Source organism: Vigna radiata, chromosome 7 (assembly GCF_000741045.1).
Source record: "Vigna radiata var. radiata cultivar VC1973A chromosome 7, Vradiata_ver6, whole genome shotgun sequence".
NCBI classification, from domain to species: Eukaryota; Viridiplantae; Streptophyta; class Magnoliopsida; order Fabales; family Fabaceae; genus Vigna; species Vigna radiata.
The window spans coordinates 48,873,558-48,976,979 of record NC_028357.1 but is presented as its reverse complement, the minus strand read 5'-3'; the positions used below and the strand labels follow the sequence as shown (position 1 = coordinate 48,976,979).

The 103,422-nt window shown below is 30.8% G+C and overlaps 14 protein-coding genes across 16 annotated transcripts; 7 read left to right on the top strand and 7 right to left on the bottom strand.

Moving 5' to 3' along the window:
- Positions 1–5,315: 5,315 nt before the first annotated feature.
- Positions 5,316–6,808, top strand: LOC106767468 (CASP-like protein 1E2). The gene is made up of 2 exons (XM_014652374.2): positions 5,316–5,545; positions 6,358–6,808. The coding sequence occupies exons 1-2, from the start codon at positions 5,355–5,357 to the stop codon at positions 6,707–6,709; spliced, it is 543 nt and encodes a 180-aa protein (XP_014507860.1). The 5' UTR covers positions 5,316–5,354; the 3' UTR covers positions 6,710–6,808.
- Positions 6,809–6,923: 115 nt separating this feature from the next.
- LOC111242084 (basic helix-loop-helix protein A-like) lies at positions 6,924–8,779 on the top strand. Its single transcript, XM_022784062.1, has 2 exons — positions 6,924–7,883; positions 8,042–8,779. Exons 1-2 carry the CDS (start codon positions 7,626–7,628, stop codon positions 8,423–8,425), a joined length of 642 nt encoding a protein of 213 aa, XP_022639783.1. The 5' UTR covers positions 6,924–7,625; the 3' UTR covers positions 8,426–8,779.
- Positions 8,780–10,593: 1,814 nt separating this feature from the next.
- Positions 10,594–14,899, bottom strand: LOC106766901. The gene is made up of 11 exons (XM_014651686.2): positions 14,641–14,899; positions 14,456–14,563; positions 14,224–14,378; positions 14,036–14,129; positions 13,869–13,939; positions 13,680–13,786; positions 13,015–13,136; positions 11,857–11,945; positions 11,626–11,685; positions 11,137–11,241; positions 10,594–11,042 (listed from the first exon to the last, which is right to left on the bottom strand). Exons 1-11 carry the CDS (start codon positions 14,714–14,716, stop codon positions 10,923–10,925), a joined length of 1,107 nt encoding a protein of 368 aa, XP_014507172.1. The 5' UTR covers positions 14,717–14,899; the 3' UTR covers positions 10,594–10,922.
- A 2,318-nt stretch (positions 14,900–17,217) lies between these two features.
- On the bottom strand, positions 17,218–21,387 carry LOC106768177 (E3 ubiquitin-protein ligase MIEL1). 2 transcript variants are annotated; one of them, XM_014653168.2, is made up of 13 exons: positions 21,095–21,387; positions 20,486–20,550; positions 20,294–20,381; positions 20,141–20,197; positions 19,988–20,020; positions 19,765–19,842; positions 19,564–19,607; positions 19,432–19,472; positions 18,772–18,854; positions 18,555–18,646; positions 18,392–18,461; positions 18,205–18,246; positions 17,705–17,830 (listed from the first exon to the last, which is right to left on the bottom strand). In XM_014653168.2, exons 2-13 carry the CDS (start codon positions 20,533–20,535, stop codon positions 17,705–17,707), a joined length of 804 nt encoding a protein of 267 aa, XP_014508654.1. In that variant the 5' UTR covers positions 20,536–20,550; positions 21,095–21,387. The 2 variants fall into 2 exon arrangements, with proteins under 2 accessions (XP_014508653.1, XP_014508654.1); XM_014653167.2 differs by lacking the exon at positions 21,095–21,387 and having other exon boundaries at positions 17,218–17,830; positions 20,486–21,088.
- A 1,198-nt stretch (positions 21,388–22,585) lies between these two features.
- On the top strand, positions 22,586–23,926 carry LOC106768178 (RNA polymerase II degradation factor 1). Its single transcript, XM_014653169.2, has 3 exons — positions 22,586–23,264; positions 23,391–23,585; positions 23,660–23,926. The coding sequence occupies exons 1-2, from the start codon at positions 22,643–22,645 to the stop codon at positions 23,465–23,467; spliced, it is 699 nt and encodes a 232-aa protein (XP_014508655.2). The 5' UTR covers positions 22,586–22,642; the 3' UTR covers positions 23,468–23,585; positions 23,660–23,926.
- A 1,378-nt stretch (positions 23,927–25,304) lies between these two features.
- Positions 25,305–34,201, top strand: LOC106768176 (ISWI chromatin-remodeling complex ATPase CHR17). Its single transcript, XM_014653165.2, has 25 exons — positions 25,305–25,626; positions 25,901–26,029; positions 26,146–26,249; positions 26,476–26,579; positions 27,094–27,191; positions 27,316–27,495; positions 27,588–27,809; positions 29,071–29,205; positions 29,289–29,571; positions 29,670–29,743; positions 29,852–30,072; positions 30,170–30,257; positions 30,701–30,794; positions 30,876–31,064; positions 31,431–31,462; positions 31,578–31,654; positions 31,744–31,833; positions 31,918–31,987; positions 32,080–32,134; positions 32,481–32,539; positions 32,633–32,798; positions 33,059–33,237; positions 33,348–33,566; positions 33,651–33,746; positions 33,826–34,201. The coding sequence occupies exons 1-25, from the start codon at positions 25,432–25,434 to the stop codon at positions 33,841–33,843; spliced, it is 3,177 nt and encodes a 1,058-aa protein (XP_014508651.1). The 5' UTR covers positions 25,305–25,431; the 3' UTR covers positions 33,844–34,201.
- A 917-nt stretch (positions 34,202–35,118) lies between these two features.
- LOC106766544 (serine/threonine-protein kinase PBL27) lies at positions 35,119–37,248 on the bottom strand. The gene is made up of 5 exons (XM_014651265.2): positions 37,053–37,248; positions 36,419–36,579; positions 36,140–36,329; positions 35,726–36,063; positions 35,119–35,645 (listed from the first exon to the last, which is right to left on the bottom strand). The coding sequence occupies exons 1-5, from the start codon at positions 37,129–37,131 to the stop codon at positions 35,289–35,291; spliced, it is 1,125 nt and encodes a 374-aa protein (XP_014506751.2). The 5' UTR covers positions 37,132–37,248; the 3' UTR covers positions 35,119–35,288.
- A 4,328-nt stretch (positions 37,249–41,576) lies between these two features.
- LOC106767686 (monothiol glutaredoxin-S10) lies at positions 41,577–42,271 on the bottom strand. Its single transcript, XM_014652626.2, has one exon. The coding sequence runs from the start codon at positions 42,089–42,091 to the stop codon at positions 41,783–41,785; it is 309 nt and encodes a 102-aa protein (XP_014508112.1). The 5' UTR covers positions 42,092–42,271; the 3' UTR covers positions 41,577–41,782.
- Positions 42,272–50,497: 8,226 nt separating this feature from the next.
- LOC106767354 (monothiol glutaredoxin-S2) lies at positions 50,498–51,387 on the top strand. The gene has a single exon (XM_014652227.2). It carries the CDS (start codon positions 50,556–50,558, stop codon positions 51,051–51,053), a length of 498 nt encoding a protein of 165 aa, XP_014507713.2. The 5' UTR covers positions 50,498–50,555; the 3' UTR covers positions 51,054–51,387.
- A 5,187-nt stretch (positions 51,388–56,574) lies between these two features.
- Positions 56,575–63,560, bottom strand: LOC106769510 (acyl-CoA-binding domain-containing protein 4). The gene is made up of 16 exons (XM_014655152.2): positions 63,103–63,560; positions 62,919–62,997; positions 62,626–62,769; positions 62,238–62,315; positions 62,033–62,137; positions 61,384–61,450; positions 61,234–61,295; positions 60,692–60,831; positions 60,442–60,568; positions 60,220–60,334; positions 59,559–59,647; positions 59,022–59,105; positions 58,601–58,942; positions 57,373–57,885; positions 57,226–57,285; positions 56,575–57,084 (listed from the first exon to the last, which is right to left on the bottom strand). The coding sequence occupies exons 1-16, from the start codon at positions 63,138–63,140 to the stop codon at positions 56,998–57,000; spliced, it is 2,130 nt and encodes a 709-aa protein (XP_014510638.1). The 5' UTR covers positions 63,141–63,560; the 3' UTR covers positions 56,575–56,997.
- Positions 63,561–65,161: 1,601 nt separating this feature from the next.
- On the top strand, positions 65,162–69,637 carry LOC106767649 (pentatricopeptide repeat-containing protein At4g22760). 2 transcript variants are annotated; one of them, XM_022784061.1, is made up of 3 exons: positions 65,162–67,195; positions 68,116–68,177; positions 69,019–69,637. In XM_022784061.1, exon 1 carries the CDS (start codon positions 65,227–65,229, stop codon positions 66,964–66,966), a length of 1,740 nt encoding a protein of 579 aa, XP_022639782.1. In that variant the 5' UTR covers positions 65,162–65,226; the 3' UTR covers positions 66,967–67,195; positions 68,116–68,177; positions 69,019–69,637. The 2 variants fall into 2 exon arrangements, with proteins under 2 accessions (XP_022639782.1, XP_014508066.1); XM_014652580.2 differs by lacking the exon at positions 68,116–68,177.
- A 653-nt stretch (positions 69,638–70,290) lies between these two features.
- On the bottom strand, positions 70,291–76,425 carry LOC106769389 (probable serine/threonine-protein phosphatase 2A regulatory subunit B'' subunit TON2). The gene is made up of 12 exons (XM_014654995.2): positions 76,092–76,425; positions 75,857–75,948; positions 75,318–75,380; positions 75,123–75,221; positions 74,596–74,754; positions 74,339–74,410; positions 73,737–73,869; positions 72,402–72,466; positions 72,117–72,192; positions 71,759–71,860; positions 71,266–71,458; positions 70,291–70,818 (listed from the first exon to the last, which is right to left on the bottom strand). The coding sequence occupies exons 1-12, from the start codon at positions 76,228–76,230 to the stop codon at positions 70,581–70,583; spliced, it is 1,431 nt and encodes a 476-aa protein (XP_014510481.1). The 5' UTR covers positions 76,231–76,425; the 3' UTR covers positions 70,291–70,580.
- Positions 76,426–84,078: 7,653 nt separating this feature from the next.
- Positions 84,079–85,747, top strand: LOC106767998 (ethylene-responsive transcription factor ERF086). Its single transcript, XM_014652963.2, has one exon. The coding sequence runs from the start codon at positions 84,365–84,367 to the stop codon at positions 85,385–85,387; it is 1,023 nt and encodes a 340-aa protein (XP_014508449.1). The 5' UTR covers positions 84,079–84,364; the 3' UTR covers positions 85,388–85,747.
- Positions 85,748–91,018: 5,271 nt separating this feature from the next.
- On the bottom strand, positions 91,019–95,852 carry LOC106769184 (zinc finger CCCH domain-containing protein 34). The gene is made up of 7 exons (XM_014654692.2): positions 95,539–95,852; positions 95,282–95,424; positions 94,965–95,030; positions 94,595–94,714; positions 94,163–94,477; positions 93,772–94,092; positions 91,019–92,058 (listed from the first exon to the last, which is right to left on the bottom strand). The coding sequence occupies exons 1-7, from the start codon at positions 95,624–95,626 to the stop codon at positions 91,660–91,662; spliced, it is 1,452 nt and encodes a 483-aa protein (XP_014510178.1). The 5' UTR covers positions 95,627–95,852; the 3' UTR covers positions 91,019–91,659.
- Between the last annotated feature and the right edge of the window lie 7,570 nt (positions 95,853–103,422).

Sequence of the window (103,422 nt, the reverse complement as noted above, 5' to 3'; positions counted from 1 at the left end):
GGTTTCATAAATAAAATAATATATTAAAAAAATAAAATTAGGTAGGTGGGTTGGTGGGCCAACCCGGCTCACCACGGGTTCAACCCGCATGAGCCGGGTCTAAATGAGCAGGGTTGAAATCTGACCCGCATATAAGTGGGTTGTATTTTTCAAACCCAACCCGGCCCGAACCCGTGACGGACCGGATTGGCTCGCGGGTTGTGATCCATTTTGACGGCTCTACCTATTTTTTTCCTGAAATAATTTTCATATTTCAATTAGTAATTTTTGTTTTCATAAAGTTAATGATGTCATGATTACGTGAACTATTTAAATCAACATTATATCATAATATAACAAATTAAAATATAAAAAGTCATAACCTAGCAATAACAAAAAAAAAGTAATTGTATGAATTAGAAATAAAAATACTATATTTATGAGAACTAAATATAAAAAATTTAAAGCACTAAAAATAAAATATATAATATTTAGAAAGACAAATTTAAGCATCACAATAAAATTAAATGACAATTAACTTGAAAAATAGAGAAAGATAATTAATATTATAATGATTTATAAAATAACAAATCATATTATGAAAATGGATAATATGATAATTTAATTTAAAAAGTTGCATCCTATTTTGAGACTTTTTTTTTTTTTCAAATTAATTAGGATTGTTATTAGACAATTTAAAGGTAATTATAATAATTTCCAGTTTTTAATCTAATTTTAAAACTAATTTGTAAGATAAAGTTTATGTCCACTCAGTATACTATATCAATTGATTTATTTATAGTCAATTTAAGATTTCTAATACACTCTCTTAAGTCGAAATATACGTAACTTAAGGAGACTATACAACAATGATGGTTCAATAACAAGTAACACGATAAATGTAACAAACAATAAATCTTGTTAAAATAGACAAACTCATAAATCTGATATCATATTAAATATAAATTTTATTTTTAACTCAATCTCGTAAAATTAGTTTAAAAGTGATATTCACGACAACTTTATATCATCAACTTTATAAAATAAGAAATCATTTTATGTGAGATCTCCAACAAACAATCAACTCAATTCATTTTTTCTTTCTTTTACTTAAAAATCCTTGTATGAATCTTAATCTTTAATATATCCTTAAATTATTGTCATTAGTCTCAAGTTTTTAAAATATTTATAGTAATATGTCATTGTCAATTAAGCTCTATAAAACATTTAATTGTGTCTTCAAAATATAAAGGAAAAAAACAGGAGCATTAATCAATATAAAATTGTAGTTAAAAATAAATAAAACTTGTTGACAAAGAAACTTTTGTTTCATGTGAAAATGTTAATATCATAAATGAACACAAAGGTAGTATGAAGAAAAGGTCTACGAATACGACGTTATGGCTTTCCATAAAACAAGAAAACCAAAGGCACATGTGAGAGAGATAAATCATATACAGCATTTAAATGAAGGGGTGTTGACAAGTATATATGTCTCAAAACATAGGTAAGATTATGATTTTTGTTATTATTTTTTTACTAAATTATACAAACCTTAATTTAAATTTGAATTTTCAAAGATTAAAAGAATCATCAAATTCTTAAGTTTATCAACCATTCATTATTATTTCTTATGTTTCACATGTCTAAGTTTAGTTTGTTTATTAAAATAAATTTGAATGAATTTAAAAAAAAAAATCAATTGTTTGGATTAAATCATTTCTTGAGTTCATTAATATTTATTATCACAAATAGTGTGTTTGTGAAAAAAAAAACACTTGTTTAGTTTTTTTTTTTTTGGCAAGTTCCTACTTGTTCCTTTGCTATAATTTACTATTAAAACAAATTTGTTGAGAGATATTTATTTAGATTTTTATATTTTTTTTATGAATTTGTGAGATATTAAAAGCGAGAATTTGCAAAATAAATACTTTTTTCCATTTCAATTTAAGAAATAAATAATTTTTTTTCTCTCTCTTCATGTATCTGAACAAATTTACAATTTTTGGAAAAATGTAATATTTGATTTTGGTTTAGTGTAATCAATTACCCATAATATGACTTAATAAAACATATCATAAACAACACACAACAGTCAACACAAGATTTCTAACTATACGGTTTCATTTTGAAAATTTTGAACCCTTTCACGAGAAGTATTATGTAGTCATTAGATATGGTTAGCTGGTTGTTATGTGGTTGGTGATATAATAACTTATCTCTATAAATATAAGTTTAGTTCTCGAGTGAAAATGATGTAGTTTTCAAGTTCCTCTTGAAGTTTCCATAGTGTTCAGTGCATTGGAGGAGAAGCTATGATTTTATTGGTGGAGAAATTCTTGTTGAGCATTGCTTCAGGTGAGTTGTCATGCTTCATTGGTCATCGTGATGTTATTCTTGTTCGTTCTATATAAGGTTTAAACATGAGGCTGGAGATGAAGACGAAACAATCGTTACAGAGGAAACCAATCCCCCATTACCAAAGCTTCTTAGGTTGATGCATGACCACTGTGAATGAAGTTAAAGAAGCACGATGAACGAGGTTGAAGAAGTCACAATAAGTTTAAACATGAAGACATTACAAATGAAGAAAACGGACGAATAGGAGGAGTAATCAATTACACTTAGATTGAAATCGATTTCAAGGTTCACCGTAATCAATTCCAAGCATCACCTTAACCAATTCACTTAGTCATACTCTTCACGTAATCGAGTTCAATTGACTTAAATTCAATTTTATTTTATTTTTTAATTAATTTTTTTACTCATAAGTTTTTTTATCAATAAATATCATTTTTATATTACTTTTACCACTAAGGAGATGTTAATGATCTTCAATTTCTATCAATTAAAACATTTTATTATCTATCATATCGATTAAATTTTACATAAACTTTTACAAATTTTATTCAATAATTCATTTTCAATTGCTACAAATCCCTTAATGAAATAATACACACAATTTACTCTTAAATTCCTTTGAATTCATTCTATAAAATAAATAACCTTTTAAGTGGTGTGACATATTACACATAACATATGTGTAACTTTAAATTTTTAAAATTAATGAAAAATCCAACTAAAATTATTTTGAACGAAAATTAAGTATAGATTAAGATAGAATTAAATATATATAAAAAAATTGCATGTCTTAATTTTCTTCTTGATTATCTTATTATTTTTATTTAATAATATAAATATTATTTAAATGTTGTTTTTTAATTCAAAGAAAAGTCAAATTTGAAATACATGTATATTAATTATCTTCTCTTAATATGATACAACTACTACCTATCTGTACATCTGTATCCACATATCGGTTTTTATATATATATATATATATATATATATATATATATATATATATATATATATATATTATAATTCATTGTTCTTAATATTTTATAATTATGTAACATATATTTTTTGTAACTTCTATTTAAGATGTGTTAATATATTATTAAACAATACGGATAGAAAATCTTATATAATCGTTATTTTTTGTTTTATTGCAGCTTTGAGAACATTTATTGGTCGGTATTGGTAGAAAATATTTTAATTAATGTTGAATGAATGTAAATGTTTCATTGGATTATCTAAACATGATTTTAATTATTGAAATAACTATTTTTTTCATAATAACATATCTTATTGATTGATTGAACTTGAAAACAGCGTCACGGAATTTAGGTGGAACCAACTCATTGAAGTGAACATGTGATACATTATATAGGGACCCTACGATGAGTGAAATTAAGAATATAATATTGTAAGAAAAATAGTTTAAATTTATAAATTAATATCCCTCTAAATACTAACTTATATCATAATTTTAAAAGTTTATACAAAAAAACTTTATATATAAGATTTATAAATCAAAATAAAATAAATATATATTAGCATGGTAGGTTGTAGTTGGGAAGTTTGTAAAAACTTGGGTAGCTAGTCGACAACAAAGTTCTATACTTTCTTTTCTTCTTAAATGCTTTTCTTCATTAGGTCAAAATCTTCTCTTCTTCCGGTTCAAATATAACTATCCAAATTTTAATACAAATTAAAGACATAGCCTATAACTTATTTATTTACTGTATTATATGCACTTCATCAATTTTATTATAAAAAAAGTGTCATCGTTATAAGTAATACACAGTAATCAATATTCATTAAGTATAATTAAATATCGAATAATTAACACGGTATAATCACTGCGTCACTTGTATGAATTGGAAAGTTGTATATTAAATAAAAACTAGAATCCTCAAAATGGATTAGAATCCACCAGTATGAATTGGAAAGTTGTATATTAAATAAAAACTAGAATCTTCAAAATGGATTAGAATCCACCAGTCAACCCGGTTCACCACAGATTCGGATTGAGTTGGGTTTGAAAAATTGAATTTTTTTATGCTAGTCAGATTTTAACCCGGCTCATTTAAACCCGGCTCATGCAGGTTGAACCTGTGGTGGGTCGGGTTGGCCCGCCAATCCACCTACCTAATTTTATTTTTTTAATTTATTATTTTATTTATGAAACTCTAAAAAATAAAATACTCTATTCACTAACTGTGTTTACAAAAAAGTAAACTCTGTTCTCATTTACGGTGTTGTCACTCTCACTTCTTTACTGAAATTCTTCAAGGAGCAGGTTTTTTTGTGTTTGTTTTTGGATGACATTTGGATTATATTTTACTTTTTATTATTATTTTGAATTGTCTTCAGTTTAAAATCATTTTTTGGAGTGAAATTTGTTTAAATTTGAATATAGAAAGTTTGTAATTTTTTTTATTTAAAAAAAAACTCTAATTAAATGGACTACTAAGACAACTCATTTATCCACCAACCCATTGTGGATCGAGCCAGGTTCAGATTTTTCTTTTCTGACTCACTAATAAATGAGCTGGGTTGGGTTAGTTCACTAAGTGACTAACCCATGGGTTCTAATAAAAATCATTGTAACTTTCTACTAATTTTAATTATCAAAATTAATGAGCTTAACATATCCAAACTGAAAATAAAATATAGGAAAATGATATTTTAACACCATTTTTTTATACCACCATTTTAATACTGTACACATGTCAAAATGTGATTGGACAATTTCAAATTAAAAAAAAAACTTTGAACTTTTTCTTCCAAATATACCTGAAATCGACAACTATAAGTTTCATTTTCCACACTATTGCTTAGAGTTTATTCGCTTTGAAAATTAAACTGTCCATTTGAGTCAGGTAGCAGTAATCACATCAGCATTTAATGGTGCTCTCTGAAATCAGAGAAATTAATAATATTTTGTGTTGTTGTTAGGAATTAGGAGATGGAGGTGCTTATAAGAGAAGCACTTATGTTATGGTGTAGAAGGTGCAGAGAGGAAAGAAATGGGAAAAGCAGTTACTCTGAGTGCTTCTGATTTGCTTATGAGGCTTTTGGCCTTCATTCTCACTCTTGCTGCTGCCATAGTTATTGCAACAGATAAACAGACTAAGCTTGTTCCCATTCAGATCTCAGATTCTTTACCACCTCTACATGTTCCTCTTACTGCTAAATGGGATCAGATGTCTGCTGTTCTGTAAGCTCTCTCTATCATTTCATGCATGCTCAGAATCTATCACTTTCTATCACTGTTATTACCATATAATCAATCACTTGTATATATATATATATATGTGTGTGTGTGTTTAATTTTGAACTTCTTTATTTTACAGTTGAAATATAGCTACAGTTTTGTATTCCTTACTGCCATTAGCAGTATGGTAGCTTCATATGTTATGCTTTTAAGCACAGGAACAAATGAAACATTGGTAAAGTAAAAATTTATGTTCATGAACGTCTTCTTAATAAATAAAATAATCTCTGTAAAGTTTAATAGAGTCTATTAATAAATAGTTATTATACTTTTAAAAGTTTTGCCTATATTATTGCTTTGATTTAATGTATGATATACTTGACAGGTTTCCCATCTGTCATCTTAATGCTGCTATTAATGGTTGCAGTTGTAGTACTAAGATGGCCGATATCATTGACTTTGTTTTTGACCTTTAGTATCAGATCCAAGTTAGTATTGTTATATTTTGAAAAATAAATCATAGTGGGGCTACTTTTTTTTTAATAACCACCGCTTCTAGGTGAAATTAGCATTCTTTTAAATTAACTAAACCAAATATGAAAAAAAGCACCATTATGCATAAAATAATTACAAGTATGCTTTCCAATATTTATATGTATATCAGCATATTTTTAAATAATACAAGTAAAATTTATCTCTAAAAATAGAATTATTTATTGCTTTTTTATATTTATATATTAAAAAGTGTAAAACTTTGGTGTTTAACATGTGAGTCTATGTGATTTTCAAACATATTGATTTACAACATGTCCTAGGTATTTTCTGGTGACCAATGCAATAGCATGCACGTATGGAGCTTTGTCTCTAGTTGTTGCCGTAGTGAACAGAGGTAAAAGTAAAGGCTTGTGGACAGTGATGATTGTTCTAGACGCATTGGTGGTGGCTCTGCTATTTTCCGGCAATGGTGCCGCGGCGGCGGTGGGTGTCCTTGGCTACAAAGGAAACTCTCATGTGAATTGGAAAAAAGTGTGCAATGTGTTTGATAAATTCTGTGGTCAAATGGCTGTTTCAATCGGTGTGTCGTTGATTGGATCGTTGGCATTTCTCTTGCTTGTGATTATTCCTGTGGTGAGACTTCATCGAAGAACTTGGTCAATTAACAATTAAACCAAGTCTTATTTATTTATCCTAGTTAATGTTTATCATAACATATTAAGTTATTATTGTAATATGTGTTTGAATAATAATAATAATAATAATTCCTGAGTCCTTGGTCTATTATGTACAAGACACTAGTTTATCGAACAAATGTTTCAATTGCTGCAAATTCATTGCTTTAATTACTGTTCTAGCTTTTAATACAACTTATTTCTCTGAATTAAGACACAAAGAAAACAGTAATCTTATGTATCATCTGATACAACACTACACTGTCACTTTTTAAGGATTGAAATTCATTATTTGAAGAAGGCCACTCCAAAACAAACATCTCTTTTCACTTTTATTGTTCATGATTTTGTGGGGTCCAACCTCTGCACACCAATAAGTCTGTTATTTGCTGCTTTTTCCCACTCATACGGTTACTCTGCATGATCATGATACAGAACATGCCCGCGGGAATCTAATCAATTACCACTACCTATTTTTCTTCCAAATGTTACCAAATACACACGTTCTAACACTTTTACAATCATAGGATGCCACCATCAATCCCCTTTCCTCAATTCACCAAAATTCCTTCTAGAGTGCCCATAGATAAAGACAATAAACAATATAATAGAAATTAGATAAGGGTGAAAATACACAAAATCGTAGTGCATATATTATATATATATCTTTCAAGATGAAGCCTTTTCTTTTTCTGCAAGCAGGTACGTAATAGCAGATCGATTCAAATCAAACCAATAATTAATCTTAACCACCCCAACTTTTTCTTTTTCTAAATTTCACTCGTGGAATACAATACAATACAAAACAATACAGCACAGAACAAAACTGCTTGGTATATAAACACCAGAGGAATGAGTGAGCGAGAAGAGAGATAATTAAATAAAGTATAGCAAGTATATTATTATTGAACAAGATGCAAGGTCACACTACGAAAAAGGAAACTGATACTCACTCTACCATGCCACCATTCTCTCAAATCCCACCTTCTTCTTCTTCTTTTCTTCACCCTTCAACCATTGCCGAAGCAACTGCTAACATCACCAGCAGAAAGCGTGTTAAGAGAACGAGTCACTCCAATTGTGGGAGCGTTAACATGGAACGTGAAAGAAGGTCCAAGATGACTCAAATGTTCACTCAGCTTCAAACCTCTGTCCCTGGTCTCTTACCTCAGGTTCATCAATCATCATCCAACATTCCATGTCTTGTCAATTTCATGGTTTTTGGGGGTTTTGGTAAAATGGGTTTTCTACATTATGTGTGCACATTTGGTATTTTTGATGTACGTGAGTTTTGTGAATGACCCTTTTCTTTGTTATGCGGGAATCATAGGCTACAAGAGAAGTGATAATAAACGAGACAATTGGGTACATAAAGGAGCTTGAGAAGAAGAAGCAGAGATTGGAGGAGTTGAAGAAGTTGAAGGAGACCATGAAAGGAGTGGAAGGATCCACCGTTGAATGTGGTAACAATAATAGAAATTGTTCACTTGTGGTTACTGTTTCTGCTAATGTTGCATTCTTTGGTATTCAATGGGTGCCTCGACCAGGTTTGGTGACACAAATTTTGAAGGTGTTTTGCAATCACCAAGCAGAGATTTTGGCTGCAAATGTGACTGTTAATAATGGGAAATTGATATTGGCAATCACAGCTTTGGTGCAAAACAATGGAAACTGTGTGGTTGAAAAGATTAAAAGAGAAATTATGGGTTTGTAGGATCAAAACAATTGCGTTAGATCACATGGTGTTTGATTTTGGTACCATGTCACAGATGAACATCACCAGCAAAAACACAATTACTATGGTGTTTGATTTTTTTTTTTTCTTATTCTTGGTGAAGAAATTGGAGAACAATTTAAGTTACTTTTGGCCTAAGAAGGAAGGCATAAGGGTGTTTAGATAAAGAAGAAAAGTGATTCATTGTCTCAGAGCATGTGATGGACACACAGACATATAATATGTTTTGCTTTGTGTTATATTTCTTCCTTCTAAGGTGGAGCATTAGAAATTTGTAGCAGAAAATGAAGCACTTGTGGAAGATTTTGTTTTGGGAAGTGAAACAGAAGCATGATTCAATACTATGGCTAGTTTTGCTATTTCAGGACAACTAGTAGGTTTTATGAGGTTTTTACATCGAAATGACAATTGCTGTTAAATAAATCCATTTTGAAAAGTTAAAATATGAATATTTTGGTATTATTTGAAAATATATTTTTTATAAAAGTCACTTTATTTGAGTAAAAAATTAAATTGTTTTTTTTAATAATGTTTAAATATATACAGATATTTACAATGCTTATTTATTAAAAGCTACAAACTAATTTTGTTTATTTTTTATTTATAATATTCTTTTAAAGCTTATTGGAGTAGTTCTTTGACACATGTGGACACAAAAAAAATATTTACAACAGATTTTAAACAAATATTAATGTGTCATATGGATTATTATGTTTTTCTGAAGTATTAACAATTTTTTACATAAACCATATTCTCTGCAATTAGCCAGATTTTTTAAGAGGTTATACACATAAAAAAAACTAAGTGAAGAAGGATAGGTTTATACTTTTTAAAAAGTCCAATAAATCTGACAGTAATATAATAACACTATACTTATGAATTAATAATGATGATGAGTTTTTGTGCCTAGTTTTTCTGTATGTTTATCTTCATTAACTAAATTTCTTGTTTTCATGACATAGAAAAAAATTTCTAATTGTAATGAAAGGTTAAAAATATTTGTTATAGTAAATGTGGTTTCACTCGTTATACACGTATATATTAATTAATGGAATTATAAAATTTGATTCAGTGATAAAAATTAAGGGAATCAGATAAGTTGTGAATTCAACTTTTTTTTTATTAACATTTAAAGATATAAGATTGACTGAAAAATTATATAAAAAAGTAAAAATAATTGTAGATTTAATTCTCCTATTAAAAAAATAAAATATAGGAGAACTAATTAATAGTGAAATTAGTTTGTTAACTGTTATTTCGCTTTTTTATATACACGTCTTTTTACCTCTTATTCTTTGTATATCTCTTTTTTATATTTATTAACCAACCTTTAGGTAGTTTTTGTGTGTATATATTTCATAGTGTTTTATTTCTTATATTTCAGTAATTACTTTTTATTGTAATAATAGCTATATTACTTTTTTATTATATTCATTATTCTTTATTATTATAAATAATAAGTGTAAATATACAGGTGTTCCTACGTTATAATAAAAAATAACGATTTCTTTTTTTGTTTTAAAAGTGTTGTACCCATTAATCCAACAATAAAATAAAGTGAAATGAAATACAAACTGAATAGACATGTACAATTTTACGTTCTTATTTAATCATACAATATTATTAAAATGATATATTCCATCTAAGCATTTTCTTTGTAATTTATAAGAAAATGAATATATTAGTTCATTACTATTTATTTTCTTGTTTGTTGTTTAATAAAATTTCTAGTATCTGTATTTTCTAACCATTGAATCTGGCTTATGTTACAATCATGATTTAAGAAAAGTAGTTAAAAATTCGATAGGCCTAAAAGTAAAATCATGTAAAAAGTCAAATTAGAAAAGGGATAAAAAGGCTAAATAATAATAATAATAATAATAATAATAATAATAATAATAATAATAATAATCCAACATAATAAACAATAACAAAAAGTTTATTGTGGAAAGCAATAACTTAGAACAATAGGAAAAAAATCGATTAAATACAAAAAAATTAAAAGAGAATTTTATTATCATCGTTGTTAATATTAAGAGTATAACGAAAATAGCAGAGTTTTACATATTTAGATAAAACAATTTATAACAATATTTATATCATATAAAATCCACATAAATTCAACCACTAAAATAATCCATAAAAAGTGGGACAATTTTAAATAAAAAATAAATATGTAGAGTCTAAAAATATGAATTAAATATGACTAGATTTCATTGTCTTCTGATATCCAAATTTCGGTTATCAGACACTAACAAAATCCCACTAATATGCTACCAAAAACTCAAGTACTCGGAGACGTAAAATAAGAAATGGTAACAATGGAAGGAAAGTAATAATTTTAATTTAGTAATCAACATTTGCTATGATTGCAGACGCCTTATCTATATCCTGGGCTAGGAAGCATCCTCGGAAGGAGATACTCCACAAATAAGCACATTCTGAAGTACAATGTCATCAAATTCTGAATTAAATGCTATTGTGGAATACCTTCCTTCCTGTCTAGGTCTTCCAAACTTACATTTGCCTTAACACCCATGCTCAGCAACTCACTAACCATGATAAGGATATCAGACTTCAAAGAGGCTGCAATTGCCTGTCAGAAAAGCCAACAAGAGCATAAAACAAATGTAAGAATAATAGCACCACAAATGAACCAAAATGTCAACAATAGTGTTTTGCTATAATACCTTTCTGTCCTCATCTTTTTGGTGCTTAATAACTTCTAAAGGCCACTCAGATACAAGCCTCTGAAGTTCATTCTTGATGCCTGACTTTCCTTTATCGGACAAGGTCTAGCAATAGTTGAGTCAAAAGAAGAACGAGTTATTATAATGCAGAACAAAGCAAAGACAAATATGAACGTCCACTCAGCATGCCAACAATCATTATAATCAATACACCCGTCATCAAAATAAACACAAGGTGAACTGTGAAGGATTAACATCATAAAAAGTAATCTAATGCCTCACATCCAGGTCATACCGACTCAATTCAATCATGAATTTAATCGTCAACAATATTGAAGTATTATGTCACAAAAATCAAGCAACAAAAAACATTTAACGAAGATATAGTTTCTTCACTGCCATGTTATTGGAACTAATTTGATTCCGAAGTTCCTTTCTGAAAAGCTATAATTTTAGCAACAATTTATGTTAATATCATAGAGTCCATACCTGATTTAGAACTTGAATGACAGCAACTGCATCATTGGGTTTACGTTCCAACAGAAGACCCTGTAGAAGTATAAATAAACAGACTTACACTGATAAATAAAAAATATGCAAAAAATATAAAATAGCCTCTGTGCAATATGGTATGCTTTTGCAGAACACAATAAACTCAGTAACTGCAATACAATCAAAATTAATTGTCAAATAAGACAATAGTGTAGATAGATTTGCTACCTTGGCACAAGAAAACCCAGTCGCCAAAGTGTGCTGCTTCATTGTTTCAGATCTCAACTTTTCTATTGTCCACAATGAGTTGGTGTCCCCTTCAATGTAAATGAAATAAATAAATGACTGAATTGGTACGGGAAGAATGATTTTAGAAAGCTAAATATATATTGAAATATCATAATACTACTTTACGTACTTGAAGAGGTCATTAATACAAATGAACCTAGGAGTTTTGAAAAAGATATAGACACAGTCGAGACAATATAATTTTCCCTTAGCATAATTTTATTTTGGACTATTTTTCCTTTGCATGATTGCTAAATCGGTGAAGATGATATTCTATTTGGACCATTCTAAAAGTCTTAGTGTCTCCAAAAAGACCAAAGCATATAAACACAATCAGTTGATTATAACGCTCAAAGCTCAAATATAGAAGAGTTTATCAAGTGGACCAAATCTAATATAGATATTCTATATGTTGCTTATACATTGGTCTGATTATATTGGTTCTGTAAACAATCAAAATAACAGACAGCATCATTATACTGAAATAGTACCTTGGTTATTACTAAACAATCTACCATATTTACATATCTCTAAAACTAACTTTCAACAACAGAAGACAAATACTATTAGACCAAAATGCAAGCTATCAAATAAATAAAGTGGAAAAATTAAAATCATTTGTCTAAAAGCATGGTGTATCCCAGGCCCATTAAACAAATCACCTGCCCTCTATTCCACCAAATAAAAGCAAATAAACCAGTTTTTATTTTCTAATACCACAATCCCACTTTGCCCCCTGTGCTAACCAGAGGGCGCATATGTGCAAGACCAGTTCAAGTGCAACAACCTCACGTAAATAAAAATTGCCAATGGTAGACCCAGCTTGTAACATTAACTTTCTCAGTTGATGAAATTACATTCGCAACCTAGTCTATGTAGTCTATCTTTCGGGCTTCTTTCCAATTTTTTGGGACTAAGAAAAAACAGTTTTGCCACCGTAAGAGAATATGAAAGCTAAGAAACTAGCCAATTTATAAATCTCCATAAATTTGTATATTTGTTAACAGATGTTGAATACAGAAATCCACATTGACAAACTGCTATTGAATAAAGCTAACAAAAGTCTGAAAAAAAAAAGAAAATTCAAAATATTCATACCTCTTTTGGCAGCAAAATCCATCCATGTCTCAAATGAGGTTTGTCTTAGTTTTACACCAGCCTTGACAAACCTCTGTGCATACTTACTAATCAACACCCAGTCATTTGTATTGTAACAAATGCTGCAAATGATCAACCCAGGTAACAGGTTAGAGGCATATGTGCAAGAGAATGAAAGCATCATAACAAGAGGGCTTAACTCAAATGAGGGCAATACAAGTTTTTTTAGTTTTATGATTTAATCTCATATCAAAATACTAAAGACAACGTTTATCGTTGTGAAAAGAGGCTATGTTCTCCCTTCTTGTCCTAAATTGCGTCACTTTTGGCTTCAAAGAAAAGTTTGGGGTACCAAATACTAGTTATATATAATGCACCCTCCATTTGTTTTCTTAGAAATTTATACAAAACAACTCTATTTTCAGACTTGTCGTCTCTCACATAAACAGGGATAAGTTAACTTCATAAAACCAATATACTGGTTTGCCGGACTAACAACAGGATTGGATTTGAAAGAAGTATGTCAGCAACTAAGAGAATAATTATATTTATACTAAATGTCTAGTTACTGGTTTTCGAGGTAAAATCGAAATCCAAATTTAAAAGACTTCTCTACACCACAAAAACGAAAGTGAGATTTTTTTTTTTTAAGAATTTCAATATACCTGAAAACTATATCTGCTGTCCCTGGTTGCAATGGTAAATTGTTCTTCTTCAGAAGTTTCATTACTTCCACCAACAGTTTAGTATCATTGTGGTCCTTGGCATACAGCTAAAGAAAATTGAAACTAACTTACAAACTGCAAACCGGAAACATGATCGGATAATTTCGAACAGTAATATGCCAACAATACCAGTAAAGAGTGAGCAGATGAAATATGCGGGGTCAATCCATACACATTATGCTTCCACAGAGTCTTCTTTCCTGTACACGAATTTTAGCCGCGTTGCCTCAATATCATATCTTCAAAGTTCCATAAACGAAAAAACACAAGTTGAGGCACCAGTAAATTCGACATACCAAAATCAAGAGCTCCTGCATGAACACACGCCTTGGTAACTTCACGACAGAGATTGCAATTAAAGTTGTCATGAATTCGAAGATTCGACAACCTCTGTTTACAAATTAGATTAAGAATAATCACCATAAATAACAATTATAGCAATAATAATAACTTGCGACAGAAAAGAAAATGAACAGAAGCTCACAAATATGCGGAGGTTCTGCAGAATGTCGAACAGAAGCCTAATATCGTGCTGGTGTTTGCAATTTGCAATCATTGACCACAACCAAGCATTTGGAGGCATTGATCGTTTAACTTTTACAGAGTCAAGCATTTTATCGTATAATTCCTTCACATCCCCTACATTCAGAATTCAATAATGTAAACAATACATCAGAAAAAGAAATCTGAAGAGAGCAGCTAAACGAAGGAAGAACCTGAGGGAGCTCCTTCAACAGTATCCACTCCTGAAGAGAAAAATTCCTTTGACAAGAACCGGTTTCTCGGATCAGTTGTCACTCGCCGGTAATCGTGTTGCGCGAGTCCTGTCTAATTCAACAACTATGTATCATTAAATCGTTCGATTCAAACACGGATTTGAAGAAACATTTCCGTTAATGACCTGAGAAAGGAGAGAGCGCGGTGGAGTTCGAAAGGAAGAACCGAGAGACTCGGCGAGCGTTGGAGATGACTTGCATAGTTCAACGTGAAACAACTGAGTCACAACCTAGTTGCCGGTTCCGGGTGGCGAACTCAGTAGGTTTAGGGAGGAAGATGCTGCAACGATCTATGGGGGTTCAGGGTTTACGAGACAAGGAGCGAGACCGCTTTGGTGGAACGGCCTACACCTTTGTTAACATGGACTCGCAGATAATTACAAGTTCCTTTCATTTTTTTTCCTTATGCCATTCATCATCCTATTTTTTCGAAAATCTCTATATTTTTTTTATTGGTTAATTAGGTCACTGTTATTAATATATTAACAATGTTAGATATGTCTATCTGTTGGTAATTTTTTAAATACTTTTTTCAAATGATTTGTTAAATTATTGTCCGATAAATTTATTTATTTTTATTTATTATTTTAATTCCATTTAATATTTTTAAATTTAATAATTTCTTCCTTTTTTAAATCGAAATTAAACTCATAATAATATTTATATTAAATATTTTTAAAATATTAAATTTATTTAAATTCTTATTTTACATTAAACTTTATTAACATATTATTTTTAAATTTTAAATACATTTATTTCAAATAGTTATAAAATTGTTTTAAAATTTTATATTTAAGTTTATAAAGTTGTTACTTTTAAACAAACTTTAACATTTATATAGAAATTATTAATATATAATGTTATACAAATATTTTATATACAATTATTTAAAATAAAATTCAAACAAAAAAATAATATTAAAGTTTATTGTAATTAAATATCAATACAAATACATTTAAAATCTTAAAACAAATTTTAAATAAAATTTAATACAAAATATAAATTTAAATAGATTTAATTTTTTTAAAAAATATTTCAAAAAATATTAATTTTAATAAAAATATAAGTATAAAAGTGAATATTATTTCAATTAAAAAAATTGTTGAAAATTAAAATTAAATTGAATCAAATATCACAAGATGAAATTGAGATTTAAATAAAGAGAGACCTAAAAATAAAATTAAAAATTAAAAAAACTATAACTAATACGAGATATATATTTAATTTTGTTAATATAAAGAAATAATCTAATTACTATATATTTTAAAAAATATAAATCAATTAAAATATTAAAATTTAATTGAGATTTTCAAACAATTACACAAATCAATTAAATATTTTGATTTTATTTCTTTTAACCCGCTTGCTTCTCGTCCAAAAGTAAATAAAATAAAACTTATTTCTTCCTTCTACTCTCAACTTCTTTTTGAGCCGAGACACTATAAACAATTATAATAAATGAGTATTATTTTTTATTATTTTTTTTACACATTGTTTATCTTTTGTATTTTTTTATTATTATTTGCTCTAAGAGGAACTACATGTAATGAATAGTTGATAAGGCACTATATTATGCATGGTAAGTGTTTCGGTTGTGCTGTCATCCAACTTCCTCTACACAGTTTCGCTTAAGCGTTTGGTCCGGTTGTGCTGTCGTCCAACTTTTTCCTACACAATTTCTCCTGAGCGTCCAGTTGTAGTCTCCGTCTCCACTTGATGGCATACTTCCGGTCGGGTACCTGTTAATGAGACTCTAATATTCAAATTAGTAATTGGTCAAGAGGTAAAAATAGAAAAATAAAGTAAATACTATGAGTAAATGTGCATTGAATGTAACTAACTACCTTTCTCCTTTAATCTCTATTTATAATTTTTGTCATAGGCTTATGATTAGGGAAATCTTAATCACGGCTCAATTGTTGGCCCAACATCTCTAATCCCATTTTACCTTGATTAAACCTTAGTGTTTTTCTTCCTAACCTGTTGGTCTGCGACAAATCCCTGATCTTACCTGTTATTTGTTTATTGGACCGACCGCACATGATGGCCATCTGAGCCCTACGGTAGGGTAAGTATTATGCATGATAACTATTGAAAAATAGAAGAATGTATTTATGATCGTGTAGAATAATACCATTCTGATACAAAAGCTCAATCTGTATTCAATTTTCTTCACCATATTATGCATGGTATGTACTCAAGCATCATGAATTGTTGTCATACGATATTGGTGTACTAAACGCTCCAAAAGTAAGCGTTTTTGCAAAATATTATTTTCTCAGTTTCAATTGTATTGTTTAGAGAAACAAGTTGTTAATAAAACAATCTAATTACTTAAGAAATCACCTAAAATTTAGTACATTTTAGTTTTTTTTAAACGATCTCTTATTGTAAATTTTGAAAATTGCTTTATTTATTCTTTTCCTTTGAGCTTCACTCACCAAAACTAATTTCGATAACAATCGATGATATCAATCGATCACTAAAATTATCTAACTTTTCGACGTGTTTCTAACACTCTTGACGTGATAATTCTAAATGAAAATATAAAATCAAATAAACCAATCGAATCTTAATAAAGAAAAATGGGATCAAAATTGATTTAAAAACAATCCAACTAAACTTTGAATGTTAAACACAACGGTTTCTTCTATGAAATTGATGTACGAATTAGCAAGAATAAAAAGTCAGAGGAATGCATCTGAAAAAAAATAGTAATACCATTCCACAATGTAGAAATGAGACGAAGTCAACCGCAAAAAGACGACTATTTCTGCTTTTACGAAATCATGGCTGGGAATAGAGTAATCAAAACTAACAATCACTGTCTGCCAATCTGCGAGACAGACCTAAAATGATCAAATAGCATCAACCAAATTATAAAAAAGCACTGTGGCAGACAATGCAATAAATCATTAAGTATCAATACATCATCACTACTATTACCTGCAATTTAGAGGGAGAAAAAGGTTTCCCCCCTATTACAGTATAGCATGAAGATATTTATATCTGTCCAAAAACCAGGAGACAACCAATACCCCTCCACATGTTAGAGGTCGAAAAATAACCTGAAGAAACTATCCATTGTTGATGCTGAATTTAATCCAATAATCCTCTGTAATAAACCAATGTGCTAACTTTAATTTTTTTTCCCCCTCGTACTGTTCAAGTTGAATCACAAGAATCCGATCATTGAGGAAGAACTGGAGGCGCAATTGAGCGAGTATTATATGAATTGCAATGACCGCATTTATGGCCAAGAATGTGGAAGTTAACTTCTGTTGTGTCATTGCAGTCGTTACATAGTATCCAGACCTGCAGGGGTATACACGTATAATTAGCCTTTTGGAAGGTAGATGCTTAGTTATATCGAGATATACACGAATAATTGATTTGCATGAGGATTTTGTGTTATCATTTCAAGACATGACATAATTACATGTTAAAATGCCATATATCACGAATATCATACGGGTAAGTTTTCTCATAAACATCAAGTTCATCTTTTTTTTTCTATAGTTTTGCTTAGAGATTTCGCTCCACAGGCATAAAGGACAAAAATGCACACCAAAAGCACCCTCATGGCCAATCAGTGCATTAAGGGAAAGATTAAATCAAGTAGGTTACTCAAAGCTGAAGATAGAAATAGGTAATTATTATTAGAAGCAACTCAGACTATGAAACCTTACCTTCCGGTATCGATAATCTTCAGGCATGATAGATGCTTCAATCTAATATCACATGAGGATAAAAACATCAGAAAGACATCTTAAGTGAACGGACGCATAATAATTTTCTTGACTAGACAAGCGCACGATGTAAAATCTATAAATCATTTAAAGAGAAACATCCATGTGGTGTGATTTAAGCAGCTACCTCTTCATCAATTCTCCTCCACGTCCTGGACATGTCCACCACCGACTTGGAGCATATGGGACAGCAATACCTAAGCCATGTATAAAAAGTAAGTTGCTTGTTAAGCATATGTCATGCTCATAGACTAAAGAATTTTTCAAAGACTTAAGGATAAGGCACTCACCTATCACGATTTACCATCTCGTGGTAACATTCTTGGTGCATTGTGTGACCACATTTCATAACAACCGTGTCTTTCAATGAATCAAATAGGTACTACACAAAAATAATAAAGTCCCATCATTAACAAAGTGATCTAAGGTTTACAATGGCAAAAATGAAATCCTCTGTTTGGCAGATACACCAAATCCAGGTAAAAAGGAGGGAAATAAAGCAAGCACCTCATAACAAATGGGGCAGTGATGCCTCATTGAGTTCTCCACACATAAATGATTATCACGCAAACCAATTGAATAACAAGACCCTGTAGAGCATAGTTCATTACTACAGAAGTCCTTACACAAAAAAAAAGAACATTGAGCAATGTATTTCCTTTAGCTAACAAAAGAAGAAGAAAAGAATAATTCCATTCAATAACTAATGTGACATGTTATAGGATCAGCTGCGAAATTCATACATATAGAATAATCAACCGTTGAAGAATGTAGGACAAGAGGGCGCTCTGTTCAAACTCTACTCTAGTATGAACCAACAAGATGTAAGAACAATCACACCATCACCAAAACAAAATTTAGTTAGAACGTTTAAAACTGACTAATCACACTTTTAAAATTATATATATATATATATATATATATATATATATATATATATATATATATATATACACACATACATACATACTAATTAAAATTACTTGAATGAGTTAAATCTGATCCAGCATCATCAACTTATATAATACATAAAACGGTGACAGGCTCAAAAATGAATTGAGATTGGTACTAATATATCCATTTTAAAAATCACCAAACTCGGGTGGGGGATGAATGCAAAAGTAAAGTAAATAAGGTACAAAGGCAGACTTGGTGACAAATGCATACCGCACTTCTTGCAGTGGAAAAAATTTTCCCGACCACCAACCCTGTTTCAAATTTCCACTACTTAGTATAAGGCACAATTTAGGAAAACTTAATTGTGAATATGACATGACAGAAGGATATACTCAAACACACCTGCAGATCCCGCAATCATCACAATGAAACTGCTGTTTCTCTGTCTGCAAATGCAAATTGATTAAACACTTGTTATCATCATCAGAATCCAAAATCCAGGACCGTACAGCAAGATCAGTCCAGAGTAGAAGTACATCAATCACATTCAAAAATTAAAATACAATCCAATACTGCCATTTATTAAGTTCGGCAAAGCATTACATCATCATCGAAGAATTTACATATGTTGCAGAAATATTCTCCCATTTTGACCCCACAGTTAGTGCAAACTTGAGCAACCTTCAGAAGAAAAAGAAGAGGTTAAAAAAGTCTGAAAAGGGGGTAAATAAAGTCAGAAGCTTATCACAACCACCCTTCTGCCAAAAAAAAATCGAGAAAAATAAGCAATTAAAGTTTTAAACCGAAATTTGATTTAAATACATACGGATTGCTCAGTGTCACAAACTGAACAAACAACCTGAAACAGCAACAAAAAGGTGTAAAAAGCGCATTAGTTTCATTATCCCGTATTCATCCCTCAGAAATAAAGAAAACAAATAGAAAACACAGCGCAAAATGAAATGCAGTATCATCGTACTTGTTTAACATCTTGGCGAACGAGTTCGTGGCGATCAAATGAATTCTTCGACAAACTCTGATTGGAAAAAAAGAAGAAGGCAAAACCCAGTTTATATAAGAGCATAAAGGAAAAACCTTTGAGCAAAAGTAGAAGAAAACGAAGGCGAAATACCGCTTCCTCGTTGTGACAGTGACGGCATGAATGGATCTCGTTGCAGCAGGGGGCACGAATCCTGCATCTTCTCCTGTAATGCTTGCACCTATTATCACCACGGTTGAAACAAAAAAAAGTTATGAATATGTTACAAATATGGAAAATAGAAGAGAATCAATAGGCAATAGGAATAGCAGGAAAAAAAAATACCCGTATTCCATCTTCCCAAAATCAAGACGTTCGTTGACAGAACCTTCCATGAGTTGGTGTTTCCTCTGCGCGAGACAGAGAAAGGGGAGATGAGAGTTTCTTGATTGGGAACTTATGAGATTATGCCGTGCCGTGATTCCCAAAAGTGAAAGGGTTAAAAATGGAGCAGTCTCTTTCACAAACACGACCCCTTTTTCATTTTTTAAATGCAATATAATAATATGAAACAAATGTTTTCTCTGCTTCGGTTTTGAGCAGTAATAGATTGTGGCCACCTGGGATGAAATAGAGGGAGAGGGCAGACAATAAGGGGGGCTTCAACAGGAGAGGATTCCAGAAAACCAACCCAATCGTCACTGATTCTAGGGTTTAGATTTACTCTTTCCTAATCAAAGATCAAGGTATTTTTTCTTATTCCCTATTTGCCCTCTGGCCCTCATTCTCGTTTCTCACCACAATCAACACGTGACGTGCTAGGGTTAATCATGTTCTTCGTGTCATCGCGTCCAGCATTCCCAGCCAACTCCAAAATTTCATTAGAATTAGAATGAATTAAATTGATTTCAACTACGAATGGTTGTTTATTTGGTTGTTCGATTTTGAAAATACCTAGGCGGTGAGGTACATGCGAGTGTCTGTCCCCAAACGGCGACGAGTATTTCCTATTTCTTTAAATTGCAACGGGGAATTGAAGGCCAGCGGTGGTTTCCGTTTATGATGATCTTTTTCTGATTCCGGTAGTGGCTTGTGGTGGTTACAGCGGGGGCATCACCGTGTTGTGGTAGTTACAGATCTGGTGGGGCTGTCTTAGGCAGCGACGCTGTCGACATGGCGGCGATAATAAACGGGGATGAAGGAGAGAGAATAAACGGGGACAAATTCGGAAAGATAAAAGAGAAACAAATCTCGACCGTCTATTTAAGAATCTACATATTAAACGGTAAAAACCTTTTCTTGCGACTAATCTAACTATAACTTCAACAAAAAATTTACTCGCACTTTACAACTAACTTTAATAATATAATAGAATATATTTAGATTTTAAGTTAGAAAGTAAAACTAAATATAATTAAAATATTATTATTTAGGGTGTGAAGTGTATGTTTTTATTTGATGGGTGTTAATGTGATACACCCAACTTTTAATGCATAGTATTCCCACTTGTGAGTTTCGAGGGCAAGTCTAAATCATTGAAATTCACATTCAAAGTATAGGTTATTATTTCCTCACTTTTTTTCAGTGCATAATGTTTTCTATAATTCATTATTTCTTTTTATTTGTTAATAGAATTCAAAATTATCACTTATTCTTTTAAATAATTTATACATTTTTATTATTTATCTTTTAAATAATAAATACATTATTAGAGGTCATGACCCTTTCATTTCATTCATGAACTTTTTGAGTAAATTTTCTATAAATTATACTTTTTCATTAAACAATCAAATCAAAGTCCAAAAAAAAATTAAAGTAAAAAATAAAAATTTGATGCAATAATAATAAATTCAAAAAATAGTTGTTTTCCACTTTGCTGTGTTGGCAAAAAGTTCATGAGAGAAAAAGAACAAGAAAAAAAATTATAGTTGTTAAATCAATTAATTGATATAACGTGATTGTTGATGATAACAATATGTATTGTTTTGGTAAGATTTTTATATAAGCATAAGATGTTTTTTTTTTCTCAAATACATATGTTTCATCAAATTTTTATAGTAAGTCTTTCGTTTATATGTTAGGTATAGGATGTTATCTTAAAAAATATACAAATGTCAAACATATACATATAAAGAAAAATTGTTAGGAAATTCTGATTTTTTCTTTATGAATGAAAATATGCATACCTGAGATGAATATGTAATTGGACCTAAATAAATATTTTAATAAAACTTAAGAAATAATTAGTAGTGCTTATCAAATATTGAAATCCATGCATGCATCCATTGAGGGGAGTGGAATGGAAGCAAGAAACAAAGAACATTGGAAATGTTGTAGGGTTGCATGTTCCCTAGTGATTATCATTATATTAATTATTAAAAGCATCAATGGCATTGGTCCAAAACAATTGTCATTCTCAGCTTTCTTCGATGATAACAACTAAAGTTGTCTATAGATGACAGCGAGAAAAACGTTTTATCTCCCATTTACATCTATTCATCCATGCAGGCCATTGCTCCACCGCTAAACCATAACCAACACAAACACCATCTCCTTATAATAATCACTCTCAACACAGATTCATCTTCACATCAATCTTCTCTATTTTCCTCTCTTTTTACTTGTCCTTTTTTTCCACAACCAATTAATCACAAAAAAAAAAAGAAAATGGGTTGTGGAAAATCTAAACTCAATGTTGTTGCCACCACCTCCCTCCTCAGCAAGAAATCTAGCCTTAATACCAAGGAAACCGATGTCAAATCAGTGGACAAAAACAACGATGTTAAAGTCGAAAATGTAAATTTGGAAGCTGAAGAGAAAAACAAGGAAAATGTCGAAGATAAGGATGTTGGTGAGTCCAACAAAGATTCTGCAATAGCAGAGGTGCAAGAAGATAAGGCATTGGAGAAGAGCCATGAAGCTGAAGAGAATAAGGCACAGGAAACTTTCATTGCCGAAGAACCAAAAGAGTCTGTGAAGGAGGAGGAAGAACACCAAGTCAAGGATGTTGCTGTGGCCGTTGCTGTTGCAGAAGTGGAACAACAACCAGAGGAACAACAACCAGAGGAGCAACAGCCAGAGGAACAACAGCCAAAAGAACAAAAGGGAGATGAAAATGAGAAAGGTTAGAGAATGCATCTCACACATCATGTTATTGTAATAAAATATAATTTTATAATTTATCTTTCTTCTGTTTATTCGTAAGTTTTTTTATTCTGATCATTCTTGGTTGCAATATTGTACCTGGCAGAGGATGTCAAGGGAGAGGATTTGGTGAAGGAAGAACAAAGCAAAGATACAAAAGAAGAAACCTTGGTCAAGGAATAGGAAGTTAAAGAAACAAAAACCGAGGAGAAGAATTTGGTGAAGGAGGAAGAGACTGAAGCTGCAAATGTTTCAACCACAACCTCCTAGACTGAACCGAAAGATTTGAATTTTTGAGCAGGTAGTGAACAATAATTAGAATATTAAATACTGAAGTGACAACATGAATTTGATCTAAACATGTTTGTGTTGCAGGCACGAATGAGCCAAACAGAAAAGGATGAAATTGGACGAGAGTTACATCACCTGAATTAATTATTCTGGTTGCATTGGAAGTGCAGGGTGTTTCCGGTTCATGTTAGTCATTTTCTAAAGATGATTAAGATGGAAATAGCTTGAGTCTATGGTGATTAGCTTTTGTTTATTTTGTGTTCGTCTTGCATTGGATTTTCTTTTCCTCTGTCCTCTCCCAACATTATACTATTATAATATAATACACTCCAAAAGAGTTACTATTTCCTACATCTTCCACCATTTCATCTTCCCTTCACTTTATTAATTATTACATAAAATAACTTACTTACAACTATTCTTTATTATTAAGAAAACAAATACTTTCTACAATGTAATTGTTAGAAATTAAACTCAATAGAAAACCTTCTACTGCTGTTTATGAAACTCAATTTGTGTACCTATAGTTAGTTGTTTGTTTAATCAATGTTTTCAAAAACTCAACCAACATGAATTGCATAAAACAATCAAAATAAATATAAACATTCAAATTAAATTGTATAATTACATTTTTATTGAATTAATAAAATATAATAATGTCCATTACGATAACAAGTTTACATATACAAAATAAATTAATATAATATAACATTACATGAAAGTAAGATACAAAATATATATATATATATATATATATATATATATATATATATATATATATATATATATATAATTTGATATAAATAACTGAATTTCATGCTTTATTACAAAGTAACGGTTGACGTCGATTTATAAATTCTATTAAACATATTTTTCACTTTAAAACTATTTTAGATTAAATTGAAAATTAAAAACCTAATAAAATCTTGGTATCACCAGGTTAAACCGATTTTGTACATGATCTTTTACCGGTTGTTCCTCAGTAAATTTATTGTCATAAAATTTGAAGCTACCTAGATTTCATTACCATAAAAAAAAATTATATATACTCATGTAAAGGCAGTGTTTTTTTTTTTTCATTTGCCCAGATAATAACTGAAAATTTTGGAAAACATAAATGATTTTTTGAGTAAACAAACCTAAGAATATTGAGAGTGAGCAGCATTTGGAAGTAAAATAGAAGTAAAGCAAGGTAGTAAAATATTATATGATGATTTGTTTTCGTCAGTTTAGAGTGACTTTAGTATTTATATGAGAAAAAAAATATTTTTATGTGACTCCAGAATTTATATTGTAAAAATTATAAATTTTTTATGACTTTTCTAAATTACATACATTAATTCTGTTATTCTGAACCATAAACCTAAATTATTATTTTAAGTTTATGTAAAATATAATTTAGTTAATTAAAATATAAAAAAGGAAGCATTTTTAAAATTGAATAATTTGAAATAAAGTATCGGCTTATGAAGTACGAGCACGCGGAAAAGAAAAGAAAAATCACATATAAAATAGTAAAAAACAAGATTATAATTTAATGCGTAATTTATAATTCAGTATGAACAGAACAAGTTGGGCTGAGCAAAGCCTAGAAAGGGTGTGGCCCAAGCCGGCCCAATTCCATGGGTACAAGCGGGAAAATTACGTTTCCCGAATCCCATTATTGGCGCGAAATATTCGGTTCGCTTCCACTTTCTTGGAGCCGCAGATCCCACTATTGAAATCTTACGGTCACAAGGCCTTTAATCACCTAACCCACAATTTTTTCTCAACACCCTTTAAAATAAGTATTGCCTCGCTTTCTCTCTCTACTCACGACACTCTTCTTGAAACCCTTGATCTCTACAAAGGTACCAATGGGGAGGCCCTCCAAGACGCAGGTTTCCAACGACACAACCTCCGATGAGGAGGAGGAGGACGTCGCCGCCGACAACCACCAGATCGAAGACGACGACGAGGAGCTTCAAGCGGTGGCGCAATCCGCCAGCTCCGACGACGACGATAACTCTCCGGACGAAGCCGCCGCCGATGACGACGACGATAATAAACAGGTGATTTTTAATCCTAATCTCTGTGTTTTCGTCTGCGGCGTTCACCGATTTCGTCTCGTGTACTGCATTTTCGTTTTTACTTTTGCGCTAAATTTCTTCACTGCCTTCTTATATTTTCCGTTTGCTACTCCTTTGGATTTCGCTTCCTGAGCTGGATTTGTTGTTTTTGTTTGTAACCTGAATTTTGTCTCTTTCACTGTGTGTCTGTCCCTTGAAATGTGGTTTTCCTGTTGTGTTTTTTTTTTTTTTTTTTAAAACTGTTTGGTGCTCGTAGGACGAGAGTAATGTTGATCCTGAAGTTAGCAAGCGTGAGAAGGCCAGATTAAAAGAAATGCAAACGTTGAAGAAACAGAAGATTCAGGAGATATTGGATGCTCAAAACGCGACCATTGATGCTGACATGGTATGTACTGCTTATTCACTGTAAATTACTGAGTTGCTATTTAATTTAATTTTATATTATGTAGTTAATTTGCTTTATAAGTGAACTATTGTCATATACTGTCATGTTTGATGTAGAATAATAGAGGAAAGGGCCGATTGAAGTATCTCCTTCAGCAAACCGAGCTGTTTGCCCATTTTGCCAAGGGTGATCAATCTTCTCAAAAGAAGACAAAAGGAAGGTACTTTCTGAAATGTCCTGAATATCCTATACTTTGATAGAGGAATTGTATTTTATGCCTCAAAATGTTATCTAAATTGTTGAAAAATGTTACCAAGTGACAGTAAGTAATCACAATAATAGATGAATGATGACTTTTGCGTCTCAATTTCTAATTGTGATTAATCTGATGCCAACTCTCTGTATTTAAAAGAACTTAAGCTGCATTAAATCATTGTCTATTTTAGGGGTCGCCATGCATCGAAGGTCACTGAAGAAGAGGAAGACGAAGAATACCTAAAAGGGGAGGAAGATGGTTTAGCAAACACACGGCTGGTGTCTCAACCTTCATGTAAGCATTCTTTTACTTGACGTGCATACTTGCATGGGCACACCATTCTATTTTAGGTATTAGCATTTGCTGTTATGCTTGTGCCTGTTCCCCTTCTTTCCTCTTTCTGTCTACATATATCCTTTGATTGTGGGGAAGAACTTTGGGATGCGGCTTGTGTGATAAATAATACTTGTTAAGGATGCATTGTTTGACAAAATAATTTATGCAAGTTCTTTCTAGTGGTTGAAGACATACTTTCTGGTTAGCTGGTTTTTATGCTCATGGCTGCATGAGTTCTAAATTGAACACAGCCAACAAACTAATCTTTTTTCCTTTTTTTTATTTAAACTTTATGTGAATTTTCTTACATATGATTGGATTCTTGTGTGTGGCTGTCTGCTATAATGATGTACTGCCCATGGTTTTTATATTTTGGGTTTTGTTTGTCTAGTGTGTTGATTCTTTGTATTCATATTGAATGTTCTTGAAGCTTTTTGTCACTTGAATTTGACATGGCTTATTTGTTCAACAGGTATCCAAGGGAAGATGAGGGATTACCAACTTGCTGGGCTAAACTGGCTAATACGATTGTATGAGAACGGTATAAATGGAATTCTAGCAGATGAAATGGTAAGTAGCAGGGTTGTCTCAGATAAATCTCATTTAAATAACTGCCTTGTGATGTGTACTTTGATGAGATAACAAGGTTTAATAAAAGCTATGATGAAATATGAATAAATATATTGTTTTGCAGGGGCTTGGAAAAACCTTGCAAACTATATCTTTGTTAGGCTACTTACACGAGTTCAGAGGAATAACAGGTCCCCATATGGTAGTTGCTCCAAAATCTACTCTTGGAAATTGGATGAATGAAATTCGTCGCTTCTGCCCTGTTTTACGAGCTATAAAGTTTCTTGGCAATCCTGATGAAAGGGTGAGACCAGCTTTTCCGGACCAAATTATTTGTTTAAAATTACAATCATGTTTGCTTCTGACATTTCAGTTTAATGGTTTAAATAATTGCAGAAGCACATAAGAGAAGAGTTACTCGTTGCTGGTAAGTTTGATGTCTGTGTTACAAGTTTTGAAATGGTAATCAAGGAGAAATCTGCTTTAAGGCGATTTAGTTGGCGCTACATTATTATTGATGAGGCACATCGAATCAAGAACGAAAATTCTCTCCTGTCAAAAACAATGAGACTATACAACACAAACTATCGTCTTCTCATTACTGGCACACCATTACAGGTATAGGTTGCTGTGGTTATAATTCAAACTTGTTTTGGAAGAGATGAAAATTGTGTTGGGTGAGTAGATATGCCAGTTTAGATGGGATTAGGAATGAATACTTCGGAGATAACAGCTGGAACAGCACCCCTTTGTAGAAAAGATAGTTCAAAATTGCCTTGGGTGGTGTCACAACGTTGGAAAATATCTGCAGTAGCCCCAATAACGAAATTGGACCAGATGGAGGATGTCCTAATCTCTGTAGGCAGAGAGAGAGAAACTGGGGAAAAAATGAGAAGTGAAGCCATTAAGAACAGTCTAGAAATAATTTATGACAATATAGTGACCTCATTTGAACCATGTGGCTAGTGCTAAAAGAATGAAATGCACTCTTTTGTTATTTTTATTATTGTTATAGCACTTTGTATTTAATTTATTGATTTCTTGGAATAGAAATGTCACTATGCCAATTCTTTCATATAATTGGTATGAGGCTAACGAATCTCCAATTGAAGGAGACCGTTCTATCTGTTTTCTAATAGATGGTGGGCTGAGTTGTTTTGTTTCTGACTTGTCAGTCTTTTACTTTCTTTGATTTTTTTGGTTTAATTGAAAGAGCTGAATTTCCCCCCAATATATATTTGTTATTTCTTCCTTTTATTTTTAGATTTCAGACCTTTTTTTGGGGAAACAATGCTTTTGTTTGAATATGCAAGAATTGTCTGTACTGCTGCTTAGTATTTGGTCTATTTGCAAATTTTGTAACTCACGTGCATTGGTAGTTTTTTTATCTATGTTCATATTATGGTTGTGTAGATTAAAGCGCTGAGTAATTATAACTTAAATTCGTAGTCTTTTAATTGCTATTTTCTTTTATTTTAACGCTTTATGTTTCAAGCCACACATTGGCCTTCTTTGGATCAACTTATCCAATATGATTTGTAGGAGAAAAAAATTAGAAGAAAGCATGAAGTAAGCTTATTCATTAGCTAAAATTAGCTTATGCATAAGTTAATTTTATAGAAGCTCTTTCGTATACCCTCTAAAACCTTATTCTAATTTGTGCATAAGTAAATTTTAGTTGAGAAAACTCATTCCATTTTTTTCTTCTGGAAGTCCTTTTGGAGAAGTTTGACCAAACAGATCCTTTATATCTTATAAATATTGGATTTGAGGTCTGGCTTATTTTGAAATCTGAATCTTAATTCTCTTTCACTGTTTACAGTTAATGATGTGAATTCACTTGAGAAATTAATGCAGTTCATTTCTTTTGATGTTCCAGAATAATCTTCATGAACTTTGGGCTCTTCTCAACTTTCTTTTACCTGAAATATTTAGTTCTGCCGAAACTTTTGATGAATGGTTTCAAATCTCTGGTGAAAATGACGAACAAGAAGTTGTTCAACAACTGCACAAGGTAAGCCTTTAATCTTCATCTATCTTTAAGGGGCTATTGTGATAACATAATAATAATAATGCTTTTGTTTGTGTGTGATTAAGGTGCTTCGTCCATTTCTCCTTCGAAGGTTGAAGTCAGATGTTGAGAAAGGTTTACCACCAAAAAAGGAAACAATTCTCAAGGTGGGCATGTCACAAATGCAGAAACAGTATTATAAGGCGTTACTTCAGAAGGATCTAGAGGTGGTCAATGCAGGTGGAGAACGGAAACGTCTCCTAAATATAGCGATGCAACTACGAAAATGTTGTAATCACCCATATCTCTTTCAAGGTGCTGAACCTGGTCCACCCTTTACAACAGGAGACCATCTCATTACAAATGCTGGTAAACTTTGTTTTCTTTAAGAGTACTTTAAACTCTCTCTTTGGCTGATCAATTAGATCTGAGATAATGTCAGTGTACAAATTATATTTCACTTGCAGGCAAGATGGTTCTTCTGGATAAGTTACTTCCAAAACTAAAAGAGCGTGATTCCAGGGTCCTTATATTTTCACAGGTCAGTTCTTTGTAAGAAAAAGATTCTTGTAATTACTTGGCATGACTGTTACTTCATTCAACCTGGTGTATTTGTTCCATTTTTGCCTAATTCCTGGCACTTCTCCAGATGACTAGGCTGCTAGACATACTTGAAGATTATCTTATGTTTCGTGGATACCAATATTGTCGCATAGATGGTAATACTGGTGGAGAGGATCGGGATGCTTCCATTGAGAATTTCAACAAACCAGGAAGTGAAAAATTTGTCTTCCTGTTATCTACTCGGGCAGGAGGCCTTGGCATTAATCTTGCTACTGCTGATGTTGTCATTCTTTATGACAGCGACTGGTGAGTATTCTAATTGATTGTCAGCAGCCTTTTGATTTGCGATAGTACCATTAGTTCAAGACTAAATGAATGTTGATAATTGTTGGTTTTATAACAGGAACCCTCAAGTTGATCTGCAAGCTCAGGATCGTGCTCATAGAATTGGCCAGAAAAAAGAAGTTCAAGTTTTTCGATTTTGCACTGAGGTTTTTAATTTTTTACTTTATTATTCTGTTCATTAGTTAAATTTGTCTTGAAATCAATGATACTAGCACTAAGATTTCAATTGGCTGTGGGTACAAAATAATTCCAAAAGTTGTTAGTTTCTTGCTCTTAAGTTACTACTTCAAGGGATACAATTAATATCTATTTTCAACATAAATTAGAAGTGCTAAATTAGAATAAAGGCACCAAGCTTCATAAGTAAGCAATTGTAGATACAATAAAATACTACCGATCATCGTATAATGTTGTATTGGCAGATAAAGTGTAAAAGTTATTAAAACAATATGTGCCTAGAAATTATGAAGATATTCAAGATGTGGTTGTTGCTGCTGGTATAACAGCCATTTTCGTGTCATGGTGTTTCATGGTTTTTACTATCTATATGTTGATGTCTCCTTATATCATGTTATTGCATTGGATGCAGTATACGATTGAGGAAAAAGTCATTGAAAGAGCTTACAAAAAGCTTGCACTTGATGCTCTGGTGATTCAGCAAGGCCGATTAGCTGAACAGAAGAGTAAGGGTTTTCGGGAATTGTTTTATTTTTTGTTCCAAGATTTATGGACTATATAAAATGGTACAATCTGTTTGTGTGCAGCTGTAAATAAAGACGAGTTGCTTCAAATGGTTAGATTTGGTGCTGAAATGGTTTTTAGTTCCAAGGACAGTACTATTACAGATGAAGATATCGACAGAATTATTGCTAAAGGAGAGGAAGCAACTGCTGAGCTTGATGCTAAGATGAAAAAATTTACGGAAGATGCTATCAAATTTAAGATGGATGACAGTATGTAACATTTCTACCTATCAAATTTAAGATGTTTTCTTTTTTGAATTCCTGTTTACCCATTGGTTTGGTGCTTTGTTCTGCACTTTTGTAGCCATCATTTAAGGCAAAAAGTAAATGCTTTGCATCATTTTCATTGTGTGGTTTATCACTCTGAAATCTCATCCTTGTGATTGTATAATGAAGTGGTTAATTTCATGTTCCTTGTTTTGTTTGTTAGTTCCTGTTATAGATGCATAAAAGATACAGCACAGATACAATGTTCATCATCCACGCAGTTTTCTTACTCCTGTTTAGCTAGTTAATATTGCTTTTTAAACTTTACGATGTTTGAAGTTACTGATGTTTTATATTTTCATTTTGTAGCTGCTGAGTTGTATGATTTTGATGATGAGAAGGTAAGTTGTCATTTTATCTTTGCTCAATATGATCCATGTTTTTTGGCACCAACCACGTTGCCTTTATCTTGTTATTTTAACCAACCTCTGGATGTACTTTTTTCTTTAAATGCAGGATGAAAACAAATTTGATTTTAAAAAAATTGTGAGTGAAAACTGGGTTGAGCCGCCAAGAAGAGAACGGAAGCGCAAGTAAATATTACCCTTCATTCTTTATATTGTGTCGGTATTTTTTGTTGTCACTAATTTATAAATTTATTTATTTGGGGATATGACTCTAGTTATTCAGAGTCTGATTATTTCAAGCAAACAATGCGCCAAGGTGCTCCAACTAAACCTAAAGAGCCACGCATACCTAGGATGCCTCAATTGTAAGCTTCTCACAAAAGCCTTCCATATATTTTTTAGGTATAGTGCTTTTATTTGAACCGAGTTCTCAATTATGTTTCCTTCAGGCATGATTTCCAGTTTTTCAACACACAAAGGCTGAGTGAGCTGTATGAAAAGGAAGTTCGTTACCTCATGGTCTGTAACTTAACCTTACTGATTAGACAAGTCTAAGTTTAGCTCTTTCAACGTGTGTATAACTGGTGCTTACATTGCTTAAAAAATTTCAGCAAACACATCAGAAGAATCAGTTAAAAGACTCCATAGATGTTGATGAACCAGAAGGTATGTAATTACTCAACAGAATCTTGTCTCCTCCCATATTACTAACAGAATGTTCAGAACATGTTTTTGTCTTTTAAAATCTTAATTGATAAATGATGTGCAAAATTAGTTTACAATAGTATCAGAAAGTTCATAGATGAAAGATTTTTCTAGGAGGCTCACGTGTGTAATTGTTTATCACGCTAAAATAAAGTGGTTGTTTTACATTAATTTTGTATGGCATCCATTGGAAAAAGGTAATCGTAATTTTTAAATATAGAGGGTAGAGTATAATTTAAACATCCCTAGGATGGATACGTAATTTAACCTTATCACTTCAATGATGCCATGCGTGTTCACTTTTTAGAGGTTGGAGATCCATTAACTGCTGAAGAGTTAGAAGAGAAGGAGCAGTTGCTTGAAGAGGTGAGCAAATTTGCTTTATTATTCATAAACTAGGATTTGATTCAATTTTGTTCATTGCTAAACTTATTTGATTTTGGTATTCGATGATCAAAGGGATTTTCGTCATGGAGCCGGAAGGATTTTAATGCTTTCATTAGGGCCTGTGAGAAGTATGGCCGAAATGATATAAAAAGTATTGCTTCTGAGATGGAAGGAAAAACGCAAGAGGAGGTTGAAAGATACGCAAAAGTTTTCAGAGAAAGATACAGGGAATTAAATGGTAAGTTTACTCAATGCGACAGTTATCTATCATAGAACATAAAAGCTAAAAGGTACTTAGCAGAATCTAATGAGAATTATAACTACAAGTTACATTCAAGTTTCTCACTGAATGACAACGGGCTTGTTATATGGGCCGTATGGTTTCTTACTATAATATGGTGTCTTATGCGTGTTAAATTTGCCAAGTGAAGCTTGAATTTAGTTTCCCATTAAAATGTCAGGGGTCTATCTGATTTGTTATTTACCCACTGTATGTAGATTATGATAGAATTATTAAAAACATTGAAAGAGGTGAGGCAAGAATAACCCGGAAAGATGAAATCATGAAAGCCATTGGGAAGAAGTTGGACCGCTATAAGAATCCTTGGCTAGAATTAAAGATACAATATGGACAAAACAAAGGGAAGCTATACAACGAAGAATGTGATCGATTCATGGTACCATGTTTTTGCTTTCTCCTCCAAGTTTTTTTCTTTCGTTTCCGTTCATATCCTTATCAGGTGTTCACCGAACATAATATTGCGTTATCTGACTATAAAAATCGCAGATATGCATGATTCACAAACTTGGCTATGGTAATTGGGATGAGTTGAAGGCAGCTTTCCGCATGTCTCCCTTATTTCGTTTTGATTGGTTTGTCAAGTCTCGCACAACACAAGAACTTACTAGGAGGTGTGACACTCTCATTCGGCTGGTGGAGAAGGAAAATCAAGAATATGATGAGAGGGAAAGGCAAGCTCGTAAAGAGAAGAAACTTGCGGCTAAGGTTTGTGTTTTGAACTTATTGGAGATATACTTAAATTACGTTTATCTCAAGTGTAGTTGTAACCAAGTATGGTGAACATTGCAGAGCATGACCCCGTCGAAGCGTTCCATGTCTAGACAGAACGATAGTCCCTCGGTGAAGAAGCGGAAGCAGCTAACCATGGATGACTATTTAAGCTCGGTATGTTCGTATTTTTTTCGTTTTATATTTAATCATTGTGACAGTGACAGGGGAAGCTGACTGTATGGTATTGTGACAGGGGAAGAAGAAAAAATAAATGGTTGATATTTTTAGGTGATTGGCTGATGTGACTTGGCAACCCCAGTGCTGCTGGCCTCGTTATTTTGTAAATTTACTAACACCAACCGATAGATTAGTTGCCCGTTTTATTTTATTGCACCAAATTCAACATACAAGTCCTGAACTTGAAATTACTTGAGCTCTACTTTTGCTTGTGTTTTCAGTAACTGTTCTACTAGATTTGGAAATCGAATGCGGCATTAATCATTTTTTCGCTTTAGTTATAGTCCAGTCCACTTCAGTTTGCTTTCTCCTTCACCATTTGTATTAGAAGCTGAAACATTTTGTAATTATTTCAGAATCCTAGTTAGTCAATCGGGTTTCTATCGTATAAATATGAATAGCTGAATTTATGTGGTATTTTTTAACATAAATCCTTTTTATTAATTATTAACATTATTTATTTTTCTGTTTTCCTATAATAATTGTCTTGTTTATTTATTTTTAATAACTAGTTTGGTGGTATTTATTAAATTTTAATTTTTCTCATTAAATAAAATATTTTAATTATTACTGAATGAAAAAATTATTTAAATATATTATTTTTATGAATTTGTTTAAGTTGTTTTTTTTTTGTTTTTACTATTCATGTTGACTCAATTCTGTTTCAGTTGGCATGAAAAAAATAATTATTGTTTGTAGGTTTTCTCAATGAGCAACTGAAAATAATTTTAATCATTGATTAAAAATAATAAGTAACTAGCAAAAACAATAATTAAAATCTAATTCACATCTATCAGAAACTGTGTAAACTATATATTTCCGTATCTCATTATTTTTAATTGAGATTGATGTGATTACATCAAAATATTTCTTTTTCTTCCTTTTAGTTTTTTTTTTCAGAAGTCATACAAACTTTTCTGCTTTCGTCAATTATTTTTCATATTTTCATAATTTTTTATTTAATAATGAATTAAAAATAATATTTTAAATTTCTTTTAAAATTTATGGTTTCTTTTATTCTATAAAAAAATATATTTATTTTAATATTTTTGGGTAATTGCTTTATTAAAATTATATATGTAAATTTATTAAGAAAAATGTCAATTTTTTTTTTATTTTGAGTGTTTTGATTATAAACTAAAATTAAAAATTTCTACTAATATTTTTAAAAATATTGGATAATGTTTGAATATTTAGATTTTAATTTATTAATCGAACAATTAAAGTAGCTTTTGAAATAAAAAGAAGTTTATCTGAAAAAAAAATATATAAAAAACATAAAAAAGTGAAATCAGGTTGGATGGACTTTGTTAAGAAAAGAATAAAAAATAAAATAAAAAAAAAACAAAATTCGTTTTGAAACACAAATTCTGATTAAATGCAAAAGTTATCTTTCGAAAAGATGACTGCATTAAAACTACTATACATGGAAATTTAGTTTTGCAAAATGTAGCAGAAGAAATGAATAGGTATGTTTAGTCACATCTCTAGCATTTGTATGTACCCAACTCTTTGCTTTGGAATATCTGCAGCATAACTGGCACTGCCTCTCTCAAAATCCCCTTTCTTCCGTTCTTTCTCCAATCCAGTTTCTTTTCTGCCAACAGATGGGTAGAAGAATGCGCATGGGAGTCGACCCGTTCTGTTATCATGCTGTGATTCCATGTACGTTAGAGCAGAAACCACTTCCCGTATCGTAGGCCTTCTATCAGCTTTTTCATGCAAACACATAGCTGCAATAACAATCACCTGATTAACCCATTCCTCTGGATATATCCCGTGAAGTAGAGGATCCACCAACCTATAGAACTTATTGTCCTTCAAAATAGGTCGTGCCTTCCAAAACACCACCAACAGAGTTAGATCAAACATCACAAAAAAATAAAAATCAAGTTTTTTCAAGGTGAAGAACTCACCCACTTAACAAGGTTGCACGTTTCAGGGGAATCAATGGCTTTCCGCCCCGAAATGAGTTCGAGAAGGACCACTCCAAAACCGTAGACATTACATTCCGGAGTTAGGTTGCCGGTCACTGCATATTTTCCTGTTGAAACATGACTGCTATTACCAAGGGTCGCAAAATAATACAACTTGGGATTATAACCCTCGTCCAGGAGGATGTTCGATGATTTGAACTCTCCAAACATCACAGGAAGGTCTCTCCAATTCTCCAAATACTCCAATCCTTTTGCCACACCGCTTGCTATCTTCATCCTTGTATGCCAGTCAAGTGGTTCCCTGCGAGGAGGAAGATCTGCACGAACACAATCATCACTAATCAACCCTTACGGAAAAGTAAACTGAATATGCATAGAATATACATATCTAACCGAATAAATGATTCTCCAAGGACCCCAATGGCATATACTCGTAAACAAGTAGCCGTCGATCACATTCGCAACAGTAACCAATCAGTGTCACAAGATTTGGGTGATACAAGAGAGACAGCTTCTCAACCTCCGCGACAAACTCTCCGTCTTTTTCTTGGGAATTTTTTTCAAGCACTTTCACAGCAACATCCTGCAATGCAATGCATGGATGGATTAGAGATTGGAACACACACATAGCATATATATTGATGATTAGTCTTCGAAGATCTTAATTATTACTTGGCCGTTTTTGAGTCGACCTTTGTACACACTCCCATCAGAGCACCCTCTACCTAGCAGAAATCTTGACCTGAAATGCTTTGTAGCTGCTGCAAGCTCTATGGATGAAAATACTTTTGCACGTTTAATGACAATTGGACTCTCTGATCTTGCTCTTCTATCTGATTAAATAATACGGTATAAGTAGGCGCCAATAGAAATTATTGAATTCAAAGCTTGTAGACAAGCTGTGCCATTATGTTGATGCTCCAAAAGATTATGCAGCCAGAAGGTGTAAAATGCATTGACAAAAAGACAAGGGTGTGCATATTGCACCACAATCAGTTAAAGTGCGATTTCAGCAAACTTAACATTTAACTTGGACGTGAGATAATATTATCGAGAGTGAGCAAAACATATAACTTGTGTCATTCTTATTTCTTGTGCCTCAAGATCGAAATTCATCAAAAGATTTCACTTCTGAAGCACATGAAGAAACACATGTCTGAGGAATAATATATAAGATGAAGGAAACCAATAGTTTCCAAGAAAAGCACGGTCAAGATTAAAGAAAAAAGAGGCCCTGAAAGCAAATTGTGCAGGAAATAGAAGGAAGAAACAGTTTATGGAAGAAAGATAGAAAATTTGTTGTGACCTGTGGTAGAATGTGTCCTGTCGTCATCAGATTCCCCCATGGTTGCTAATCCATTAAAGCAAGAGAGAATACAACCCATATCGAAATGGAAGAAACTGAAATCTCTCACCTTCTTCCTTTCAATCTCTCAAGAATATCTTTAACGCACTTTGAAGAGACTGAGAAACTGAAAACCAAGTATACAATGCAATGTAATGACAGTATATATAGATGGAAGTACGGTGGATTATGATTATATTCCCCCCAAATTTACGTCAGAGTTATTAGTATTTTTTTCTTAGACATTTAAAATTCTACAATTTCAGTCTTAGGTTTTTAATTTAAATATAATTATATTGTTTATTAATTAATTTTCATTATTGATTGTAATATTAATATCAATGAAGTAGAAATTTCATATATAATTGATTTTTTTACAAAATATCAAATTACACATTTGCATAATTATAAAGAAAAAAAGAATATATTTAATCATTACATGATATTAAATCTTACTAATGCAAGAAGTTAGATATGATGACGTGAGATGAATTGATGTTTTAAGTGTACTTTGTATAACTTGCACCTTCTTTATATGAATTTAATCTGTAAAAAAATTATATATTTTGATATCAAATGAAAAAAGACAAATATTCCATGATACAATGGTGATATACTTAATGTATATACATATGCAAATTACCAATGTTTACTTTGAAGATTTTTTTTTTCAAATTACTTATGTTTTATTATTTTCAAGGCTTAATTTTTTTTTCAAATTATAGTACTTTTATTTGCCTCTAAATTTTAACTTACAGTACTTTCACTATACGTTAAAAAAAATAAAATTGGGTGTTCTTTCCAGTTTATTTATTTTTTTTGAAAATTTATTTCAACAGAAATATTTTAAAAAAATCATTTTCGTTTTTAAAATTAAATTTAATAAGGAGCGTAAATGGGTCAACTTAACAAAACCAAATTGCACTCTATGGAGTTGGGTTAAACTATTAAGCTGGTTTGAATTTTATTTATTTGGCCCAATTAAAATTGGGTGAGTAACATATTCATGAATTAAAAACTCGATTCAATATTTTAGAATAAAAAACTATTTTAATACTTTTATTATATACTTTTTGATATTTTACATGTGAGTATTTATATATGTAATATAAATACTGTTATTTAGGCTTTATTATTATTACCTTATAATTGTTAAGTAGCCGAGTAAATACAAGGTCATTTCTCATCATACATAGTAAACTATTTTTCAACTTCAATTGTTCTTTACCTTTTAAAAGTTAGTTTAGTATAAATATAATAACATTTCTATCTCTTTTGTTCTGTCGGCAAATTACTAAAATTGTGTAAACTTGTTAAGATTTCATTTTGAAAAAGCCTTGCAAGTTTGGTCGATTTTAGTTTTTTGTAATTATTTTTAATTTTAATTAAAATTGTGTCAGTTTAATGTAATTTTAATGTATTATAATATAAACTGAAGTTGTATGACACGAGTCAGTATAATGTGATGTAAATGAAAGTTGTATACAACTTTAATTTATTATAATTTTATTTTTAATTGAAGTTTTTTTCAAAATGAAATTATATATAACTTTTAAATTACATCATTTTGATAATTTTGAAGTCAAAATTACACTATTTTGTTGCTTTGTCTTGTGGTTTATAGTGAATTTTGAAACTAAAGTTTCCAAGTATTACGGATGAAGGCATTAACATCATGTTTATACAAGACTAATTTTACTTAATAATTACAAAAAGTTATATAATAGTGTTTCAAAAATACTTAATTAAGAGTAAATTTTGTAATTAATAATTGTGTGTGTGACTGAAAATTCTAAATTATGAACTAATTTTCTTACATATTTTATTGATAGGTTTATTATTAACAATTATGGCAGTAATTAAAATTTTATAATTTGTTGATAAATTTTATTTTGTGACGCGTTTTTTTGGTTTGTAAAATTCTTTTGGTAGTGCGGCAACTTCTTATGGTAGGTTACTAAACAATTATAAGAGTGAATTCCCTTTATTATTAGTTATATATTAATAAAATATGGTTATTTTTTTGTGTATACAAATTTTTACCATTATTACATTTAAGTTACTGTTTATTTAAAGATAACCAATTTTTAAACTAAAATAAATTACTTTACCATTTTACTTCGAAAAAAAAGTATTATTATAATAATTATTAAAATAAAATTTGTTATTAAATTGATTTTTATAAAAATTTAATTACTAAAATAATTAATTTTATATTTTTATTATAAATACTTTGTCTATTGTATAGGTATTTTTTTTTTATGAGTAGCTATATAAGTTTTTAAAAAGATAGTTACCAAAAGACAGAATTTTCTTTTTTAATATATAGGTTTTTTTTTTTTCGTTGTTGAGAAAAAAAATGTTAAGCTGAAACATCCTCCACTATAAGATTGATTGAACAGTTTATAATTAGGGTGGAATAATATAAAAGGAATGAGATGTTGATCCAACATATTGATGCATTTTATGAGGATGATGAATTAAAATTGGAGGATGAAGGCACGATAATAAATATGTAAGAGTATGCATGAATGGTATAATTAACTTTTCTATTATTATTAGATAAATTGGAATTTATTCCATCACTCAATCTTATTAGCTTTTGTAACACAAAACTTCTCTTTATTCTCCTTTATCTCATAATCACCTTTAGTTTTTCTGTTTATATACTAATAATTAATATCACAATTTTCAATTATCTCACAAAAAGCTTATATTATTATATATATATATATATATGATCAGACCAGATACAGATAGTGTCTACCCGTAACTCAACCCAACAAAAAAAAAATCACTCACTACCTGATTTGCTATTCGTACAGTTATTCGCTTAAAAAATATCTACAGATATTTTAAAACCCACAAATATTTGTGGATATCTGTGGATACCCAACCCGTTTATAAACAGATATTAAAATACTCGCTGCTCACAGGTTAGATAGTAAATATCCACAAATATTAACTATCCATACAAAATATACCAAACACATTTTTTTTACCATCCCAAATCATATATATGTCACTAGTCATGTCATATGGTTTTATAAGACAATTATAAGCAATAAAATTTCATCTTAACATAATAAAAGCACTTACCAAATCAAGATGAAAAACATGACACTATTTTTAATTTGAGAGGCTTGATTGAACTATTTATTATCCCAACAGTAATATATATTACTAATTTTTTAAACATTAGTAATTACTAATTAGATATATTAAATTTATTAATTTTTATTTAAAGTTACTTTAATACGGCAAAGATAATTTTTATTATAGTTATCCATGTAAAAATATTTACATAATAGTAATTATAATGTTAACTAATAATGTTTTCTAATAATGTTTTTCTTCTTCAGTTCTTCAAATTTAACGAGTTGTCGTGGTAAAATATCTAACATTATAATTATAATTATATTCATGTTATATATATAGCTATATATTATAAGATTTATCTAGAGAAAAAAAATCATAGTAAAAAAAATTAACTATTTTTTAATTAAAAAATTATTTATAAAATAAATAAAAACTAATTACAATAGTATTATAAAATTATATGCATTAACAACCAGCAAACCTCTTGCTATTGAAGTGTTAAGAGAGGAGAATATAGTGAATAAATATTTTATTGTGTATATAGTGAATATAGTGAATCAAAGATGTAGTTAACAAATAATATTTTATTGTAAATAAATATTTATTTTGAGTTATGGATTATATATATTTGAATTTTAAATAAAAACCTATTTTATTATGAAATTCATTTTCTCATTTTTATTAGTTTATAATGTTTTTAATATTCTGAAATGCTACAAAAAGTAGAATTAGTTGTGTAGTAAATTACTATTCTGAAATGCTACAGAAATCAAAGTAAAACTTAAGTTTGAGTGTGCATATTTGTCAGCTAAAGTGATAAGCTAGATAAAATAAAATAAATAAATAAATAAATAAAAAGTAATAGGTGACGAATTGTATGGATTTAACTGATGATGATCAGGGAGTCCAGTAGAATGACGTATTGCCATCCACATTCGCACAAACTTTTTTAAATATTATTTGTACTCTAAATTATTTTTAATTTATTTTTTGACTGTTCAAATCTCATTTTTTTCTCCATCCAAAGGCTTAATAATAGCACTTTATATATAACCTTTCTCTATGTTTATTTTTCTAAATAATCTTTTCTCTTTTCTCAACTCTTTCGTTTATTTTATATTTATAAAGTTCACCCAAATCTGAAAAAATGTTTTCTTTTAAAATAATTTCATTACACATTTTTTTTTATCGTGTGTGATTATTTTAATTGATATATATATAAAAAGAAAAGTATACTGAGTTTAGAGTGTATTACAAATGGTGGTATAATGTAGTTAATGATTTTTGAAAATGAATTAAAGTTGGTATATTGCTTTTAAAATAGTCAAAATTAGATGGTATGTTCTGAAACGAGCAGTGTGCATGAGAAAAAGAAAGTGATTTAAGCACAATCTTTAGTACTTCATACCTTTATCTTTTCCTCAAAGATAACAAAAGAAGGACATACATGCAAATATCTTTGCCACCAGAAAAAGCTATATTATAATACATGCATCTAAATCAGGTTCTGAAAAAGCATGCTTTTGCTGTAGCTGTTTGCTTTGCATGCATAGCATATATATATATATATATATGATATACAGTTAGTTTTTCTAGAGCCACAATGCTCCAGCATCTCTGAGCATTTTCTTTAGTGAGCCATTGAGATGAAGGGTCATGACAGTGTTAGCAGCACCCACAAACTTGCCTCCAATGAAGACTGCAGGCACAGAAGGGTTACATCCTAGTTTCATCAGACACCACTCTATTTCCTTCCCTCTTGAAACCTCGTCCACCTCGTATATTGCCGGAGCCACCCCAAGGTCGTAGAAAAGTCGCTTTATTGCATGGCACATCCCGCAGGAACTCTTGCTGAAGATCACCACTGCCTTCTGAGACGCCAACTTTGCCACACGATCCATCTATAACTCTTTAGTACTATAGTTTCTGATTTCATTAGGGTTGAAGGGGTTCAGTATTTATATTATAAGGTGGACATGAAAATGAAAATGGATTGTTGTTGTTGTGCTGTGTTTGGCATGATTTGATAGGGACTTTTGTGGTGTGTTAGTTGCTAAGCAGCATATAGGGCTAGTTGTATGAGAATGGAGAGAGAATCAATTAGGGCATAAAGATAAGCCAAACGCTGCCGAAAGACGACAGAGACGAAAATGTCCTTTGAGAATGTCAACTATGGATGGGAACACACAACGTGGCGGATACGAATAGTCGCATCCCATACTATACTCATTAAATCATCTAATCCATTGCAAAATTATTATTCTTTCTAAAATTATTACAACAATTTTCATCTAAAAATTTTACTACATCAATTTAAAGATGTAAATTAATCCAATAATATATATCAATCGTCATTCATACAATTCTAATATTTTCAATTGTGTTTTAAAGGAAGGAAAGACGTGGAGTTCAAAATACAGGTAACATATATTCTTAATATTTTTAAATAAAAGTAATTATAAGATTACACTTAAACGATTCTTAATACTTGTTTTCATATTTTTAGATATAGTAACATAATATTTTAAAATAAATAGTAAAATTTATTTCACTGTTTGCCTTACAATTACTGGAAAACAAAGATAAAATAAAAATAGGTGAAGATATAAAAAAAAGGTTATGAGTGAAAATAAACAACAAAAAGTAAAATTGTAAGCCTAAGCATTACTGACTTTATAGTTCGTCCTAATAATCATCAAGACAACATCCGGAACCTTCCCTTGTAAGGACATATCTACTCACAAAGCTCATAAAGTCCTTATAATACGACTTACTTAAAAAATATTAGAAAGTTAAATTTAATGTTATTCAATTTATAAAATTGACTTGAATGATTATTTTTTCACCTATATATAAAAAATTCCACTCCTACTTTTCTACATCATCATAAACTGTGGTTTATACCTCTCATGGTTACATTTTAATTCCCAACACAAAAATAAATGTAAATTAATGTTCATGAATATTGAAATGATCTACATGATAATGTTTCTAATGTTGTGTATTTTAATGAATTGTCACTCTGGTTATGATCTCACAAATTAATTAGTTGATGCTTATCTAATAAAAGTTAATTTTGAGAAAATCATTGAACTAAATCTCCTACTCAAATTTGCCACTCCTAAAATTATTCAAAACAAACATTTTATTTACTTAAATTGAATCTCTGAATAAAAGGTAATATCTTTTTAAACTTGTAGTGTATTATGCTTGCTTGGAGTGTTTTAAACATATTGATAGTTATACTTTCGAGATATTTTGTAGGTTTCTATGACCTTTTTATATATTTTTAATAGTTTTTAAGTTTTTATACATCCACTAATTTTTAAATAATAATCAAATTTAACAACAAAATAATTAATTGCTATAATAAGTAATTTAGACACTAATTTACATATAAAAAGGATTGTAGATTAAATTTAACAACAAAATAATTAATTGCTATAATAAGTAATTGTAGATTATAATATAATTTTGCATGTGATAAAACATTGCAATTGCATACGGTTGTTGATTAAGATAGATGCTCTGCCGCGCGCAATCAAAGACAAATCGTAATGCTCGTGGGAATCATAGTCAGACAATCTTGTTAAAATCTCCGAATATTTATTTTATCTTATAACATAAATTGCAAAAGTTCATCATCCATATGAGTATGTAGATAATATATATATACATACTTTTGGATATATTTTATTCGGCATGCGAAAAAAAAGAGAAAAACAAGAGAATTTTGCTTTTGAATTGTGCTTTTTGGATACTTGGCGAGAGGCTAAGCTATTGAATTCTGTGTGTCTCGTATCTTAAAAAGCAATAACGAAGGGAAAAGGGTATATATATTATATCATTTAAGCATGGCTCTTTGATTTGATCCTCTGTACAGAATGTATATTAATAAAATAGCAATATGTAATCACAATTTTTCGTCACTGCAGAAGATCATGAATATTATGTAAAAGATATTTAATTTGCAGTGATGTTTCCCTTTCTGGAATTGGATGCGAATCTAAAACAGCACAAAAAGAGGTCCCAATTGGATAAACGGAGCAGATGCCTCAAAGATCGAGATAAGGCAGATTAGGAAATTAATTTAATCATTCAAAATACCTTTATTAAGTAATTAACTAATCTAATGCCTCCAAATTAACAACAATTACATATACACTATTCCACATTCACCCAACAGGAGTCGTACGTTATATAATATATATATATATATATATATATATATATATGAAATCATGTAAAACAAAACACGAAAAATATCTGATCGATGATTCTCCACTTTTCTCCATTGCCAATCCACCAGACCACCTAAAAGACTTGAAACCACTATATAAGAATGCCATATTTGGCTGAATCTCACATAAAAAAAACCTCATCTTTGCTTCTTCTGTTTAAGTGGTAGCTCATTCACAAAAGATGCTTTTAGAGAGTCCAGCGGTGATATCCAGCAAGAGCTCTTGTTCTTTAACCTTGTTCTTTGCCTGCTCTGTTCATTGCTCCTAACTAATGAAGTGATCAGTCTTCCCCAACGTGGCATCTTCCACATGGAAGTTCTTCCACAACCATCAATATATTAGATAAGAAAATTTACAATGGGATATCAGTACTATACATTCCAATCTATCTTTCATTTTATTCGATGTGAGACTTTGTTTGTACTCAACAATATGGAACAACACATTACTCTTTCATGCCTACTCAAACAACCTCAAGAAAGATGTGTTCAATTTCCTAATGAGAATGAGTAAAAAACTCTTACTTCTCATCAAACTCTTGTATACGAATTGGAAATTTGATTAAATTTTTCTCCAACCTCCATCTCCATTTTTTTTTGCAAGGCATTCTAATTATAATTAAGAGCCAAAAAATTTCGATGGTGGTAGACAAAAATGATCTGAGAGTCCTTAAGCCCTACCATTACTAGCTATGCACACGTCCTAAGTGCTTTGGTCTTTCTATGACCTTGTCAAAATATTGTCTCAATTGCAAGGAACAAGTCATGCATTAATATATGATCAATAATTAAGCCTAAGTCTACCTATGAGTCCTACGATCATCATCAGGAAAATAACATTAGTAGAATGTATATTTATACTTGTGACTTTTTTGGCTACGGGGGGATATGTGCAAATTGTGAAGTCATTTGTGCATTTGATTTAGTGTGAGTAGCCTTTCATATCTTCATTTAGTGACAATTGTATATCAGACCTTACTTACCACCTAAGTGTTGGAAATATCAAAATTTTGATGTAAAAAGAACATGTGAAACATTAATCCATTCACTATAAATATAAATTAATTATGATAATATGGTGTTCACATACTCGAATATCCTGCCACGTAAGGTTTTTATATGTCTCTTCAACCTCATCTAATTGATGAATGATAATAGAAAAACACGTACGTTGTCGATCGAACTATGAATCCCAAACATATTGTTTTTCTTCTTCCCAGTATTAATCAAACAAAGAGCTCAAACGTTGGATCACCAATTTAGTCCAAAAACAAGGTCGTCGTAGTCGTAATCAAAGAAGAAATTAAAACCTCTGAATTCACAAAGAAAACCAAGGAAGAAAAAAATTACATGAAGAAAACAACTTCAAAATTTACATCAAACACCTTAATATACGATATAAATGTCAAAATTTACATCAGATTTTATACATTCTCACATAAATTTTGACATTTACGTTGAACATAAATATTCTCACAGTTACAAAGATATTATCGCACATGAAAAGCACTTTTTGGAAAAATATTAATTAAATAAGTAAAGTATCAGTCTTCTTTTTCACTATTTAATGTAAACATTTAGTATGTATGTTATTTTCTTTAATTAATATTAATATTATAAATATAAGAAGTATAATACTTTTTTTTAGAAACATAATACATTGTATTAGTAAAAATAAGTTAGATTTGGTCTTGAGAGTTAATTCAATAGTCGAGGTTTTATTTTGCAGAAATATTTAAATCAGAAGCTGGAAATTTTTTGTGGTTAAAAGGGAATAGAATGAAATTATAGGACACACGTTTCTGTGAAGAAAAACATGAAGGTTGTACTGGAAAAAGAGAAGAAAAAGGTAATAAGATGTATGAAATTGAAATCCTATAATAATATATCATATCAATTTTAAAGATTACCAACTATGTTCTTGAAGCATTTCAATTGGTCTCAGAGTTTGCAATCAAAACCCTATCTTATCAGTTAGCATAGCACAGCATGTCCACGCTCACAAAATCAGAATATATTACTACTGCATGATGATATTTTGTGTGGAGTCCGTGTTCTTAACACCAATTTAATTTCATTATTCTGCAATACTTAAAGTCAATTATTCATCCCTAAACTGCAACCTTTTCTTCCCAAGTGGCTCACTAAATCAATTTCTTGATGCGCATATAAAAATAAAATTGACTGCTCCAAAGGATATATATAGCTATACTATGCTTTTTCTCTTTTTCTCAACCTAAGGTTTAAAGCTTGAATAACATTTGTAATGGTAAATATGTTAGTTTTTTTTTATCTAAGCAAAACAAAATATATAAATCCAATTATAAATTTAAATCTCACATTAAATTAAAATGAAATAGAAATGGTAAGATAATTTTGCATGTGTTAAAACATTGCAATTGCATGGTTGTGGGTTAAGATAGATGGATGCTCTGCCGCAATCAAAGACAAATCAAAATGCTCGTGGGAATCATAGTCAGACAATCTTGTTAAAATCTCCGAATATTTTTTTCTTATAACTATGGAATAAATAAGTGTTATAAATTGCAAAAGTTCATCACCCATATGAGTATTTCTGTGTGTAAATATATATACTCTTGGATTATTTTATTCGGCATGCGAAAAAAAGAGAGAGAAACAAGAGAATTTTCCTTTTGGGAGGGATTTTCGATGCTTCGCGAGAGGCTAAGCTATTCAATTCTCTTTGTCTCGTATCTTATAAAGCAATAGCCAAGCCAAAAAGGTATATATATTATATCACTTAAACATGGCTCTTTCATTTTTTATTTATTTTTTGTAACATGCCTCTTTATTTGATCCTTCTCTTTTTCCTCTCTTCAGAATGTATATCTTATATATAAACGATTATATTAATAAAATAGCAATATGTACAGTTGTGTACTTCAACTCTCAAAATCACAATTTTGTGTCTCTACTTTTTCTCTATCAATCTTTTTCAACTATAAAGTCAACATTCTTTCTTCTTTTTTTCTGTTCGATATCTTTCGTCGTATATGTCCATCTCTATTTAATTATATATATACGTATATTAACATATTTATATAATATTTCTCAAGTTATATAATGTTCTTTAAAGATAAAATGAATAGATACTAACTTTTTGACTATTTTTTTTTTTTTGAAATAAAAGTTAACATTGATGAGAAATTTAACTCTTATTTTTTAATGTTATAAGATATATAAGTACATGAGCATATTCAGATGACGTACGGTGAAGTGAACGGGCAAGAAGAAATGGCCTTTGGGTTCTTAGTAGAGGCAATATGGAGAGACTAAAGTACCTTAAATCGTAGGGAGGAACCCTAAAGCGTGCCCCTAACATATAAATATTAATTTGTTTTTTTAGTGTTGGTATGAAAAGAAAACGTGGCGCCATGTTAGATTAGAGAAGCAGAGAAGGGTATATGTAAAAGAGAAAGAGTCTAACACCTTGCACCACACCAAGATTCCTTTAGTCACAAGCAAGCATGTTGCATGCATGCATTATCTAGAAATTTCCCAGAATATTTTTCGTCCTTATTATGTACCACCTACAACTTCATAAATAGTTCTCTATCGAATTGCTGCAAAAAGAATTTCTTTTATTTATTGCTACTTTCTTTCCCATACTGTAAGGTCCTTGTAAATCTACGTCACTCCCACCAATAATTCTGATTCACAATAATCTCATATCTTTGTGGTTCTAACATTACCATGCATGTATGCTACTCCTAACCATTATATAATTATTTTTTTTTTTTAATATAACCTGAAATGCTAAAAGATGTATATATAAAGTAAGAGAAATTATACATGAAAAAAAAAAGTATATGACTATTAGTTTTCTTCTTCTTGATTGCTGATATCATTCTACAAGTTAATTCAGCAAATGATTGATGAAACATATATTCTCCAAAACAAGTTATAGAAGGATATATGTTTGTACATTAATCATCTCTCATTCTATGGAAATATTGTACGAATGTGTTTGGTCAAAATTAATATTTCCTTTCTATTGGAATAATTATACTATGATAAATGATAACATTTTAACATTATCTACATATCATTTTGTGATTGATCTTTAGTAATTTTTATGATTATTATTATTAATTTTAGAATAATTTTTGACCAACACGTAAATAATGTTAAAATATTGTTAAAGTATCGTTATTTATATTTTATTTATCTATCGTTTGTAAAGTTTAAGACCGTGTTTGTTAATTTACCATATATATGGTTGAAAAGTTCAAAAGGTTTTGAAATGATTCTTATATAGACTTTAAATGAATTGGATTTTGTACCTAACTACGTTAATATAATAATGTAAGTATATCATATTTTGTATCTAAATTACGTCAACGTGTATGTGAAGTTGTAAATGATATTAATTTTTTTTCTGGGAAGAAAAAAAAAACTTCCCATAATGTTTCAAATATAAAAAAAAAAAAATTGGGATAAAAGTTTTAAAAGATTAAAAACGTAGAAAAAGAAAGTTGACACGTCATTGCAAGGAATAAAGATACGTTATTCTGAAATATTTCTGAATTAACGAGAATGTCAAAAAAATGATAAAGATAGTGTTGAAAAGAAATTATTAAATTTATTGAAAATTAACACTTTATTGGTTATTGTATTCAAACCTCGAAACGCATTTGCAAATACGCGAAGTATTTTTTATAATTGATTTTAAATTATTTTTAAAATAATTATATTTCTATGTTTTATTTTGAAAATTTGCAATTAATTACCACCCGGTTTTTAAGCATGATTTGATAAACAATTTATAATAACGCATATTTAAACAAATATAACTAAAGTTATGTTCAAAGAGTTTACTCATCAAATATCATAATGTATTAGCTTTCATAACATGGAACTGAAGGGGCTAGAAAGACCAAGGAATGTCATATATCTTCAATTTGGAAATTTTATGCTAAAATCATTAATTGTTTAAAAACTATATATATGTCTGTCAGTTTATTATGATAGTTAATTGCTTCAAATGGTAAAGTATTTTTTTAAAAAATATGAAAATGTTTTATATAAGTTAATTTTAAAATTAATTGCTCCAGTTAAAAAATTTAAATCATTGCAAGTCCCTTCTTATCGAAGAAATAATTTCAATGATTGAAAATTATAGCTGAAAAAACCAAATAAATCACTAAGAAAATCCCTTTTTACTGAAGCAAATGTAATTCTGAAGCTATCTAATTAATATAAATAAATGACCCAGAACCTCAATCCTTGAATGATCTCTGTCTCCATAGCCTTCTAGTTGAATTATAAATATTCGATTCGATTAGGAAAATATATTATTATTTTATATTTAGTTCTCCGATAAAATTGAATATTATTTATAGTTTTACATGCCCCATAAATTTTGCATATATATGAGAGGCTTGATAATCACAGTATAAATTGCTTTACGGCGAAACAGTTTTAATAATGGTTCATGGCAATAAAAAAACATGTGTAAAAATAATCATATAAAAATTATTTTGAAAACAAATAAAATGACACAAAAAAAAAACATGAATAATATTATGTGAGAAATATTTATTTTCCAATAACTCCAATACAGCTTGAATGATCTTTCCCTTTCTAGAATTGGATGCGAATCTAAATTAGCACAAAAAGAGGTCCCAATTGGATAAATTCAACTTTTCTTCCAACGCAGCAGATGCCTCAAAGATAGATAAGGCAGAAACTTGAGCATTAGCATCACAAACTTAAATAATAAGTACTTAAAAGAAAAAATAGATTGGAAAATGAATTAATTAAGAATTCCTATTCCATGCATAGAACATATATATATATATATATATACTATATATTCTTAATTCCAGAAACAGGAGTCGTACGTATATATGCAATCGTGAAAAAACAAAACACGAAAACTGTAGATTATGTGCCAAGAATCAAATAAGTCATAGAAATAGAATTGTGAAAGAAGTGATGATATAAGCATAATTTTGTTTTGAAGGCATGCCAAGGACTCGTCCTTGTTTTTCCGTATGCATGCATGGATAGAGAGATTCGTCTGTAGTAAAAGGAAGAGTTTGATCAATCACTTTCAACAAATGATCAAAGAAAATTTCGAAACCGACCCAAATATCTGATCGATGATTCTCCACTTTTTCTCCATTGTCACCCTATCTTTTTCTTTGCTTAGCGACCACCTAAAACCCTTCAAACCACTATATAAGAATGCCACATTTCGCTCAATCTCACATCAAAAACCTCATCAATACCACATCTATCTTTTGCTTTCTTTTCCCTTCAGATTTCAACCCATTTGGCATTGTCTTGTAATGGATAGGGTGAACAAGATGGTTTCAGAAAGACCAGTGGTGATCTTCAGCAAGAGTTCTTGCTGCATGAGCCACACCATCAAGACCCTCTTCTGTGACTTTGGGGTGAATCCATTGGTTCATGAGCTTGATGAGATACCAAGAGGCAGAGAAATTGAACAAGCTCTTTCAAGATTAGGTTGCAGTCCCTCTGTGCCTGCTGTGTTCATTGGTGGTGAGCTTGTTGGTGGAGCCAATGAAGTCATGAGTCTTCACCTTGATCGCTCCTTGATTCCAATGCTCAAAAAAGCAGGAGCTCTTTGGGTTTGATCAACAATATATTATGCATTTGATCTTCACCCTACTCATCACTCATCTCATCATGCACACTCTAATAAACATCTTTTCTCTATTATATATAAATATATCTATCTAATCATGCCATTACATAGGTAGGGGCAGGATATATATGCATATATCCATGCATGCATATGCTATTATTAATTAGTATAGAGTTATCGCACCAGCTATGTAATAATAAGGCTAACTTAACTCGTGCAGCTCTGGTTTAGCCTTTTTTTGATGGCTTAGATGTAATCTTATCTTTTTGATATATATTTATATATATTGTTCTAATAAAAGATAATTAATTGCTCTTAGAATGTATTTTGTATTAAGGTAGCTATTTTTCTAGTGTTGAAGAAGGAATAAATATGACAGTATTTGTTAAAAGAACAATAATTGCACAAAAGATTAAACGATCGAGAACAGAATCTTATACCAGTAAAAGGTGGAGTATTTATGACGTGTGATTCGGCTACAAGCTGCGTCTTCTTCCAGCACTTAATTACTTGAAAGAGTATGTGATGTTCAAGTTATTATTAAAAGATGAAATAACTTTTTTATAGATATTTTATAAGCCATTGTTTTCTAAATTCTGAAGTTTGAAAAACTATAAACTTTCTATTGCTGCAAAACATCTCGAAAATTATTTAGCTTGGAAGTAACTTTGGAAGTGTACCAATAAGTGATTATCTTAACAATAATTTTAAATTTATTTTTGTGTGTTTAAGCTATATATTGTGTAAAGTCTTTTAAATATATAGGGATGCAATGCAAAATATTGAGGTTTGGGTATTACTTCTTAATACATTATATATGGATTGGAGCATCCCAAATGTTTTACTTAATTAAAAAATTTTACTGAAAAAAATCTTAACAACAAAATCTTCTGATATTTTTAATTGTTTTCTTCAAATTCATTATATTTTTAAAATTCAGTTCCTTTTTCTTAGTCATTTTGATTCTCAGCTAGTAATTCAATTTGAAAACAAACAAAATTGTAATGTGTAATTGAAATTGTACAGAAATATAATCTACAAATATTTTTATCCAAAAGAACTATTCCCGTTGAAAATGGAAGAGGATTGTTGACATTTGGGACTAACCACAAACAAATTATTTTGATATGTATTGCCAAACTATAATTAGAGACATTAGTTATTAGAAAAGAAAAATTGGTAACATATGAAACAAAATTTGCAATGTGATCGGTTTTCTAGAAGGAATTAGCTGACAAGACACAACAACGAAGTCAAACTCATAAAAAAAGTATATATTATTTTTAATTTAAAACTTAAAATTAATGAATTTGTAAATTTTCTTTCATCTACTCAATTTCCTCATTTTATTTATATAAAATTTAAATTCATTTAAAATTCTAATATAATAAAAAACAAAATAGATTTTTTAAAAGAAAATATGTAAGCAAATGGTATTTTGCTATTTAATATAAGATTTAGATTCATTTGAATTTTTAATATAATGAAAAAAATTAAAAGAAAATATGCAAACAATTGGTAATTATAGTGAAATAAGAAAAATAAAACTGGAGAGTAGATATGATATTTCTGAAACTAAAAGAGTGAGTTCCAATTTTTATAATAATGGATATGGAAAAGGAAAAACAAGAGAGAAGACAATGTGTAGAAATTATTTAAAAGTTAATTAGCATGTAATAGCATTATCCTAGCTGAAAAGGGTTACAATACAACAAGTGAATTTGTTCAGGATCTAACATCATTAAATAGTTAGATCCTGAACAAAGAGACAAAAACACAAAAGTGGAGAAGAATGCAGCAGTTTGAGAGAGGACATGATGGAGACTGTTGGAACACTGTCTGTTTCCTCCATTTGTGTTCAGAAAAATAACATGAAAGAAATTGTAATACCCTCAATGAACATCAAGTATATAGCAAAAGGATAGAGATATTATTAACTAGGTCATGTGAGTGATACTTTTAGTATTGCTCTTTTATTTACCAAACTAGTTTTAAACATGTCTTTACTTACGTTTTTGGTTGGTGTGTTTATTAAAAATGAATTAGATATAAAAAAATGATATAAATACTTTTAAATTTATGATCAAAATTTGAATAGAATCAATCTTAAAAATAATTTATAAGCATAAAAAGTCAATATATTTATAAAAATATAAATAGTAGACTTTATAAAAGTATAAAGGATAAAATATATGGATAAATAGAATAAACTTTATGAAAGTATAAAGGATACGTAGAAATATTTTAATTAATTCGCTAAAAATATAAATTTATAAATAAAGTGATGTAATATAAATTGTTAAACTTGTTTAATAATGTATTAACAAACTCGTTCAATATATATTGTTAGACTCATCTAATTTGTATATGTACACATTATATATAATGTGTATTATTAGACTCATATAATTAGTTTATAGACAAACTTGTTTAATGTATATTGCAAAACTTGCTTAATCATAAAATGGATAGAGTGGTCTAATGTGTATTAATAAATTTATCTAATATATATATGAATAGACTCGTGTAATGTGTATTGTTATATTAATGTAATTAGTGTATGGATAAACTTGTCTAATGTGTGTCACAAGACTCGTGTGATCAGTGTGTGGACATACTTATCTAATATGTATTCTTATTCTCATTTAATCAATGTATGAAATGACTTATCTAATATTTTTTATTATACCCATCTAATGAGTATATGGACAAACTCGTTTAATGTGTATTGTTAGATCTGTGTAATATTTTTTTCTATACTCATCTAATCAATATATAAATGGTCTCGTCTAATTTGTATTGAAAGATTTATTTAAGAAGTAAATGAATAGACTTGTCTAATGTTTATTAATAAACTAGTCTAATTTATGTGTTAAAAGACTTGTATAATGTAGATTGCTAGAGTCATTTAATAAATATATATGAATGAATCGTCCAATGTATATTGTTAAACTCGTTTAATCAATACGTCGACAATCTCTCTAATGTTTTTCAATAAGCTTATCTAATCAATGTATTTTCGTCTAATAATTTTTGTTATACTCATCTAGTCAACATATGAAATGACTTGTCCAATATTTTTTGTTATACTTATCTAACTATTGTATAAACAATCTTGTATATTTTTTTGCTATATCTTTTTAATCAGTATATGAAAAGACTCATTTGATATGTATTCTTATACTCGTATAATCAATACATCAATAAATTCACTTAATATATATTGTCGCACTTGTTTAACATGTATATAAACATGCTCATGTAATGTTTATAATATTGTTATGTATATTCAAATTCATTTAATATATATGTATTACAAGACTCGTTTAATTAGTAAGTGAACAAACTTGTCTAATGTGTATTGGTAAATTCGTTATATGTATAGACAAACTTGTTTAATGTATACTACTAAATTTGTCTAATAAGTGTATAAATATATACTTGTCTAGTATTTGTTCCTAGAATTGTTTCATTAATGTATTGACACATAATGTATCTGCAAACTCATTTAATTGTGTTAAGACTTGTTTAATTTGGAAAAACTCATTTAATGTGCATTAATAAACTTGTGTAATTTGCATATTGAAAAACATACTTATGTAATGTATGGACAAACTCCTTTTTTGTTTCTTGCTAAACTTATTTAATTAGTATATGGATATATTAGTCCAATGTATTCTTAAATTCGTCTAATCAATGTGTACAATTCATATGTTTTTCTATACTTGTTTAGTAATTGTGTGAACAGATTCATCTATTGTATATTATTAAACTTGATTAATTAGTATATTGACAAACTAATTTAATATTTTTTGTATACTTCTCTAATCAGTGTATGGAATACTTCTAATATTTTTTGTTATACTCATCTAATTAATATATAGTCATACTTGTTTATTATGTATTTTTAGACTCGTCTAATGATTTCTATTATACTCGTCTAATTATAAATATATTTTTTTATTAAATAATATTAGTTTAATTTTTATATAATAAAAATATGAAGAATATTTTCAACAATAAGAATATTTATATAATAATTTAATATAATAAAAATAAATATATTTTTCTTTAGTTTTTATTTTATAGATGAAACTATTATATAACAAATTTTTTAACTGACAATGTAAACTTTGTATTATTAATAAGTCTACATTATTTTTTAAAATAATATTATTTTAAGACACATAACTAAAAAATATATATTTTCTAAATTTAATTTTCATATATATTAAAGTGATTAAAAATCATAAACGGATAAAATTAAAAAATAGTATGAAAAAAGAATTAATATTGTAAGTATAAGTTAATCATTAATAACGTGTTAAAATATCAAATAATTAAAAATTATGAAAGGATAAAATTAAGAATGAAAAAAAATAGTTTAGAAAAAAAAATTAACATTTTAACTATAAGTTATTATTTAATAATAATTATATTAAAAATACATTAAATAAAAGCTTTTAATTATGACTAAAATGTATTTAAGAATAAAAATTGAAAGAAATAATTATTTATTTTTAAAGTTAACTAATTTTTAAAATAATTTTTAGGAATGTCTATCATAGTTTAAATTAATTAAGAAAAAATAGTATGGAAGATCATTTTTTAAATGAAAATATAAAAAAATTTGTATTATATTTATTTAAGAAATAAAAATAAAATATATTTTTCTAAATTTAACTTTATTAAATGACCAACCAAGTAAATAAAAATCATAAAAATTAAAATTGAAAAAAAATAGTACAAAAAGAAATTAATACTTTAATACTACTTTTTAGTATATTTAAAACATTAAGAAATAGTATAGAACAAATGGGTTAATATATTTAAAATATTAACTCATTTGTTTTATATTATTTTTTTCATTCTTAGTTAAATTCATTTAACTTTATTAAATGACCAATCAAGTAATTAGAAATCATAAATGGATAAAATTAAAAATGAAAAACAATAATATAGAAAGGAAGTAATACTTTAATATAAGTTATTTTTTAATAATTTATTAAATGATAAAGTAATTAGAAATTATAAATGAATAAAATTAAAAAGGAAAAAATAGTATAGAATAAAAGTGTTAATGTTTTAAATATATGTCATTCTTTAATAATAAATATACTTGAAATATTTTTAATGATGATTAAACTAGACATGTGTCAATTAAAAATAAATTAATACTAATACATTAATTTGAGCCCGGTGTCGATTGTGAGTAATTAACATCGATCAACCCATTATTGATCATTAACGTTGTGTTTGTTTACGGAACATTAAACTTGCTCTTCATGCATCAAAGGTTAATTGGGGTTTTGATATATTTTGTTAATGTTGTAATTTGTATAAAGAGGTGTAAAAGGGTATGAGTGGTAAAATATATTTGATTTTAAAAGATAATATTTTTAAAATTAGAAGAAAAAAAAAAAGTAGTGGTAGGGTAGGACTTCCCAACCAAAATCCTTGTTATACGGAACCCAAACAATGACTTGACACTGACATCCACGCTGCTAACGTGCGCATCCTCTTTGTCTCTTTCCTCTGCATTATGTCTCTTTCTCTCTCATTGCACCTCTTTCTTCAACCTCATGCAATTAATTTCATATCTAGGAATTATTGTGCAGTAAATCTTTGGCCACCATTACTTTCTTTATTTCACAGACAATAATTTCAAAACTACTACTATTAATGTATCCTATGAATTTATCTGAAATGAGTTTTTTTTTTTCTTAGAAAACCAGGAACATGCAAACTTGAACTTCACCCAAGGAATTATTTACCTCAAATATAGATAGAATTATTGAATTAAAATGATATATTTATATACTCGATGCTTCTTGATATGACAATGGAAAAAAAAAAACAGCACTTGTATGGTGTGATTCACTGGTTATACACATGAAATTTTTAAGTGGAATGAACTACTTCGAACATTCATATCACTGGACATGAAACGGTTTCCTGGGTGTAGTAGATGCTCGATTTTCCATTGTTTGCAATCTCTGTTTGAGATGAAAAACTTCATACTGTACAACACGCAACGAAGATAAGAGAAGTACAAGTTCGGTTAAAACATTGTAGCAACATGAACCAGATACAGATGAATGGAAACATTAATTGAGAACAAAAAAAGGCCTTATCTTAAACTAATCGATCCAAAGATGTACCTGTAGTTGAAATGCCCTTGCCCTTTCTCCTGCAATGACTCCTCTTGTAGAATGCAGCTCCTACAGCAAATTTTAATCGGTCAATAATAATAATAATAATAAACATACATGCAGAAGCTCCAATCAAATGTGTCATGCATGTACTACCTTCTGAGTATCATCTAATACAGCCTTAAGGAAGGCCACATCATGCTCAAGCCGTACATTGTCAGAATGCACAATGTTTGATAGGTTGTTGGCCTCTTCCTGGGCCAACTCTAGACTGGCCAGCTTCTCTCTCATCAATTCCATCTCCTTCTGTGCATCTGCCAATTTCCTCTCCATTTCCTGCTTACTTTTAAGAACAGACGTCAAGCTTTTCTCTGCAGCTTCTTTGCTTGCAAGGGAAGCTGCAAGTTGTCCTTCCAGAATTCCATTTTTCCTTATCAGGGAGGCCACCTTACTTTCATAGTAATGATAGACATTTGAAGTAGACATTGATGCTGATTTATTGTTTTCAGAAAATGACAAATTATCACTTTCTGGCATGTCATTGTCAAATACTAGGTTTTGTTGGTTTGAAATCCCGGATAACATGGCATGTTCCTCTATATTGGTCTTGGTTCCACCAGTGTTCATCTGTTTGCCATGGTCGTTTTCGTTTGTTCTGTGATCACCAGCCTGAAATGTGTCAAATAAAAACACCGTGTTCGATTTTTTTCTTGTCAGAGATATTAGCACCAGGATAGGAATAGGAATTATTGCTAAAATTAGCATGAGTTGAGATGTTTTAACACTAGAATATCTGATTTTGACAATGGACTCTCAAATAATAAATAACATTTGATCTACATGCAGTGAAGGGTGAGGAGGGTTAAAGATGAAAAAATTGGGCAAAAACCAGTAGAGATATGGCCTTAGAGGAAACCTTACACCATAAACAGACCACTACAAACGTTCTATGCAATTCATGCAAATATAAAATGGAACTGCAATGATAAGATGTTTATTACAATTTGCACATTACAAAGACAGTTCTGACATCTGAACGCTTAAATTACGATTTAACATCTGAGAGAGAGCATAGTTCATATGTTATGGCCAAAACCAAATTTCATGACATAATCCGAAAAGAACCCTATTACATAAATGTGTTTGTGTGTTAGATACATTTTGACAATGAAGGGTTAACAAAATCATATAATCTGCATACCAAATACATGATATAAACAAATCTCATTTACATTAATATTGTTTGTATGCATGTTGAAACAAGATGCATAAAGCTCTTCAGATGTTTCAGGTAAATGCCCAAGGTGGGTTCAACATTTTTTCGAGATGATCACCAAGACTTTATATATTTGAACACAAGGCTAATGAATGAAAAATGTTTTACCCGAGGGAAAGAACTTCCATCTGAGTTCTTGTCCATCTTGAGATCAGTATTGTATTCTTCATCATGATCAAATTGTTTACGGAGGGAGGTGTTGGTGGGGGGGAAATTTGGGTCAACAACCAGGGATTCTGACAGAGATCTCCTGCCAGAACCATGTTCAATTGCAGAAGCTAGATTTTGTCTAGCAACTGAGTCAACTAAATGCTGGGAGCAATCTTTAAGTTGGGAGGCAAATCTAGCAGATGATGAATGCTTTTCAAGTAGTACAGACGCTGAACATTTACTGGGAGCTGATTGTCTCCCTACTGCTGATTCGTTCTTTTCCATTATCAACACTTCCACCTGTTTAAGTCAAGAAAAAAAAAATATTACATTCAAATAAGAATGAACTCAAATATTAGCTTCGTATTTCCTGTCAAACCTGATTTGATGGCTCTTTCTTGGAACCCCCAAATGCAACAAGAAAATCCTTTTCCTTATGCTGCACAAGTACCATGCTGAAACCCTGGTAAATCAATAGAGATCTTGTTCAATTTATCAGGAAGAAAGGATGGTCATGCATATGAAATATAAGACATCTAGAAATAATAATTATATTATTAAGGTAGTTCTTAATAAAGGAATGAAATGATTTAATTCAAAAATTCATTGGCTGGAACAGTCGATGAAAATATAATATTTGATAGATATTGAATTCACACTTAACCACCTCGCAACGTGGTGGTATAACTAACTGATTCTATGAAGAAAATATTACCATATCAAAGCTAACCAAGAAAGGAGAAATATATTGACTCATTTGAATGCCCAAGAACCTTTGGCAATGAAATATAATCAGCATATCATAATCACTTAATTGGGTATTATTCATTTAATAAGTTTTTAATTAAATAATAAAAGAAATAAAAGTTGAAAAAAGTGAGGCCAATATGTGACAGCAGATGAATGAGAGCCATACCTTGTTTGTAGAGATAGAAGATGGAGGCGAAGTAATCGCCACAGACCATTCATTTTTTACGATATCAAATATTACAGTCTCTCCATGTCCTGGAATGGGAAGAAAGGAATATTGAAGAAAAAAAAAAGAATAGAATGAGGCAAGTTTATAGATTGTGAGATAATGTACAGGACGCAGCAAAACGCATACAGAAGGCATTACTAAATACAATTAAAACTACTTTAACAATATTTGCTTGATACATAATATATTACATAAAACTTCAGCTAGGTCGCTTGAGCCAAGGGTAAAAACTTGCAATGCTTCCTTTATAGTCAGAATTCACTACACAATCAGATGCTTTTCAGATACCCTTAATACATCAAAACTCATTGCCCCATGGATAAACAAAAACCGTTTGTATAAAAATATTGTTTCCAGTTAAATAGCCCAACAATCTTGAAGAATAAAGTGAAATGCTAACAAAGTTTACACAATCAACAGAAATGACACCAGGCAAGAAAGGCAGGAGTAACAATTATGACCCAGTAAGCAGAATGAAACACTTCAGGCCAATGTATAAATTATTACTCCACAGTTATAAGATAGCAGAACTTCAAAACACAAACAAATAGTAGGGTTTAATATCATGAAAAAATGCTTCTTCCATTGCAAAACATACTTTTTTTCCTGCTTCCACCCCCTGTAATAAACCATTTAGTGCCACATAGGACACCACAGCAACCAGCTCTAGGCGATGGATGAAAACCTCGTATCTTTACTCGTGACCATGCCATCTGAAGAAATATATACTTTTATCAGGTTAAATGGTCGATGAAGAATTCATCCGCATGGTATTTCAGTATAGAATACGGACACATATGGACCTACAGAACTTACTCACCGTTTCAAAGTCAAGTGAATATAAATCATTTAAGGTCCTGGACTTTGATGATCCTCCAAATATATAAAGAATTTTATCATCATAAAGAGCAGCTACATGGTTAAATCTGGGAGAAGGTGCTGTTCCCCTACAATTAATATAATTGCAAAGCAACATAACATCAAAAAATTGGGTGATTATTATGACTGCATAATCACAACTAAGTCCAACTTTTTTCTTTCAAAAGTTCCTTTATCTTTCAATCACTTACGTGTAGTGAAGTGGAAGCCATGTAAAGGACTTGAGATCGAACATGTGCAGATCATTCAGTTTCCTCCTTTTTGCATCCTCACCACCAAACAATATTAAAACAGTGCCCGCTCTAACAACACTGTGACCACTGCGAGCAACCTACCAAGAAAAAACTCGAAGTGTCAGAGTCCATATATAGATTTTAATTCAAGGAAAATGATGATACATCAGTTCTAGTAAATGTGCAATTAGAGGTCGTTACTGTAACTAAACAGCATTGAAATACAATATGACATGAAAATTACATGATTGTTGAGTGTAAAAAATATCAATTTGATTGCAAAACAAAGCTTTTCCATCCACTGGGAAATCATAATTTATGATCTGGTTCAATTTTTTTTTTTTTATGTTCTAATGATCAAGATTTAATAATATGATGGAGCAAAATATATAAAATAATATCATTGCTACTAGCATTTGGTTCAATATATCAATAAAGACAATGCCCAAGAGCAATTTATATCACTGCAGCATTTGCAGTTATGAAAGGGATATCCCTACTGGTATGTCTCCCTTCGCCTCCATCAGTGACCAGCACTCTGTCTCTGTATCAAATGCCCATACTATAAAAATACAAAAAATTACAATCAGAATCATTTCACAACATTAAACAGCAAAGAACCGTTATAGGTAGATAACATGAAATTCAACCTGAAATTCTGTCACTCCCCGGGTCTGTTTTCCCTCCAATTAGAAGAGCCTTTTTCCCCCAGGATACCTTGTCAGTTTATCATCAAGTATAAGAGACTCAAAAACAGACACAAATCATATTGATTATTACAGTAATTTATACAATTGATACAAAGCTCAAGTATAAGAGTACACTGAAGTAGTCAACCAGCTATGGTACTTCTCTTGTTCCTCACATCAAGCTACAACTTACTACCGTGAAACATATTCTTGATGGATTTTCCTTTAGTTTTTAAAATTGAAAATGCTGTCTTTTCCATTCTAAAATCTTCTCCCAAATCTCTCTTTCTATGAACATCGTAAGTTGGAGGGCCCAGACTTTCTATATAGTATATAATTAATGATTCCTTCAATTGCTTCATCATACCAAGGGGTCATGCAACTACATATGATTGATTATCATTATTAAGTAGAACATTCATTTGTTGCAGACAAAATTTGCTGGCGAATAGTGTGTATATGGACACTCAGCGGGCCCCTTATTTGCTTTTTCAACTTGTTTGAGAAATTCAATTTTATGACCTTTATACACATTGAGAGACATGTTATCCCATGTATTGCACAATGAAGCAAGGTCAATAAGAATATGTTGCTAATAGGACATGAGTACCAAACTATGGCCCTTGCATGCTGGAATCTTCAGTGGCAGACTGCTTGGTGATAAGTAAAGCTTTGACGATGCCTTCGTCCATGAAAATCTGTCAAAATTCAGCACCTGATAATAAAAAAGTATAGCACCGGTTGAGATGGCCAACAAACAAGCTAGTAAGTAGTAAATAATGTTCATGTTTCTGCTCACAATCTCCCACTTATACCTGTACATCATCCAACAAGCCAGTCCCAGATTCACCGCCTACCACTACCATCTTATTCCCAATGACTGCTGCTGCATGCTGCACATATTTCACAATGAAAATGACGGTTCAGTCCTTTCCCCTTCCCTGCCACTATATATGAGCATTCAGCTTTTAAAAATGATCAATTCACTTCAGTGAGTAAAGTAAGTAATGTCAGTCTTTGATGTTTATCATCAAAGGTGCACATTTAAAACAAATCGTGAATGTATTACAATATCATTTGTTGATACTCACTTTACCACTGTTTAGTTTAGAGGAGCCAAATCCCTGTATACTAGTACTAGTGGAATAATAAAACTTGCAGTCCAGAAAAGATGAGAAGTAAAAGAATGGTAAGATTACAGACATTGGATCTAGGAGTGGGCTTATCCCCAGCAATAGATAACACCATCCAGTTCTCTGAGCTACCTGATGCACAACTACTTATCTCAGCTGAAGGCAGGCAATCAACTTCATCAGAATGGCCACTGGACCCTGCATCTCCTTCTCCCTGGAACAACCTTAAAACTTAGGTAACATCCCACTGTCCAAACTCATATTTTGTGTGGAGATGAAAATACGTTGGAAACCCCACCCATATTGACTATGACTAAAATAGTGTATATAAATGAAATTGAGTTAGCTGAAAAAAAATCTTACATTGGAGTTTCCATTTCGTTTGGGATGCCTGACTGGAGTTCTGGTTCCCTGGTTGGCCTCAGAAAGCTGCACCTTCAATCTGCCACAACAGAAATGTCACACTATTACATCACCCAAAACACACTCTGAAAATGCAACTGAGGTTACCAAATCAAGTGATTGAAGAAAGAAACGGTTGATGTACCTGCCAAGTTTCATGCGACGACGAGAGAAGCCAAACATGATGATAAAAGGAGGAGAGAAAAAGAAAGTAAAGAAGAAGAAAAGGTGCAGCAGAGAAGGATGAAGATTGAATGAGTGAGGAAGTAACCCTAAAAAGGTAGAAAGGGAAGACACATTGTTTGATATCAGTCTCTGAAAGAGTTTCTTTGCTTTGCTTTAACAGTGTTTGTGCCCAGAAAAAAGTGGGTAATAATAGTAATCAGATTCACAATAATGAGAGAAAAAAGAGGAAAAGAAAAAGGTCAGATAGTGTAGTTTTTTATAATAGAATGTGTTGTGGTTGTGGTTTTGGTTTGGAAGAAGAGAGAAGAACAGAAGTTGGGTTGGGAGTGATGGAGTGCAGACAGAACATAGCATTGATGACAATGAAAGAGACAGAGACAGAGGATGCGCACGTTAGCATGCTAAATAGTGCAGTGTCAGTGTGAGGTCCGCAAAAGAGGGATTTGGCTGGCTACTTTCCTGCTTTATTAATAATTAATTATGCATGCATATGCTTTACAACTTACAGCAAATTAAAATTATTTAATTGAAGAAAATGAATAAAAATAAAAGAAAATTACATAAAAGAAAACAAAAATAAAAGATAAATATATATATATATAAGAAAATAAAATTATACTAAAAATTATTTTATTTTTACTCCTATTTTATTCTTCCATATAATAGCTATTCTTTTAATTCTTTATGTTCCTCGAATTCTCTGTATAAACTATAATAATATGTAATTATTCTAACTTTTTAGGGTTTATTTTATTTTTAGTATAATAAAAATATTTTAATTTTAATATAAAAAATTTAAATTTCATTAATTTTGTTTGTGTTTTTTTAATATTTAAAATAATTAAACACGTTTTTAATTGTAAGATGTGTTTGTTAAAACAATAAATATACATTATAAAAAAAATGTGAATTTTATAGGATGTGAGATATAAAAAGAATAGCAAGAATACAAGTATTTACATGTATAATTTAGTATACAAAAGGAGTAAATAGAATTGATAGTTTACACAAGTTTTGAGTTAGTAGTACTTTTCTCTTTGTTGGATACGTAATTAACCTTGTATTCTTTTTATCTGTTATATCATTTAATCTATTTTTTATTTCTATCATCCTAAAATACTACCTATAAAAATTGAAAGTATTTTTAGCTTATAACTATAATCATAATTTTCAAATAAAACTTTTAAAATTTATAATTGGACATTCTTTTATGGAAATTATTATGTAACTATAAGATTATAAAACAAAAAAAAAAATCTTATGAATACATATATATATATATATATATATATATATATATATATATATATATATATATATATAATTCTCATAATTTAAATATAAATGTTAGTCTTATTTTTTATTAATTTTTTTATAATTTTTACTTTTTAATTATATTTTACTTTTATTATCATAAAAAATTGAAAACACATCTTTCCACTATATAATAAATTTAATAATGTTTATGACAATTATCTTCAGAAACATAACAAGGATGATTTCTAATTTATTCATGATATAAAAATTTTACATTCACAATAAATAATATTATAATATTTTTTAATAATATTTCTAGGGTTTATATTTCTCTTAAAAGGTAGACATTGTTAGGGTGATAAGTTAGTAATTTTATATGAGAAGCATAGACCATATCACAAGTTAGTGTTTGTGATTTTGGACCCACCACACATGCAGTAAAGACAAAATCACATTAATGTTTTCAATTGCATTTGTTTTTGAAGACTGAATCCCTAACCCTAACACCTGTTTCTAACACTGAAAATAGCTGACAACATGGGAAAATAAAGAAAACAACTACTAAGGCCATCATGATTGATCACAAAAGTAAAGAAGATGAAAATGGAAGAAGAATAAGTTAAGAAAAATATATAAAACAAAATAAGATGGTATGAAAGTTTTGTAATTTGATTGATTCAATAAAAGATAAAAAAGAAATAAAAACATATGTAATTATGTTTTGTAATTTAATTGAACATTATTAATGTTGGCAACTGTCAGTAAGGTTTGTGCTTGGGCTGAGTGATTGATGTTTCTTCTTTAAAGCAAACCCAAGAAAGCTTAAATGGTAGTTACCAAATTGGTAACCTTGATGAAACAATGTTCAACTGTGAAGCAGGCAAAGCAAATTCATGCCCACATATTGATCAATGGTTTTACTTTTCTTCAACCCCTTTTAATCCATCACATGCTTCTTTGGGATGTCACTAACTACAGAACTGTGGCACATTATGCCTACTCAATGCTTCACCATTTGCACAATCCAGATTCCTTCTCGTGGGGTTGTGTCATTCGGTTCCTCTCTCAAAAGGGTCTGTTTACTGAAGCTGTTTCTCTATATGTTGAAATGTGCAGGATGAGATTGTATCCAACTTCACATGCTATATCCGCCGCACTCAAGTCATGTGCTAGGATTCAGAACGTGTTGGGAGGTGTATCAATTCATGGGCAAGTTCATGTGTTTGGATTTGATACTTGTGTTTATGTACAAACGGCCCTTCTTGATTTGTACTCGAAAATGGGTGATATGGTGACTGCTGCACACGTGTTTGATGAAATGGCTGAGCGAAATGTGGTTTCTTGGAATTCTTTGTTATCTGGCTATCTAAAAGCAGGTAACTTGGATGAGGCCCAAGATTTTTTTTATCAGATTCCCAAGAAAGATGTTATATCTTGGAACTCTATGATATCTGGGTATGCCAAAGTAGGAAATATGGATCAGGCGTGTACTTTGTTTCAAATAATGCCAGAGAGAAACCTGACATCTTGGAATGCAATGATCACTGGTTTCATTGATTGTGGAAGCATCGTGCCAGCAAGAGAACTTTTTGATGCAATGCCCAGCCGAAACTGTGTATCTTGGATGAAAATGATTGCTGGATATTCGAAGTGTGGGGATGTTGATTCTGCTCGCAAGCTCTTTGACCAGATGGATCACAAAGATTTGCTCTCGTATAATGCTATGATATCTTGTTATGCTCAAAATAGCAAACCCAAGGAAGCCCTTGAACTATTTAATGATATGATTAAACCCAACATCTACATACATCCAGATAAAATGACTTTTGCTAGTGTTATATCAGCTTGTTCTCAATTGGGGGATCTGGAACATTGGTCCTGGATTGAGTCACGTATGAATGACTTTGGAATTGTTTTGGATGATCATTTGGCTACTGCTTTAATTGATTTGTACGCAAAGTGTGGAAGCATTGGCATGGCATACGAGCTATTCCATGGGCTGAGAAAGAGGGATTTGGTTGCTTACTCTGCAATGATATACGGATGTGGAATAAATGGAAAGGCCTCTGATGCAATCAAGTTATTTGAGCAGATGCTTGCTGAATCTATTATTCCTAATCTAGTCACCTACACTGGACTCCTAACTGCCTATAGTCATGCTGGATTGGTTGAAAAAGGTTACCAGTGCTTTAATTCCATGAAGAACTATGGACTCGTGCCTTCAATTGATCATTATGGAGTCATGGTTGATCTCTTAGGGAGGGCAGGATATTTGGATGAAGCATATAATCTTATAATAAATATGCCAATGCAACCCAATGCTGGTGTTTGGGGAGCTCTGCTTCTTGCTTGCAGATTACACAATAATGTGGATCTTGGGGAAATAGCTGTTCAGCATTGCATTAAACTGGAGAGTGATACAACTGGTTATTGTTCTCTTCTTTCTAGCATATATGCTGCTGTTGGAAAATGGGATGATTCCAAGAAGATGAGAAAGGGTGTGGAAGCAAAGGAAATCATCAGGATACCTGGATGTAGTTGGACAAGCAACTTAACTGCTCCATGATTGGCAGTCTTTGAGGGTTTGAATAGTAGCAATGAAGCAGTGACGGGAGGTGACGAGGAACGTGATTTGGCTACTGACTCAATGCCATAATTTATCCATTATGTTTGAGGAATTTGAAGCTCATGGCTTATAGCCTTCCCTTAACCTTTTGCTCCCATTCCATGGCAATCTAGAATGCCTTCGGCCTAGACTTATAAGTCAACATACAGGAAACTTGAATGACACACTGGTAAAACAATTGACATGCTTGCTTGTTTTTGTGCAATTGTCTTCAATTATTGACTATCAATGTTGTGATTTGGCTAATATTCCCCACTGTCCTTTTTAGTAATCATTTTTTTGACAAAAACTGGTTCATTTTTATTTGTCATTTTTTAAATTTTAAGATAATGATTTTTGTTCAATTATACCCTTAATTTAATTAATATGGAGAGAGACAAATTACTTATGATTACACAAAGACAAAATGTAATGATACATAAATGTACTTTGAAATAAGAAAACTGAAAGAGTATAATAGGTAACAAATTCAAATTGCGTTAAAAATAAAAAATTAAATTATTTCCTTGGTTTTGGTGAAAAAACCTTAAAACTATGAACATATAAAACTTATTTTTGTTAGTGAAGGGCTGAAACCGTAGGTGTTGTGCGTAGGAATGCAACAGCTGTGAACTTGATGGTTTGAGATGCACGTTGTTATTTGATGCCTAACTGCCCATGGTTGGTGTTGAATTTTTAAGTTTTAGGGAAAAAATTTGCTTTCACCTCTCATGTGGGATAGAACAGGTTTGTGGTGTTTAGCTATAGGCTATTTTAGATTCTTTATTGTATATAGACGTTGATGAACATTTTTGTTTGTTCTGGTTTTAAAATTTATAACTTCGGGATTCTTCTTCAGAGACATTTCGGTATATATGATAATTGATTTTGGAATATAGTATATTTTAAAATGTTTTAGAAACACCCTTTAGTTTAGATTTAATATATTGCATTGTATTGAATCCCTTTATAGGTCATTTTGTCTATAATTACAGATTGTATAAGACAGTTTATGAAATTTTGGACTTTATATTTGGATTTCTTTGGCCTTCATGTGATGTGAGACCCCTTAATGTGATCCAAACTTTGATACACTCTCATCATCATCAGAAACATGAAGATGGATCGATCGGTTATAGAGTCCAGAGATTTGCAAGCATCAGTTTTTTAGGGTATCATGTTCTGTCTTATCCCTTTCTTGGTTATACTTGCTTAAACAGTTGATCGGTCCCTTAAGTTCTCCATTGAAAATGATCAATCAATAGACCTCGATCATGGCTTATGTTTTAACCATGTTCAATAATCTCGGGATGTGGCCTAAGATAGATTAAATACTCTTTTCTTCTTTCATCTTTTGAGAAACTTTTTAAAGACAAAATCATGACCCGTAAAACCACTAATAGAACCATCTGTTCCTTAAGTCCTTCATTAGAGATGATTCATCCTTTCCCTTGGAGGTTTATGTTCCTACCACGCAATGTTGGTGATTAATGCTAACGATATCTCTGACTGAAATTTGAACAGATAAATTTTGAAAACTTCTGCCATATTGCTTCTGTATGTACAGAACAAATAGGTCCTAAATGCCAAGGGTTTTTTTCCTTAAAACTTTATGAAGTTTGAGAAACGACATGGCAGCTGCCTTTGTTCAGATGTATAGTCGAATTGCTGCATAGAAATTCTTCTTCTTTGATCAGACGAGGTTTACTTGGGTGATATATTTTAGTTTTTAGTTTAGATGGTGCCTCGTAGTTGTATTTTCTCTATTTTAATTTCTGTATTGGTACAAAAGATATTCTTTTTAAATTTTAGAATAATAAATAAAAATGTATTGAGGTAAATCTAAATGTGCATAACTCATACAGCAGCTTTCAGTATGTTCTTTAAATAAGAGAAAAAACAGATACGGAATGTATAAAATAATCCTCTTCATTTTTTCATGGTAGTTTGCAAATTGTGACAACTTTCATAAGCTTGAATACTTACCTTTTATTATAATGATGTGTATTTCAGGAAAATGAAGTCAGAAAGTTGCTGAACGCATATGTGGTGGGTGGGTTTTCTGTATGGTTTTAGGATTCAGACTCATTTATCCAATGCTTCTGGTCCATTCTTGTCCATTAGTTCATCTTTGCTTGTTTATATATATGATTTTAAATGCAATGAGTAGAGTTAAGCAAGCAGGAGCTGCGAAAAATGCAGATGGGATTCTGACTGATATTTTTATTGAGAAGGGTAAAAACGCTTTAACATCTATTGATAGGTTTTTTCTTAAAAGGAACTTTGAATGTTTAAGTCAGTATTCAGTAGAGGAGCACCTAGTCTGCAAGAAAGGAACGAGAAACATAATGTGTACTACTTGATGAGCGCCTATCCAGAATCTTATAGAGATAATGCTGCTAAAAGTGGGAAAGAAAAGAACTTTGAGCGGTCGTTTCTTGCAATGAAGTATGGTCTACTCTTGACAGAAGAAGACTTTACCAAATCATGGCTAAACATTTGCATTATCTGCTTAAAGATAAAGAGGAAACAGCTTAATATTTCATCCTTTTGACAACCACACTATCCAATTGTTAAGCACGACTTGTAGAAACTGTCGTACCTTCATCTATTAATTGTATTCACTTGGGCATCTATTTTACTTTACTCGCTTCAATAACATGAAAAGGATAGAATGATCAGATAGAATACATACGAATTTACCTTTTGTAACTTCAAATTGATCCTATATAAAATGCGATATTACCAATATGTTGATTACACACTTAACTCGTGGATCAAAATTTTATTAAATTTTAAAAGTGTAATAATTTATATATGGTAAAGATTTCCGAACCTAAGCGCTCATAAAGTGTTTCTTAAATTACATGTAAAATTTTCAAACAATTCATGAATTAGAGCTTCAGTTTAATTATCTCCTTAATTGTAATTTAATATCTATTTGTGACGTAATGATCTAACAAAAATGTGGAATAAAACTCGATTAAATTATTTATGAATTCAAATTACAAATTTTTATAATGTTAATGCCCATTAAAAAATCTCAAAAAAGATTAATTTAATAGAACCTGTTTAAAACTTTTCAATGAAGATTAATTTAATAAAACAAACAGAAAAAAGCCTATTCATGCTCTAATTGAATGCGCAATTTGAAGGACAAGAAAATTTACCCAAATAATTTTGATTTATTGCAATAAAAAAATTTGATTTATTGTAATCACAATGAATTTTTTTTCCCAGTGGGGTGTGAAATGTATAACATGTCAATTTATTGTAAGAATCCTCTTAAAAGTATCAGACATCTTTTAGCATAGATAACAAAGCAATATCATCACTTTATATCAAATCATCACAAGAATTTGGCTAAAGTTTAGGACCAAACTTTGAACCCATGGCTATACTACATACACACTAATTTATGATGTTTTTACAGTTAACATGTCCAGAAACACAACTAATTCAACATTTAATAATTCAAATATATGAGAAGTGTTTTACATCTTGTGATTGTGAGGAATCCTAAGTTGAAATGTACCCGAGGCTGAAGTTTTATGTTAGCAAGTCCCTGGTCGGAGTTATTCTTCTTCAGGTTCTTCTTCCTCCTGGAGAAGATTCTCTCTATTGTCATGAGCCCAGAAACCACGCACATCTATGAGCATGCTGGCTACAGTTCCACCCTGTTTGCAGGCCAGTAGGTCTGCCAATGTTATCTTGAGAGGATCAACTGGCTTAACCATATCCCAGATTTCATCCCTCACATCTTCAATACAAAGTTCATAGTTGCCGCCCTCAATCCATTTATGGTGTACATCTCTGTTTTTTTCACAATAAAAGGGCTAGTCAGTGAAAAGTTGAAATAACAATGTAAAATTATGAGTATTACATCCAATTGCAAGTTAAGGGACGCCAACGATCTCCGTGGGTTCCATCTCACAATTAATAACTACTGTGTGACTGTCTATTTGAGACTTACAGCACTTGCTCAAGCACTGCAAGCAGGAAACAACAGCTCTTCTTTATAGGAAGATTGTATCAGGCAACATCTGACCATCTAGATGCTCCCCTTCTATTCTTCCAATAATAGCATTAAATAATCATTACTGGTTTAAAAGTTTGTTAACTTATTGTGCAAGAAACTAATATTATCACCACAAATGGAAATAAAAAAGCCCAAGAAATATAGTAAAGAAAACGAATACTGGCAAAAGGACAATGTAAATAGTTCATAAATACTAGTATACCAACGGAATGACCGTTTACCTGAAAAGGGAGTGAATGTCAGCTGTAGTGAGGTAACCCCTCCCTTGAAGATCAAGGCAACGAAACAAGTATGTCAAGCCTTCTGGAGTATCTTTGTTTTCTAAAGCCAGAACAAAGTCCAGGAAACTCTCAAAATCCATCTCTCGAGCATTCCCACCACCACTCTTTCCATGACGAATATGTTCATCATATACTGCAAGAAGTGCATTTGTTTTAGTTCATTTACAAATGAGTATCAAACTATGAATCACATACTCACGTTAAACATTGCTAAACTAAACCAAGATTATGTTCCAGTTCAGCACTAAAAATTAGAAACACGCAAAATAGGGAACATATAAGGCCATCAACCACAATTGTTATTATAAATAGGAAATTGGAGGAAACCAGCATTATGGAGTTCAGAATATGTAAATAGATGTCAGTACCAACGGTAAATATATACCAAAAATTACACCATATCTGGAAAGGGTATTGCCATAGTAAATTTTACCTCTCTCGATAAAAATATCAGTCAGAGTTCCGTCTGCATACTCGCGCAGCTCTTGCTTGCTTAATGTACCATTTGTGTCTTTATCAAGTGCAAGAAACATGTCTGCAGAAAAATTCAGAATGAACATAATCACAAATCAACGAGAAATAGTTTTAACCCTACTTATATTCATGATTTCTATTCATCATGAAATTCAGGCCATTCAATGTATGAGTTTAATTAGAAACTCAGTATAATTTGATAAGAATGTCGCATTGAAAATCGTATATAAACAAGCAAAGATGGATTGACGGACAAGAATGGAGCAGAATAATTGGGTAAATGAGTCTGAATCCTAAAACTATACAAAAAAACCCACCACATATGCGTTGAGCAGAAGTCAAAGAGAACCAGTTTTCGGCTTGCTCTGTGTCTGTGACTTCTTCTTCACTTTCCTGAAATACACAACATTATAACAAAAAGTAATTATTCAAGCTTATGCAGAGTTAGAACAAAATACAGTTCACTGTTCTTATAAACAAAGTAAATTAATCATGTGAGGCACTGCTTTTAAACACCAGAAGTTCCCATGACAATATCAACCAGCAGAGAGGCAGCGACGTTTAGTTCCAAAGATATTAAGAGAACATTTTAAACAACCTACCTGGTGAAGCTCCATGAGTTCCTGGAGACAATTACTAAGCAACACTTTCTTGATGCACGCTTTTCCTGTACAAGAAAAAAAAAAGTTCAATAATACTGGATAAAAGTAATCTGCATTAGCTGAAATTCAAACAAGCAAAATGCTTGAGCAGAAACATTTAAAAGATAAATATAATTAAGATACACTAAATCAACATTTTATTGAGCGATAACTAATTCTTTACTGACCCTAACTACTTACTTGTAAACCAAAACCACCAATTGGAACAATTTTTCATTTCTACATCATAACATGAACAAGGTGCGTTAATGCATCCCACCTTGTGCTCAATACCTTATTAGTAGTAAATTATTTGCAACATAGTATCTAACTGAACATTCATGAAAGAAACTGATCAAATTATATCCTTAGGTGCTTGAATGAGCAGTAATTTTTAGTGGTATTCAAGAAACTAATTTGCAATACACAAGCTACCATTGTCAATGCAAAATTCAATGTTGTCTCGGGAATAACAAATAAGAAATAGGCAACAGACACGATGACAGCACCAATATTAGTTATTAACTAGATTTCACGATAAACCAGCCAACACTAGTTCAACATATTTTATGGTCCAAAAGTTTATAACATGGCAATCAACTGTAGTGGCAATTGAATTGGGGTTAGAATATAAGCATCAATTGCTTTTATTTGATAAAACCCTGTATAGTTACTGGACATTCAGTGGGAACATATTTGGGAAGATTGTGTTTCATCAAGGTGTCATTTTGTCATCGGTAGTACCACACGTCAGATTCTGAAAATAGGAAAACTCGGATGGAGAATGGCAACATATGCTCCCTTGAGTGCTAAATATGACAAGCAAGGTGTTGATTAGATGCTCTATGAGTCTCAGAAACAATAGGTTTAAATATTGGGAGTTTCTCCGTGTAAATGAGTTTAATGATTTATTGATAGCTTTCTGGGGTCAGCAGTTCACTTCAACGATAATTGCTAAACAGCATACCCGTATTTGGATAATTGATTACAAGATGAATATTGAAAATGATAAGATTGAAAGTTGTAACAATTTGCAAAGGGGTGGGAAAACATTGAAGAGATCTACTTTTTATATTCAGTACTCCAATTTCTGTCTTTTTCTTCTCTTATTTAAAGAGCATACTGAAAGCTGCTATATGAGTTTTGCCCCTTTGGATTTGCCTCAATATATTTCTATTTATTATTCTATATTCTAAAAAGAATGTCTTTTGTATCAATACCGAAATTCAAACAGAGGGAATACAACTATGAAGCAACATCTAAACTTAAAAACAAAAAGATATCAGCCATGCAAACCTCGTCTATGAGGATCACAAAAGAAGAAGAATTTATGTGCGGCAATACGACAATACATCTGAACAAAGGCAGCTGGCATGTCACGTAACTGCGCCAAGTTGGGTATCAGACCTCGGATATAGGCCTCCATTTCCTGAAGAGCAAAGTAAATAACAACAATAATAATCATGAAGGTTAACATGATAAGAATGTAAGAAATTGTTCAAATAAAATTTGCTTTCAAGCTTCATATTGAGCATACTAAATAAACCACTCCCGAGGTTACAATTCTCAAAAAAACTTAATATGGTCAAAAGAAGAGTTTGCTCACTGTATAAACTTGAGGTTAGAACATAAGAAAGAACCATATGCACACCAATAAAATAAAGGATATGTAATCATAACCAGGAGTGAAACATGTGATACCACTCCATAAGCATCGTTGACCAGTGAAATGCTTTCTATTTGAAGAAAAACAAGCATATAAAATTAAATCAAAGTGACTATTTCCTATATTAGAATACTAATGTATATACAGAAAAGTAAAAAATGAATAAATAAGATAGTGAATTTATGGTTCAATTTAAAATGATCCAAAGCCTAACAGCAATAAGAATTCATACATGTGGCTGAAGAAAACCATCAGAATCCTCATCAAGCTCACTCATGTCAATTCTTGCCTGTGTAAGTGAAACCTGCATAACCATAACCAGTACTCAGTAGCTTTCACAAACATTAGATAAATTCATCATGTTCAGGTACATGCAAACAACACAAAAAGTTTTAATGAAGAAACAATAATATAGCCGCATTTATGCTGAAGTATTCAGAAGAATTAAACAGCAATGCCACTGAAACAGCACGTTGGAAGGTGACGTACCGTTCGCATCACATAAAGGTAAAAAGGTAGAATAGCAATTCTTCCCAGCTCATCTTTCTCAAACTTCATAAAGTTTGAAGGACTGAAAAATCTTCGGCACTTAGGACCTATTTGTTCTGTACATACAGAAGCAATGTGGCAAAAGTCTTCATAGTTCATCTATAAGAAACGAATTGAAGTCTGCATTAGGATTGCTGTGAAAATAGCGTATAAAGCTAAAGAATATCCATATAAACAACGTTACGGTAACTTTGAGATTATCAAGGATAAAATCTTGGCTAAATTATAAATTAGGTGAATAAAAGCAACTTATATCACCCATTTAACAGGAAAAAAATAATTTAGATAGGCAAATAAGCATCTTTGGAAGTAGAGCAAATTTAACTCGTCACTGAAACATATACGATTGTGTCAACAAAATTCCATTAAGAGTTTTGTGGTAGATTTATTATAAGGCAAATCTGGTTTAATATGCCGCAAAGTTGGGAAATATGGAGAAGAAAAACAAAAATGTGAAAATGTCAAACCTTTTCTGCACCAGTAGCATCATCAATCACACAATTCTCTCTTAAGCACACCCACATAGCATCCAAATCATCAGCATTCAGCAAAAGATCCGATTGTTTCTGTGCAACACACACTGGGAATGTCAAAAACTAAGAAAACGTCAACTGTTTAAGCAAGAAGTATGACCAACAAAGTGGTAAGACAGAACATGATACCCTCAGAAACCGATATTTTGCTAGTCTCTGGACTCTATGACTGATTGATCCATCTTCGGGTTTCTGAATAAAGATGAGAGCATATCAATGTTGGGATCACATGAATGCCAGAGAAATCCAAATCTAAAGTTCAAAAATCCACAAACCATCCTATATAACCTATAATGATAAACAAAGTGACCCATAAAGGGATTCAACACAACACACGAGGGTGTGTTCTGTCTGTTCTAAACATCAGGGCACTAGTAAATGACAGTTATCTTATCATTTTGAACTCGCTCCATAAACAAGTCAATCCGCATGTTGTTACTTTTGTGACTATAACAAACATATTCAAACGGAAATACTGTGAGAAAAAATGCAAAGGCAACCGTAAAGGTGTCCATCCTTAAAAAAATAAAACACAACGATGTCTTCATGAGTCCACTATCGGTACCAAAGTATAAGAATGTAATAAGTGTACTTAGTGCAAGCAATGCGTGCATAAAATATACAAGAAAAAAGAATATGATGAAGCGATGATGCTTTATTTCACGTGCCTTCTTGTAGAAACTTGGAATTGTACCAGCTTCGGCGCTTTTCTTCTGCTTTTCTTTAAAAATGTCGAGCAGAATTCTCTTCGTTTCGAGTTCTGCGAAAGGGGGAATACATTGAACAATCATTAGGGTTTGAAAAAAAAAACGGTACTCAACTAACGGATTCCTGATCCTGACGACGCCGACACAATTCATCAACAATAACGAAATGTAACCACGAAATGGGGCGAATACTGACCCATCAAGGCTTCGGATCCGAGACCGGCGCCGGATCCAATGAAACGGCGAAGATTGCGGACCCATAGCATGGAGGACGCCGGAGGAATTTTTCGATGAGGAGCGTCATGGGTTTCGCCGTCGCTGGAGCCGCTGTACATGGCGAAGTGAAGTCCTAAATCGCAAATAACTAATTCTTTAGATAAAGGATCTGAAGGAAACTCAGTCAAGTTTGTTCTCTTTCAGATTCAGCTTTTGAATTCACCATAACATAATCATCTCACTCACACACAAACTTTTCATCTTCCTCTTCTTTTGATCCCTAACCAAACTAACTCTTCTACTTAGAAAATTAATCTACAATCAAAAATTAAAAAATTTATACTGTTATAAATTTAAATTTCAGTGTTACATTTTTTTTAAAAGTATTTTATATGGGCGAATTGCATACAAGAAGAATAATCATATGAAAATACAAAAATAGTTTTAACTAATAATTCCATTTCATTTCTACCGACAAAAAAAATGATAAAAACCTATCGATAAAAATAATAACAACATAGAGCGATGCTTAAATTATTTAATAAATTAGTTCAATAAGAAAATAATAAATAAAAAAACTTTAATAAACTTGTTTAGAATAAATATGAAAAAAAAAAACTTAGGTGATGAAAATAAGCAAATGAATCAAATTTAGTTAAGTGAAAGAATTAAATTTTTCGATAAAAATTTTTCGATAAATTTGGATCTGAGAATGCTATAAAGAAGGAGAAAATATATATGTTCATGTTACATGAAGCAATATCTCTAAAATTTGACCAATATATTTAATTTTTTTAAGTGTATGTTTCTATGCTTTTTTAATTCTATATATATAGAATACTTTTTTCAAATGTAAGAAAAGCAATACGAGTATAGTTAAGCAGTGAAAAAAATTATTAAGATGTTCTAAAATACAATACTACTAATGTATACTAAACAAAGATAAATTATAATACATTTTGAATTGACAAAATATTTATTTTTCACACATTGAGAATAAAATAAATTTGGAAAAAGTAATATCAATGATGTTTGCATTCTCACAAGTTACGGAAACAAATGAGATTAAAAAAAAAATATTAACAACTCGGAATTTGATTAAGCTTTATTTATTCGAGGTAGAGCTTTCAAAATGGGTAATTCGACTTGACTCGGTTCGATCCATCACGGATGGTTATTTAGTGAGTCAACCCAACCTGGCTTATTTACTACCGAGTCAGAAAAATTTGAATCCGGCTCGACCCACCACGGGTTGGTAGGTAAACGGGTTGGCTCACTGACCCACTTAATTACAATTTTTTAAATAAAAAAAATTATAAACTTTCTATAATTCAAATCTAAACAAATTTCACTCCCAAATTTCACTTCTAACATGAATGTTTAATTAATTTTAAAAATATGGAACTTAAATAATTTTTTCAAGCAAAAAAAAATAATAAATATTTTTTTATAAAATTAAAATTAAATTTTAATAAAATAAAATTAGGTAAGCAGGTTGGTGGGCCAAACCAGTCCACCACGGATTCAACCTGCATGAGACGGGTTTAAATGAGTCGGATTAAAATCTGACCCACATAAAAAAAAAATACAATTTTTTCAAACTCACCCCGACCCGAACCCGTGATAGGCCAGATTGACCTACAAATTGTGATTCATTTTGAGAGCTCTAATTCGAGGTAACTAACCTAATTGTTAATGAGTATTTAAGCTTTGAACAGTCTAAAAAGGGAAAGGAAGTCTCATTTAAGTTAATGAAATATATTTTAAATATTTGAATATAAAATGAGTAATGAATTAATATATCCCATATGATATAATATATTTCCGAACGGGACTGTTTAATATAGATAATAATAAATAAGATAAATTTAAAATATAATAACATATTGATGAGTGTAATAAAATCAATTATTTTTAATTATATTATCTTTATCTTAGTAATGAACAAGTTAAATAATTGTAAATACAATAAAGTCCCGGTGAAGATAAATGTGACATGGCCTATTTCATAAGTTTGCAAATAACTGGAATTAAGAGTAATAGGACAGACAGAATAGAATTAACTTAGAAAGATGATACCTTTGCATTTATTTATGATATGAGGAATAGAAGAATAATTGTCATTGGTGAGAAATAAAGATGTATAAAATTGTCAATGTCATATTTATAATAAAGCACAAAGAATATTGAAATTTATAATTTTCCACAATACTTTTTCAACTACTCAGAAATAAAATGCAATGGCCAACATATTAAATACTGCTGATAGGTCCAATGAATGTGGTTGAACACATTTAGATAAGATTGAAAGAAAGTGAAGGAGTTTTAGTAAATATGGAGTGCATAAATTGAAGTCACATCCACGATTGTAACTTCAAAAATAGGGTACACAAATCTTTAAATTAGTTCAGAGAGAGGGTAATTTTGGAAGTAAAAAAAAGTGAGATATAATAATAAAAAAAGGAGGTTTAAAGAACAATTATCTAGATTAAAATTTGATTAGATGAGATGGCAGCAATAGATTTCGTTAAAGTGTGTTTCCCCCAACGGGCGCCCAATCACAAAAACAGCCCATTTGCTTTAGAGTTCGGCTATTGCTTCCTGCACCCCCAAAAAAATACCTTTTTTATCTTTACATCACAAAGTTGCCATGACTACCATTATCGTAATTACTTCCGTAAAAAGAAATTTGTAGTTTTATGTTTTAAACTTTAAGCACAATAAAATTATAAAAGAGACAACTTTTAATCATACAAGTCATAAGCAAGATCTCAAGTAAAATAATTCCTTTCAAGTTTATGTCATAAACAATATTTTCAAATTGATGAATCTAATAATAAAATAGATTTATTATTATCATTCGTTTGAAATTAAATATTTTTTTCACAGAAAATATTAAAATAAATTTTTCCATATATGCATATTTTAGTTCAAATGTTTTACATAACTCAATAGCAATTTTAATATAATAAATTATTTTATAAATGTTATCATACAAAATATTTTATCAGAAATATGTTTTAGAGGTAGAAGATTTAAAGCATCACTTAATATAACAGAAAAATCGATAACTTTAATATAACAAAATATAATTCTATTTCACTGAATATAAATTTTATTTGTTATTACTAGTAGGAAAAACAATTCACTCCGTTAGGTTTAAATAAAAGTAAAAATATTCATGACAAACATATTCTAAAATATTATCTTTAATTTTTTTAATGAAAGAGACAATGAATGGAGTAAAATAATACTTTTATCTCTAAGAATGTTATAAAATATAAAATAATAATAATAACAATAATAAAATAGATATATTTATCAAAGAAGATTTGTCCGACCAAACAATTTTTATAATGAAAAATAACAATATAGCATAAAATTATAAATAAATAAGAGATTAAAAAAGTTTAAGTTGAGACATTTTCAACTTTGTCCTTAAGAAAAAACAGTTTCGTTGTATATGGCAAATAAAATAATATGAACTTTTCTCACCACACATAACAATCTGTCTAATAATTCATTAAAAAAAGAGTAATAACTTATTTATTTATTAAATTATATATTAAATATTACCAACAATTTGTAAATATATAAAAAAAGTTTGGATTTTATTAAAATATTTTTCAAAATAATAATTGAAATATGCCTAATTTTATTCACCAATTGATTTTTTTTCATGGTGAAATTTTTTAATATGAAATATCATAAAATTTCATTCCCTTTTTAAACAAATCTAATCATGATTGAACACCACATAAACTTATTTATATTATTTAAAAGTGTTAATTAACTATTATAAACATTTATCATTAAGAACAAATCTATCACTAGTCTTTGGAAGAAGTTTGAAAGCGGAAGAAAAAAAGCTATCATTGGAAAATGCGGAAATTGAAAAAGTAAAATATGTCATGTTTTTCTACACAGATATAATAAGAAATAAATTCAAATTAATTATTATCATAACATTTTAATAATATATATATTTATGTTAGTGTCATAAATGTTTTTATTATTATTTATATTTCTATTTATTACAATAAATAATTGAGATATTAAATAGTAAATAAAATAAAATTGTTAAAAATAAAAATATTAATCTCACTTTTCATCGTTTTAATGTTTTATATCTGATTTAAAAATTTTCATTTTCCCTTATTTTTAGTCATTTTTCTCTTTCTGTTTATTTACTCTTATTTTGTATCACCACACAAAAGAAAATGATTGGTTATATAAAGTAAAAAGAGGTGATTGTAACTTGTGAGGGCCACACAAATAAATTTATACAACTGAAATAAGTATCATTAATAAAGACAGTAATTGGTTTATGAAGGCATGTGACTTTGGTAGACCCTAATAAACAATGACAAATGCAGCTAACCAATCCCCCACAGATATTTTTAAACAATTAAAAAGTTTAAAAAATATATTATAAGAGTATAGTGGAAATAATTATAAGGTTTTCAAATTTTCATTCTAATTACAAATAAAAAAACACTCTTGTAAATTTTATCTTGTCATTATGAAAATGATTAAATAGAGAGAAGAAAAAGGTTTTCCCTTTCTCATTATATGCTTAGACTTTGTGCTATTCCGAAGGGCTAAGATCAATATCTAAATATTTAATACAACCAATCACACACTTTGTCCCTACTCTTCAACATAAACAATAATATATGCACCTCCTCATACTTACTACAACGTTAAACAAGTCTAGGTATTTCGAATTTATAATAATATCAAATAACTTAGAGAATTTTTATGTTGAGGTTGTAGTGAGAAGCGAAGGGTGTAATGTAGAATTTGATTACTTTAAACCTAAGTTTTGATTTGAAAAGTTTGATTGTTGTCTCCAATCACGTGAGAGGCTTGCATGTTATAATGTGACTTTGACTAAAGCAACAATAATGCATAATTGGATGGAAAGAAGAGGGTTTAAAATTCGAAAGAAAAAACATAAGTTTGTGGAAGGACACGAGTGAGCAGAAAGAAGCCGAAGCATGAAAAGCTAACATGGGACAGGTTTGAACCAAAAGTGCTTCGAAGAACACTTGTCACTTAATTAAACATCATTACTTAGTTTCTTCTTCCGTCAAAATCCAAGTCCTAAAAAACATGTTTATCTTTTTCCCTAAATCCCGGACGACCTTTAACATTAGCAAAAAAGTGTGTGCCACTTTTGGAGAATGTGCACAATTCCATTCTGACCATAAAAAGTTACGTGCTAAAAACCATCTCAGACAAAATAAAAAACAAGGCATAATAAACAATCAGAGCTACCTTTCTTTGCGGTCTTGTTTGGTCATTATGGAAGAAAAACATCTATTTTAGGGATGTCTAAAGCACCTTGTCAATATGTACCCTTTGCCAACCCAACTTCAAAGTCACATCTTTTTAGACACCCCATTGACTAACCTTTTTTCTTTCTTAATGGTAACTTCCAAAACCTTCCATTACATTTCATTCTTCTTCCTCTCTTCAAATCAACTTCTTTCCTTAATTACCCACCACTGTAATAATCTATCTATACTTTTCCAATCAGGGTCTTTTTTCTTTCCTTTTTATCAGCCCATTTTCTGAATTTTCTATTGCTGTGTCTTCTTTTCTTTCATATCAGTAGTCATTAAGTGGTCTTGATGCACGAGAGCACTATGATACCATGCTAATATTTTGCTCTTTCTCTCTGGGGCCCAAATGGAGCTAACATACTATCTTTCTGCCTCTTGGAATCTTTAGTGGATGAGTCAAGCGTATTGGATTCAAACCCCAATCAATTAACAAACACAAACGACTAATCAATCTTAAACAAATGTAGTTGAGTCCGTGTGACATCTCTATCTTTTCATGAGCCTACATGTGCACTGCTAATCAGTATCCTACTGCTTAAGAAGTTTTAAACAGGATTTTTCAGTTGAAGTTCATATTAAAAACTGCATTGAAAGTCATTGCAGAGATATATTAGTGATGTTTTTTCAATGAAATGTTTTTGTTTTGGATTTCTTAATCAGTAAGATGATAGTCAAAAAAGAGAATTGGCACCAGGAAATAATGTGCCGAGAACAACAAAACGGCTTGACCCCTTTGTATGATTAGCATTGTGCTATTTCCAATGCTTATAGGCATGTGATTGCAGACTTATTTAAGGCAGTACTAAATTACATTAATTTTCCTTGTAGGAACTGTGAACTAATAAAAATGTGCCCACTAGCTTTAGCTTTGTGGGGGCTGTTTAATCCAACCCAACTTGCTAATCTCCTTTAAACTTTTCATTACCCTTTTGACTACACCCTTTTAATATTGGCTTTTGGAGATCAGAGATAGTAAAGGTGATTAACCAAAAAGGCATGTTTTTTGTTATCTTTTTTAATTTTATGCCATTAGTCATTTCCTTCACTAGCCTTAAAACTCTGCAGTGTAGAATCATAAGTTAAGTTCATCTTAGCATAAACACTGCTACCACCAAAAAATGTTATAATCTGTGTAATATACAGTTGTAAGTATCCTGAAAAAGGTCCAAATACAAAGCAGTTTCAAAATAAACTAAAATCTTCTAGAATGTTGCCCAAGGATGTGAAAACTGAACAGTGTAAGTTAAGTGCCATCCAAAACTCTTTGGATTTCCAAATTCTAGTTCAGTAATAAAAGAACTGATCAACAGTTTTATCTAAGAAATTTAGTTTACCTGACCGAGTCACATAATCATTACAGGGCACTAAGCTAAGACCATGGTCAACAGCTATGATCAGTTTGGCCCAAATAAACTCTTGTACTGGAATTAGAAGTTCTACAGTTGAACTGCCAAAAAGAAAATGGGAAAATCTACTATTTGGATGTGAAACATGATGTGCATATATAAATATAGAACAAACAAAGTTAAGAGTTTGTCTTGTGGGCCATTGAAAAGGGAACTTTTTAATTTTGTAATCGAGTGTGGGGTTGTTTCCATGACACAAGACAGAGAAGGCTCAGACAATATAAAATTGTTTGATAATTTTGTGTGTAGTTAGAGATGATTTTAACTGCTCCCTTTGAAAATGATGAAGCAAACAAGAACCTCCGATGTAATTGGTTGATTATTTTGCATAAAACGCGGATTCACATGTGCATAATAATACATGCAGCTAGTGAATGTCATGCTAAGATTAGTACCTCCAAATTCAAATGTTTGAGACTCTCAAGGAGTATGTACGTAGACAAAACCACGCGGTTGTTTTTCCCTTTCTGGTTTTTGTCAGGGACTGATTCCACCATAATAAAATTTCAGATTTCATTTACACCAATCATTCAATCACCCAGGAAAGTTCTCTAAAAACAGCAGCGTATGTATTATCTCAAAAACGTAACCTTATAGGTCAATATCTATCAAGTCTAGAGCAAAAACTGAGAGAGAGGTTTTATGTTAGATCTCTGTCTGTACAGAAATTAAAAAGTAAAAATAGTAATTTACAGGGAAAGCTTTTTTCTTTTTGGTGCTTAAACATGCCTCTTTTTTTCATTATCTTTTTCCCTGTGTTGGAAATAGCACAATAGAGCTTAGGAGGTCAATTCCAGGTAGTTAGTTGATTAGCTGGGCCTTTACACGTGAACTGATGTGAATAGAGATTTAATTTTTGTCAATTGTTATCAAATCCCAATAGCTTGCATGGCCCTGATGTAATAATTACCTCACTAACTTTTACATTATTGAACTCCAATATGTAAATTGTGTATTTTGAAACTCATTGGATGTGTCTGTGCTTGTTATTGCTAAGAAACAGAAGACACATTTTATGCTGTCGTTGGAACTAGAAAGAAAGTGACTGTTGCAAAGAAATAAGATCTCAAAAGTGCAGTGTGTAGAGCCCCATTTAAGGTACTTGACAAGTGAAGGGAATCTTTATTTTCACTGTTTAGTTGTGAGTCTTAACTAAATGGGATGGAGAAGTAGAGGTTTAATAGAAATAAGAAAAAGAAAGACTTTAAAAAGTAGGTGGAAAGGGGAGGATGGTCTCCAAAGAATGACATCTGCAAAATGTCCTTTTTTCTTCCTTCCATGATCAAGTCACAGTCTTTAAAAGACTTCACCATTCATCATATATCATAACATATCATAACATAACATAACCTTCACTGCACTGCACTGCACTGCTCCTAAGTCCTAGTCCCCATTCTCTTCTGTCCTCTCTTCATTTGGCACACTATTTAACTCCCCCTAGCCCACTCACATTTCCTCACCTCATTTCACTCCAAATTTTCTTTGCCATTTCCCTACCCATGTCAACCTCTAGAACCTCAGATACACCCTTCAAAGGATATGATCCCAACCAAACTCAAATGTGTCTCTCTCTTCTCCAACGCAACACATCTCCTTCTGGTGAGAGAAGAGGCAGAAGGAAGCAAGCAGAGCCAGGAAGGTTCCTTGGGGTCAGGAGGCGCCCTTGGGGTCGATATGCTGCTGAAATCAGAGACCCCACAACCAAAGAAAGGCATTGGCTTGGCACTTTCGACACTGCTCAAGAAGCAGCTCTTGCTTATGACAGAGCTGCTCTCTCCATGAAAGGAAACCAGGCAAGAACCAACTTTGTTTACTCCGACAACATCAACTTCCACACTATACTTTCTCCTGAGGATGTTCAAGTCCAACTTCAACTTCAACCTCTCCTCCCACCTTCACAGTTCCTCTCTAACACCACTCACACCAAACAACCAAACAACCAGAATAGCAGCCTCCCCAAGGTTGTCCACACTTCAAACACTGGAAACCCCTCCCCATTGAACAATGACGCCTTTGTTGAAATTGAAACCACGTATGGGTCGGCTCAGGATGATAGTTTCTTCTTTTCCAGTGATTCCAACTCAGGGTATCTGGAATGCATAGTTCCTGATAACTGTTTCAGACCTGCTGCCTCCAGAAAGAGCAATGTGAGCGATGAAAAGGCTAACACAAACTGGAGTGAGAGTACTAATCATCATCAACAGTACTACTACTCTGAAGAAATGGGAGGAATGGCCTCAAACTTTTCAGAGTTTTGTTATCCAAGTGAAGTGAGTCAAGGATCATGGGATGATCAACAGTCATGGGATTGGAACTGCAGTGAACTTTCAGCCATATTTAAGAACCCATTAAGGGTGGAAAATGGTTGCATGGATGCATTGTACCCGATGAGTGATGATCAGAGTCCTAGTCCAAGTCCAAGTCCAAGCTATGGTATAATGAATGAGTGTGCTTCTTCTACTACCTGTTCTCCATCACTTCCACCATTTGGGGACGTAGACTTGGGATACCCACTCTTCTGAGTCTCAGACTGAGGTGCATTTATCAAGGAGTGTCTTAGTTAGCCCCTTATGTACTTGCATTGCATGCACTTGTACCTTTTTTCTTTTTAATTTTCCTTGTAACTTGGGTCTATAGCAACCCTTTTTCCTTCTTCTAATGTAATTACTAAATTGCACACATGATGATGATGATGATGATGATGATGGGGTGACTGAGCTCTTTAGCTTTTGAGCTTTCCACTACCACCTCTCACTTTCAAATCAATGGAAACCCTTTCCTCTTATAAATGGCAGATTTTTCTTTGAACATGTTAATGTTGTTAATGTTAATGTAATAGTAATAGCAATAGTAATAGCAATAGAAAGCTTGTTATTGAAAATCAAAAAAGAATGTAAAGAAGAAAAGTTTCCTATTTATATTGATGGGATGATTTTATCCTTGTTTTGGGCTAGTTGCCTAAACTTTTGGGTACAATAAAGGTGGTGATGGCACAAGCATATCCATCAAACAGCATATATAGCTTCACAGAAAGACATATTGTGAAGCCAATAACCCGCGATTCTAATCTATTGCTTGCAGTACATTCCCTTTTTCTGACTATTGATTGATTAGATAATGAGTTGTTTTTCCTTCTTTTCCTCTTCCTTTTTCTCTTTTCTTTCATCACCTTCTAAAACAGGTTTAACTTTCAAACCAAAAATCATACTTCTCTGCTTTATTAACCAATATCACTTGCATTTTCTTTTTCGATCAAATTATAACAAAATACTTACCAAATAAATTCTAGACATCTCATTAGGATCAATTTCTCTAAAAAACTATAACTATAATGTTCTTCATAACCACAAATTTACTTATATATAAATCAAAAAACACAAATCTTAAAAAGTTCTGTGAAAGAAGTATTTTTTTGTCATATAAACAAAAATGATAACGTTTATTACTAAATTGTTCCTATGATAAAAACATTCAAACATAAAAAAAATTAAAAATAATATAAAACCAAAATCATTTTTTTTAATTAGGATTAATAGTCAGAACTACGAAGGTATTTTTTTTTTTTAACATAACTTTACTACAAAACATGACTAATACTGAAATAAGCTTTGAATAGTTATTAGTTAGTGGTTTAACTTCTATAAACTATAACCTAAGAGCATCCGCATTGGAGCACTTTTTTCTAATGGAATCAACTTACATATATAAATCATTCATTTTTACTCCTCTCCATATAAACACCTCTAAACATTATCTCTGCAATGGAGCAACTTTCTTTAGATGTTTTTAATAACCCCATAAAAAGAACCTAAATCATTATGTTTTATTGATCATATGCAATTTTCATGTTTTTCAAATTTTAAAACATGATATTTTGATAATAATCATGTATGTTTTTTTAGAAAACATAGAAACGTATAATACTTAGTAACAGATATTTATTTATATTTTGAATAAATAACACACTACAATAAGATATTTTTTATTAATTTTTTACTATGATGACATTTTTTATTAATTTTTTAGCTTATACTTTTTGAAATAATTTATATACGTTATCAGAATTTTTAACTTGGATTCATATAAATTGGTTTTATGAAAAAAAAAACCATTTTAAAATATTTGATGCTGAACTTGTAGATCATTGATATTAAGTGATTTATAACAATATATTAAAGAAGTTCCCATTTTTTACCATTATAGAAAAATGTTTAAATATTAAAAGTAATTGCAGGTTCATTTTAGTTACATAAATTATAAAACAATCATATCTTTCAACAGCACACTATATTATAAACTATTGAATATTATTTAGTATTGTCAAAATTAGTCCTGTTAAAACGGGTTATCTAGCCCGACCTGACCGATCCATTATGGGTTGATTATTTAGTGAATCAACTCAATTCAGCTCATTTATTAGGGGTGTTGCTCCCTTTACCTTCTCAAGTGAGTCCTGCACCTCTCCATTATTTTAATTTATTTTAAAAATATTCTACATCTTCCCACTATTTTCTTTTATTTTAAAAATACCCTACACCTCTCACTATCCTTAACAATTTTTCTCTTTCTCTCTCTACATTAATAGAGCATTTACATGGCTCATTAATGGAACATTTACATAACTCAAATTTGAACTTGTGATATATTTTCTTAAATAAGTTTGATTCAATCTTATTTTCTATATTTTTTTCTTTTCAAATTACTTAGTAAATGGTAAAATATTGTTCTAAATTTCTAGAAAAATGTTTATATATGTGTGTGTTTTTTTTACATATAATATCTATAATTTTTAACATTATATTATGTTTTAACTCACCAACATGTTTGACTCAAATAACTTGAATAAAATATTTAATTTATTAGATAAATAATATAAAAATATTATTAAATACTTAAAATATATAAAAAAAATATTTGTTAAAGATTTAGAATTTATTTAGTTCTTTCATCATTATAAACTTAGTATATAATAATAATAATATATATTATTTACTATTAATATTATTATGTTTATTATTTTGTATTTGCATCTAACTTTTAATTTTATAAAATGGAAATAGTGGAAGTACTGATATTGAAGTTTTCTGTGAATGAATTTTATATTTTGTAATATATCACAAATTCAAATCTCTTAACCATGTGAATGCACCATTAATGTAGAGAGAGGGTGAATTTTATGTTTTGTAATATATCACAAATCCAAATCTCTTAACCATGTTAATGCTCCATTAATGTAGAGAGACAAAGAGAAAGATTGTTAAGGATAGTGAGGAGGTGTAGGGTAATTTTGGAATAAAAGAAAATAGTTAGGAGATGTAGAATATTTTTAAAATAAATTAAAATAGTGGGGAGGTACAGGACCCACTTGGGGAGGTGGAGGGAGCAACACTCATTTATTAGCAAGCCAAAAAAATTTGAACCTGACTCGACCTATCACAGGTCTATAGGTTAAACGGGTTGACTCACTGACTTACTTAATTACAATTTTTTAAAAGTAAAAAAAAAATTACAAACTTTAAGTAATTCAAATATACATAAATTTCACTTCCAAAATAATATTAAATTCAAGACAATTCAAAATAATAAAAAAAAGTACAATACAATCCGCATAATGAGTCAGATGGTATTTTTTAGGGTTTTATAAGATAATAAATTAATAAAAATAAAACTAGGTGGGTTGGTGGGTCAACTCGCATCACAATGGGTTCAACTCAGATGAGCCATATTTAAATGAGTCGGGTTAAAAATTGACCCACATAAAAATAAAAAAAATACATTTTTTTCAACCCAACCCGACCCCCCACGGGTTTGAGCCGAGTTGGGTTTAAAAACCTGTAATTTTTTTATACGGGTTAATTTTCAACCGGACTCACTTAGAACCCGACTTATCCGAATTGAACCCGTGATGAGTTGGGTTGGCGCACCAACCTATCTAATTTAATTTAATTATTTATTATTTTGTGTTTCAATATTATTAGTTAGCACAAAATAATAAATAATTAAATTAAATTAGGTGGTTGGTGAACCAACCCGACTCATCACGGGTTCAACTCGGATGAGCCGGGTTTAAACGAGTCGGGTTGAAAACTAACCTGCATAAAAAAATACATTTTTTTTCAACCCAACCAGACCCAATATTTTTTCTATTATATTGTAGATGAGATAAAAAAAATGTTTCAAGAGAGAAAAGTATTATGAATTTATCTATTCAAAACTCTAATATTATAGATGTACAAGTAATACAAAAATTATTAAAATTAAAAACTTATTTGTTCTTCTTTTGTGCTTGTTTTTTGATTACGTGTGATATATTTAGATTTGAATTAAAGAAGTTTATTATTTTTTATTTAAAAAAATTATAATTAAGTGAGCTAGTGAGCCAACCAGTCTAACCTATCCACCCGTGATTCAAATTTTTTCAGCTCACTAATAAATAAACTGGGTTTGATTGGCTCACTAATTAACCAACCTGTGATGGGTCTGGTCGGGTCAAAGTTTCATGTTTGTATATAATACATTATTTGAGACATATAAATATATCATAGTATTTAAAGTTAAATCATTAACTTTACGAATTAAGTTTCCATTATTATTTATAATGATGTGAATATATTAATTCTTTTGATCTGTCTTTCTAATATATACACATACTAACAGGTTGCTAGTGGATTAATATGGTAAAGCAAAAGTGAATCATACTGATTTGTGTTACAAGTTATAATATTTTGTGTAATCATCATTATTAATTTTATCTTGTTTTATTTTGTTAAAAATATAGGATTAAATATGTTTTTAGTCTATATATTTTAATGTAAAATTGGAATTGGTTTATATACGAAATTTTGATATATTTTAATCTTCAAATTTAAAAAATAAATATAGTCTTTTAATTTAATTAACGTGCTAACATGTTTTTCAATTAACATTAAAATAAAAACGTGTCAAAGAAAGTAAACAATTCAAGACTAGTAAGAAATATATTTGACATATAAAAAAAATTAACATAATTTAGTTAAAAAGAATATATTCATTCATTGAAGTTTAAGACAAAGATGTATTAAAATTTTAGATAAAAACAAATTTTAATTTTGCATCAAAATTAAGTGACTAAAAATATATTTAACTCATAATGGTGACAAAAAAATATATATATAACAAATTCTGAAGAATGTTGAAACCTAATCCAAAGAATACAAACGTCATGCTCATTATCTTTTAATTTGTTATATGAATGGCATATTAATATATCACCTAATTCGTGATTATAATTCTTTCATATTACCTTCACAATCTATTCTTCTTCATTGGATAATTTAAATTAATATATACGTTTTCTTGTTGCAGTCATAGTAAAGTATAACATATGTTTGCATCTCTTATATTTACAATTTTTACGGCTTGGCAAGATTTCCTTCATAACCTTTATATCATAATTATCAACTAAAGTTTAAATATTATTTTATACATATGTATTTAAGTAAGCAGCAAGTACCTTTATAAATATATTAGAACATATAAGTATAGATGAAGCCTTTTGAAGAGGCGAATTGTTAAATGAGGTTGATAATAGTTGTTAGTTGAACATGAAGATCAATGAGTAGGAGTTGAGAACAAAATAGATTTTTTCTCGTCTGACTGATTTTTTTTCATCTTGATAAAAATCCTGCCATCCAATGACAGAGATACTAAGTACAAGTAGATACCTTCGTAATAGAATAAGGAAAAACCAAGTTTGATTAATCTAAAAAAAATGGAAAACGGCATTAATTGTAGTTTCATATTTGATTTTTAAGGTTGATTAATTGAGTTTTTTTAATGTCACGGCGGTTCGGTTGGTCAGGGAAGGTGCAGTACACCTGTCCTTCAACTTTGAAGCGGCCAAGAAATAAGAACACGTGTAGTTATATCGGACTCTGAACTGCGTTGCATGTTCTGTCGCGTGCCACGCTGCGCTGCGCTCGTTAGCTCGAGTAAAGCGTATTCTATTGATAAGTACAATCATCTTACAATAAAGATATCGGAATCTAATGGGGGATGGAGGATGGATGGATGATGAAAAGAATTAAAAGGAAATCCGCAGAACGATACCTGATCCCCCAGGAAAGCTTGAGCAGGTAAAATGACAGTGAAAAAAAGATTATTGGACTTTAAAATGTGTTAATTTAAATGTCTTTCTTCATATATGTATTCTGTAATAAACTTAAGTACCAAAGTCAAGGATTTTACTTGTCACAACATCACCGTGTATCTAAAATCATAAAAGATAGCAATGTGAAGCCTCATTGTAGTCTCCTGATTACTACTCTTCACGTCAAACCTTGGATAACTTGGGAACGGTGGCAAACAGGACCTTCCAGGAAAGGATTTGGATATATTCCCAAATGCAAAAGGGGTTCATGTGAAGAGGGATTACACATGGTCAATGAAACTCCGGGCAGAAATTTTCTCATCAAAAAAGATTGAAGCATATATAAGCACCAGAAACTACTAAAATTGGAGATGTGAATGGACATGTGCATGATGGAGTTGCAGATACTTTTGAAGTTATCCAAAAGCAAGGTGCGTGTATGGGTTGCTAAAACTCTCAAGGTTGGCCATGGTTTATTCAAGATAAAAAGGATGGCCACAGAAAGATTATATGGACACGGACAATTGGTGGGAAAGTGTGCTAGACCTGAATGTGAAACTGGATTAATTGAAAAATAAAACCTATTTGAGAACCTCCTTGAGTGATGATGGCCGGTTGAAAAATTGAGATAAAAAGGAGTGATAATGAGGAATTCATTCACATTGCTTAGCTTGAAGTGTGAGAGACAGTGCTACTTGTGGTAGCACTGGTAGTTGCTGAAGAACTGGAACTCTGAGCAGATGGTTGGGTGCCTGAATGAGAAATGGGTCCAACGCTTGACAAGGTCAAACCAACTGATCCGGTTGATGTGCTCATTGAAGACATTCTGGACGAAACAGACTCCTTACTGACTCCTCCACCAAGTTCAGGCCGCAACTCTGAGGATGAAGATGACGGAGCAAGAGTACCGATTGAGGAACCCACAGGATAGGGTGCAACTGGCATGTCGGCCAGGGAAGAGGCAGATGGACTATAGCTAAGTGATCCCATAGGATGATCGAATTTGCATGCAGAACCAAATTTGCAAACTCCACGCTGTGTATAATGAGTGCAAGGCGGTGCCCCCTGATTATCAAACACAAAGTCCAACAATTAACAATTAAGAATTCAGGAAAACAGAATACGCAGATTTATCATTGCATCAACAGTCCTTTAAACAAATAAATTCATAATGAGTACAAACAAATACTTGTATATTCTTCAAACAGTCCAGAAAACAAAATAATAGCCAAAAAGATCATTAGCGTCTAGCCTACGAAGACTGGAATATGTTCTCGTAAAATAACACGAGGAAGCATGCCATGAAACATCAACATCTGCTTTCTGTATGGAAAATAGAAAGCGCCCCTAATCCAAAATCACAAGAATGAAATATGAAATTACCAATAGAAATAAGGTATCGACAAAGCTCTAAGGAGGACAACCACAGATAACAGAGCACATAACCAGAAATTCGTGGTATCGACAAAGGTTACAGGAAAATACAAACAACGTCAACCAATTCCATACAAAGCCAAAGCCCACACAATACTCATATGGTTCTTGAATCACAACTTAATATTAGAAAGACATTTCATAAATAGATAAATTTCCAGCATACAAACAAAGAAAATAACACGGAATACTCCAATAGACCGAAAAATAGCTTCACATAATGTATATAATAAACATCCAATAAGAATGAAATAAGTAAGAAATAGCACGTGACGTATAAATCAGACAATGAAAACATTGATGTCATGGCGATGCATAAGGTTTAATAAATTATTCTGCATTTAGAAACACAGTGTCGAACACGTAACTGAAAAGAACTTGATGCTATATTTAAACTAAGTAAAAAACAAAAGGTGTAAAATGATAGTGTTCATGGAGTTTTATTACATTATAAGTTCCAAAAACTTTATGGAAATTTCAAATAGTTTCCCATAATTTTTAGTTTTTAATTGAATCCCTCCTAATTATAAAATTTTGTACTTGGTGTCCCTGAAACCTGTATAAGTTGTAACAGCAAAATGGCTTGCACATGACCGAAAAGATCCACAAACAGAGTCTAAATGCTGGAAACTTGCGGAAAACCAATAATCTATTCTGAAATTTTAAGTAAAAGGACTATATTTAAAATTCAATAAAACTGTAAACAAAATAATCGAACCTATTAATAAGAAACAACTTTGGCATATATATTAATGAGACTAGGGATTATCTGGTTATTGATCCTTGCTGCCCTGCCCACTCTCTTTTGATGAAATAAAATTTTAGCGCAAGGTGTCAGTAGGCTTTTGGTTCGTCCATTCTTCAAGGACAAGTAACTCATCAAGAGAGACTAACCAGAGAAGTATTACATTATCTCAATTATAAGTGTTATGTTTTAGTACATACAATTTTAAAGATGAGAACAAAAGTTTCAATCATTCAAGAGTTTGTATAAGAAAATATTCCCTGGCCAGTCAAAGATCATATCCATAGAATGAGAATTGAAAAAGGAGTTAACATACCGATATAAGTGTATTACGGCGATACACTACAATTTAACAAAACCTAAACCTAAAGAAGGATCCAGAAGCACACTTATAATGGATGTTGTACAAAGTATAAATTCTAAAATCCTAGAAGGCGATTCTAAATACCACCAGAATGTGTAGTCCAACATGAATGCATAATACATTAAAATAGAAAGGTATCCTAAAAAAGAGCTAGCATAAAAAACGGTTCCTACTGTGATCCTTTTTTTATGACAAGCCAGTATAAAGCACCAAAGAACAAAGAACTTGAAATTACCGGACGCAAAGGAAGACCCACAGGACTAAGGATTACATTTGCTTTAGGTGCACCCTTGTCTGGTGGATGATGATATCTGCAAGATGGACCAAATTTGCACTCCCCTGTTTTCATGTAATAATGACATTCGGGTTGATCAGGTCTTTCTGGAAATGGATGCTCCTTCTGAATAGCACCTGAAGGACCAACTGAGGAACCAGAAGGCTGATAAGGTCCAGTAAAAGTAGCTGGCGACGAAGGTAGCGGGGTTATCCCATAAAGCTGTGTTGAACCAACATTAGACGCAGAGCTAGATGGCATTACAGGGGTTGTTGCAGGAGCCTGCACCAAGTGCTTAAAAGCTTTAGTAAATGTGCACATAACTTGAGTAAGCAGCGCATAGTGAACCTACCTGATAAGGACCCCAACCTGAAAAAGGGACCATGGCAGGAGACACCACCATAGGCCCATACGGACCCTGAACTACTGAGCCAGGTAGCATAGGAGGCCTTGCAACAAGTACACCATATTGTTGTTGCGAAGGACCAGATTGGGGCTGTACAGTTGGATATACCGGTGAAGGTACCGGTACAGGCAGATGTGAAACTGCGGGAACCGGTGATGGTGAAATAACTTGGACACCTGCAGGCTGGGGATGGTGGAATTTACAAGTTGCACCAAATTTGCACTGTCCAGTTTTCACATAATAGGAACACTCTTTCTCGCCCTGTTATTAATCATGAAAAATAGGTTGAATCAAACTTCCATCCTCATTAAGAAAATGTGATCCCAACATTCACAGAGAACACATAATATTACGCAATAAACATAGACCGATACAGACCACTCGCAACGGATATCCATAATAATTTAGCGGCACAGGGGTAGCAGCGCCTGCCGCCTGCCTAGGATGGTGGTACTTGCATGATGCACCAAACTTGCATGATCCCGTCCTCATATAGTACTGCAGTTCAACCACGAGCATATGCAATACAACCAACACATAAGGAAGACCACCAGCATTGAAGACAACCAGAACAAAAATAGAAGTCAATCTCAATTTTCACCCAAACCTTGACATTTATTATAAGAAATACCAGAACACGTCATTTCGTAAAACATAAAGTAATTGCATTTACAGTATCACCAATCAAATGTAACCATTTAATACAGGTGCAGCACAGAATCTATGAATGAAAGCCATATTAAAAAACCTGGCACACAGGCTGCCCCACGCGCTCTGGAAACTCCCCTCCAGTCCTCGCCGCAGCTCCGATGACCTAAGTAACAAAACATGCAGAAGTACTTTCAACTTAGGAAACATCATTCGATCATAGTGTCCAATGCAGACCTCTAAATCTCGCCCAACCGAGTTCAATTAAACCACAACACAAGTAAAATTCAACAAACCGAACTGCACAGAGCCAAGATCAAAGGCGAAATTGGAGACACACACTTACACAGGAGTAAGCAACAAACCAAAAACCCTGAGAAACTAGAAAGAAGAAGAAGAAGCAGATTTATTTATTACCGCAGCACGGTCACGGGGATGGTTGAAACGACACCGTGTGCCGTAACCGCAAAATCCCGTCCTCAAATAATAGATACAATCAGCCTCATCGGGTCGCAGAGGGTACGATTCGGCAGCTGCCAATCCGTGTTGCCACGAGGACTCTGCATTATTAGCGAAATCAAGATCAAACCTACTTCCATTATTACCACACTCTGCATTATTCAGAGCAAATCGAGAATCGTGAAGGGAATAACAGATAATGTAGATAGAGTCACCTTCGATGCCAGCGTCGGCGCCGGCCACGGTCCATTCCGGCGACGGATCAGACTGCGACCCCTCGCTGGCCCGGCCGTACCGCTCCATTGTACGGACCAAAGGGAAGAAAAGAGGGACTCAACCTGAAGGTAGGAATGAGAGGTTCCGATCAAAAGAGTGAGAAACTGGTTTGGATTTTCTCTCTCTTTCTCTCTCAGTCACTCACTCATACACTGCCTCTATGTTTCTTCCACAGTATTAGTTGCTCTCTTTCTCTCTCTATTTTCTCTCTCTTTCAGTTTCTAAGCTTCTTTTCTTATTTATTTTGATTTTTTCCCTTTCAGACACTCTTTTCATTGGTAAGAGAAAGGGTGGCTTGGTTTATTATCTGTGTACCCGCCAAACATGTCATAAAATTACCCAAATATTAAAAAAAACACAAAAAACTGTAACATTATTAACTGTTAACATTTGTAAATTACTTTTTTAGTAACCAATACTCTAATATTATTTTTTGAGAAAATAGAAAATAGTCCCACCACCCACAATATAAACAAATTTTATTATACAATGTTGTAAATTATACAATATTAGATTAAACTAGGATAAATGAAAGATTTTTTAAACCTGGTTATGTTAGTGCAGATTGCATAAGTGGTGGTAAGAAAAGCGATACGACATTGTGTGGTGGAGACTATGCATTTGTCCTAACGTAAAAAATAAAAAAATAAATTTAACGAGATAATTAATTAGTTAATCTTGTTCATGGTTGTGGGCAGGCGTTGTCGCTGAGGAAAAAAAGAAACATGAGTAGATGTCATTGGCTCCACGTGGCTGAAACATGTTAGATCTTCCTTAAAAGTGGTAATAAAAAGGTTAAAGGAACACAGCGCTATGTTATGATGTTACTGTGGGATTTCGGGATCTATTCCCATACATATTATGAAGTTCCAACTAACTGGTTTCTTCTTTACTTTCTTCAGACTCGAAGTTATTGAATTTCAAAATGTTTTGTCGCACAGTGTATGATAACAAAAACTTCCAACACTCGCGTGAAGATTGGTTCGTTTCAACTTTGGCCGAATCGAACGAAAACAAATTATTCATGCATTTTCATTCGCTTCCACTTAGATCTTGTCTGCTTAATTGTGTAATGAAAATTCGCTTTATCGTCGAAGGTGATTGGTTAACACCGAGTAGGTTTTGCAGCATTCCTACACTCTCGCAGAAACACTTCAAAATTACTTCTTACTCCCTCAAAGTCTACTTTGAAAGAAACCTAGTCTCAATGTTTTTTTTTTTTTTCTTAAAACATTTTTATCCTTTGTATTGTATAAAATTCTCAAACCTACTTCCTGCCATTTAACTTTTTTTTGTATATACATCATATAATTAAAACTATTATTCTTTATTAAACTTCAAATTTTTATCTCCAGGGAAATACAATTGTTATCAAAATAATAATTTAGAGAATGTGCATTAGGATGCTCATGTTTGTGCAAAGTTTACCCTTAACTTAACTATTGTTTTTTTTTTCTTAAATTTGATTTTGCCTTAAGTTAAATTTAAAATGAATTGAAATAAATCAATTTCTAAATATGGACTTTTATATAAATTTAATTTACGACTCTTTCATGTTTGTAAATAAATTTAAGGACTCTTATGAAAAATTAGAATGTCTTCCAAGCAAAAAATTAAATATAAATTTCTTTATTTTCCCCTTTCAATTGAATAATATGTTAAATACTGTAAAAACAAATAGTATATATTTTACATATATCACAATTTTTTTACAAGGTATCAAAATTTTTTATAAAGATTTCTATCTTGAATATCTAATTATCAATTAATCTCACTTTTACATAAAACTAATTCAATTATGACTTGTTTAACAAGTTTCCTTAAAAAATTAAATGTGTTTCAATTGTTTTATTATAAAGAAGATTGTATCCATCTTGTTAACTAAAGGTTCATTCTTTTCTTTTCATATCTTTCTTATTTTTTTATTATAAAATGTGTCATCTCTTATATATAAAATAATTATTTTTATCATATTTATCCTCAAATTAAAACAGAAACTTCATTGTGTCTCTCTATAATTTTTAAAGTATATTTTAACAACTTATTGAGCTTTGATTTTTGTTATTTATTTTATTTAATTTGATAAATATTTTACTCTCATTTTTTTTACACGAGTAAATCTTTTAGTGAGTTTATGTTTGATTTTTTTTTTTTTATTTCACTATATCATTCATGACGAATTCTCAACTTTCTCATGGTAAATGATAAAGTGACACAATCAAAGTCATATAAGTTTCATCACAAAAAAACCTTAATTTTTAATCGAATCATTCGTCCATATAAAAAATTCTTTATATATTGAGTACTTAGTAATATTATTGTTTTATTTATTATGAATTTTATTTAAAAAAAATATTTAATTAATATGAATATAGTCAATTTAATATATTTTTTTAAATTGACATTAACATTATTTAAAAATGTCATGTATGAAAATTTAATGTAATTTTTTTACCTTAATTTTTTTTTTCTTTTATCTCCTTTCACTTCCCACCATATTCTAAGTCTTAAAGAGAATTCTAATTTAAATTCGATTTTTACCTTTACTAAATTAAAAGCCCCAACATTATCAAAATATAAAAAGTAAAAGATGATCTAAATTAAGTATATTCATCATCAAGTGTATGAAATATGTTTTAGATGAAAATATTTTGATTTAAATAATTAATGCAGTATAATAAAAATAAAAATAAATGATAAACAATATTCTTAATATATGTAATTTTTATTTGTACCTGTTGTTACTTGTCATCTGATTTTTATTAGTCAGATTTTATATTATAGTCTTTAATTTTCAAAAGAAACTTTTCATCACACTTAGCAAAAAAAATAGACAGAGAATATCATAATATTGTTTATAACTTTTTATTATTTAAAGGCATCCTTGTTACTAAAGTGGTCTATTCAGGAGGTAAAAAATGAAATTAAAAATATCAGACCTTAGAAAATTGTATAACGTCTTATATATAATTTTTCATTAACATTTATTTTGTTTTTTCCCTTTTAAAGTCAAGCATTCACTTCACTTCCTATACACTATGATTGACTACAAGTACTGTTCCATGTATTTAGGTATTTGTTTCACAAATTTTTTAATTTTCAGCTCGAAATTTGTCAAAACATATTATTATTATTATTATTATTATTATTATTATTATTATTATAATAATAATAATAATAGTTATGGTAAAAGATTCAGTTTACATCACTGTTAAAGTTTATATTTTATTATATTCTTTAATTCATAAAATTTTCTTTTTGTCTTTTATTACTTTATGTGTGTGACTTATATATCATCCCATATCTTTTACCTTAAAAATATCAATTATGTTTCCAAACATCATGGTTTAAAGTTTTTTCTATCATAATGTTGGAACTTTTCTATAGACAGTAACACATTAAGACAACTGAACTGTTTTGATGCATTCTTTGTCTAGGAACCCAGCTTAATTATCATCATACAAAGTGTTAATGGTCAATTATATGACTTTTTAAATTTCTTCCTTATTTTCACAAATCCATATCAAGAGAACCACAACATTATTGATGATATTTAATTATTACAGTTATGGTTAATTTCCTTGCAAATAAACAATGTGTTGTATTATTATAATTTAGAAAAATATTTTTTGACACATTTAATTTTTTTTTAATTTATTTGACATTATCTTTTTTATTTTTTATTTTTTTAAAAATTATATATATAATTTTATATTTTTATGACTATTTTCTTTATATTATATATCAAAATGAATATAAAAATGTGACATCTACTGTTACAATGTAATTTAAGGTAATTGATGATAGCTTTTTATGTCTCTCCCTTTTTTTAATATACTTCTCAAGCAATTCATGTTATGTGTGAAAACAGAAATGAATAAACTAGAAAGATGTTATCATCCTGTTATATATATAAATAATAGCATAATTATAAATTGTTCAAAAATATAATTAAACTCATAAAAATTATTTATATGAGTTTATTAGTATTTAGTTTTATAGTAAATTAATTAAATTTAAATACTTAAAAAGGTTACATAATACAATGAGTTATATCGATAAGAGTGAATTATTAATGAATTGTGTAGTTATAAATAATTGATAGATTTATTTAATGTTTTTAAATTACTCTCTGTTATATTTATGGAACTCTTGTCCTTGTCTAAGAGTTTTTTAAAATAATAAAATTTATTTATATTAAGTATATTACTCTTTATTTTCTTTTCATTTATTTTTTTAAGTTAAGTGGGAGTATTCTTTTTTTCCTTTTTATGATTACTTTTTGAAATAAAATCATCAAAAGATAAAATACCAAAAGGAAAAATAAATTATACAATATTAATACCCATATCTATTTAATAACAAATTTTCATATATATTAAATTTGTCAATTTGTATGCATTATTTTGAAAGTGGGATATGTACAGAGTTTTTGTTCTGTATAGCAAACCTGGGCCATGAAGACAAATTAGTCACAGGAATCTTTTTACAGGTAGGCTGTAAGATATTGGATTCACAAAAAAAAAAAAAATAACTTTTTTAAAAGGGTAAAAGTGTAATTTTATTTTGATAGATCCAATATTTTGAAAATATATGTTGTTTTGGTAATGAAAAAAAAAATCTTCTGTACTCAGATTTTTTTTTATTACATAGTAAATATACTCAAACTTCTCGTATTGTTTTCCCAATACAATTTGGTTCATAGATTAAGTCATAAAATTTAACAATTTGGTTCATCGTAAAAATTAAATTGCATGTTTATAGTTGGACATAAGACATAAAACATATTGTTGCTTCAATCTTTCTAACAACAAATGAGCATTAGAGCCAATGAATGAGATATTTTCATATGCATCCACAAATATCTCAATTCCATTTAATAGGTATTCCATTTTAATTTTAGGTTCAAATCATATTTCTCAATACATAAAGAACCATAATTCATACGTGGATGATCAATTCAAAATAAGCATTAAGAATAGAAATTGAATACTAACATAAATTGGAAAACCATATATCATTAACATCACAAAATATATAAGAATTTCATGTTTTACAACTAATCTCAACAAATAGAAAAAGCCCTCCATGGTGGAGAACTTAGGGTTCTACAAAATTGAAGAGATATGGAAGAAATTGGAACCAAAGAAAAGATGCACAACCTTTCCCAAGGTTCTTGGCAGCTACTCCATGCTCCATTTGCATTTTCCCTTCGCAATTCCATCTCCAATTCGTGACTCATCTTCTTCNTCAACCCAAAAGGGGCAAAATCACCATTGATAAAGCTTGAAGACCCAAGGAGGAGTGAGAGAGCTTCCCTACACCCCAGATAGCCTTCAAGGGCCTCTCCCAATCTCTTTAGGTGAATAATGAAGCGTAGGAGGAGAAGAATGCTTAAAAAATCGCGAGACCCATGTTTAAATAACTCATTTTGACACATCAGCATCGTTGACACTCAACCGCCTTCCTAGGGTGCTTGGGCACGAGATTTACGCGAAGGCTGGTGCTCAGCCCCCTTCTTGAGGGGCCCGGGGCGCAAGATTTGCATTGACGCTCAGCCCCCTTCCTGGGGGGGCCAGGCCTGATTTTTCTACACTGCATTTTTTTCTCTTTTTCTGCAGATCTACTTGCTCCAAAGGCGTCCAACATGGGTATTTGCTTCAAATTGATCTTTTATTGTCCCAAAACATGTTCTCTTGAGTTCTTGTTTGTTTTCCTCCACTAGAATTGCTTCCTTCTCATTTATTTCAGACACTCAAATAAAGATATTAGAGGTAAAAACAAGAAATCAATCGTTATCACAAGAAAACACAAGAAAACTAGAAAACACACTAAACTTTAGTATAAAACAAGGTAAAAGTGTTGAAAGAGTTGATTTATTCACCAAAATATATACACAAAATCATGTGAAATCAATCGTTATCAATATACCTATTATTTTAATTAACGATTGAAAATAACAAAGCAAAATAAAAAATTAGTATACTTCATCTATAAGACGCAAGCTTTATTCAAAGAACAAACCATTAAAAACTTGTTTTGTTTGTTAGGATAAGTTCAACCTGCAACTAGGATGTTTCTTAGACAGAATGAGTGCTTTTAATGCATGTATATAGTGCATTAAATACATATTACATCAGAGTTTGTTAGATACAAAAAAGACATTTAAGTTTGAATCTAACTTAAGGACTACAAAAGGATTTGCAAAGATTATTTTATTCAACGACTAAATAAAACTATATTTCAAGAAGAAAAGTAAAAGAGTTTGGATTGAAAAAATATTTAATCTTTATCAAAATAATTATGTGGCCTAAAATAGTATAGTTGTTAGACGTCTGTGTTTTCGAGTAAGCGTTTAGGAAAACGTTTTTTGTTAAAAGTAGTAACACGAGTATTCTTATACTGATTCACACAACCTAAGCTATTTCTAATTTTCCCTTAAGACTTCTTAAGGGGTTCCACTAATCTTATACAGGACTACAAATGAATACAACCCACTTATGGTATACAAGTATTATCGACTACCTGTGGTTCCCTTAGTTAAATCTAACTAGTCCGAGTTTAATTGCTCATGGTATCAACCCTACATGATTGTCTAGACCATTTAACTCAATTGTGTTAGACAATGCAAATGTTCTAATTCAATTTTGAATATACAAACACAACAGTTGTTGTGTTTTGAGTATAAGTACAAATTTAAAAAACTCTCAAAGAAAATATAAATTCAATACAATAATATTTGAGAACTTGTAAAGTTCTTTCTTGTTCTTATAACACGATGTAAGCGTTCAAAGATAATAACAATGTTAATGATTTAATGACAACAAAGTTCAAATTTTTTTCTCTCTTCTGCAAGTCCTCGTTATATAGCTTTCTTTGAGAGATGTTTGTTACTCAAAGAGAGTTAATCTCCTGAGAGTAGGTGGTTTCTAGAACGAATATCTGTACTTCTCTACATCTTGGGAAAAGCAACAATGCTTTAGCAGTCAGAGCTTGTACGACCATGACATGAGATAAAGCTTTAAGGAAACATTCCATGAATGTCTTCCTATTTTGCAAGGTCTTTTTGATCCATGTGCAGTGATTATGAATAAGTTTGGTGTTGTCGTTATTTGTACAAATAAAGATACCAAAAGCATAGCAGATATAAGTACAATACGTTCATGCATTTAATGTTCTTACGTAAAGAAAGCGTTTAAGAATGATTCGTAATATGAGCATTTAGCGTGAGTCCATGCTTTTCAAAGTACTATCTCATTTGATAAAATATTCAGGTTTATTGTTGCTTTCTCTAGATGCGTTTCCGAGCAAATATTGTTTAATCTTTTATAACTAAAAATCATTTTTTATCTTGCTTGCGTTTAACAATATTGTTCTAATATGCACTTCGCTTAAACACTTTATTTCACTAAATAATATTTCGTTAAGTGTTGTATGTTAAACTTGAAAACTTGTTAGACAATCTATTATAAATTTCTCCATGAGTCTATTAATAGACATTATTATTCTTTTAGAAAGAAAATACACTTCGTTCTTTCTTATCCTCTCTTATCTTTGGTGTTGAAATATTGAGTTCCATCTTTACACTAGTGCAGCGAGGGGATTTTACCGCGGTTATTTTTAACTATAGGTCGCGGTTTACGAACCTTGTACCGCGGTAGTAAGTCAAAGACTTTAGGCCGCGGTTACAACCGCGGTATATAAGTTCTGCAATATGCCGCGGTTGTCTAAAGACCCGCTGCCTAAGTTATTTTTTTTTAAAAAAAAAATATATATTCCACTATATGCCGCGGTTGAACCGCGGCAAAAAGTGCCACTATAGG

Coding starts and splice junctions, on each gene's coding strand:
- LOC106767468 (XM_014652374.2), top strand. CDS start 5,355: ATGGGAAAAGCAGTTACTCTGAGTGCTTCTGATTTGCTTATGAGGCTT. Junction 5,546..6,357: donor GATCAGATGTCTGCTGTTCT/GTAAGCTCTCTC, acceptor AACATGTCCTAG/GTATTTTCTGGTGACCAATG.
- LOC111242084 (XM_022784062.1), top strand. CDS start 7,626: ATGCAAGGTCACACTACGAAAAAGGAAACTGATACTCACTCTACCATG. Junction 7,884..8,041: donor TCCCTGGTCTCTTACCTCAG/GTTCATCAATCA, acceptor CGGGAATCATAG/GCTACAAGAGAAGTGATAAT.
- LOC106766901 (XM_014651686.2), bottom strand. CDS start 14,716: ATGCAAGTCATCTCCAACGCTCGCCGAGTCTCTCGGTTCTTCCTTTCG. Junction 11,242..11,625: donor TCATTCAAGTTCTAAATCAG/GTATGGACTCTA, acceptor AACTATTGCTAG/ACCTTGTCCGATAAAGGAAA. Junction 11,043..11,136: donor AAAAAGATGAGGACAGAAAG/GTATTATAGCAA, acceptor CTTTTCTGACAG/GCAATTGCAGCCTCTTTGAA.
- LOC106768177 (XM_014653168.2), bottom strand. CDS start 20,535: ATGGAAGGTTCTGTCAACGAACGTCTTGATTTTGGGAAGATGGAATAC. Junction 20,382..20,485: donor TTTGGGAAGATGGAATACGG/GTATTTTTTTTT, acceptor TGGTGATAATAG/GTGCAAGCATTACAGGAGAA. Junction 19,843..19,987: donor TTTGTGACACTGAGCAATCC/GTATGTATTTAA, acceptor TTTCTTCTGAAG/GTTGCTCAAGTTTGCACTAA.
- LOC106768178 (XM_014653169.2), top strand. CDS start 22,643: ATGCAGGCCATTGCTCCACCGCTAAACCATAACCAACACAAACACCAT. Junction 23,265..23,390: donor GGGAGATGAAAATGAGAAAG/GTTAGAGAATGC, acceptor TGTACCTGGCAG/AGGATGTCAAGGGAGAGGAT.
- LOC106768176 (XM_014653165.2), top strand. CDS start 25,432: ATGGGGAGGCCCTCCAAGACGCAGGTTTCCAACGACACAACCTCCGAT. Junction 31,655..31,743: donor AGAAGAGAACGGAAGCGCAA/GTAAATATTACC, acceptor ATATGACTCTAG/TTATTCAGAGTCTGATTATT. Junction 32,540..32,632: donor AGGAGCAGTTGCTTGAAGAG/GTGAGCAAATTT, acceptor CGATGATCAAAG/GGATTTTCGTCATGGAGCCG.
- LOC106766544 (XM_014651265.2), bottom strand. CDS start 37,131: ATGGGTTGTATTCTCTCTTGCTTTAATGGATTAGCAACCATGGGGGAA. Junction 36,580..37,052: donor CAGGACACATTCTACCACAG/GTCACAACAAAT, acceptor TTATTTAATCAG/ATAGAAGAGCAAGATCAGAG. Junction 35,646..35,725: donor CGTGCAACCTTGTTAAGTGG/GTGAGTTCTTCA, acceptor GTGTTTTGGAAG/GCACGACCTATTTTGAAGGA.
- LOC106767686 (XM_014652626.2), bottom strand. CDS start 42,091: ATGGATCGTGTGGCAAAGTTGGCGTCTCAGAAGGCAGTGGTGATCTTC.
- LOC106767354 (XM_014652227.2), top strand. CDS start 50,556: ATGATTCTCCACTTTTTCTCCATTGTCACCCTATCTTTTTCTTTGCTT.
- LOC106769510 (XM_014655152.2), bottom strand. CDS start 63,140: ATGTTTGGCTTCTCTCGTCGTCGCATGAAACTTGGCAG. Junction 62,770..62,918: donor AACGAAATGGAAACTCCAAT/GTAAGATTTTTT, acceptor AGGTTGTTCCAG/GGAGAAGGAGATGCAGGGTC. Junction 60,335..60,441: donor ATTCACTTGACTTTGAAACG/GTGAGTAAGTTC, acceptor ATATTTCTTCAG/ATGGCATGGTCACGAGTAAA.
- LOC106767649 (XM_014652580.2), top strand. CDS start 65,227: ATGGTAGTTACCAAATTGGTAACCTTGATGAAACAATGTTCAACTGTG.
- LOC106769389 (XM_014654995.2), bottom strand. CDS start 76,230: ATGTACAGCGGCTCCAGCGACGGCGAAACCCATGACGCTCCTCATCGA. Junction 75,222..75,317: donor CAAAATATCGGTTTCTGAGG/GTATCATGTTCT, acceptor TGTGTTGCACAG/AAACAATCGGATCTTTTGCT. Junction 71,861..72,116: donor TTCTGCTCAACGCATATGTG/GTGGGTTTTTTT, acceptor ATTTTTCTGCAG/ACATGTTTCTTGCACTTGAT.
- LOC106767998 (XM_014652963.2), top strand. CDS start 84,365: ATGTCAACCTCTAGAACCTCAGATACACCCTTCAAAGGATATGATCCC.
- LOC106769184 (XM_014654692.2), bottom strand. CDS start 95,626: ATGGAGCGGTACGGCCGGGCCAGCGAGGGGTCGCAGTCTGATCCGTCG. Junction 94,093..94,162: donor CAGGTTGGGGTCCTTATCAG/GTAGGTTCACTA, acceptor CACTTGGTGCAG/GCTCCTGCAACAACCCCTGT. Junction 92,059..93,771: donor TGGGTCTTCCTTTGCGTCCG/GTAATTTCAAGT, acceptor TTTGATAATCAG/GGGGCACCGCCTTGCACTCA.